Raw genomic sequence first — 138,252 nt, 5'->3', positions numbered from 1 at the left:
TGTGTTTAGGTATAGAGATAGACATAGATTGCACATATATATATATATATATATGTATATCTATATATATCTATATCTATATCGATGTATGTATGTCTATATGTATGCATATGATTTAAGAATAGAATAAGATAGGATAGAATTTCAACCATCTCTTGTGATCTTGCTGTTGTTAAGGGCCCACAAAGGGAAGCGCCTTTCACTACAGAACAGTTCAGGCGTTGGATGCACCAGTGAAGCGAGCAAATGAACGCAGTCGTATAGGCAACACCCGAGACCAAATTCGAGTACGTCTTGTCTGTTTGCTTGTTTGTGTGTATGTGAATTTTTTTGCGGTCGCGAAAACGCTCTGCATCAAAAGCACTACATCAACCAACATAATCATTTGGGGATCGTGCAGTGCCTGGGCTGCGTTAGAACCAGACTGGTTCAGTTATATTGACCACCTTAATATATAAACAAAACGTTACATTACATGCTTACAATGCTTTTAACTTCATCCATCAAACGCACACATCATTTTGGCAGGTTAGAGCAGGAGTCGCGGCTCAATCCCCAAAGGAGAAATCTATTTGTGTTGCCTGTGTTTTAAGTTTGTCAGCATAACTACTTACGTTTTAGAGTCCTCACACAGCCTAAACACTGGATTAATCCCACAGCTGTTCTGCCGAACTTTTGCTCGATACGGTACCCATCTAGCTGAGAAAGGGAGAGGCGGGGAAAATGCATTTAAAACACTTCAATAAACAAATGAAAACGCTCGCTACGTCCCATTTATGCCATGCATGCTTTTGCTATTCTGTTTTTATAGCAGGTACGTTTTGTTGACGCGATCAGTCGAAATAATGTTTTCGTCGTGGGAATGAGTAGCTGCTAAAATGAAACAGCGAGATACACGGAGTCCATGGTCCATGTTCAGTTTGCGCGGGATAGCTGCTGCCCGACCGCGCTCGACTGGGCCATCCCAACGCTCGCCTGTCCGGCCGCGTCTACCCGTGATACACCGCGGTGCGTGTACTCATGCGTGTGCACCACGCATGCACGCTCACCCGGCGCTATACCTGCCCCGCACAGCTGCCTGCCCGGGACGACCGAGCCTGTCGCTCCCGCCGCAGCGGGGCTACCGCAGACCGAGCTGCCACAGTTCGCGCAGCTATACGAACCGTCGCAGCTCGCGAAACTGTATGAGCCCTCACAATTCGGGCAGCTGATCGAAAACGGCTCGCGCAGCACCCGGTCCGGACTCGGCCGCGCCCATCAGCGCCGCCCAGTTGGAGGACGCACCGTGCGTGGCAAGTGCCGCGGACGGCGGCGACTCTGACGCACCGCGCCGCGCCTCGTCTCACTTTTACCGGCGACTCGTTACCCGGCGCCACGCCGGCAATCTTAATTGATCGGCCGGTGGTTTTTCGCGCCAAAATCGGCTATCGGCGGCGGCGGCGTGATGGGCGGGCGCCGTGCATGGCGGCCGCGCGGTGGCGCCGCGCGGGCGGTGCCTTTCATCCACGCGGCGACCAATTAGCCGGTGACACCGGGCCGTATCACTGGCGCGGCGGCCGCTTTGAGGCGCTGCAGCGCTGTGACCGCGCGGCCTCGCGCTGTCGCGCGCGCGCCGCCGCGTCGTGTGTTTACATGGCGCGCCGACGGAAGCAGCGCGCGTTATTTACCGGCGGCGGCGCGCGCGGCCATGTTGCGGGCGCGCCCCGCGGTCGCGCGGAGCCCCCGCTGCGCCACCGCCTCTGATGCGGCATCGCCAACCGCGCAGGGTGCGCTGGGGTGCGGTGTGTTACGGCTGCGGGACGCCCAGACCTCGTGTAAGCTGAGTTCTGAGGCGCCGCGAACGCTCCCCGAGCGCGCCCGAGGGGGCCGGTGTGCTCAGGGGCTGCTCTGGTGTGGTCCGTGTGAGAGCTTTGGAGAACTGGGGGTTCCGGGGCTTCCTATATGCCCATGGGGTTCCAGCCCACCGCTTCGGCCGGCTGGGCTTCAAAGCATCGTCCTTGTAGGGAGTCAGATGGTTCTGTTGGTTCAGGGCTGGGCGCTGGAAGACTGCGGACGAGGGACGCAGTGTCCGTAGGTGCGAATACTCTGCACTCTGCAGGCAGAGGCGTCGCAGCAGGGGGTGTGCATGGGGGGGGGGGGGGTAAGAGTGTGCTTTTTTCGCAAACTCAAGGCATGGTGGCTACTCATAGATGATAGAAATACAGATCAAAGAGGCCCCTAAAACTGAGCCAGAGAGCAATCAATCGAGCCCCAAAAAACCTTTTCACCGTCTAGAAGCCTGTTTTCCAAATTACGAGACCACGTTTATGACTAAGATAGCCTATGTTCCACGGTTAGCATGCATAATGTTATCATAAGGCGGTCCATTCGCTGGCACGGAGGCTCCTGCTACGAGCTAGGAGGCCCCTGTTCTGGGTTAGGAGGCACCCTCTATAGGCCTCAGAAGGTCTTATTTCTGAAATAGGAGGTCCCTTTCATGCATAACAAGGCCGTGAAGCCGGATCAAGGTGCCCTGTTTTGAAATAACGAGGTCCCTTGACTGGAATTGGAGCCAACCCCCTTTGTGAATCTGAAGCATCCAGTTGTGGATAAGAAAAAGGAAGCGCCTTTCACTACAGAACAGTTCAGGCGTTGGGTGCACCAGTGAAGCGAGCAGATGAACGCAGCCATATAGGCAAGACACGAGACCAAATTCGAGTACGTCTTGTCTGTTTGCTTGCTTGCTTTTGCTTTGCTTTGTGCATCAGGAGACCCTTTTCCAGACCAGGAGGTCCTGTTTTGTGATAGTACAATCTTATGCCGGATAATCATGAGTCCCTGTTCTGGATTTTTTTAAAGTGTTGGATGTTATTTACTTGGATGTGACGCGTGTACCAATTAGCGCACAAGTAGCAGTACGTATAATCTTTAACGTTCAGAGATCGAGCAGTGTTTGGGGTGGTCGGGCTCCCTAAAGTGAACACACGTGTCTACGGGTGGCACTTTCAAGGGAATGTAACGTATGAAGTTCAAGGACCTGTTAAAAGTCGTCTTTTTTAGTCTAACATTCAGCACGTTTTGTCGTACTCCCAGACGCATTTGCCACGCTTCTTTCTGACAGTTGTTTTTTCTTACGGCCCGATAACCCTGCGGTGTCTTGACCTTCCCATGGGATCTGGGCAGGATGAGTGGCCGCATTGGTACTTCCATAATGACAGATTTTCAGTGATTAGCGTTCGGCTGAAGGCGAAGGGCAATAATGGCAACCTTTCAATAATTTAGACTTCTTGGCGTCTGGATTTTGGAGTTCCAGAAAGCTGCGTTTTGAATGTTGAAGTCTTGTTCGTTCTTTGGGGAGGTAGAAAACCGTGTTCAGCCCGCATTAAGAGAGTATCTCGCCTTTTTTGCAGTTTTCACGCAAAGTTAGATCAGGCGCTTCCCATTTCGGTTGGCAACAATGGTGTTCTCGAAGCATTTCTGCAAAACTCGGAATTTTGCTTTGAAATAGCCGCCCTGACTGGAAAAATCCCACTGCAGCCCCGATCCACGAAAGATGGCGTCTACTTACAGCACATACAGTGCAATATCGCCAGCAATTTAGGGATGCAAATTTGTCGTGCAGGCAGCTAGTGACTTTGCCTAGCATCAAGGAGCTCATGCACAATACATTCAAACCTATCGTGTCGGCGGCTCGCTGGGCACACCTGGGCCTCTGGGGCGGCTGACAGTCTGCGTCTCGGAGAACGTACTCGGCTGACCCCTCGACAGAGACTGTCAGCTGGCGCTCGACCGCCAGCGGGTCGGGCTGTCACCGGGCGGCCGTGTTGTATTGAATGTCATGTCACAATAGTTGTCATGCTCCGCAAATTGCGTCACTCCGTCGCGCACTTCAATTCAACCTACGCAGACTTAGAATGGATACCGCGTTTGTCAGCATTAATTGCACTGAAACAGTCGCTACGTAAATAGGCGATACCATTACAAATTCAACGAACGAACAGAAAGCTGGCCATCTCCTAATGCTAGCGCTGCTGGAGCCAACAAATGCATGCAAAAGCCGTTGCAGCAGAAGGCCACACTGACATCTCGTATTATCGCCTTGTGAACTTTTCGAATACAATAGGTCACAACATAATGATATGTTGTCGATATTTGCGTGAAGAAACAGTGGCATAAATCTATGAATTCATGTCTAAAATGGACTAAAAAGAAAACAAATTAAACCAATAAAAAACCCGTAAAATGCCGGGCCTGTGTTTGCAAAGCCAGATAAACTGAAAGCAAATCTCATCCGTCTTACGAATAATTACTTTCGGCGGTGTTGGTCTCGTTTGATCTAATAGATGCCTATCTCTGGAAAACTGGGCGTGGGTTGCAGGTGTGAGATCTTCCTCGTCCCTGGTGAAGGTACATCTAGCCTTCAGACATCCCGGCGCGGATCCATCCAGCTGCCATCAACCTCATGAGTTAGCACAAAAATGTTTTTTTCGGACAAATGCATGCAGCGATCCTAAGCCAATCGAGGCGTAGAACAGTCTCTATTTCCACCGCAACATTGTTTAATGGCATCCTGGTACCGGACCGTGGAACAGGCGAAGCGCTTAAACCCCCTGAGATCACAATCGTGGAGCAAACTGCTTTGCTTGGTTTTGCATTCGTAATGTTCCCACGTCAAAATGACTGTTAATGATGACACTTTTCAAAGAACTATAGCACGATGACTGACTAACTCACTAAATTGAAAAATCGAGAATAGGCAAGTTTAAGCATGCACTTGACACATTGAACAATAAAGGGGTTTGGTATGTCATTTCAGAACCGATCGACGCTGCTTCAGATTTCGGAGACAGATTTCAGAGTTTATCCTCAAAAGAACGTTGATTGGTGTCTGGTTACGTGAGTTTCTGTCCAATCACTTCCAAAAACCAAAGTTGTACTGATTAGCACTATCTGACATTTCATCGACACCTTGATTTAGGAAGTAAAAAATACCGAAGCATAGTGACGCGATCTCCCTGGTTTCTCAGAACTGCATAAGGCAGCAGTAGCAGTAGTGTCAGTACATGCTTATGTGTGTCTTTTATCCGCTATGGTGCCTTTACGGACCTTATGAGCCAGCTTTGAGCGAAAGATATTCAGCTAGATTTACCAAGCGGACACCGCTTCTGCACCTTACTTGGGAAAGGATAAAACGTCCCATCAAAGTCGGGCTTTACTGCAAACGGAGTAGTAGGCCGAATAAGCCCTGACGTCACTGCCCACTGACACCCGGCGGTTGATTGGACCAGATACGGAACAGTTGCTCCGATTTTTCTCGATTTAAGCTCCGATTTCGTTATACAACGGCGGGATTTCTTGTCCAAATCCGGCTTAAGTGGTGGCAAACGCGGCGCGCTCTAAACAAGGGAAGGTCAACCATCTCACACGCGGAGCGCGCTGTCCGCGGACAGCACGCGGAAGCGTCAGCCAACTTCATGGTCGTTTGCATTATTGTAAGTAGATTCCGGTTTGTCTGATATGGGGTGCTTAGTGTCGTCCATGAAATCGAAATGAAGCATGAACAAATAAGAGCACCCGCTGCAGTCTTAAGACCGTACCACTAATTCGAGGATGTTGATGAGCCCCGTCTGAGGTTCATCAACATCCTCGAATTTCGGTCGCGCGGTTCCAGCGACTAACCCGTATTTGTACCATCTCTTTGTCTGCACGGATAAATAAGCTGGGCAATCAGCCCCGGTGGTCATGCCTGAACAACGGGAACTAGCGACTGAAAAATTAACGCTTCCTCGCAGTGAGAAAACTTGAGAAACTTGGGAAATATTACACACACACACGCACACACACACACACACACACACACACACACACACACACACACACACACACACACACACACACACACACACACACACACACACACGCACACACACACACACACACACACACACACACACACACACACACACACACACGCACACACACACACAGATATATATACATATATATATATATATATATATATATATATATATATACATATATACATATATCCATGTATATCGGAATTCACAGATTTCTTCTGTCAGTAGTTCAAACGCTACCATGTTCTCTCCGTGTGATCCCCCCCCCCCTCCTGTCAGCTGCCGACATGCTTGTGCAGTGTCGCTGCCTAGAGGCTGAGTCTCACCGCTACTTTGGCTCTTACGCGCGACAAAGACTGGGTATGGGGCGAGAGGTACTTCTCTATCAAAGAGCAAGGACAAAAAAAGAGGAGTGAAGAGCAGGAAGCAAGAGGACCTCACGATCATGAGCAGCAGGATGCAGACCAAGTGATTGGATCGCAACAGGATGGTCAACCGCTTGACGACAACAAAATATGACGCATGCAGCCGTGCTATGAAGCAATTATATAAAATGTATATAAGGCAGGCAAAAATGCTCTCCATGACATCATATCAAGACATTGTGCTACAACTCGACCGCAGGATGACATCAGGCTAACGGTGTACTCTGAGAATCCTAAAAATCAGGTTCTCTCACGAAAGCAATTGCTTGAAGATATCTCGGTCTTGAAAGTGACAAACATTTTGTGCGAGTTTCACTGCATAGTGTGCTGTGCGACTGTGCGCGCCGACCCAACTCGTCATACATTGGCATACAACTTCACCTTACTTCACGACCCATCACAATGCTGCGTGCTATTGCATGTTATTCTTGACAAACGCGAGCCGAATGTTCCTTGTAGCTGTTTTGCATTGTGTATGAATGTGCCTATGTCTGAGGATGTAAGTAAAGCCAACGAAACGTTACAAAATATAATCACGCTTTTACATGAGATTCCGAAGCTGGCAAGCGATTGGTACGAACCCTGGAATCACTATCGAAGAAACAGAAATACCTAATATGCGGTCATCTTTAGCAAGTCATAAGTAAGTTTATGTACATACAAATACATATATATATATATATATATATATATATATATATATATATATACATCATGTTAATAATAGACGCTATGAATAACATTAATAGTTTCAGTGGTATGATCTTGTGTTGTGTTTTCACCAAACGTGGCACTTCTTGTGGTCTTCTAGCACAGATGATGTTTTTGCCATAACACCCTCTGACTCTTCACATGGTTCCGCCAATATAGCCATGCTGGTGGGCCTCACGACCTCGCACTTCACAGGTGATAAGATAAACCGTAGTTATATGCGGCATCTCCGCATCAGCGCGACCGTGCAGGAATGATGGGTCTTCTGGTGGCTGCACTGGGGGAGTGAAGTTAAACAGGTGGTCAGGTGACATTGTGATTGGTAGGTGAAAATAGTTATCCGCCCTTCGATATGTCCGGAGATGCTCGTGAAATGAAGACTTCAAGCAGACCGTTGAACGCATCTGAAAAAAAATAGTCGTTTGCTAGACTGAGTGCATTCATTGGTTGATATTCTCGTTCTAATCGGCACCTCCTGATAAATCAAGATTAGCTATTGTGAGCATAAGACCCGATGATGCCAAACGGACGGGAGCTTAATATTTTTTTTGTTTTTGTTTACATGCAATCAGACAGCGCTTCTAAGCTCTTCCAAATCACGCGCGGTAACTGTTAGAAAGTTGTGAGAGCTCCGACTACTTTTCTTGCAGGTTTGGCGTCGCTGAAAGGCTGGCATATGCACGACGTCACCTGCAATCTTTTATTCTTTCGTCATTGGATGTGAAATAATCTGTGTCGATTGCTTGATGTGCCGTGTGTTGACATGGTGCTTAATTGGCTGCACAACTCTGTGTTGGTGCCCTTTCGTTTGCAATAGCTCATCAGCATTAGGAAACCATTGCGTTTATGCCTTTGCATCCGTGGCAAGGATGCTCCCCACTGTTATTAACTGTGCGTGAACAGCCGAATTTTGGTTTCCATTCGACAGGTTGATCTATATGGTGAGACAACAAACGCTGCCATCGCTTTTGGTTACGGTTGGGTAACATATTCACCATTTTTGTGAAAGGTGAGAAGGTTGCTGGGAAATATCTAATGTGGGAGGGGTTTATTCTCTCGGAGAAGAATATTAGCAGACAGCCTTGGACGTAATCAAAAACACTTTTAAACCTTCAAACTATTACACGCTAAGACATCTTTCGGACCTCACTAAGATAAAACGATTGTTATTGACAGTTATATGAACTCGTAGTTTAACGCACTGAACACATATGATATACAATAAAGTGTATAGGCTACCACTGTCAGCGAAAACAATAGAGCCGACACAGCTCAACAGCAGCGGCGTTGCCATGATGCAAAGGACACGGAAACTTATAGAACAGGTCACGCCGCTGAGTTGCTTTTTGACTCCGGTATTTCGTCATGCATAAAAGTGACTGAAATTTTGCGACCAGGATGACCCCGCGCTCACCTGATGGTGCTCACTTCCAGAGACAGGTCGCCTACCCTTAACAAATGAACATCCTGTCGTCCCGTGAAATGGTCCCCTAGTGACGTATCTCAAGTTTTCTTCAACATATTTCTAACATGTTCATCGAAACGCAACCTGACAGAACGCTTAGTTCCTCCTGCATCAGTGACGGATTAACCATGTACTGTACACGTTTCAAAGGGTGTGACAGGGTTTTTGTTGTACGTTTCCCTGACGGCCCGCTCGCACTAATAGCAATGACTAGGCTTATTCCCTCCTGGGCACGGAGATGACACGGACAGCCGAACCAATATAACGCTCGACTTACTTTCGTCACACCAAGCCTGTTTGATGTGTGGCCCTGATTCCTTGAAAATGCTCTTAGCCCTGCACAAGAGATTTTCGTCTGCGTGCGGCAGTGTGAGAGAACCATTCGTTTTGGACACTCGCGTGTTTTTGTGATGCCTAGCCTCCCAAGCATTCTGTGGCTTACTTTTTGTCGGTACCCATTGCCCTCGGGAAAGGCTCAAATTGGTACCAGGCCAACGTCCGCCGTATAACAGGTACTAGGCCAACGTCCGCCGTACAACAGGTACCAGGCCGGCGTCCGCCGTACAACAGGTACCAGGCCAGCGTCCGCCGTACAACAGGTACCAGGCCGGTGTCCGCCGTACAACAGGTACCAGGCCGACGTCCGCCGTACAGCGGGTACCAGGCCGACGTCCGCCGTACAGCGGGTACCCCGCATGAATACCTACCACGCGGCGGACATTGGCATTGTGGCTTTACGAGGCACTCAGCTGCTGAGGCTATATGGCGTCGCCTGCCTCTCACCCTGGCAGGAAGGGCGAACACCGCGGGGAAGCGAACCCTGTACCTCTAGTTCCCCAGACGTGCAGACAGGTATTCATGTGTCGTGTGTGTGTGGCCAATTCTTATCCTGCAGATAGCTACTTCTGTAGGCCTCTCTTGGCGAGAGCTTGATTCCTGTGGTCCTATTTGTGGCTTAATTGCTTCCAGATTGGTGTTGACTGTCTGATAACAGCAGCATTTCCAGCTCCCTTTTATTCAGGCCGTGATGGCTGGGTAAAAGGTCTTGTAAAAGGTCTAAAAGGCAAAGAGCGTGCGCAAAGTGCACTTGCTACTCGTTTTTGCGGTCGCGTTAGCAAGCTCATTTCTTGCGATGCTGACATCGCTCGGTATCCAACACAGAACTATGGTTTTGTTTCATGATATAGTGATGTGAGGTGTCTTAAAATAATTTGCATATGGGACACTGAGGATTAAGAGCTTTCAGAGCCTGAAGGTTGTTTAGAGAGTTAGATAAGATAAGGTGCAAGTGCGCCTCGCCGGCGTCGATGATATTAAGTGTCTTAATGAGTGAAACCAGCTCGGATGTGTACACTTTGGCGCACGCCGGCAGCGAAAAGGACCGAGTGGTTGGCCTACATACAAACGCCGAGCCTTCCCCTGCCTCTGTGTTGGATGCATCTGTATACATGGTTTGCCAGCCGACGTATGATGCGATATGTTGCAGAGCTCCTGACCTGAGCCCGCAGGGGAGTGCGTACTGTTCGCCTGTGCTTGACAGTGGCACATCCACTTTTGGTAACGCTACATGCCGCACAGTGACCAACGCGCGACCTGATCTTGGCACACCAGATAGACTCATTTCACTGCTTTAGAAAATCACCTTCATTTTCACACCAAACGGGACGCCATAAGGTCTTTACCGCCCTGAAATATTTTTTGTGTGCATGACGTGAAAATCCCCGTCGGATGTGCCGGATGGTTGGGGAACTGCGCCAGCTTGCAGGCGCATCGCATTCCCAGCACTTCCCTCCTGAGCACTAACGATGGTTCACTCGCTTCCACTCGAAGAAGAACAGCTGGAGATGTTCTAAAGGCTCCGGTTACCAGGCGTGATGCGGTTTGATGTACCGTGTCCGGTGGACATTTACAAGAATCAGGCCAGCGGACGTAAAGAAAGCATCCGCGGTCTAGTATGAAGCGTATGAGGGAGCGATACGAAGGTAAGAGGGCCTTCCTATCCGCGCCATGAGATGTCCGGGATGCACACTTCAGTATGTCCAAAGCCATGAAGCATATATCACGTAGAATTTTCAAACGGGGCCTATACGTCAAGCGATTATCGAAATAGATGCCCAAGAAACGGGCAGTGAGTTCGTAAGGAATCGTCTTTTTATATACCTTCAGAGACATAGCTGAACATCGTCGACGTAAACAAAAATGCACAGAAACAGTTTTGGATGTCGAGAAGCGAAAACCGTTTTGAGCGATCCATTTTTCCAGGCTGGCCACGGCCAACTGGAATCTGCGCTGCAAGGACGCGATGTTTGACCATATGACGGCATCGTCCACGAAGAGCGAGCGTCCAAGTGACGGTGGGAGGGTCTCCAATATCAATTATCATTACCACAAACAGAGCAACGCTGAAAACGCTAGCCTGAGGCGCGCCGTTGCGCTGGTGAAATCTCTTACAAAATATTGTAAATTAATGTGAGCTCTGAAAAACCGATGGGCTATAAAATTGTCAAGAACTTGTCCATAGCTCCACGCGCACGGTAATAAAAAGCTTCTTTAGGATGTCATATCGCCACGCCATATCCTAATTTTTCCTATATCAAATAATACAGCACTAACGTGTTGCTTCTTCATGAAGCTAATCAGAATATCAGTGTCAAGTGTAAAGAAAGTCAAATTTGTACCGATTTGCCCTGAATCCACACTGGGCATTCGTGAAAACGTCATACGCTGAGAAAAATAAAAACGACCTCGAGATGTTGTGTGAGGCGTCAACACCCTTTTAAGACTGCGAAGTATAGCCATCTAAGCGTCGTTTGACTCTTATGAGGGTCTTTTAGAGCGAGCGTGATTCCTTAAAGAGAAAACATTCTAACATCGATTTTCAAACCAGAGGAGTCAGACAAGGTGTCACGATTTTTACTTCCGAATGGGCCTTTTTTCTGGCACCCGAATGGAAGTCACGGTTTTTTTTTAATAGGGTGCATTTCTCCTGAATGCTTTTCGCTTCTTTTGTTCATTCTTTCAAAGGTATTTAAACCTTACCTACATGCCCGCAGTGGGTCGCAGAACGTGTCATTTGGCAAAGGTGCTTAAGGATTATGCAGCGTGTGCGGCGAGTTCGGAGTCCTTGAAGACATCTTTACATGCGTTACGACGCTTTTGATCGATGGCGTACGCAGGGGAAGGGAAGGGGGCACGACTGTGGGTGTATAGAAGATATGGAGGTTTACGCCCAGCTCAGCCGACGGAGCGTCCACTGCCCGTCCGGGGTCCATCCAGGGGGACGCGGCGTGAACCGTTCAACCATCGAACCGTGAGATCGCCCTGTAGCCGCCGTTTCACTAGACCTTTAGTTGTAAGTCATGTAGAAAACTTTGAGGATCATAGTGGGGGAAAGGGGGCGAAACCCACATATCGACGGGGAAAGGACCCCGGATTTCTCATGGCCCACTCTGCAGTGCCTTTAGCACTGGGGCCGACGCGTTACTGCGCATTGGGGTTGACGTATTATTGAGGTGGGGGAGGGGAAGGCATGCCCTCAAAAAGATACGGAGTTCCATCGATGGGCTGACAGGGTAGAGGCAACACACGCTGCTAGCTGTATGCTGCTCTCATGTACTCTGCACCGCTACTGGCGTGAGCTTCAAGCTTTTGGTTGCAGGGTGCGGGCTTTCCGAACCGAAAAGGCGAGTCTGATGCAATCATGAGCATGACTTATTTTACGGTATGCTGGTGTTCACATGCAATATGCTAGATAAATTGTAATTATGAACTTAAGCTTTACACAAATAAGTAAAACAGAGTGGAGGCTTTACTTTTGCTGAAAACAACGTTTCTAGGCGTTTGATGACCATAGGCTTCAGGCTTCACGTTAAGCGATCATATTGCTCTTAGGAAGTGCTGGAGATTGCGCTCCGTATATGTTCGATGCTTTTTTGTATTAATCCACAAGGCAAAATAGGTTCGATTCCATCGAAAACCCAGGTCTCATAGAACAGGGGGCACGAAACACGAAGCTATCTCAGTGAATGATTTTGTTGATTTGCCAACTGAAGAGACCGCGCGAACCCTATATCTATACAGCTCTGGGTTTTGTCTTTCCATACGCCTCAACGAATCACGCACTAGCCGCTTGGAGCATTTTATCCACCTCAATATCCGGGCTGGTGAAGGATGGCAGAGCCGGACGTACATGATATTTCAGCACATTTTTGATAAGATGAACAGATACGTTACGGTATTCGTTCCTGCCCATGACCGCGCAGTTGGCTCAGCCGGCTACGTCCAGCGCGCTGTGGCACTGAACTGTCGATTGCGGCATTTGTCCTGGTGTTGACTTAAGGTGATTGCTGATGGGAAGAAGATGTTCGCATCGGCATCTGGCATGTGTCATCCGAAAATTTTCAGTGTAGCGACATGTCAGCTGCCTTCGGCATTGGCCAGACAAAGGCTGCGTGCGATAGACGAATGCGTACCTACCTACCTTGTTTGTGAATGCTGGACTGTGTCCTTCATTGGAAAATGGAAGCTCATTCGCTTATTCGAGTAAGCCCATTCAACCCATGATGCAGCTACCTAACTAATCTATGACGTGGCTCTGGACGTCCGTTCCTTATTTGGCCGAGAGGCAAACCAGAAAAGTGTTGTTGCTTGCATAGTAACGCCTAAAAAAGCAATGGAGTGTGTTTTCGCCCTAAAACTCAGCAATAACGGCTACTGGATAATATCTACATGCGCCACTGCTGTGCGCTTTATGTCTCCGTGAGGAAATCAGCTGATTCTATTTTTTGTCCATATTTTAGGAGTGATCGGCTGGCAGAGAATCTGGAAGAATGGTCCGAAATGTTGGAAGATATACTGAAGTTTCGCACTGCAAACATAGATAATCAACTCAGATAATCATCTGTGCCATGGGAAAACCAAGAGCTTTCAGAGCATGCTATGGTCAAGACAGGATCTTTTTCGCTATGCATAGCTATGCCATCGAGTAAGGTGTGGTCATACGTGGTGCGTGTGAGACAAAACTGGGCACGATATCCGCATGTACTGAATGCGGACAGAGAATCTGTGTGGATGATTATTGGACCGATAATTAGTATTACATCACTATAGCGACGGGCTACATAATTTCCCTTGGCTGTGCACGCCCTTGAACTTACAGGCGTTCCTTGACAACAGCGTATGATTCAAATACCTGTGACGCTATATGCTGCTTGTGTCGGCAGTGGGCAGTGCTTAGATTTGAAGAAATGGACCCCGGCAAAACTTCATCAAAAATACCACACTGCGGACTACGATCATTAGATGAATGTGTACTGACATTTCTCTTCAGCCAGGACCAGAATTGGGGTTTGTGAGGTGTGGCTCATTGAAATCCATATTGCGCTATCCATATAAAATGCTCAAATAAATCACCTGACTTAACTTAACACCTAACTAACTTACTTGACACCTAACTAAAACAAAACTTAAGTCATACAACACCCCCGATAACCAGAAAAAGTACAATTTTGTCACAGTACATGCCATTCAAAACATGGCAATTGTGCGACCACTGCGCCGACAAATTCATGAGTGGTCAGATGGTCTCAAAAAGTGGTGCTGATTGGTCATTGGTCAGCGGAGTAGCTAAATTCTGTTCATGTATGATGCAATATATGATTATGGGTGCAATGTATGTTTTATGTACTGCTTAAGCATGTACACTATGCACCAGTTATAAACAATTTCTCCGTAACCTGAGTCTTGTGTTTTGACCCAAAGGTACGGGTCGTGTTAGGGCGAGGGGGGTCAGCACCCAGATTGTTTAAATCCAAGAAGGTTAATATCACTGAAGGTACAGATTCGGTGTTTTCGTGTGTGGGAGGGGATGGGGAATGCAGTCACACACCACAAAGTTTCTGTAGGCTAGGTGCCATTTTCTATTTGGATTTTTTCCAAGCAGAGGTGCCTTACGCATATTGATATCCTGTCATGCATAAATAGAACCTTGCTGTTATGTTGCAAACTAAAGAGTATTCCACATTTATATGCGATTTTGAACTGAAATAGTCATTTTGAAGACCGTTAGGTGCAGTTCACAGGCCTGCACTTCTCAAGACCTAAACCCATCTAGTTCCTGAGCTACACTCCCGCGAAAATAAGGAGAGTACTTGGGGAGAATATCCCAAGGTCGCCTTGACGTTCATGACGTCATAATATACCACTGAAATCCCGTCATTTCACAAGCCATGCGGCGATCAAGGCCGAGAACAAAAGGTGAATGTCGAGTCGTTTATATCTGGCGTTCGTGAGCACGATTTCCAGATGTAACGGCCGACAATTGACTTTCAATCAGTGTTGTGCGAGGTATGGTGACGTAAACAAACAATGACGTATCGTAGAGCATATTTGCTAAGCAGAGAGGTGGCGGTGTTTAGAGCAGTCTTTTCTACTTAAAATATACCAGTAGTTACAGCTGAGTTTGTTTCATCGTATCTGATGCTTACTTTAACATCTTCAAATGTGAAACATACCCTTTCACGTGTGATTTGTTGCAAATGTAAATTCTCTCACAATTATGTGATATCTTATGAAAAACACCATTGCACAGCCAGCAGGACAGGTTACAGATAAAATGTTGTAGAAAGTTAATTTTTTCAGCTCGTATGACAATTCCAATAGCCCCAGTGTGGCAGTACCATCATTTACCAGTTGCTATAATTTGTGAGATTTATGTATGCATTTGTGTGCGACATTGGCATGGCGACAACCAGAGAATTCCATAATGCAGGCAGCCATACGTCATTGATGTTATGTTTGGGCATGTACTATGTCTAGTTGGCCATTGATTATAAATGATCATGTTTAAATCTTGCTTGTCTGGTTCTAGCCCATGCAGCTACATTAAGTTACATGACACCATAATAACGTCTTTTAACTTTTGCCTTTACATTGGTCATGCGGTAATCAAAGCCAAAAAAGGCATAATTGTCGAGACTTTCATATCCGGCGTTCGTGAGCACGATTTCCAAATGCAACACCCGTCAGTTGGCACTTAATCAATGTCATGCAAGGGTGCGATGACGCGATCATACATAACTTATTCAAGAGCTCATTTACTAAATAGAGAAGTTGCGATGTTTAGATCAGTCTTTTCCACTTAAAAAATATGCCAATAGTTATTTAGTATATTATATATAAAGTATATTAAATATGCCAAGTGAGGTTATTTGGCCTATATCTGATGCTTGCTTCAATATCTTCAGATACGGAATGCTCCTAGATAAGACAGTAGTATTAGCCTCATTCCTCTGGAAAAAAATCGGGAGAATGGAGATATAGTTGGGTTCATATTTCGACAACATGCCTTCATGGAAACAAGAGCAGAAGGCTGCCGCTCTTGTTTCGATAAAGGCATGTAGCCGAAATATCAACCCAACTATATCTCCATTCTCCTGGTTTTTATCCGAGGAATGAGGCTAATGCTGTTGTCATATATGTGTGAATAACGTTCCTCGCTAATGCACTGAACAACTTACGGAATACTCCCTTTAACTAAAGGAACGATGAGAGCCTCCTGCCAAGACACAGGAACTCTCCGGTCTCCCATACCCTGCTGAAAGCAGCCAACAGAGTTCCAAATACAGACGTGGGTAGTTGCTTAAGCATATCATCATGGATAAAACCCGGACCCTCCGCAGCTTTACCCAGAGAACTGGTCGCAGACTGACTTAGGACATCTGGAGCGGTCGGTTATGCGGAAGTCTTATCTCCCGTGGCGAAGTTCATCGGTGTCGCACCGCATCGACTATGATCTCGCATGAACTGAGAACAGGCATTTCTCTCACCACACTGCTCGGGGAACGCTGGGCCGATCCCAATCGCCACGTCACTTGGATGCTGAATATTACAGCCGTTCATACGCAGTACCGGCAGCGCCGCAGACAAGTGCTTTTCGGCAATCAGGCATTGAAGTAAACGGGTTTCATGCATCACGCATCACTTTACATGCAAACGATTTCAGTTAAACAGGCATCGCGCATCATGCGCCAGGCAAGCATTACTCATACCTGTAAATGATGCACGCACGCATCACACATCACGGCACCGATCACAGTCACATAATCGGCCATGATGAGCGTTGTACCTTAAGGCCTGGTCGCCTACTTCTCATCACACAAAAGCATCACCTCTTTTTCTGTCTCGATGGCCCGGGCTCTGTAAATGATTCGATTTCTAAAAGGGGCTTAGGGTCCCTACGTCTCTGGATTTCATCTTGAGCATATTTTGTCAATAAAGGGCCGCCGAAATGGGCATTGGCTATTTTTGTTTGTTTTTTTTGGCGTCTTGCTGGTGCACATCATATATCCAACGAATAGGCTAATAGTACTGTCTCATCTATATGCATACTGTTTCTCGTAAATGTCCTGAACAACTTACTGAGTTTGCTGTTTTGCGAATGCCCACAGTCATGGCTAGTGATGTGTCTGTGTTGCCTTCAGCGGCCCGGATACTGTACATGAATCTGTCAGAAGTCATTACTCGCCTCCATTCACACCACTCCTGAACTCGACCTTAATGCCGCCGTCTCTAAGTTTGCCCTACCTAAAAATGTTACCAAGTCTACCTCGTTCGTCTCATCGCTGAAACGGTGAAATGGATGCCACGTGTCTGCTCTCTGCGGAACATCAAGATCCGGAGGCTGGACACCGCCGCCACCCCGGGGCTACGTTGTTCCTCGTAAAGGACGGGAGGTTTTTTAGTTTAATGTTGCCATGCGATCTGTATGAAGCGTTCTGCACAGCGGCTTCCCACCCACCTCGGAGCCCAACTCGCGGACCTCCCACCCAAAACGAGGTGGTGCCGCTGGGGATACCGCGGTGCTATACGGTGCGAACGACGCCTCCCACGCGGCCAGGTGTAAGCGGAGAGACCCCTCCCCGTCCTGGCGGTGGTTCGGCGTCGCCCCCGCTTAACCGCTTCAGCCGCTGCACGCGGCCAGGCGCGAGCGACATACCGCTAGACCCGGATGGGGCCCCAGGATCCGATCAACCCGTAGACCCGGGCGAGAGGGCACGACCCGAGGGGGCGCCGCTCCCCTACGGCCGGCCAAAGCCAGTGTCTCCGCGGACAAGTAACGTCCGTCTTTTCGTCATGTCAACGCCACCGGCAGGCAGTCACCACCGGCACCTACCAACACCACAGGCACCAGCTGTGTTGGTCGTATTGTTTTCGCTATGCTAGTGTTTGCGAGATACTCTGTCTTTTAAAAATATGTGTTCGTATGCCTGTGCAAAAAAAGTATTCGGCTGAATAGAAATCGTGTTCGGCGTCCGCATACTTGTATAAGATAATTTATTTGACTCAGTAAGGCCTAAAAAGGTTCTAGCACGCGCTAGCCTAAATAGCTCAAAACAATTGGAATCATACATTACGCTGTCTACCATAACACTCGTGCATGATTTGGGAAGACCAACTGTCGAAATGTGACGCTTCATTAACGGAAATATTGGCTTTTTACATAATAACGTGGAAACCGCGATCAAATAACCACCTACAGATTGTTGTAACTTATCCTGCATACCTAGATTCTGGCAACTGGAAGTTTTATCTAATTAGTGCAGTTTTCATGAGTTGACTATTCCAAAAAAGGAGATAGAAAAAGTGCCAGTTGGCCAACGTCACCAAATAGTGTCTGCGTTGAAGCCTCGACTCGGCTTTGTCTAGTGTTAGGATTACCCTGGCGCCTAGCATGACCAGATCTTCAGCTAGCCGGATTTTAACCAGTGCGATTTATGGATTATCGTGCAATATGTCCGGTACACGACTTCCAGAGCACATGCATAGGCATGCAGTTCTCAGATATCTATAGCTAATACAGTACTAATAACCTTATTCAGGGGTGTCAATTTTTGTAAATCATTGGGGGGGGGGGCGATACAAAGTTGCGACAAGCTACATCCCCCCGCGTATTTTTCTCACTGGATTTAGCCCACTTAAATTTTGATTAAACGCAATAGAGGCTTTTAATCTTTGTATAAGTTGTAAAAATCTTTAATTTAAGCAGCATAAAAGCCACGCAGGGTTGGATCCAAGGAGCAGGCACTGAACGCACGAGTCTCTTCTGATCGGCACGTGAAGGCGCCTAGAGGCCACCTAGAGGCGCTTTAGAGGCCACCTAGGGATCCGATGGCGTTTTTCTATGACGGTTTTTGGGATAGTCTTTGGGTTATGATCATCTTTTATCCGCGTTTTTGGTGGTGTACCGGCCAAAAATGTTGGGAGGTCAAGCCAGTGTCGAGGGGCCCAACTCAACACCAAGGGTCCTCAACCCGGAGCCGGGTCTGTCCCTGCTGTTGTCCGCAGGCTGGACGGGAGCCGGCAGTCCGGCACCACCGCGGGCGCCCGCCAGGTCGCGCCACAGCTGATCCATGCTGGTGTCTTTCGCAGTGTCGGCGCATGTTCAAATATACTTGAAAATGCTTTGACTACGTTTTACGTTTGGCGGATGGTTATTCAGCGTTACCGTCTTCAGCGAGTTAATACCCATATCGGCCACACCAAGCTGGGTCTTGTCTGTTGACCGTCTTCGGCCTTGTCCGGCAGGCTCATGACAATCTCTGTCGCGTTCGACAGGCCTCCATTCACCTCTGTCGTATACAGCGAGCGCACTCTTCAACTCTATCATGGTTAAGTGCCCGTCTCAAGCCCTGCTATCCTACGCAGCCCCGTCCGCGTCTCTGCGGCATCTCGTAGTCCTGTCCGTATCTCTGCCATGCCTCACAGTCCCGTACCCATCTTTACCACGTCTCACAGTCCCGCCCCATCTCTGCCATGCCTCGTTTTTGCGTCCCCATCTCTGCCACATCTTACAGTCCCGTCCCATCTCTGCTACGTATCGCGTTCCCTTCCCATCCCTGCGACGTCTTACAGTTCCGTCCCTTCTCTGCCTCGTATCGCGGTTCTGTCCTCATCTCTGCCACGTCTCGCGGCTCGCCCTGCCGTGCCGTGCTCATCGGCCCGCCGCCGTGACGGCGTCTGCCGGGCGGGCGGCTCGTCAGAAGACCCCGCTGACCGGCGTGTCACTCATGGCCCGGCCACGCACTGAAGGGCTGCGCGAGGGCGATTAGCGCCGCCGCCAGGTGCGCGACGCGCTGCGCTGAATGCCGGCCGCCGAGATCAGAAGCTGCCGCCGCTGCCCCGCGGCGCCGGCGTCTTTGATCCGCGCCGTAATGTAGAGCCGCGATTATTGTTGGCTCTGTTGTTTGTATTAAGCATCGGCGGCGGCGCAGGGTGCCTCGCGCGCGCAGCCGGAGGTCACGCCGACACCTGGGCCGGCGGCGGCGGCGCGCGCGCGCGCTGCGACACAATCCGTTCCCCTGTCGCCGCTCTCGGCGCCGCCAGTCGATCTCGGAGGTCAGCCGGCGTCGGACGCACCATGGTCACGCTGCGCGCTCTGCTGGCGCTCGCGCACGTGCTGCTGACGGCCGCGGCGCCAACGCCGCCCGAGACCGAGCACCGGCGCTGGGCGGACGCCGCGTTCGAGCTGACCACGGCGCTGAACTGCTCGGACGCCGTGGTAACGTCGGCCGCGCGCTGCGACCGGCTGAAGCTCATCAGCCGGCAGCGGGCGGCCGTGTACCTGGCCGAGCGGCCCGCCGGCACGCAGCTGGTCTCGCTGCTGCCCGACGGCGAGCTGACGGCCGTCGGCGACGTCGACGCAGTGCTCGTCATCGACCCGTTCCCGGACGCGTCTTGGGGCCACCTGGTCACCGTGTTCACCGTGGAGCGGCACCACAAGGCCGGCAAGTGCGGCCCCTTCGGCGGCGTCAGACTAGGTATGGAACTGAAGTGGGCCCGCAGAGGAGAGCTGGGTGTGGAGCTGGGGCCGAAACTACAGCGGTGGGTTGGGTGTGCAGTTGGGGCCGTGCCCGCAGCGTCAGGTGGGCTATGGGGCTGGAACGGGCTTGCGCGCATGCTGTCAGACTTGGTGTGGAGCTGCGGACCCAGCCCACGGCGGACCCAGCCCACGGCGGACCCAGCCCACGGCGGACCCGGTCCAAGGCAGACCCAGCCCACGGCAGACCCAGCCCACGGCGACCCCTGCCCACGGCGACCCCAGCCCACGGCGTAGGCTTGCTCGAAGCTGAGACCGTCCTGTCCACTGAGTTATAGACGGGGTGTGCAGTTACGGCAGGCGCGCTTACCACGCTTGATTAAGCGCGCAGCAACGGCACAGGCGTATCCTCTGTTTTTATTTTTACCACATATGTAGCTACCTTAAAACCTTTAGAGACCTCCAACTCTTAAGATAAACTTGACGCACGTGTACATGGACAAGCGTGACGGTACCACGAGACGTTACATAGATGGGAACACTCGCTACGCAGCTGGGTCACACAGTTGTGTTCGTTCGCCGGCGCAGGCGGGCTTATCACGCGGCTGCAGCATGCGGCCGCAGTGCTAGAGCAGACACCAAGTGGTGAAAGAAACGCCGAATTGCGCTCTCGTGAAATAACCTGAAATACTTCGTGCAATTAAAAAAACCAACAAATTCCATGTGTTTTCGTTGTTTGGTACCTCACCTCTGCCACACATTTGGACGTGGCGCGGAACACCCAGTTGAGGCACTCGGTAAGCACATGCCAAAATTGAGTGCATTCTTGACAAATATGTGTTTAGGTCTGCCCGGAAATTGTCAAAAACTTGAGCCGCGAGACATTGTCAACGTTCTTGTCTAAGTGCTAACAAACTTCCGGATGTTTAAAACATTGTGTTACGTAAGCACATTCCAAATCATTTTTGCAGCTCTCCCATTTAGGCCAGCCTGCCGTCGATGGCATACACGTGATGTCCTGCGTTCATCTGCCTTCAGAGGTGCAGATGTCGTACGCAATGATCCCACTTCACTACTGCTCGAATTGTGTAGACTTCTTGCGCGGCTGCTTTCTTTTTTGCGCATGGTTTTTGGCTTCTGTTATCAGACGGTTCTCTTCGCATGACCTATAGGTGCCGAAATTTTATTTGCTCCTTGTCGTCAAAAAAGAGTCGTTACAATCATGCCAATAATCGATCGGCATGGGTGGACGACTCAAGGTGGTGGCAAACGGGTCCTTCGTGGACCGGTCCGTTTGGGTGCCTCGGAGCTTTGGTTTGATCTGGTAGAGAAAGAATGCATTTGAAAAGGTTGCAACTTGGTTGAACCACCCCTTAGTTACTGAGTAAGACACCGACTATTGGATCTGTTACGGGGCTTACGCAGGCACGAACGTCAGCCTAAAAAAGGAGAGCTGGTGCTTACCTGCTTATGGAAAGGTGAGCTGCTTCTTCAGTAGCTTTAACAGATCATGGAGGTAAAGAGCTTGTACTTTGCCACACGCGGCATGTCCGCACGGAATAGCGATACCGCACATCCGATTGGTGTGGCTATTAGTGATGAAGGCGCAGACAGAACGGTACATATTGGCCCTCACCACGGACCAGGATGCACTAGCACTGGAGTCATTCTGCTCAGAAATGAAATAGATCGGAGAGATCACAGCAGGCTTACAGCCCGCTATCGACGCCGACGTGTGGGACGGCCCAGTCGTAGGAGGAACTTGCTTCCTCTCTGAGGGCCTTGCCTCATGACATCTTGGCCTTCAGTCTCCCCAAATGCGAGGCTGGAACTGTCCTCAGGTTCGTTGCAATAGGAAAAACGCAGCGTTTTTCGGTGATCTGTTGTTCGCCCCTCCCGCTAGTTTTACAGAGTTCCACTGCTGAGCTCAGCAGTTAACCGCTGAGGCGCGTGTTCATTGTCAGCATCCGGCCGGCGGTTCTGCCGGGGCTGTACACGTTAGGCTTTCGCGGTGAGCTGCCTGCGGTTGGGTCGGCCGTTGCGTGCAGATCGTAAGTGAAGTTTATGTTTTTTTTCGTCTGTGCTCTGCAAAGGTAACCAACTACGTCGCCCTCCTACATCCGTTTGCCGTAAAAACTAGCCGCATCAATGTCGGTGATAGCTTTTCGTAAACCAGGCCACTTGCTGTCTCCTCTATGTTGTGATGTTCAGGCATTGCACGTTTTGCTTGCTCTGTTCGGCAATGTGACCCGACATCAAGGCGTAAACATTCCTGAACACCAGGGAATAATTGTTTTTAATATGCATTACACATGGCCGGAGCTGTGCATGCCTCGGCTTTGCGGCTTATTAAGCGCATTTTCAGGATGCGTTCGGTAAATTGGTCTTCATCAGGGATAATACCACCGCCTTCACACTCCAACGCTCATCTCGCCGCGAGAGCTGGCACTGGTGGAATGACAGCGTGACAGTATGGGACCGCCAAACAATTTAACTGGGGACCAACAAAGACGGCTCGTTGTTCGCTGATGGACATGGAGTGGGATCTTCATGAACAACTCACCCGAATCCCCGTGCACCATTAGTTGCAGTGAGTATCGCCTCCGGTTGGAGATTAACCGGGAATATTTCACGACCTTTTTTGAGAATCGTATATGACAAAACACACATAAGAGTATGAGTATATAAGAGTATGCGGCGGGCGAATAGTTTCGTGACAGATGCAAACTACATTTGCAGCCCCTGCCTGTACATCCCGAAGAATTAGTACTGTGACCCCACTGAGCCGCCACGTGATGCAACATCTATTTCAGCAACCCAAAGCTTACTTACGTGGATCACGGTCTGCTGATGCGTGAGATGAGTCCGGGTATTGCTGATTGGATGCGGCCATGTTCGGATGTAATCGCGATTAAAACAAAGTCAGCTTAAGGCGATTCATCGTGATATGCATTCTTTCCAGTTGCATCGTCATGGCCCCGTCTCACACCTTTGGTGTTCGGATAACCCGGTGTGTGCCGTATGCCGAGCTCGACAAACTTCGCCTTCAGCTCACCGTGGTCAGATGCCACCTTCTCTTTATATTAGATTCAGCCGGTTTTTCCAGCTGAGGGATTATTTTACTACGAGTGTATTTGGTGTACGCGAGATGAATGATGTCTTTTGTCAGTAATCCATTTTGGAGAGGAATAGGATCAGTTACAGCCGCCGGATTTAATTAAGTTACAGAAAAAACTATGTTCTGCGCTTGAACTGAAATGCAATTGAAATCCTGGTTTGGAAAGCCTAGTCCGCGCCAATTCTATATTTCAGCGGAAAGGCCATGACGTGAGATGTGATGTTCTAGGGTCGCACTACTTGACAATGGGCAATTTACAATGTATGAAGCTTTCAAGAATGTCGCGCCTTTTGAAACTAGAACGGCAGTCTAGGTAGAGAGCGAGTGGTGGACACAGTGGGTTTGAGGCACAGCAGCTAAGTAGGCTCGAATCCAACCAAGGGTGCCGCACACGCCCAGAAAGGACGGGAAAACTTTTGGTTTTCCCGCTGGCTTTCCAACTGCCCCCCCCCCCCCCCGCAAACCAGCGGGGAGCTTACGTGCTCGGCGTGGCCACGCCTTCAACGCCCTGCATGACAAGTCCAAATATCCTGCATTAATTGGCTAACAGGGCGGCGAAAATTATCCAATACTACGGACCGCTTGCGTGATGGTGTCCTTGTCCACGCTGCCACTTTGGATGGTGAAGGCTCTGAACCCAGCGCAATCGAGCAAGCGATTCATGCGACGCAAATTGAGCGAAGATCTCATGCGATGTAATTTCCACACAAAAGTTACCGCCGCTTTCCGAACCATCTTCTCGCCCAAACCATCCCCACTCACCACCGCATTACACGCTAGGCATGACTTGCGGATTGGCTACTTACTCATACATCAGGATGCTAGACGTTACATAACCATTGATTATTCTTGTGTACATCATGCTGGTGGCTCTCACAGCACGTGACCTATAGGCAAGGTGGCTTAGCGGTGCACGAGATGATCTTGCCGCTCGCTCGATGTAAGGGCGGCTCTGAATTAAGCGGCTTTGGTCATGGAACGCCCAAGACCACTTTATATTGATTTTTAAATAGCTGTTTTTATTTACAGCGCTGGGCATGTCATCGTCAGGTGGACTTCAGTGTTCTCGCTTATGCAAATTTTCTAGTAAATAACGCACTCTCGTGATGTCAACTCAGAGATGGGTCTTGTTTGAAGCACCGCGAATCAGCGTCAGCTGATTGCAGTCAGCTATGGAATACATTATTTGGACCGTATTATTCTCTCAATTGCAGAACGCAACGATATCCCAACTCGACGCTCATTGCATCAAGTTTGATTGTAGCTATTCTGGGCTGGTGGCATGACAATGCTGTAGACGATGTTCACTCTAATGCGGCTTTGACCTGTTGGTGAAGGACGCTGTTCCACGCGATGCTGTAGAAAAGAAATGACCGGGGCGACGACTGACTTCTGGAATGACCGAATGTACTAGAGCAGTTATGGCCTCTGCACGCCATATTCCTACCGGGTAAATCTCACAACACGTAATTACATTTTGGTCTCCCCGAATCGTAATGTCGTAATTAGTGTCGCAACGAGCAGTCGTTATGAGCGCTTGTGGGGCGTTAAATGAGCTTAGTCCCCGCATTACCATGCAGTTTAAACCATACGCTCCTGATGATGTGCCGCTATCTGCTGCTAACCATTGCCCGACAAGCTGACCAGTAAGGTGCCTCCGGCATTGCGTAGCCACAGGATGTTTCAGCGGAAACTTAGCCTGAAGCACATCGATGTGAAATGTCGTAGCCAAGTAACACGCGTGAAATTTTATACAAGCTAGCTTTACAAAGCGTGCAAATGAGGTTATCATTTTGTTTTCTTTGCCACTGATCTGTTGGTATCCAATATATGATGTGATAGTAATTCTAAACTCCTTGTATTTCGCCATTTTTTCCACCCATCACTGCTAAACAGGCGGCCAGGAGCGCCCACCGCTGTTTATCCACCGCTGCACACGTCACCGGACCTTAACACACTTGTAGCCGGCACAACTCGGAGAGGTATACCCTGGTCGTGTCAGCGGCATGCCAGCACTCCTGTTGGTCGTGTCAGCGGCATGCCAGCACTCCTGGCACAGCTCGGAGAGGTATACCCTGGTCGTGTCAGCGGCATGTCAGCACTCCTGTTGGTCGTGTCAGCGGCATGCCAGCACTCCTGTCGGTCGTGTCAGCGGCATGCCAGCACTCCTGTTATCTATCGACCATGCGAACTTGATGCCAACAGGGCAAGTAACCAACAGGTAGCTTGAGGTCCTATGCCAAAAATATCATATTTTCAATGCATCAGAGCTCATTGGTTAAGACGATAAAACAATGTCCATTACTTTCAGCACAAGAGCTCAACATACCTTACTTGTTGCAGTGGGCTAATCATCAGTTAAGTTTCACCTGAACGGCTTTGTTAGTGCGGCGCGTTTTTTCCGCTCCACGTCTCAATCTCATGAAGAGCTGGCATCGCCGGATGTGACTACTACGCTTCTCGCCACGTAGGCATGCGATGTATATCTACAGAAGGACTAATCGAGGCGGGCATGACGTGAGGCAGACATATTTTGGGCTAAGTACCGCTTGTCAGTGCCCTATTCGCTTCTAAAAAAGGCTGCCGCATATGCCAAGTAATGTGTTGTTTCCTGTGGCGTGCCTGCGGTGGAAGCTTTTCTTCAACATATCACTCATTTTGGTATCATAATATATATAGAGAGAGAAAGAGAGAGAGAGAGAGAGAGATGAAGAAGAGAGATGAAGAGAGAGAGAAGAGAGAGAGAGAGAGAGGAGAGAGAAGAGAGAGAGAGAGAGAGAGAGAGAGAGAGAGAGTAGAGAGGAGAGAGAGAGAGAGAGAGTAAGAGAGAGAGAGAGGAGAGAGAGAGTTAGATAGTAGGTGGTAAGTAGAGAGAGAGTAGAGAGGTAGAGAGATGAGTGTAGAGAGAGAAGATGAGGGTAGAGGGTAGATATATATAGATATAGTAGGAGTCTAGGATATTCTATAGAATAGAGTAGAGATATAGATATATATAGATATAGATATAGTAGTATATATCTTATTATATAGTCTAATATCGTATATCTATATCTATATATAGATATTATTTAGATTAGGAAATATTAATATATATATTATATATAGTAGTATATTATTATAATATGATAATATATATATTATACTATATATATATGCGGGTTTATTTGTAGAAATTATCCGGTCCCATATGATAGCTGGAACGAATGTCCTCTACATTCAGGCCTCCCTCTTGTGCACATGTAATACCTGCCCAGAGGTCGATTAATGCTCACACGCTGCAACAATGTCGTTCTCCATCCATCTATATCTATCCCCGAGCTTGTGCAAGGCAAAGCCAGGCAATGCAGCACGCTATGTGCAGCGGTCTTAGCGCGTAAGCCGCGGTGACGTGCATCGGAGGTAATTCGTGACGAAGATAAATTCCAATTAAAGGCTCATGCGATCTCTTTCCGCTTTACAAAAGCGCCAACATCTTGAAAGGATTAACAGGTACCTTGCCTCTTTGTCAGTGAAACGACATCATATATTGCCGGCAGGTCAAGCGGTGGTCCCGAGCTGCTAGCCAGTGACCGGTGCTGAGCATAGGCAGCTAACTCGCCGCATTACAACCACTCGTGGAACGCTTCGATAATAGTGGCTTTAAAAAGCCCTCCGTCTTGCAGCAGTTTCATGGGGCAAGCGCGTGGAGGATGACGCTACTGATACGGTCGATTGCAAATCTGACATGAAGACAAAAACTGAAGTCGGAGTACAGTGCGCCAGTAAAGGCCAGACAGGGCAAGTTCCGCTGTGTCAACGTCTTCGGGGAGAGGGCTCGTCCGCCCCATAGGTCGGCTGACGGATAGGATCTCAGTTGTTCATCCACATGCTACGAAACGTCTGTTCTGGGACAATTCGTGTAGCGAAGATTGTTAACTAAACGTAAACCGGCTCGAGTGAAAGTACACTCCAACGCAAAAACAAACGATGTATTCAACATGGGATTGAGTATCATCCCACCTATTTGATACCAAGTGCTAAGCATCGGGACTGTTTGCATCTGCTGTGCATCCAAACAGCGGTAAATGAATCAAGGCACTATACTGAGCACCATTGTGTTCACATCTTCAATGAATTACGGAGTTGTGAGCACAATTCCGACACTATTCAGACGCAGTGTTTCGCTGCAAAATACAGTCGTGCTACAGTCGACAGGGTAATTTCTAGCATAACTGCCGTTTACGATTGTGAAGGGCATGGAGTGCGTCATTTTCTGTGTGCTCTGCTTGAAGGTACAAGACTGAATCTATCACATATTTTGCATGTTCAACATGGACCATCCGTCAGTAGCCTGACTAAATACGAACTCGGCACACACGGCAGCGACAACCAATGACGCGGCGAAAGATCTTCACCATCTATGTATGCCAAGTTGCGATGAATGACGATTTATTATGCATGAACACTATAGCAAAAAGACGAAAGCAGCCAGACCGAATAAGCCGAGCGTGAAAGACAGCCCAAGGTATGAATCATGTTGTTGGCCCAGGGCGGTGTGCGAGGGCGGGGGCCTCACACTTCTGTGAGCTTCTACCAGTTGTTTTGGCAAACAACAGTCCGAGGGGCGGCGATGCTATTGGCTGCAGCTGTTTCATCAGTCATTTTTACTTTATATAATTGAGAAAGATTTCAAGCTGCTCATGTTTTTAAGTTGCTGTTTTTCAAATGCTTTCAAGCGCTCGTGTAATCAAAAACACGTCGCAGTGTGCTTCCGTAAGATTGCGTGATCCACAAGCTGTTGTTCTGTGTGTTGGCAATCAGGATATCATCTTGAAGCTTCAAACTAAGCGTAGGTGTCAGCATATTCATTATGACGCATTAGAGTTGGTTACAACGGACACTGCCTTTAGATGCGACGGTTAAACTCGGACGCAACCGGATGAATGGAAAAGTTTTGATTATATCCACCTGGCCTTGCCTTCCTCGGAAGAAACTGCAGCAAGTCGCATCCGGCCGTTCTATTAAAGCTCTATGCAGAAAGCAATGCTTTGCTCTATTTAAAAGCACATCCAATCAGGAACTCAGATTAATCGTGGTGAATACGCCGCCCGCTCTTCTAACATGTGATCTAGCGGATGTTTGCCACGTTAAATTCACTTCAAGCAGCACCATGATTGCAGCCTGCATGCGCGATAACACGGGCGACTCACACACTGTGGCTCGGGCTCAAGCCACGTGGTGTTTTCGACATGCATACACGCCGACGTATGTAGGTACTTTTGTAGGTCACCTAAACTTAATGTCACATAATGACACTCGATTGGAATGAAAAAAGCGCGCCTCTATTTGCTCTGATGGTCTTTGTGGCATCACGTCCCTTGAACCAATGTGTGTATCCAGTAGTCAAATCATTGCTGTTCGTGTTAGCTCACTCCCGTTGTCCGTGTTCTTTTCCGCCAAGCTTATGACTACTCGTATAAGTTCCCAACGGATCGTCTACGTCCAGTGACCCTTCGTTTGATGCCCCTAAGTACTGGGAGCTTTTTGGGAGGACAGCGACCTATCTGTGCGATCGTTTGCACGAGCGATGGAAAGGTCATTATCATGGAAAAACGTGATGCTTTCGGACCACTCTTATAAACTAAAATGTCGTCACCGACGGCAGCTGTTTCTTCCACTCACAATTCATTATGCCATAAAGAACTGGCAAGACACCTTAGCATGTGATGAAATAACTATACTTCATTACCAATGACTTTGCAAACAGTTTATGATAACGTATGCCGACCCACCGTGTTCAAATACCAGAACAGCCATGGTATATTCTGTACCCGTATTCGTGCTCTGTACTCCTGAATTATATTACCAAATTCCTGGATGTATTTACATGCAACTTTACAACAGCGCTGAGCTGGTGGCTATTCCGAGAACCCCACCAGGTGACGAACCTGCTCGTGCCGTCTCACCAGAATGGCGGCAGCGATCATCTAGTACTTACATGCAAGCGCCATCCTCGCCAGCGGCGCCGAGTATCTGTCGTAAGCACCTAGAGCGGTGTGTCGCAGTGTTTCATGCGGCTGTTTTTCGGCTGTGTTTGGGCATGAGATCGACGATTAGCCCCTCGTCAGTGCTGGCAATAGGCGATCGGCGCTGTTGGTTGGAGGAGCCGCAAGCCTGTGGGGCCGCCACCCTTAATGAATTTTAGCGAAGTCCCTCTCTTTAACGGGTACTTACTGATCCGGTGGGATCTTCATTCGTCTTTAATTGAAACAAAGGGGTTTGAAATTATGTATGGGGGATTTCTACTCCGTATCTAATGAGGGGAAGCGCCGTTCTACCTGGGCGAGCTAGGTCTGCGTTGAATGCCGGCCCGCCGCCTCAATCGCAGGTGTCACGCGCGGGACTTCCTTTGAAGTTGCCGCCCGTCTCTTCTGGTACATTAGGTCGCGCATCGGTTTCATCCCGGCGTGTAAGGATAATTTTAGTAATTTTATTGCAATTTCTATGCTAAATTTGTGTAATTTCTGAGGGGCAGGCGTCGGACGGACACGAGCGGCGGCGCCTTTGATGTCCGCCGCCCCTCGCCGTGGGAAAACGCGTGCCGCCGGGCCGCAGCCGGCCGGCGAGCGCGCGCGCCGCCGTGCGCGCTCCCGACTTGAAACGGCGCCGACCATTCATCGGCGATCTGCACGCGTTTTTTGCGCTGCGGGCAGCTGTGCGCGTGCGTTGCACCGGCGGGGTCTCTCGGCGGGTCTCGTGAAAGCCGAGCTGGCGAGGCCCGGCCGGCGCTCGCGGGCCGCCATGCGTACCGTTGGCGCATACCCGCGTAATAAGGTAATCGCGGCGCGGCGGCTCCTTTGAAGTTTTACGGACAATTAGTCACCGATGTATATTATCCGCGCCGGCCGGCGGCGACCGGGCGGAGCGGCGAGCGAGGCGGCCGGTGCGCCTCCGACGCACACCGACATTGCAGCTCCGGCGATCCTAGTTCGGATTGCTTCCATTGCGGAGGCGGCGGTTGTACGCTGGCGCTGCAGGGGTGGGTCGTATGTCAGGCGGCCCCTTTGAAGGGCGCTTGATCCGGCATCCACAGTCGCTGGGCTGTGGGCGGCGAACGTCGAAGCACCATTGCAGGGACGCGGGCGGTGGCACCGGCCGACACCCTCATTGTTGGCGGACGGTTACGTGGGTGTGCGCCTGCCCCGCCGCCGCCCCCGCCGCCGCCTCTGCCCCCGACGCAGCGGCACGGTATGTGTCGGGGTGACGGGTGGCCTCGCTTCAGTGCGGCCGGCGAACCGGTGCGTACCGTCTCTAAGAGGAAGCCTGAACATCACATCAGAAAATCAACACTCTCGTTTCTGGACATTTATGAATGACTCCGCGGAACAGCATGACGTGGGGTGCCCTGGGCGGTCCGGACGGCCGTGTTCCCGAAAGACAGCGCAGCACACGCTCCCGACCTGAGCGGCCGACAATGTCGTCATCCTCACGCCTGAAGCGTCGCGCTCCTCGAAGGGACGGAGCTGAAGCCCCCGGCCGTCGGTCATAGTTTTTGGAAGGCCATGACGTCATCACTGATCATTTCCATGTATATTCCTGACAAGGGCTACCCACGTATTCCTGCGTTTACTTATTTTGCCTCCATACCCACGGCCCGATATGGCACCTACTCCGTACTCGGGACACTTGCAGCGCCAACTTCCGCCTGCTCGGCGGCGGGTCGACAGCTGATTCCTTCTTTCCCAACCGTTTTCTCGAAACGTTTGCGTTAGTCCAAGCTTACCTAATTTGATGCGCAGAACCTTCTCTACAATTGATAAAAAGGTACAGCAGTCCGTTTACGTAGACAAGTAAGGTGATTAATTTCGTGATGCCCCAAATCACTTATTTCCTTCGTGCCAGTCACGAGGACAGGATAAGTCAGAGCTCACTTATTTGAAGTGGAGAAGTTTTGGCTTCAAAACATTACGGAGACATGCTGGGGGATGAGGCAGCTGCTGACATATCGCAGCGCTGAACGGGGCGCCTCGGAAGACGTTCTGAGCATATGGAAATGTTTTGGGAGATGAGGCAGCTGCTGGCGTACCGCAGCTCTGAACGGAACGGCTCAGCAGATATGAACACACGGAGATGATTGGGAGACCAGGCAGGTGCTGACATATCGCAGCGCTGCACGAGGCGCCCCAGGAGACGTTCTGAGCATATGGAGATATGCTGGGAGATGAGGCAGCTGCTGGCATACCGTAGCTCTGAACGGAACGACTCAGCAGGCATGTTGAACATACGGAGATGTGTTGTGAGACCAGGCAGCTGCTGAGATACCGCAACGCTGCACGGAACGGCTCAGCAGACATTCTGAAAACCAGAAATCAGAGGGGTAGCCGCCAACGCGCGAGGGCTGCGGGTCATGTGGATGTGGTATACGAGGTGGAACGTGCGGATTCATTCTATGTTATATACAGACATGTCAATGAACCTTACAACACCTATGTTACACACATGAGCGTACATTTACATGATGTACATGGCGGGCCTAAACAACGCTCGTAATGCCCGGTAGCAACACTTCGCGCTTGGTTGACGTTGGACATGTGTTGACACTATATGGTAGAAACTGGATAATTTTGCGCCTTCTGAACCGTCTGAAGCTTCCATTTCGTACTACACGCCTTTGGGCGCCCTGTATTACTCATGGTTGCAGTTTGCAATGTCGTAAGAGCAGAGAGCTGTCGGTGTCAAGAACCCCGTCGACTTTTAGTACCTACTAGTCTAAACCAACGGACACGCAGGTTTGCTAGCTTTTGAGTAGCAAGCGTTATGTCACGATGTCGTAGAATCGACGCTCTTATCATCGCTACCTTCCTGAAGTGTCCCTCGTTAATGAGCTCATCTCATCACCAATTTCTTGCAGTCCTTCTCGCCACCACTACGACTTACTCGCGTAACCCCCCCCCCCCCCCCCCACTGGAGACGGGCGGGAGTTTTTCATAAGTACTATTCCTCGCTCCTTCCTCCGCCAGGGACGGGCAAGTGCATCTTGTGTAACCTCTCGCTCCTTCCTCCGCCAGAGACGGGCGAGTGCATCTTGTAACCTCGCTCCTTCCTCCGCCAGAGACGGGCGAGTGCATCTTGTAACCTCGCTCCTTCCTCCGCCAGAAACGGGCGAGTGCATCTCGCGAGCCGTCAAGACGCGCTGCCTCAACAAGCTTGAGACGCAGTACCACCTGGACGACGTGGCCGTCCGCTGCCAGCTCAACTTCCTGCCGGAGGTGCGCGTGCGGCCGCCGGCGCTGCCACCTAGCGGCGGCCCGGCGAATCTGCTGACGTGTCGGCCGCTGCCCGGATTCGGGCTGTGTCCGCGCCTGCGCCCCCTGGCGGAGACCAGTACACTGCTCTGCGACCCGAGCAGTGACAACCACCACCGCTGTGACACGACCCACTTCGTGGAGACCAGGTGTGTGGCGAGACCAAGTGACATGAGAGGTGTAAGGCCTGGGAAAGGGAGAGACATCTGGTGGTAATCACGACGAAGGAGGGAAGCCGCTAGCCCGTCCCTCCATAGGTGTTGTCGGGAAAACGATTTCCGGTCTGGTTCAGTGAAGCTTTTGTTTCACCTGGCAGGCCTACCGAGTCACACTGAGCTGGGTGCTAATACACCTTCCTGAACCTCAGCGAAGGCGGTCGAGCCTGCAACAGAAATCCCCTTTGTCGTGAAATGCGCCTTGTGATGACTGATGACATTCATGTTTCCGTCTCGTGACCACGCAGCTACGCCCGGCGTGCCCTCCCCCCCCCCTCCCTCCTGACCCGGCCACCGCCCCTCCTGATCCGGCCGCCGCTCCTCCTAACTCTGCCGCCGCCCCTCCTGACCCGGCCTCCTTCACTCTTGACCCGGCAGCCACCTCTCTTGACCCGGCATCCTCCCTTCCTGACCCGGCAGCCACCTCGCTGACCCTGCCGTCGCCCCTGCTGGCCCCGCAGCCACCCCTCCTGACCCGGCCTCTAACCCTCTTGACCCGGCCGCTGCCCGCAGGTGCCGCCTCTTCGAGACGTGCGACCAGGCCGTGCTGCTGTCTGGCGGCTGGAACCGGCTGCACAGCGACCAGCGCAGCAGGATCAACATGCTGCACATGTACCGCATGCTGCACCACACCGGCTTCCACAAGCACAACATCAAGGTGTTCTTCGCCAACGGCCACGACAACACGGATGGCAGCGGTGAGTGGGTCAGAACGAGGCATAATGTCACTGTGGCATGGTGTCCGTCTGTTGGTGCGTGGCAAACAGTGCACTTGACGCCCGCAAGTGAGCAAGGCGTGCCTTTTACACATTGTGGCTCTTACTCTGGATGTCGTTCCCTTTGGGGTGGTGAGCCTCGTTCTCTGTAAGCTAAGCCACAAATACCCTGGACTATGGAGTATTTTTGGTTAACTAGACCGAGGATGGCCACGAGCGTGAGCGTGTGTGTGTGTATGCACACTCTCCGCTCGAGGTTGGCCGCGAGCGTGACCGTGTGTATGTGTGTATGCACACTCTCCGCTCGAGGAAGGCTGCGAGCGTGAGCGTGTGTGTATGTGTATGCACACTCTCCGCTCGAGGAAGGCTGCGAGCGTGAGCGTGTGCGTGTGTATGCACACTCTCCGCTCGAGGAAGGCTGCGAGCGTGAGCGTGTGTGTATGTGTATGCACACTCTCCGCTCGAGGATGGCCGCGAACGTGAGCGTGTGTGTGTGTGTATGCACACTCTCCGCTTCATCCGTTGCGGCATCAACACCGCACTACGTAGTTCCGTCGCAATAACCGCGGTGCCACCACGCCCCGCCCCCTAGCATTCCGCACACACCGCGCCCTGAGAAATCAACCATCGCGTCATCGTCACCCGTCACGTCACGGTGTGGTGCGTCACGCCCACGCCGGCGCCCGCAGATGAAGCCTACCCGCGCACCTATCTGCACGCGTCGGCGATGAAGCTGGGTCTGCGCTACCACCTGCGGAAGATGTGCGCCGAGCCGCACTGCGTCGACTCGCTGGTGGTGTACCTGAACTCGCCGGCGGCCAACGACGGGTCGGCGCTGCTCTGGGACGCTGACGGCGACGGCATCGTGAGTCGACCCGCGCGTCGGTGACGCTCTGACAGCGAGTCTGACACTGAGGCTGAGTCTGACGCCGACACTGGCTATGGTGCTGATACTGGCTCTGGTTCTGACACTGACGCTGACTGATGTTGGCACTGACATGGCTACTGGCACTAACTAAGTAAAAGACACACCGGCGTATTACAAAAGAAACGCCAGTGACGCTTACACAGACACGAATGTGAACACCGACAACCATCACAATAACACAAACACAGGTAAAGTGAGACGGACATGTCAGTGGATTACAACAGACACACTCGTAGACGGCTGTTCAGTGTAGCAAAGCGAGTTGTATTACAAAAAACGTGTGTGAGCAACGGATGTCTCGAATTCTAAGTCCCTGATATTTCAGTGCAGAGACGGGACCCGGTCCTGTGCAGATGTATATAGTACTGCCCCACCTCTACCGCATTCCGTGGTCGCCACCCAGCTCAGCCCCTCCCCCCCCCCCCCACAGGCGTCGCACCACGAGCGGTACCGTGTCTCGGAGCTGCTCTCGGACCTGGAGTCGTGCGCCGCGCGCCAGGTGCTCCTGCTCGTCGACCAGAGCTTCTCTGGCCGCGTGGTGCGCGCCATAGCCAACTCGCCCAACCACGCCAACGTGCAGGTGGCGAGCGCCGGCAGCGCCGACGAGTACAGCTGGGGCGGCGAGTTCACGCGCGTGTGGAGCGCCACCAACCACTCGCGCGCCTGCACCTCACATATCAGCAAGGTGTGTGGCGCTGCTGGACGGGTGGAGGCTGCGCTTCGTGGGCTCTGTGACTTGGGGAGGAGGACGAGAACCTTTGGTTCCGGTGGGAGAGCCTGGCTGATTTGGATTGAATGAGTCAGGTGAATGCTTGGATGGCTGTGTGCTACGTTTGCTCTCGAGCGCACCTTATGACGTGTTTCTCTTGTGACCTGTAAATATGGCTCGCTCCAAGCTCAAAGTCTAGTTACTGCTGATGCATTCTTCTATGCCATTGCCTCTTATAGTTGATTTTAAATCTGCCATTGTTGCGTGTTTGCTGCTCGTTATGCGACAAGCACACCAGTCTAACGGCGCCGGGGGCTGCACCTGGCTTCTTCGGCCGCGACGTGTTGTTCCGCGCGGACGCCGCGCCAGCCCAGCCTCGTCTGACCACGGCGCCCTCGCTCGGCAGTCGCTGCGGTCAGCCGTATTCCGCTCGCACCCGGAGAGCGCCTCCGGCCCGGAGGTGCCGCCGGCGCTGACGCTGTTCGGCGCGCCCTGCGACATCACGCCGGCGCTGACGGCCGCCGAGCTCAACAAGAGCTACCGCGGCTGCCAGAACCTGCCCATTACCGTGTGGTTCCGCGGGCGCGTCGGCCGGCCGGCGGCCGCCTCGCTCGAGCAGCTGGTTCAGGAGGCGGCCACCAGGCGGCGCCGGTCGCCGACGACGGCCGCGTGGCGGCGCTAGCGTCGCGGCCGCCCGTCCGCTGGCGACACGCCGGCACTCAGATGTTTATTATCCGTGGTGTTCAGGTACCAGAGATCGTGTTGTCGGTGTTGTGGCGTGAGAGGAGGGATGGGTGGCTGTTCCGTGCTGGATGACCTCGCGACGCGGGGTGCCCGGTACGGATCGTGTGATGCCGTGTGAAGGACGGTAGTACTGAAGCTGGAGGTACTCACCGTACGGCTACACGTGTCGTGTATTGGTGTATTTAACTCGCTCTGCTGAGCATGTATGCCGTTGGAGCCGGTTCGTCAATGTGTAGCAACGACGCTTGCGGTGGATATCGCTAGTTCGTTAGTCCAGCGCGTTACGTGCCCTTGTTCGAGTCTAGCAGATTCGGGCAAACGGCACATCACCACCATTGCGCTGACGCGTGACGTCATTCGGATCACGCGCGCCCGATCAGTCATCGGATAACTTCCTAATCACTCTTAGCGTATTGACCTCATTATCATCCATAAGGAATGTGGGAGCACTCACATTGTAACACCGTCCTAACGTTACATGTCGGCTCGCAGCGCATCGCGATCAGACGGATGTTTCCGTTGGTCGTGCGCTGCTGGCTTACTTCTGGTGAGGTTCTGGCCAAGGGGCGGCAACCAATTTGAGGGGGGACGAGGGTGGGATGGGGGGAGGGGGTTAGTTAGTGTCATAATCACGGTTTGGAGCGGAGGGAATAGTGGTGGCCAGCGTTCGGCACGGACTCGCTTGTTCGTGTTATGGTCCCATACATTATAGCCAATAAACTCGTGTCGTATCTGAGAATGTTATCTCCAGCGCACGTGGGATGGGCGGCCTCAGTCACTCACGGATGACGCGGCCGGAGGTGCGGTCACTCACGGATGACGCGGCCGGAGGTGTGGTCACTCACAGATTCACTCACGGATAACGCGGTCGGAGGTGCGGTCACTCAAGGATGACGTGGCCGGAGGAGCGGTCACTCACGGATGACGTGGCCGGAGGTGTGGTCACTCACGGATGCCGCGGGCGGAGGTGCGGTCACTCACGGATGACGCGACCGGAGGTGCGGTCACTCACGGATGACGCGGGCGGAGGTGTGGTCACTCATGGATTCACTCACGGATAGCGCGGTCGGAGGTGCGGTCACTCAAGGATGACGTGGCCGGAGGAGCGGTCACTCACGGATGACGCGGCCGGAGGTGTGGTCACTCACGGATGCCGCAGCCGGAGGTGTGGTCACTCACGGCACTCACGGATGACGCGGCCGTAGGTGCGGTCACTCACGGATGACGCGGGCGGAGGTGCGGTCACTCACGGATGCCGCAGCCGTAGGTGCGGTCACTCACGGATGACGCGGCCGTAGGTCCGGCCACTCACGGATGACGCGGGCGGAGGTGCGGTCACTCACGGATGCCGCGGCCGGAGGTGCGGTCACTCACGGATGAGGTGGGCGGAGGTGCGGTCACTCACGGATGACGCGGGCGGAGGCGGGGCGAACACGAATCCTTTCGGCGAATACAGCGGGACACGTTACAGCACATTGGTAGTTGTCTGCCAACTCATGTCTTAATGTCCCTGGCAGGTCGTTAGACGTACGGCCCAAATAATTATCGTAACGTACGTTCCAGCATGAGCCTAAGAAAATCTGCTGAGAGACCCACGACCAACTATTTATTCTTTGGTGTGGTCAACAGAGTTAATGCACCATAAATGCGTGTCCAAGTGTCTGAGATGGCCAGCGCACACTCATGGGGACAAGTTACGTGAGCGATAAAGCCCACGCATAACTCCGTGACCTCAATACAATGATGCAGCTGAAGACGACGAAAACCGCGAACAAAAGCTGGTGTATGTATTGTAAAGCAGTGAAGCGCACGGACAGCACTGTTAACTTTCCTCAGGGGTAAGGGGAAAACAAATTTAGATACCTAAGCAAATCTGGAGCTTTCCATTCCATCCTCCCATCTAAAAATCTAGAAAAGTCCACGAATTTCTTCCGCTTTTTCAAAATCGCGCATCAGGTACATATGGGACCTCTACTCTTTCTAATCGGAAACTTCTCCTGGTCCGGCGAGACCTCCAATTTTCCATGATAATTGTTATGCACCTGATGGCGCTTCCTCTGAATCATCTAAGGCCTTCTGTCGATAAACTGAGTCTGATGTCGGCCTTGTATGGCTTTCCGTGGGGCACCCACTGTTTTCCACGCGCTTTGCATGCCGCCCTCGTGAATTGATGAAATGTCTTGATCACGTGGGTTTCCTATGTGCAGGACGGGTCCACTGAAATTTAAGGGGGAAAACGATATGCTTGCACTCTTTAGCCAGTGGCCAGCATTGCTATCCTGGCCGCGTGGCAAGTTTTGATGACTTGGAATTCATTGAAGTGCAATGAATTTACAAAATTCCAAGTCTCGCTACACAGTTTTTCATTTCCGTCCTTTTCCTCTCCATTGCCCGATCTCTTTCTGTTGCGCTGAATGTCATCGAATGTGACAAAATTGCAATATGTGTTATGGGTAGGATGGTTACGATACCGGATTATCAACAACAAAGAAACTATCATCTCGTAACGACACAAGCCAGAGCTTAAGCGTCAGCAACGCGCCCATATATGCTTAGCCAGGGACAAGCGTCACGTAGAAAGCATCACCGCAACTACGCTGATCAGCAGCTGTCGTTTCTGCACTCGCATTCCAGAAAAGTGGATCAGTGGAACGCAACGAAGTCACAAAACGTTGTCTATTTCGGAGTGCAGAGAACGCCTTTGAACATTTCAAAGGGCAGAAAATACAATGAGGTATACAAATTGATTCCCAAAAAGTAATACCAAAAACGTATCTTCAGCGGGACATACAGGTTGGCCATATGCCAACCTTAAAAGGCAGTGCAGGCTTAAAAAACCTCGCACGCACACGTTTCTCGGAGCGCTCAAAACAGAAAATTAACAATACTGTTGGGCGACGATCAGCGAGGCACCACGATTCCCGATTGCAAAACTGGCCGACAGCACGCACCCCGCGTCTGGCCCGCCGCCAGACGCAGCCGACCACCGGAGCACCCGTAGTCCGTATCTAACCTCAGAGCAGCCCGTGATTGAACGGCAAAATCTGCCTACCTACCTTGGCCCAGCCGCCACGCGAGGGCAGTGGTACAAAGCTGCCAACACGCCAGGCGAGTACCAAACATGGCCGGCAGACCTACTGGCCCGGCAGAGCTCCGCATCCGACAACCGCGGGTTAAGTACACACTTGCCCGGAGCGTCACGAGCACCTCGGGCGTCAGCCGTCACCACGAAGGCCAGGAGCACCTCGGGCGTCTATTGTCACCACGAAGGGCAGGAGCACCTCGGAGGTCAGTCGTCACCACGAAGGCCAGGAGCACCTCGGGGGTCAGTCGTCACCACGAAGGCCAGGAGCACCTCGGGCGTCTATTGTCACCACGAAGGCCAGGAGCACCTCGGGCGTCAGTCGTCCCCACGAAGGCCAGGAGCACCTCGGGCGTCAGTCGTCACCACGAAGGCCAGGAGCACCTCGGGCGTCAGCCGTCACCACGAAGGCCAGGAGCACCTCGGGCGTCAATCGTCCACGCGAAGGGCAGGAGCACCTCGGGCGTCAGTCGTCACCACGAAGGCCAGGCGCACCTCGGGCGTCAGTCGTCACCACGAAGGCCAGGGGCACCTCGGGCGTCAGTCGTCCCCACGAAGGCCAGGAGCACCTCGGGCGTCAGTCGTCACCACGAAGGCCAGGAGCACCTCGGGGCGTCAGCCGTCACCACGAAGGCCAGGAGCACCTCGGGCGTCAATCGTCCACGCGAAGGCCAGTGAGGCACCTCGGGCGTCAGTCGTCCCCACGAAGGGCAGGAGCACCTCGGGCGTCAGTCGTCCCCACGAAGGCCAGGAGCACCTCGGGCGTCAGTTGTCACCACGAAGGCCAGGAGCACCTCGGGGGTCAATCGTCACCACGAAGGCCAGGAGCACCTCGGGCGTCAGTCGTCAACCACGAAGGCCAGGAGCACCTCGGGGGTCAGTCGTCCCCACGAAGGGCAGGAGCACCTCGGAGGTCAGTCGTCCCCACGAAAGGCAGTAGCACCTCGGGCGTCATTCGTCACCACGAAGGCCAGGAGCACCTCGGGGGTCAGTCGTCACCACGAAGGCCAGGAGCACCTCGGGCGTCAGTCGTCACCGCGAAGGCCAGGAGCACCTCGGGGGTCAGTCGTCCCCACGAAGGCCAGGAGCACCTCGGGGGTCAGTCGTCACCACGAAGGCCAGGAGCAGCTCGGGCGTCAGTCGTCCCCACGAAGGCCAGGAGCACCTCGGGCGTCAGTCGTCCCCACGAAGGCCAGGAGCACCTCGGACGCTAATGGTCATCTATCCCCAAGTACAGGTACAACGCATCCTATTGCCTTCTACACGCGGCATGAGCGGCGGCCGGCTGACGACTGCGCACCGAAGCCGGCGTCGGCCATCCGCCATCTGTTGCCCTCTCCAGACGAGACAGGCGACCGGTGTCGCAGGGCGTGAGTGGCGAACATCCATCTGAGCTTCACGTGGTTCTGTCCGTCTCGCCGAGCAGCCGTTACGTGACGCAGGGAGGGGCGGCGGCGGGCGCGCTGCCGCCGTGGACGGGGACGGGGACGCGGATGGCCGACGACTACAGCTGGTCCACCATGCGACTCATCTCCGGCGGGGCCTTGCCCAGCAGCGCCAGCAGGCGGAAGGTGTGACGGACGGCCCATAGCTTCACTGAGTCCACGCTGTGACAGACGAGACGACGGTCAGTGTACCGTGTAACAGGGCTGACGTGCAGGGAACCGCCGCTCCACACTGTGCACGGCATCTACTTTATTGTCATATTGACGATTAGACTGGGAAGACATACCGCAATGTGATAAATGACTAAAATAAGTTTTTTCCAAATCCGCGTTGAGCATTCCGTTAACGGCACACTCGCGATGCCCGTACAGAAACGAAGACCGCCAGGTGCAGGGGGGGGGGGGGGGGGGGGGAGAGGGGCGCCTACGGGAGGCGCTGTGGGGCCGGCCGGCCGGCCGCGCCACTCACAACAGTCGCCAGTCGAAGACGAGTCGCTGCCAGTAGCCGGCCAGCTGGGAGCGCAGGCCACCGCCCTCCACGCGGAAGGCGCCCTGCGTGGCGCTGCGAGCCATCAGCCGGTACCGGTCCACCTGGCTGCCATGCTCGGCCGTGATGGCGCGGATCAGGTTCATGTTCCTGCCGGCGCCGGGAGGGCAGGGGTCACGCGGCGGCGACGGCCGGCCGCTGCCCGCACGGCACGCTATGGCCACGGGCTGCCCCACAGCGCGCGCGGATCGGTTCGGTTACGTTCATAGTCCACAGTCCAGGATTTTCCATACCCTCAAGTTAAAAGTTGCCAGGACCTGGAAGCGTAGGACCCACAGGCGCGCTACAGGCGACAGGCATATACAGGTGTGTATGGGCACAAAAGCCGAGTACTGCTCGCGTAGTAATGCACCTCTCTGCAAAGCAAACTGAAGCCATTTCGGGACGGTTGTTTTACAGAGCTTAAGCTGTCACGGCAAAGCGCCTAAGTACAGTGTAGTTGTTACTTCATGCAGCGCTATCTACCCACCCCCGGCTACAGAGGCCCTCTCTCTATTACCGGCTCCCACCCACTGACTAGGAAACACCGGTCACTTCCCAGGTGCAGTTCTGTCGTGTCCTCTTTGCCCCCCCCCCCCCCCCCTGTTAACTATGCCCGCTGAAGCGACTCCAACTACCGGCCTCGCTGGACGGACGCGGGGTAACCCTGTCCACTGGATGAGTGTGCAGAAACATGTGTCAGGACGGTCATGAGTGGGACCGGTGAGAGGACAGCGCTCAAGGACCTGTGGAAAGGAGGAACACATGGATTTGAGGGGGCCGTCAGTGCAAAGGCCATTTCACAACAGCCAGACTGAATGCTTGCATTAACTGACGCAAGGAGCAGAAGATCCGGGCAGTTACAAGCAGCGGCTGCTTAATGTGCAGAGTCGATCACTCGTGATAAGTGTGGTTGACGCGGTGGAGGCTCTCCGCCCACAGCGCGGGATGCAGGGGTGCGCGGCTACGACGCGCGGCTCTGGGTCTCTCCAGCCACCGGGCATAACTCCGGTCTCAGCAGCCAGCGTGTGTGGGGCGAGGGGTGGGTGGGGTTGGGGTGGAGGGGGGAGGGGGAGCGCAGCACAAAGCAGCGCGTCAGGGACGGTGAGCCAGCGGAGGCGGGCCGGGGGACACGCCGCGACAGCCCCTCCTCGAAGCAGCAAACCACTAAGGTAGAATCTCGACAAGCGAGCATGCACCATGCGCGTGACAGCAATAGCGACAATATGCAGGACACGGCTTCTACGGCTACTCGAATGCCAGGGCAAGTCTAAGTGAAAAGTAGCAGTACACGGGGCTACGTTGTTGAAGTGTCATCAATTGACGTGGATGACCGTAGAATCTGGGTCCTGGCTCTCAGCGCACACAAGACCAAGCCAATCCCGCACCCACACGCCCATCCATGCAAACATGCTAGCGACATACTAGGACTGGACACATGCGGTTTGCTTAGCCGGGTTTCAGAGGTCAGTGTGGCAAGCAAGCGTAATGAAAAGGCGCTGAGTGCGAGGAAATAGCGATACTTTGCTTTCATTGGCGCTGAGTGCGAGGAGAAACTGAGTCGGACTAGTCCAGTTCACAGAATTACCATACAATTTCCACGTCAGTGGGATATAAGCATTGCAGAGCATGAGGTCAAAGCATAAAGGTGTTGCCAGAACTATAGCCGTAAGTGGGTGTCGTGGGCGAGAGCACAGATGACACAGGGCGTCATTGGAGGACCGTAGGCGGCTTCGGCCAAGCAGCCGGCGCGTGCGCGACGGCAGGCAGACGGACAGGCGGCGCCAGGCGGCAGGCGGACAGGCGGCGACAGGCGGCAGACAACGGCGCCGGGCGGCGAACAGCTGGCAGACAGCTGACGGCACACAGACAGGGCGGCGCCAGCGGCGGACAGGCGACGCCAGACGGCAGATGGCTGGCGGACAGCTGGCGACGGACGGCTGGCAGGCAGCTGTCGGCAGTCCGACGGCGACCGGCCGGCAGGTTGTCCGACGGACGGAAGGCAGACGGCGGCGGACGGACAGCCGGCGGACGCCGGCGGACGCCAGCGGACGGACAGGTGGCGCCGGGCCGTCACGCGGCTCCAAACGAGCAGACGGCTTCAGAACAACAGACGGCGGAAAGCTAGCTCCAGACGGACGGCAAGCGTCAAGCGGACAGACGGCGGAGGGCTAGCTCCACGTGGATAGGGGGCTCCAGCTGGACGGACGGCGGCACACGGGCGGAAGCGGACCGCTATTATCAGACCGGCAGACCGCGCCGGGCGGGAGCGGAGAGCTCAGACGACAGGCAATTTTCGAGAGCTTCACGGGCACCGAGTGCTTGATTAAAAGGCACTAGTCCAGCCGGATAGCTGTCGGGTTCGGCCAGCTGAGCACAGCCCCGGCATGCTGTACCAAATGGAGGTGGGTCACGAGAGGCTCCAGCGGCGCCCATGCCAGACGGCGAGCCCGCGTGCGCCGGCCTGATTTTCTGCACAGCCGGCGCCAGCTGCGCAGGGGTGAGCCGCAGCCGACAGCCTGCTCTCACCGGCTGGCTGGAGCGCATCGTGCTGTTGTTAGCAGGGGCATTCGTGGAAGCAACGAAGCGATCGCCGACAAGCCAACGGATTCAGCCGATGGGAGGTGACGTCGGATGACGAGCATGACACCACTCACTCGTCTCTCCTAGCTATCGTGCATCAGAATGTGCAGTGTAAGCCGAAGAAGCACAGTCCATCGAGAGAAGAGAAGCTGGTGGCTGCCCGGCTCCCTGGCCCGTACATAGTACAGTGACCCGTCGCAGAGCCCCGTACGCTGCACTGGGTCGCCAATCCGTCTCCGTGGCCTGTACACCTGCCGGGCGCCGCCCAGCGCCCGCCGCCTGACGTGCGGCGCTCTAGCCGCCGTCCTGTACACCGCACGCGGTCAGTGGTCCGCCGGAGCATCCGCATTCACCAGCGTTCACCGGAGGCCTAGCGAGACCCCGACCCGGCAGCCGCCTCCGCCGGTAACGCCGCTGTTGCCGCCGCCGGTGACGCCGCCCGGCGGCGGCCGGCGGCAGCGGCCGGCTCCGGCCGCCGCGCGCGCCACCCACCTGATGACCAGCAGGACGGAGCGCGGCAGGCGGCGCAGCGCGGCCGAGATCTGATCGAACCGCTCGGCCGCCTGGCGCCGCATGTACTCGAGATCGCCGGCGGCGGCGTGGCGCAGCGCGTGCAGCGCCGCGCCCGCCGCCCGCCGCGGCAGCGGCCGCTGCAGCAGCATTTCACACAGCAGACAGTAGTCTGCAAGAGACGGACCGCAGCGTCACCGATTCTCGCGCACGACTCTCACGCGGCGGACCGCAGTCTCTCGGCGAGACTGCAGTCCGCGGGACAGACCGCGGCCTGTGCGACAGACTGCAGACTGCAGCGTGCGAGGACGGCCGTCGGCTCCACTGACCGCATGATCAGCGCCAGCGAGGGCGGCAGCGCGCGGACCGTGTCCCCAGACGCGGAAGTGCAGGTCGGTGACCCACGCCGTCAGCTCGGGGGTGAGCGGGCTGGGCGGCAGGCGCGGGCCGCGTGCGTCCCAGAACAGCGCGAAGAAGTCGCCGCTGGCCGTCGCGCCCGGCGGCGCCGGCACCAGCCGCTGGGTCAGTGCGATCGCCAGCAGACGGTAGTCTGGGGGCAGGCGCGGGCGCTGCTGGGTCAAAGGGAGGGATGGAGAGTGGGCCCGCCCCACCGGGCGCCCGCTGCGCAGGCGAGGGACGCCTATGCTCCGTCTGTGGTGTGCCGGGCCTACCTGTAACCTGGTACCGAGTCAGGGGCTTCCCCATGGGCAATATGTCCCATGTCTGTCCACGAACGGACGCCTTGCACGGGACTTCCTCCCTGTGAACAATTACCTACCCCCCCCCCCCCCCCGGAGACTAGGTATGTGCCCAGCGTACCTCAACACCAAAAATATCTCATTGGGGATGTTGTTGAAGGCTTCGCGCATGCGTTCGCGGGCGTTCTCCCAGCGCTTCTGCATGGCGGCCCGGTCTTCTTTGGACATGGTCTTCCAGGCGTTGCGGTCAAAAGCCTTCGGGCCGCGCTTGCCGAGGAAACTCATTCTCCTGTTTGGAGCCGGCCGGCGGCGCGACGTACTTCTGCGCCACGAACATGCAGAAGAAGCGGTTACTCGTCTGCAGACAGGGGCACACTCACCGTCCAGCTGCCGCCCCGGCGGTGCGGGCGGCCGGTCTGGACTCCGCCCGGCCTGGTCCAGTCCGAGCCGCCCCGTCACGGCGTCACGTCACGGTCACGGCCCAGCAGGCGTCTCACTCGCACGGGATGTCACGTGATCGCCCTGATCACCATCCAACGGACACCACGTGACTAATGATCGTGGTGGATCGTGATTAGCGACCTCACACGGTCGGTGTGACCACGCTCAGGCTGATGTTATGATATCAAAGTGACGTAATCGGCATGATCTTCTTGCACGATCCGTCCGCTCATATTCGATATAACCACCGGTCGTGAATGATCTCAGACACAACGGAACCCAGTCTCTACCCTGCGGCAGACGCCATCACATGCATACTGCTGTTTGGAGGTGAGGTCTCCGTCTGCTCCTGTCCCCTGTTTGGAGGTGAGGTCTCCGTCTGCCCCTGTCCCCTGTTTGGAGGTGAGGTCTCTGCTTGCCCCTGTCCCCTGTTTGGAGGTGGGGTCTCCGTCTGTTCCTGTCCCTTGTTTGGAGGTGAGGTCTCCGTCTGCCCTTGTACCCTGTTTGGAGGTGAGGTCTCCGTCTGCCCCTATCCTCTGTTTGGAGGTGAGGTCTCCGTCTGCCCCTGTACCCAGTTTGGAGGTGAGGTCTCCGTCTGTTCCTGTCCCTTGTTTGGAGGTGAGGTCTCCGTCAGCTCCTGTCCTCTGTTTGGCGGTGAGGTCTCCGTCTGCCCCTGTCCTCTGTTGGAGATGAGGTCTCCGTCTACCACTGGCCCCCGTTTGGAGGTGAGCTCTCCGTCTGTTCCTGTCCCCTGTTTGGAGGTGAGGTCTCCGTCTACCCCTGTGCCCTGTTTGGAGGTGAGATCTCCGTCTGTTCCTGTCCCTTGTTCGGAGGTGAGGTCTCCGTCTGCCCTGTACCCTGTTTGGAGGTGAGATCTCCGTCTGTTCCTGTCCCTTGTTCGGAGGTGAGGGTCTCCGTCTGCCCCTGTACCCTGTTTGGAGGTGAGATCTCCGTCTGTTCCTGTCCCTTGTTCGGAGGTGAGGTCTCCGTCTGCCCCTGTACCCTGTTTGGAGGTGAGATCTCCGTCTGCCCTGTAGCCAGTTTGGAGGTGAGGTCTCCGTCTGCCCCTGTACCCAGTTTGGAGGTGAGATCTCCGTCTGCCCCTGTACCCAGTTTGGAGGTGAGTTCTCCGTCTGCCCCTGTACCCAGTTTGGAGGTGAGATCTCCGTCTGCCCCTGTACCCTGTTTGGAGGTGAGGTCTCCGTCTACCCCTGTACCCTGTTTGGAGGTGAGCTCTCCGTCTGCCCCTGTACCCTGTTTGGAGGTGAGGTCTCCGTCTACCCCTGTACCCAGTTTGGAGGTGAGGTCTTCGTCTACCCCTGTCCTCTCGATGCAGATGCACACCCGTCCCGTTTCTTACTTCGAAAACGACAGGAGTGGCATGTCATAGACAGCAAAATATCTTGAGATGACTTATGCTCGGCGCAGGCATCTTCCTCCTTATAATCCCGCCGACCCTCCCATGACTGACGCACCATAAACCGAGCGATCATAACAAAGTGACGACCGCCCAGTCATTGCAGACTACAGCGCACATACTGAGTCCCTCACTCAGCCCCTCCTCACCGAGCTGCACGCGTTTGGTGTCCCCAGTTGCCCAGATCTTACGCGGAGCCTGCTAGCCCAAGGACACGCGACATCGCTCCTCTCGGTACCATGCTCTGACAGAGAGCCCAGTCTACTGCGGTCCAGGCCACCGGCTCCGGCAACATGGCCAGGGCAGCGACCCTTCAACTCCAACGACGGAGTCTCTCTCACATACAGCGGCTTCTAGCTACAGAAGGCCCTCCACCCTCACGCAGTCGACAGGCTACCCGCGGTCATACATAGGTCTAAATGCCGTCATTACAACACGACAGTGAATCCCTAGTTTGCGAACAATGAGTTAATATGCTGTCATTCAGGTGGAAAAGTGGTAAGCATACATAACACTCATTATCTGCGAGAAAGCCAATGGCATGACTGCATTCAGCACCCGAATACTTTAAGAGAGATACAACATGGTCGCTGACATGCTTAGATCATTTAAAACGCAAACCATCACACCACGCGTAAAAAACCGGCAAATATACGCCAAAAGAATGCAAAGCAAATTTGGAATATGATGCCCTTATACAAAGTTAACCCCCACCTCACCGTGAACGGGCGTCGCCGTTTCGGTTAGTTTAGAAACACTGCTTCGCGGCTGCGTCCCACTGACGTCACAGCGGGAGTCTCCTTTTGCAACACCAAAGTCTCGTGTTGGTACCGCGAGCCGCGCGGCCGGCCGCTCACCTGACACGCCCAGCTGTTTAGCGAAGCGCGCCATGTTCGGGTGGTCGTTGAGCACGATGGCCTTCCACAGGTTGGGGAGCGATGTGCGTACGTTGTCGGAGAGCCGCTGGTAGAGCCCGTGGTCCAGCAGCACCAGTTCCGCCCGGCCGTCCCGGTCGCGCCGCACCAGAACTGGAGGCGGCGGAGGCGGGGGTCAAACATCGGTCGGTCGGCCGTCGGCGGTCGGAGCCGTCCCGGTCGCACCGCGACAGGACTGGACGCGGCGGAGGCGGGGGTCAAACATCGGTCGGTCGGCCGTCGGCGGTCGGAATGCACGGCATGAGTCACACAGCTGAGGGTACCAACCAAAACAGACGCAATAGACAATGCAACAGAAGGCATACATCACACAGTGAAACATGTTGAGTCGCACAGTTGGACGTGACCTGTATGTAGGGCAACGGGGTTATTTGTCGCAAAGCGCAGAAGCCATTCGCCCCGCGGCGCATGTCATCAGTCACATGGCGAGCATCATCAGTCAAAAGGTTGGAGGAGATGGTCGGCCATATGACATACCACAAGGTTGGAGGAGACGGTCGGCCACATGACATACCACACGGTTGGAGGAGACGGTCGGCCACATGGCATACCACAAGGTTGGAGGAGACGGTCGGCCACATGACACGCCACAAGGTTGGAGGAGACGGTTGGCTACATGACACACCACACGGTTGGAGGAGACGGTCGGCCACATGGCATACAACACGGTTGGAGGAGACGGTCGGCCACATGGCATACAACACGGTTGGAGGAGACGGTCGGCCACATGGCATACCACAAGGTTGGAGGAGACGGTCGGCCACATGACATGCCACAAGGTAGGAGGAGACGGTCGGCCACATGACGCACCACACGGTTGGAGGAGACGGTCGGCCACATGGCATACAACACGGTTGGAGGAGACGGTCAGCCACATGGCATACAACACGGTTGGAGGAGACGGTCGGCCACATGACACACCACAAGGTCGGAGGAGACGGTCGGCCACATGGCATACCACCAGTCACACATCCGACAGTGAGAGCAACACACTGCGAGAGCGACGACCGGCGTGTTTCAGCGTGACATGGCTCGTTCCGCCACAGCGCATCACCGTCGCATCAATACGACTGTCCCACATCAGACCCACCCACTGGAACGAAGCATCCAGCCAAACAGTCCAAGCCCGCGAGCGTGACTGCGCACGCTGACGAGTGAGGGGCACACGACACCAGCGCCGCGCGCCCGCCCGAGCGCGCGAGCGCGGCCCCCACTCACTGTTGCCCGGGTGGGGGTCGGCGTGCACGAAGCCCGAGTGGAAGATCTGCTCGGCGAACGAGCGAATCAGCTTCGTGTCGACGTCGGCGATGTCCAGGCCCAGCGCCTCGATGCCCTCGCGGTCACTGATTTTGACGCCGTCGATGTACTCGGCCGTCAGCACCCTCTGGCGGACGCACAGCGGAGAGTCAACAACAGCGGAGAGTCAACAGTCAGTGAGGGAAACACAGCGGACAGCCGCTGATATGTGCAGAAGGAGAGTCAAGAGGAGTCACCGGAAGGAAACAGGATGCTCAGCTGACACCCGCTGATGAGCGCAAAGTGACGAGTCGAGTAAAAATTCAAGAGCGTCAAGAGCAGTCTTAAGGGGGGGGGGGGGAACAAAACGGACGGCCGACATTAGCTGCATTAGCATTAGCATTACCAAAGTAGACTGTCATGAGTCGCTGGTGGAAAAGAGCGGCCAGCCAATATCCGTTGATGAGCACAGAGGGCAGAGTCAAGGAATCACGGGGGAGGGGGAGAGCGGCCAGCCACGCCAGGTGATGAGCAAAGAGGGAAGGGCCCAGTCAAGACCCACCGCCGAAGGCCGAATGGCCAGCTAGCACATGCTGTCGGACAGGGAGCTGATAATTCAAGTCCCCTCCAACTATGTAAGCGTCCGCTATCCGGCGCAGACTGCACAGGCGTCTGGCGCCCGCACCGCTGCGTGATCCGCTGTCCGACGCAGACTGCACAGGCGTCTGGCGCCCGCAACGCTGCGTGATCCGCCCTCCGAAACAGACTGCGCAGGCGTCTGGCGCCCGCACCGCTGCGTGATCCGCCCGACAGAACAGCCCGTTCGCGACCGCACCATCAATCATGGCAACATTGTAGCAGCGATGTGACAGCGTCGCGTGCCCCATGCCCAGTGCCAATCAAAACATCGCTATCAAACTGGCGTCCTGTCAACAGCATGCATGCCAGTCGGTAAAGGCTAAAAACCTGCGCGCACGCGAGGACGCAGCCTTAAAAAAGGCGACTGCCGGTAACATTCATAGCACAATGCATGTCAACATTACGAAAGAAGGTTCGCGCCACTGCAGCATGCAAAGAACATAGCTTCAATTAATCCTGCCTCATACGCCCCCCCCCCCCCCGCAGATCAGCGGAGCCGCGAACCGCACCCCTCGCGCCCCTGCCGCCGGGGACTGACCAGCGACGTCTTCTCCCAGTGGACTGTGGGCACGTGCACGAAGCTGAAGTGGGCCAGGTCCTTGGCGCAGCGCTCAGCGTTCCTTGCTTCGTTCACGAAATCCAGCTCTTCGGCGAGCGTCTTCTTCAGGTCCTTCATCACCCATTTGAGCGTGAACTTGGGGTGCATCCAGGAGATGAGCTCCAGCAACAGCTCGATGGTGCTGATGTCGCCGTGAAAGCGGTCCTGCAGGTCGATGTACTGCACCTTCACCGCCACCTGCCGGCGGGACGGGGCGGGGCCTGTCGTGACCGGATCGGTACCTCCTGAGCCACATTCGCTGACGCGTCACACGCCTACACCATGGGTCACCCAGTGCTTGCTGGCCTTATGCCAGCTCTACAGACGCGTGACAGCGCAGCGAACGCCACGGACCACTGCCGGCGGCATTGGGTTAGCATGCCGTTCAATGCAGTACGTTGTGCAAAAGGCCATTGCGCAGGGATAGCATCGTGGAAGCGAGGGAGAGGACAGGGAGGTCAGTCAGCAGTCATCTCCGGAAAAAAAACATTGAGGCTTGATGTGCGTGCGCGCTTACGTGCGTGGCAGGAGATGAGGAAAAAGACTGCTAAAGGACACGGAGGATTAAAGCAAGATGTGATCAAATACGCAAACCATGAAACCTGCGTGTGACACTGCCGACTATCCCAACCGTCACACAACAATACCTGCGTGTGACACTGTCGACTGTCCCAACCGTCACACAACAGTACCTGCGTGTGACACTGTCGACTGTCCCAACCGTCACACAACGGTACCTGCGTGTGACACTGTCGACTGTCCCAACCGTCACACAACAGTACCTGCGTGTGACACTGTCGACTGTCCCTACCATCATACAACAGCTGTCAGAGGGCGCGGCAGGCGACAGCACGACCCCACATCTCAGATGATCGCCTCGGGGCAGAGATTGGAGGAGGGTAACGTGCCGACAGTGCGGACGATATCGTGTTCGCCACGTGCAGCGAATACCGTGTGTTGTCCGCTGCCCATACTGGACGCCAACCTCTCAGGCAAACCGGTAAAGCATGTCACCACGCGCCATCGTTTGTCCGCTCATCGTTCACCAGGTCTTCCAAGCTGCGGCAAGTTCTCGTCCGGCTGTTGGCTGGACGAGCATCATGCAGCATCTGTGGCTGTTCGCCGGCGGCCACCGCCCACTCTCACCTGCTCGCCACTGTGAGTCTTGGCCTTGAACACCTGCGCCAGGCTGGCGGCCGCCACGGGCTCCGGGTCGAACTCAGCGAACAGGTCCAGGTGCGAGCGGCCGAAGTCCTCCATGAACAGCTGGCCCACCTCATCGGCCCGTCGGTTCAGGCACTTGTCCTGCAGCACCTGCAGCACGGCCAGGACACGGGCTCTTGGCTGACTCCCTGGGACCACGCCGTCCCGCAGACCTTGGTCTGCACGCGGACGCGCGGATGGCGCGTACAACGCCCCTGGCGCCGCTGCGCACGCCCGTCTTTGCGCGGAAGACGCGCGGCTGATCATCGGAAAAGGACTCCGCTACAAAGTGTACTGCTTGAGCACAAAACACAAGGCAATGTTTCAAGTAGACTACAACCGCCCGCTATCCGCTACTTCCTTCGCATGAATATGACATGGTCGGCGGACGGTGGCAGCTGGTCCGGCCCGCTCCACGGAGCCCCGCCACCCACCTTAAGCGTGTTGAGGTACTCCTTGGGCAGGATGTGGTTCATGGACACCAGACCTTGGCCAAGCTTGACGTAGAGGCCGCCGTTCTTGAGGCAGCCGACGAGAATGCGCTGGGCCGACCGCTGGTGGCAGCCCGACATGGCTTTCTCGTACTCCTCGCACGTGTCGTCCATGCCGCGTGTCGACCACCAGTAGTCGAGCGAGATGGTGGCGCCCGTCACCACCGACCTGCCGTCACGTGTGACGTCACCATCTGACGTTACGATCATCGCGTGTAACGTTACGATCTTCACGTGTGACGTTATGATCACCGCGTTAGACGTTATGATCATCGCGTGAGACGCAGCGATCATCACGTGTGGCGTTATGATCATCGCGTGAGACGCCACGATCATCACGTGCGACGCCACGATCATCACGTGCAACGCCACGAACGACGGGCGAGTACGCGGTGGCAGCACCAGGAAAGCACGTGACGCGATCGCGAGGGGCGTCATATGCACTGTAAATGGAGCATGAGGTCACGAGATTAATCACCCGCTACTGACGTAACGGCTTCTGATACAACCATGGCCGGGGAATATTGCCTTGCACCAAGAGCCAAGCGCGGGGGTCTGCACACTCCCACAGGTTTAACCCGAGGCGGAAGGCGGCTCCGTGTCTGCGAGACAGCACGGCGTACTCACAGGTGACTCACATGGCGGAATCACATGCACGCGCAACACCCGCACTGCCGTCTTTTCGCCTCGATGCTGTGAAACACTGAATAAAAAACCGGCCCGCAGCTTCGAAAACGAACAGCCGTGGGGCCAGTTTCCATAACCATTCATCCCCGCCCGTATTTTTGGTAAACGCCGTGTACTGCGTAGGGAAAGAGCCAGGCGAACTCGCGTCGGCAGCCGATCCTTACCGAACGAAGCGCCCGATGCCCTCGTACGTGACTCTGAACTGGCGGCGCCCGATGTCGTCCAGGGTGGCGTAGTAGACGCCCGGTACTACCACGCCACCTACCGCCGCTCCAGCCAAGCTGTACTTGAGGAGTCTGCCGACAGAGCGCCGCGCCGGGGCGCCGGCCGCCGTGCTCATCTGTCGACATGACAGCGGCAAACTTGCCAGCTGAGCCCACCGACGGAGCGCCATGGCCGTTCTGCCACGCTGGTAACAGATTCTAGCAGGCAGTGTTCTGAAATGACACAGGCGTCGTCTTATAGGCAAACGCATTTTAGACAGGCTTTATCGCTCTCCTCCCCTCCCCTCCCTATCCAGCACCAGAGCAAATGGTGTCGAGTCACTCACGTTCCAACAGGCCAGTAACGCACCGCAAGCAAAACCCCCGGCATTAAGGTCGTATTTCCCACCCAGCTAGCGTTACAAGCGATGCAGGCGGAAGCCTCCGGTGACGGCCTGCACGCTCCCAGCTCTGCAGACGAGCGAGCTGCAAAGCCCAGCCAGCAGTTTCGCCGGCCGGGTGTAAGACAGACGGCCCATCGGGCGGCACTCCGGGAGGTGCGTGCCCAGCTCCGTGGCCGGCTCAGCCAACCGCCGCAGACGTGATGGCGTTGGTGGGGCTGACGCGGCGGGCAGTGAAGCCGGCGATCGTCTTGAAAGGGTGACTCTCACTCGGGTAATACTTGCAAATGTCAAACAAACCACGAAGTTGGAATGGGTCTGTTCCAATCAGCATTCGTATGCGGGCACGTGCGCGATAACTTTCGCCAACACACCCGTACATATGACACACAAAATTAACTGGCGACAGTGATACATGGCGCAGATGTGCGTCACGTGGCCCACGTATCACCGACCGGCCACCACGACGTGCGTCAAACGGTCCTCTGTGCGAGCGACTCACAGCCGTGCTCCCACGCGCTTCACGCTGCTCACGTGCCGCACCTCGTCACTTCGCTTCGCCCTCGGCGGGTCCGTCAGCCCGGCCGCCCTCTCGCCGGGCTCCACAGCACCGTCCTGCCGTACCCTCGCACTCGGCGGCGGCAGCCGACTGGCGCCGCCGGCGGGCGTGCCCGCTGCCAGCGGCGGCGGCGCCATGCTGTGCGAGCTGGCAGCCCCGCGCCGCCGGGCGTCATTCAAGGTCACGGCAGGCCGCCACCGGCGCAAGGACGGTCTATGGTAGGGGGGACGCAGATGCCCCCCCCCCCCTCTAAAAAAAAATCGCCAACGATTGGCTTTAATATTTCGGAAGCCTAGCGCGCAATAGCTGAATTCACCATATAGCGTAGCATGGGCGGTGACGAGATACAAATTCGTTGCACTACTACCTAGCCTCTTACTTCACCTAACGCTAGCACGTCTCGTCGACCTACCGCTTCGTACGCACTACATACCCTGCCCCATCCCCCTGCCTGCAGCGGTTGCACTGCCGCTGTTCCAGCCCCATCCGCAGCCGCCGGCGCCACTCCACAGTACTCCCCTGGCCTCGAGCCACGGCGCGGGGACGGGGAGGGGAGGGGCGGGCGGCGGCGTACCCGTCGCACCTGCACGCTCACCATGACCGGCCGGTGTGGGTCCGGTGGTATCGGCCCCGCGCCAGGCCTATCTCGCCGCTGATAAAGGCTGACCGGTGGTCACGCGGCGCGGCGGCGACTGGATTGTGATGAGGCAGCGGACGGTCTCTCCTCATGAATGTGAGTCAATCTGCCAGCTTGCAAGTGATCCTGGACGAGTCTGGCTGCTTGAAGGAGTGTCCCACATTTGAAACACATTTCATAAATATCATCTCGTGAAGCCTCAGGACCAACGTCTAAGTACAATTACTGGGTAGTGTGGCTGCAGCACCGTCAAGACATGATATGCATACCAACTTCAATTATGATCGAGTCCAAATTACGCTGCCAACGCTTTGTAGCAGCACTATGCTTTTTCTCTGCAGTTGTCGAAATCGCCGTCGCCATGACAACCGCCGGGTGCAACTTAAAGAACGCTTGTGATTGGCCCAGCAGGCGGCAAGGGTCTGTCACCGAGAAGTGCATTGCTTTAAGTTTAAACCAGTGCGCCACAACAGAGCATGTGATACTCCCTCTCCCAAAACCAAGTGCGCCTAAAAAAAAACTAAAAAAGAGTAACTGAGGTAAACGCCATAAGGGAGAGAGAAAACCCAGAGTATAGCGTTTCGTTAAATTCGCCGGAAAAATATCCATGCCCGCGCATCTTTTTGCCTAAACAGTGTGGTTAAAGTCCTCGTAGCATTCACTACATAACATTTTTAATAAATTAGCGTGTTGCAGACATAACAGAAGACATACATCGGAAAAAGCACGACAAACGAAATGTATTACTTTCATTGTGGTGAGTAGGGCGTACAATAAGATTTATCCAGCAGGAGCGGCTACTTCAAATCGAAACTCTGAGCTATTCAGCCGTGACCGCTGGCCGGATGTTACGTTTCTCGGCCGGATCGGACCAGACAGCAGTCGGCGGGCGCTCCAGCTGACGCAGCCGGAGCGGCCTGCTTACCGCGGACCGCGGGCTCGGAGGGGCGCCGACACAGTGCCGGCCACGCGAAGCTCTCGACACTACCGGCACCGCCGACGCCACCTGACACCGCCTCATACCGTCTGACACCGCCTTACACCGTCCTAGCACCGCCTGACACCGCTATGACAACACTTGCTACCGCCTGACAGCGGGGTTCCACCGTCGAGCAGGCGCGGTCAACACGCGAGCCAGGAGCGAACACAGGCCACACAGCGTGATCATCCGTCTTTGAGGTACAGATTAAAGACATTGGCACCGTGGTGGCCAAGGCCGGCACTTAATCAGCACCGGGGCAACGCCGGAACAGCACCGCCAGGACTCTGAATCTGAACCGGCCTTGAAGTCAGCCGTTTCGGGTCTCGGAAACACGAACCTAAGTTGAACCCATCATCTCAAAATCCCGCGGCCCAAGGCCAAGCTAGTGTACACCGTTGTTTTGCGAAACCAAAACCCTTTTCGCGTGTGCTTAAACTATAATTGGATCAGATAATAGCATCGGGGTTTCGCGCAGTACGTGAAACGACATGCTATCATGGACCACGTTTCGGACAGTTAAGTTCTCCGGCCGGTGTCCGGTGTAAATTGGTTTCAACAATAGCCGACTGTTTCTGGCATGCATGAGTCGCAACCTGGAAAGTCGTGTGGCATATTAGTGTGCCAGGATAGAAAAGACCGCTTTGTGCATTAAATTCACGAGTGCAATGATAAAATCACTATGACAAAGACCAATCCAGCAATTCAAGATCGCCTGAAGCCGACGCCAGAGGCACAGTAATTAACACATTATCCAAAGCCCAGATAGAATAAAGTTGTCAAAAATGACACAAGGACAAAGCCAAAGCCGAAGCCTGCCAGTACGATTAGCACAAAGACGAAGCCAAAGCCAGCCGTGGAAAGGTGCGCAAATCGAAGCCAAACCTGAAACCATAGAACCATGGGCGTAGGAACGTCTCAAACAATGGGGGGGGGGGGGGGGGGCAGGCAGCCTCAGGGTATACTTCAGTAACTTTTTGGGGGGGAAGTAAGCCCGCTGACCGAGGGGGGCAGAGATGGAGGTTATTGTCCGCTCTCAATTCACACAATATTTTGCAAATAATTAAATGCCATTGTTGCTATGCTATATATACATCTACAGCTGTCTCGCACTGGGCACGATCTTGCCTTTCGACCCATCCATGTCAAATAAGGGCATTCAGCTTCCTATGATCATTCATCCACTTCAACACTGTTTTTCCTGGGGACGCGAGAGGGCACGGGTGGGTACACATTTTGGACCATTGAGGAGGCGTCTACCTCCGCAGGATAGATGCCAAAATATGACATCGACAAAATACGACATATCTAAATTTTCATGAGCCTAGGTATCGTGGGCTACTTTTCTAGAGATAAGATTTGTCGCAGTATTTCAAGCGGAAACAAATTCGAAAGCTTTAAATACAAACTGCCAAAAACAATGTGACAAAACCAGTAAACTTGAGTTTTTTTCTGTAAAAGACCACGCCATAGAATGAGGCTCTTCTAACATATATATTCCTTATCTGAGCTCTGCTCTCGTCCGCCATCGGCAGACACTGCCCTGGCCCGGCTGTTCCCCTCTGGACTGACTGCGAACTGACCGTATGGCAGCTTTGCTGCATAGTTATGGATCAGCATTACTACTTATCGGTGTGTAAAACATATATTCGACACCTGCAGCAGTACGGGACTCCGGATAACCTTCCCTTACACCACATCACCGAAGAAAACTTTCGGAAAGCTACCTGTCTTAGGAATGAATTGGTCCAACGGACATTCAATGGCACCTTATTTAACGTAGCCGGCTCGATCTACTTTTGTATGTAGGCACGAACATAGCCAGAGCCTTACCAAGGGGATTGACAAAACCCCCCGATCATGACCCCCAAAAAGAGATCGCCAGATATAGCTTAGCTGTCAACAAGAACAAGGTCAGCTTCGTTTTATTATTACTTTTACCTTGAAACTCGAACAGAAACCAGAAGCCGCCGCGACACCTATTCTGTTTGTATTTTGGGGTCCATGGGCCATGGAAATCAGACGTTAAACGACTGCGTGGAATAAATCACCGGCGCTCTTAGTTTACAATGGTTCAGTGGACTCTTTTCAAACTGATAAAATTCAGAAGTTTTGTCAGATCGCCAGATCTTATAGGGATACATCATAATTCAGAAGCTTTGTCAGATTGGCAGATCTGAGAGATACATCATATCACATTGTTCTCCTCCTTGACCTTCTGACCTGCGCAGTTGGCCCCGGATCAAGATATGAACCCTTATTGACTTGTCTTGTACTATGTCTTGCATTCAGTCAGGATCAATTACTGAGAAAAATTATGTAACATGGGTTTGAACATGCGCGCTCGCAAATCTTAGCAACAGCCTCAACGTCCGGCGTTGCAGTCCCCATAGGCCGCGCGGCGTTGGCCCCGCGGCTGTGACACTAAGCAATGGCCTATGGGCGAACGAAAAACATGACGCATCTTCAGGAAGATGGCTGGTGAACTACGTAAATCGGTATGCATGTTTACGGTGGCACAAGAGTAAGCTAAACGCAACTTAAATTTGAAAAAAGCGGGGGAGGGGGCAGTTAACATTACTGGCCCCTCACCTTGAAAGGGTGGGGGGGGGGGGGGGGCATTGGCCTCCAGTCCCCTTTCCCTGTCCCTACACCCATACATAGGACCAAAGCTTTGCCTTCGCAAATCTGCAGCCAAAACAGAAGCTGGCTTCGTATCCATGATTGACAGGAGCCATTGAAGGCCGATACGAGCACCGGCATCCGCCTCAACATTCCCGTCTCTACACTCTTGTCTGTCTGCACGGAGGCCGGCGCAGGTGTCACATATCTAGTCTAAACCCAGACCGAAGACGAAACGTGCTTCGGCCAGACGTGCCCGGGGTAGGGGAGGGGAGGGCGACGGCGCGTCGGCTGCAGGCAGCCGCTGCGCGCAACTCTGCAGCCCCAACCGTAGCCCGCGGCGAGGTCAAAGCAAATGGCCCGGCGTTATGCTAGACTGCCGACCATCCATCAGCGAGGGCGGCCCGTCTCTCGGAGCTGCTGTGGGGCCACTGGTGACGCCACCACCAGCCCCGTTGTGCTAGCGTCTCCCGCACCAGTCGCTGGGGGAGACTCGGGCCGGAGCGCTGAGTTCGTCGAAAGCGGCGCAGTCCTCGGCACGTGGGGCTCTGCAGTTTGCGCATCGTATTACTATTCCACCCGCCTTACCGCGATGAATCTCGTGAAGGATAGCAAAGGTCAGCATCTGGTTCCCGTGATAACGATAATTGGGGTTTTAGGGCGCGCCGACTTTTGAGGCCATTTTGCGCCTATACCAGCTACAGTCATACACAGGCAAAACATAGGTACCATAGTAGGTTCGAGCCGAGAGCGTGCCATCTCCGGCACGGCACTACGCGTCCCACGCTGGCGGACCGCAATAAATCACCGTACCACGAGTTACAGCCACCGCAGGCTGGCGCAGAACAGGTTTAGAGCGTTGCCAACGCCAGTCAGTATGAGTTGCTTGTTTTGGAGGTTTTTAGCATACGATTCTTGCATTAGCTCTGAGAACTGAGCCTAGTTCTGGGGAATTTTATGATGGACGGGGCCATCCGACCCCCTCTCGGACAGAGTTTCGGGATGTTTCCGGAGCGTTTGACAGTGATGATACGGACCTAAATGCTCAATTTGGGGTGGATATGAAGCGAGTCCGGAATGATGCAATTTTGTTGAGCCGAGGCGGATCGATTGCTGAAATAAAATTTGAGCAAGTGAGAATCGGAGTCAACAATTGTTGCGCCTACATGCACGAGTCGAGCCATCAATAAAATAATTCTTCGGTCATCCGATCATCGTTGGTAAGGGTTTAAGGGCACTTCAACTGCTATATATATATATATATATATATATATATATATATATATATATATATATATATATATATGTCTCTCTCTCTCTCTCTCTCTCTCTCTCTCTCTCTCTCTCTCTCTCTCTCTCTCTCTCTCTCTCTCCTCTCTCTCCTCTCTCTCTCTCTCTCTCTCTCTCTCTCTCTCTCTCTCTCTCTCTCTCTCTCTCTCTCTCTCTCTCTCTCTCTCGCCCTCGCCCTCGCCCTCGCCCTCGCCCCTCGCCCTCGCCCTCGCCCTCGCCCTCGCCCTCGCCCTCGCCCTCGCCCTCGCCCTCGCCCTCGCCCTCGCCCCTCGCCCTCGCCCTCGCCCTCGCCCTCGCCCCCGCCCTCTCTCTCTCTCTCTCTCTCTTATATACTCTGCATTGGCATTGAGAGGAAAGGCTTTGACAACCTGGAATGCTTTCAAGGCATTTGCATGTGATGTCAACGAATTTCTTTGTTTCAAAACAGTGATAAAACAGCTCATCACTAATGACTTAATCAAAGAAAAAAACGGAAAAGTAGCCAGGAAAACATTTGAATGTTTTAAGTACTGATACATATGACATTCTGCTATTACACCTGTTGATTATCATGCATGAAACAGCAAAGTTCCAAGGTAGGTGGATAAAGCTGCGTCTACTATACTAGCCTGCAAAAAATCCTGAACATATGTAGCAAGAAGTACCCCAGCATGTGATTTGGATTTTGAGCCCATAGTAGCTCTTTTCCCTATGAGCAAGAGCAACTGAAGTAATTTCATAAGTTAGGATGCTTCTGAACTCTTCTCAATTAATACAAACAAGACTATCAAAAGAAAGAATGTTAAGGCTGTGCATGGTAGATCCATTACCATGCCTATTTAAAGTTTCAGGAAGTGTAGGTGCCATTCTGATGCTTTAATATTGCTGTATTTTGAAGTGGTATCATTTTTAAGGCTGGTTTTCCAACAGTTAGAACATTTCCCTAGTTAATCCATGGCCAGCATTTTGGACAGTCAGGGTGTACTTTCCTACCTAACGCTAGAAAAAATCATTGTACACCATTCGTCATGTTTGAGGCAGGATATATCGTAATTAATCACAAAACAGGTAGATTCATGCTCTTACCTTCAATTTTTTATAATTACGACGGCGAGCTCCCGAGCGCCGCACACACGCAGCACCCGCGACACCAGCGCCATTACTGCGCGCGGCCACAACATTCCTGCGCATCAAGCAGCATCCAGAACCATAAAAATGTACCTGGCCAAGGTAACAATAATCCATGAAATTTGAGGTAGGAACATGATTCTACCTGTTTTGAGATCATTTACGACATGTGCCGGCTTAAACACGATGAATGGTGTGCAATGATTTTCTCTAATGTTAGGTAGGAAAGTACACCTACACCTTTTGGACTCATGATTTTAACTAATGCAGCTGTATATATGAGTGCACCACATTACTGTACACCTGTTAACTTATTGCTCTCAATGGCAGGTGATGTAAGCTGGGTAGTCACTCTAATTAATTATAAATGTGTGGTTAATATGACTAGATGCATGAGCAAGTTCTGCTTTCAACATCAGTCTATGAGGAGTGGAAATGTCTTGGTAGCTGTTGATGAAACTTGTCCTAATCTGAATCCTATTTCTTATTGGAAAGCATCATGGACCAAGTTGCTATGGTACTTAGCATGCCACATGCTGTATGTGATACACAAATATGCATAGGCCAAGTTTGTATGATGGTAACTTTACTGTAAATTACATAATGCCACATGCATGCTGTAACACTTTGTGAAAGAGGGATTACAAATTAAAATCAATTTGATACTTTTATTGATGCTGTAAGCATAACAACATTTTTCACAAATAAAGTAGGAATTAGGTTGGTTCTATCCACAAAAGCAATGCAGAATAACTAGTGCAAATACCCAATTATACTCCAGTTACAACATACCAGTATTCATCAACCACATCAGACTTGACCTACACACAGGGGCGTAGTTTACTATTCGGTTGGGGGCGGCTCCAGCCTGTTCCTTCCAACTTGGGCTCCAGCCCCAAAATCTGGGTAAGGAAGTTCGTCAAAACCAGAGAAGAACCTGTTTATTGGCATATTCAGGAGATGGGTTCGCTCATTTTTGACTGCTCAGCGTACCAACTGATTTGGTGAAACTATAACTCTGCCTAGATGGCTGAGTTGTTATATCTCATGTGCTTACCTTCCAGTTATTTTCACATGCCCCTGTCGACCCCGGCTACCAGGAATGCGTTCTCAACGAAGAGTAATACGAACTTTCTAACAAGCCGAGAATGTACGGATTTGTCACGCCTGCGCTGTCTTGAACTTGATATGGTAACATGTTTCCTGGGATATGGTTGCAGTACTCGCTGCCTCGGAAAGCACTTTTAGTGATGTTGCTGTCCTTTGTTATCGGATGTTCAGCCAGGGGTGTCACTGTATACTTTCGAGGGAAGGGTGACCTGAGGTCCCCCATGCTGACTTAAGCCCTTGCCATATTCTTCTGAGCCCCCCCATGGATATAAGGGAAAAATAACGTTGGACCGCTGGAATGCAGCGTCTGCCGAACTGATCATTAACTACCCAAGCACATCGATATCAACATTGTCATCACCATATATCATAATTATAATTATCATATTGGCTTCATATTGGAAGTCATTCCACAGCATGAAACCAATATTGGAACCTAACAAATGTATCTTAAGACACCAATTTTGACATTGGGGACGCAAATCAAACTGACCAAAATCCGGAGAGTAATCGGCTTTGGGGTTAGGTTGGATTAACTTTATAGGCTTAGCCCACCAAACGATATTACACAGTGACATCCCTGACAGCAGCACCGGGTGCCAAGCAGCACTCATCGTCACGAGGTTTAAGATAAGCCAGCTGAAGTTGGAAGCTGAGGCACCAGTCGCCCTCTGTAAGACCATCCGGGTTGCAGCCCAACAGCTGGACTGACCTCTGAGGACGTCAACTGTATTTGCCAGTGGAGACCATACCAGAGCAGACAGACCGCGACCGCGACAGCCGGATCCCGACCCCGCCGTGAGCAGTGGACCCGGACGACGTGCGGCCACCCCGCCACCCAGGGCCGGTTAGGTCAACCATGTTTGGCCCCAGCCAGTCGGTCGTCAGCCGACAACAGGTCAAGATTTGAAAGTCCTGAAACTTTTAAAACAGCGCCAACGGCCCGGCTGGCCCTACCCGGCCAGGTTTGCTTTCGACGGGGCTATATCCTCACAAACACTGTTCTTAACGTCATGCAGCCTTTCCAGCAAAAGTTGGCACAGCGACTTGTGCTGAAATGTGATCACGGTGGTTGTATGCAAGCTACTTGATCAGACAAAGTTTTCCTGCAACAATGTCCAGCACAAGATCAATTGAAAATTCAATCTGCCTCACTCGATTACAATACGAAGCGAAAAATTTGCAAATTGCCAACGAGCCGAAGGTCGCGTATCGAAATCGGGTCTTGATCTCGTCAAAGTAGGCCACCATGACACTAGGTCAACACCATTCGACAAAGACAATAACTTAACGCGAACTGGCAAACGTGGTGCCGGTCAGGTGCACTCTAACACAAAGTATGAATCAGCTGGTTCGCGCGTGTTACATCTCGGTCAGATTTTGTGGAGTTAAGTTGCATGGTAAGCCTCGGCTGCCGGAGCAAGCAAAGACGGAAGAACCCGACTGCACATTAGAAGTTAGTGCACCGGCTACAAAGCTCTGAGTGAGCTTAACGTCGTCCGGCCCATAGGACGGCAATGATCAGCCTAAAAACGCCCAATGTCGTCTTGTTGAACCAAGCTTTGCGTGTCACAAGCCGGGACGAAATCCGAGAGAATGTGGACCGTAACAACTACACAGACGTTTAGCCCAGTTCACTGCGACCAACATCAGCTTTAAGAAAGCGTCTGCGCAATAATTTGGCTAAGGCCACCATAAGATAGGCATTATAATGACCCATCACAACACCTACTGGTTGGTGTCAGCAGGAGTTATCTGGCACCAACCCCACGAGTGCTCACTCCTTGTGCCGCACATGTAAGAGCTCACTCTTGGTGTCAATGGCGACGTATCCGGGGGAGGGGGGGACACGGGGAAAACTGCCCCCCCCCCCTATCTTTTGAGGCGGGGCAAACGCATCTTTTTGCTTCCCCTCACAACTTCAAGTGGCCTAGAAAGGACCCTCGGGTATGCGATGTTACTTGCTTCTGTGGTACCAAAGCAAGTGAAGAGGCTCATGTCTGGTCAGGAAATGGCCCATTTTAAGCTTAGGAGGGATCGTTTCGTGCACGCGGAGGGTCCATCTGGAAATGGCCATTTCAAGACGGGAAGACACTCTGCCACTTCCAGACACGGTATGAGCCCTTTCTTGGTCTGGAAAGGGCTCACTGTAGGCTCAAAATGGTACCGCTCGTCGTAGACCCAGGGAGGGCCCTCTCAAGTCTGGAAAGGGTCCATCATAAATTCAGGAACGGCTCGTCTCAAGTCAGGTGGAGACCCAGTATAGGCTGGGAAGCGGATAACTTTAGGATCGGAAAGGCCCATCTCACCTTCTAGGCCTGAGAAGGGCCCATCTCTGGTCTGGAGTGGGCCCATCGTGGGCTCAGAAAGCCAGCGACGGTATATCCATGGTGAAAACTGTCTCCTATGTATGAGATAATGGAGACAACTATCTTTCCCCCATGTTTCAGGTGGCCAAAATGGGACCCCTGACGGGTTTGTAGAAGGGATTCGTTAAGCGTGTGCCATCCAGACAAGCGTAGAGAGCCTTTCAGGTCCAGAAACGATCAATTTCAAGGCAGCAAAACCCTATAACAGTGTCAGGCACGGGAGGGACCCTTTCCAGTCTGAAAAGGGCCCATTGTGTACCCAAAAGGGCCTATCTCTGATCAGTACAGGGCCATCACAAACTCAGAGGGGATACGTCTCAGGTCAAGATGGGGCCCATCGTGGGCACAGAAAAGGCCCTCTCACGTCTGGCAAAGGCACATCGTAGTCTCAAATAGGGCCTGTCTTAAATAAATTACACGTTTCGGGCTAAGCAAGTGAGCATCTCAGGTCCGGAAAGGGCCCACCTGAACACTTAAGTCCGAAAAGACTCTATCGCAGATCACAAAAGCCCTATCTTGTACCAGGGGAGAAACCAAAATTTTGGTGAGAAGGGGGGGGGGGGGGCGGCACACGGCTTGATAACAGGCTCCTGGTGAAAAGACACTACGAAAAACTACCAGATTGTGCCACTTTTCTTTTTTTTCCCATTTTTCTTCCTTTGTCGTTACCATGCCAACGAATACGTTCGTTGAGGGGCCTAGTGAGTTAAACTCTAAGGAAACCCCTTACCTTTCGCGGACAGGGAGCTCCATAAGAACACTACGGAGGCCCCGTCGCCTCTCCCAGTCACGGATTGAAGGGGATTTCCGTTCCAACCGGTCACGAGCAGACGGCCGGAACAAAGTCAGGGACGGCGAACAGGGTCCAGCCCTGGAGTACCCTGACGTAGTATGCCAAGATTAGGGTTGACCGCTATTATTCGCGGAACAAAGACTGACAATAACAACCGTTCCTCCATTGAGTTGCAGGAGAGCTCAACAGGGATGGGGGCGGGGCCCCGAATGGTAGAGGCCCCTGGCATTGGTTGGGCCCGCTGACAATACAGAGAGCATGATAGCTCATGATGGTTGCTTGCATTGAGGCAATGGAAAGGTCCTGTGCCAGTCAGAAAACCCAATACCGAGCCGTGGGCCCTCATCTCAATTCAAGCATGAGCCCGTTAAGTCGAAGTGGGTGATATGTGCCAGTTATTGGATCACGTGCGGCGATCAGGAATGCTGTTGCGTCGATGAGGGTTCCTACGTGGAACCGGGTTCAGCTGCGGTCGGCGCGTGTCAGAAGGCCTCCCGCGTTAGCGAGGGGACCACTGTGATATGATGTATGCCTCTAAGGGCCTCCGGATCGGCCAGGGATCCTGCCCTCTGCCCGTGTCGCAAGGATGACTGCCGGAGGACACACCGCAGTGAGACGGAATGGCCTTGACCGGTAACAATAATCGGCCCCCTAGTGTTGTGCTCAAGAGGTCCATCCTCAGAAAGAAATAAGTGGTCTTATTGATTGGTGTTGAAAAGAGTGGGTCGAAATGAGTTGCGGAAGTGAAACGAACGAGGCCATCCCATGTTTGCGTGAGAGGTCATCCCATTCTACATTTTTTTTTTTTTGCAGGATCGACCACTTGAACAAGTTATCTTGGGAGCAAGGACAGCGACAGCTTGGGTTGCAGCTTCCGTAAAACCGCACGGGAGCGACCGTCGTGGAGTAATACTTCCGGCTGTCATCATTTCTCACTGAATGTTAAACAGTTCCAGAAAAAAACGTGGCATGGCTGTGTCAGTGCAAGCTGTTGACCCATTTCTATCTAAATTCGTGCGGTCCTTAATATTTCTGTACAACCCAAATGAAACTCTGATCAAACTTCTGAACCCTGTTGGCTTAAGACGAGTCCACCAGACCATTGTAAGACGAAGAGTGTCAGTGATTTAAATCATGCAGCCGTTTAACGCATGGTGTCTTTATTTGATTGACTACAAATTTGGCCAGCATTGATTTTGCGGTGACTTTTGGCTTCTTTTCTAGTTGAAGAAGGCAAAAAATGAAAAAAACTTGCTCACATTGCAAATGGGTCATGTTCAGATATTTTTGTTTGGGGGGGGGGGGTTACTATTCGGGGGCCCTTTGTAAACTCTGTGCCCCTCCCTTGCCAAGGCTCTGGCTGCGCGCCTGTACTGAAGTATGGAGGCCCATCGGTGTGAGGGGCCCTTCGTAAAGTTTTTGCTCCACATCCCAAATTCGGGCACACCGCCCCTGCTTCGTGCCGCCCATGCAAGGTCACCCCCCCCCCCCCCCGTTGGGCTCCGAGTTATGTAACGCAATGGCGCTAATATCGGTCACAACCTCGATTGTCCTCAAATGTTATTTTTAAAGTGTTCCTGTTCTGAAGAACGCACGTATAAGATCCACGCCATTTCCAGAGCGCAAAAAGGTTATATTTTGCTACCTTTGCACGCATTGTTCACGTGTAGATTACCTCATATATATATATATATATATATATATATATATATATATATATATAGTATGTATATATATACATATATATATATATATATATATATATATATATATATATGTATAATATATATCTCTCTCTCTCTCTCTCCTCTCTCTCTCTCTCTCTTCTCTCTCCTCTCTCTCTCCCCTCTCTCTCTCTCTCTCTCTCTCTCTGTGTGGGTGCGCGTGCGAGCGCGCGCACGTTTCTGTGTATGTAAAAACTATCACCGGTGGCAAAACCGACGTATTTGTGCACAGTTCATCAAAATAACCACACAAATTTGGGTATGGCGACGTTTAATCCATAGTAGTAACGTCTAGGGTGTCACGAGCACGGTTATAACATCGCAGGTCAGCAATGAGCTTGAATTCATGCAACGCGCTGAAGCCTGTTTGTTACGGAATGCAGCATCTAACCGTAGAAGAAGGAGACACATATTTATAGAACCGAAATGGAAAGCCGCCAAACTGAAAGGTGTGCGGACATAAGGCGGCAAACGTGTCCGGCAACGCCTGTGAAGACACTGAGCGGCCAATTAGAAAGCCGGCTAATCCTTCCAGCACTGGTCACTGGTGTTCACCTGTACCGTAGCCGGTGAGATTAGAGCGAGGCAAACGGGTCTTATCACACGAAATCCCCATTCTTTATCTCGTGTTTGGTCATCGGATCGAAACACACCGCTGATGTCGACTTGTCATAAGTTGGTCTGCGTTTGGCCGCGCAGTGAACTGCGAATATGCCTGGCGGCCGAGCACAGCTTTCATCTACCCACATACCGATCCAGGCAATGATGGGATTGGTTCAGGCGCGGCTTCCTGCCGTGGAATGAAAAGGAGTAAAACATAATTGTGATTCTAGAAAGTCTGGGTGCTGCGAGCAAATTATCGTGCCAGAAAATCTTCAGCACTGGACCAAAGGTAGTTTTGAAATTTGCCGATGTGCATGTTTATGCCCATCTGGCATTGCTTAGCTTTCGCTGTTTTTTTCGACTGACTACCGCCTCTGGGCGCGCGCACCGAATTTGTCGATGGTGTGGTATAATCAACATTGACCGCCACTGGATTTCGTACTCGATGTGGTGAATGTCGTTGAAGGTATGTGGGAAAGTAACAGCATTCATGCAAAACATTCTTTTTTAATTAAAAAGGTGTCCACAGCGTCGGAGCTCAAGGAAATAATTGCTTAACACTCTCTGCTAAACTTAACGCATACTTCGCTTCTTTCGAAGACGTACGGGCAAGCTTGGGGCTGTGGCGTCATGCCGCCACCCCCTCCCCCTCCTCCCTACGTGATCTCGTTCCTTTGGTTATAAATGCGGGCATTGGGTTCTGTAAAGAGTTGAAAACTTACGGAAATATGATCTCTGTCTCCTGATGCATGTATCCAGATCTTATTCAAGCAATATTTCGTATTCATGTCTCATCCCAACCATGTTGTGAATCCAACAGAACACTGGTGGTAATTTCTAATGACTTCCTCTCAGCGAGGAATACATCCTTAGCCTTGTACCAATAATAATTTATTCGATAACCAACAACAACAAATTTTATAAAGGTACTGTTCTGATGCCTACTTTGAGTTAAGCAGTTGTTCTACATTTGAACAAAATTTTCAATAATTTGGCGATCAACGGGGTAGGCTGGTGAGGAACTGTGCACGAAATGATCTGAATTCTAGTCTTTCAACAGTGCGTATTATTTCACACTCAGTCAATTATGTACTCCGGTTTTTGTAACAGTATGGATCATCCTCTGCCAACCACTGAGATAACGCTTTCGGAACTTCAGCTGCACACCTGATTCCCGTTTGACGTATCGTTGGCGAGGGCTTGTCCATGGTTTCGTCACGTCGGACACGTCTGTTGGTCTGTTAGCTCCTCGCTCCGCGTATACACGCACACACGCACACACACACACACACACACACACACACACACACACACACACACACACATACACACACACACACACACACACATATATATATATATATATATATATATATATATATATATTCTCACTTTTCTGCTTCTCCCTCGTAATCAGTGTTAAAAACGGTTTCAACAACTTTCCCTCACGTGTTGAAGGGATTACAACTTTTGGAGCAAGATAAATAGGATGCCTTGAGTTATTCGCTGCTTGAAGAGCTTGAATGTGGTGTTGATCATTATTGAGTTGCATCCGCGCTGGTTAGCACGTTGTTGCATATATCCCCGATTCTCTTGTGTATACTTTCACTAACTGCCTGTAAATTTGTTTTTTTTGGTGATGCAAATTGTCTATGGATGGTTTCAACACGGCGCGGAGAGCAGTTTAGTACACCCGTGCACAGCACTGCTTAGTAACCCACTAATGTTGTTTTATGTGTGGGCGCGATATTGCAGACGATTTGCAGGAGGAGTAATTAACTAATCGCATGGGTGTAACTACTGACAAGGGACGGGGGTAGGCTGGAGAGGACATGTGTGAAGATTTCTTCAAGGTAAGATTTCGTTTGCTCTAATTTTGCCGCAAAATGCATGTCCTCACTTTTCCCATTTAGCGGGGCATTTCCAGGTCAGTTCGACTCCAAGATTCGAGTTTGACCCCTCAAACCCTGACTGGCCCCATCAGACTTATGAGAGGCGTGTTTACACCCACAATCAGGAACGGGTAGAAAAAGGAAGGTACCTCAGTAATAAAGACGATTGTACGCCAGCTCTCCACGCACGGGTATACATCTTAATTTTATGGGTGGATGTACTCCCTTTGAAGTACAGCCCGGTCACATTTATGAACTGGTAATGGATCCTGATGATGGGAGACCTGATAGACCCCCTAAGGCTCTGTTTTGCTAGAATCTTTTTTTGAGCCACTTAAGTATGGTGCTGAAATTTTATTTAGCCAAGAGTGCAGCTTCTTTTACATTTTGTTGCTCAAAAAGGAAAATCTTGCCTCTGACATGTGAGCAGTGACCTTTTCAACCATCTCAACCGCATTTGTCGTTCAGGCGTGTGATAACATAGGTTTATGGTAAGACATGCATTGGAATTTGTAAATTCATGCCCTCTCGTCCGACAAGAGTTGAAAAAAACACCATTTATCGGAGAACAAGAACTAGTACGAAAATTCGCTAGTATTTCTGTCTCCATCACACAGGTTCAAGGTCACTCGCCTCCATTTCAGAGCAACTTCATCGGACCCATCAAGACTCAACTTTACAGGCACGGTGACTTGAACTTTCGGACATCATACAATTCTATAAAGTTTAACTGGGGAGCTGAGCAGTGCATCTGTTTCGAGGTGTCCATGCTTTTGTCTTGAGTCGATCGGGTCCAAACATTTGACGACGTGCTGTTGTGAATGTGCGTGGTATATGAATATGAATGGAATATGAATGGCGTGGCGAATAATCATGACAGACGGTGTGCACAATATCATGGTAAGAATCGACGCACGCCTCGTTAAATCTTGTAGTTTACAGACCCTGAACATCCGAACATGTATCTATTTTGTATTAACTGAACCATTGTGGTCACTTCACTGACGCTACGCCATCGGATAGCCAGATGGCGTCGGACCGATTACTTTGTTGTGCCTCTCGTGGCCGGAAACAGCGGCCATTCGCTGTGAGAGTGCGTCCGCCCAAGCTAACCGACCAGTCTGTGTGTGATCAGAGCTTCAGAAGCGTGCGACACTGGGCGATTAGACGGCATTCGACGCAGCACGGCATCACCGCTGGTGATGCTGGCTCACGGCTAGTCCAGCGATCCAACGCGAGCGCGGCCAAATTCACGGCTATTCCACGATGGCCGCGGTACCGGATAGTCGCCAGTGTCAGTCGCTCACGCCCGACCCACCATCGCCGAAACCTGAATCAAGGTCGCGACACGCGCACAGTCGCTCGTGGGGCCGCCACGGAAGATGGTCCGCTGGGCTCCGGCCGCCGTGACCTACATTGACCTGGCAAGACTCTGGGAGCTGGTGCCCGGACCGGCCGGACCAGACCGGACCGGACCGGACCGGACCGGACCCCTCTCTCTCTCCGCGGTGCAAGCTGGGCGCCGCTGGTGGACGACGATCCCTCCCCCCCCCCCCCCCACCCGTGCCGCCGGCCAAACGGGATCCAGAGAGCCCATCCGCCAGGGAAAGCGGGCGAAGTGGGCAGCACGGCACCCTTGCATCCCGCCTACGTGAGAAGGTGCAGACGGCGGCGACTGTGGGTCAGTCGTGCGGGTGCTGTGGTGAGCGATGAAGGTAAGTAACTGGTGATGGTTCCGTGACGGCTCGTGACGGTGATGAGACTCCACTGGCGCCCTGTTGTTGGTGTCTCGTAGACGTGACTTGCGTTAGCTCCTTCTACCACGTGTCTGTGCTTTGTTATTGTCAGGTGACATAGGCAACATTCCACTAGAGGCAGAATTGATTGAAATGGTAGGCTGGTACCAGAACTGTGGGACAAGAGGTGGGCTGATTGTTACCGGTATAGGTGTTGCCTCTTTGCAGGAGTGTTAAATTGGCCCATAGAGTGCCTAACTCATGCAGATGTATCGTACGGACGTTATTCGTCGATACACATATCACATACCTGTAAGCATCGTTGAATAGTGCTTCAGTATTGCGTTTTGTGCGTAGCTGAGGCCTCGGAACTTTCACTGATACGGGGGCATGTAGACCTTCTTGAGGCGGTTCACGAGCACTGACCTGGGACACCCTGGGGAATCCAATACTAGTGACTCGACTATTGTTCGAACTCGGAACCGCCTGGTCATCTCGGTGATCCGAAGCCGTGTTAGCACATTTAAAATCGCTATGTCGCAGACCACAAACCTCATAGCAGCTCCTTGCCCTTCTGGAAATGTCCGCTTATCCCGAGCCTTATGACAATATCGGCACCTCCGTAACTCTGTTAGTTTCCTTCTTGAGCTGCCCCAGTAGCCTCTTGTCAATTTCGCTGTCGACATATGTCACGGTACGCGTCACCGTCGCGGTGCTCATCTCTGCTGGGTCACGTCGGCTGCATTTGTATCACTCCGTTCTCCTGTTTCTGAATGCTGAGCCGTATGGGGTCATAGAACCAAACAAAATCAAAGCCGCTGTTTCAGTACAATGTCATTTATCAGTGCAATGCACTGCAATGACGTTTTGGTGCATATAAGTGCAAGCAGCTTCGTGTTTAGGCTGTTTGAGTTTGAGCTGTGGCTGGACATGGAAAAACAGCCGTGCAGCCGTCCACTAATGACGCTATATATGCACAACCTGTCAGCTGACGCATCAAAGAGCATGCATATTCCTGCCGCATCACGTGAAGCTGACCACATGACAGGTACACCAAGTTGGGGTATGACCGCATTCATTGTTCAGCAGTTAGTGATGACAGTTCAAGAGTAAGGCCTCGCGCCAGGCGGGCGCCGGCTCGCAGACACAAAACCGCAACCAGGGGTCAGGGGAAGCAATGCAAAACTCCACAGGTGCTTCTGCAAAGGCATTACTCAATGCAAAGCACAAAGCGGCCAGAATCATCGGGCGGGTCTGAGTTCTATGTTTGTAATTGTCAGCAAACACTGCATACACACTTAAACACGTGCGGTGAAAAACGTTCACAGAACTGACCAAATTCATATTGATGTAGAATCAACGCCAGTAAACCACTTACAGTGCGCTTTCGCGCGACGCATTCCTACACACGCACGCTTCGGTAGATTAGCGGATTATCGGAAGACCGGCATTGCCAGTTTCGTTGCCCGCTGTATTTTTTTAGACTTAAACTCCCAGTGAAAACACTGCACGACCAGCAGCTTTCCCAGCGGGCGTGAAGATAACCCGACCAGCCGAAGTGGCACGAGCCTCCCACTGATCCGACCGCTTCCGGGTCTCGTCGCCCTGGCCGTGCGTAGCTGCCACACCCTGCAGCAAATTGGCGCTCCGTCTGAACGACTCGTCATCCGTACGTTAACCGATGCGGCTGTTACCCCCAGCGTTCCCTCTGTTCCAGCTTCTCGCCCTAGCTGCCCTAGTGGCGGCTGCCGCCGCAGACGCTGGGGGTGGCGGCGGCGGGCCGCCCGCCCGCGAAGGCTACGGCGGCTACGGTGGCGGCCGCCCGTCAGGGGGCTACGACGGTGGGCCGCAGGGCTACCCAGCTAGCTATGGTGGTTACGAAGAGCAGGGCTACGGTGGCCATGGAGGCTACGGTGGGGGTGGTCACGAAGGGTCACACGACCTTCAGGACTACAAGTATGAATTCGGGGTCGATATCCCTCCTCTCAAGGCTCTCAAGAAGGGGCTTAAGCATGGTCTGAAAGACGGTATCGTGCTATGGAAACAAGGGAAGGGGTCTTACGCTGGACCTTATGGCTCCGAAAGTTATTATAACACGGGTGGAAAAGGAAAAGGGCTTTTCAGTTCCAATGACTACGAGGGAGATCACTATGGGGGTAACGACCATGACTATAACTACGGCTCTCATGGTGATCAGTACGGAAGAAGTGCGGGAGCTCGGACACTGAAAGGTGGTAAGGGCTTCCAAGAGCACCACTCCTATGGAGATGATTTTGGCTATGGAAACTACGGTGGCTATGGTGATTACGCGGGCTATAATGGGCCCAAGGGCTTTGGTCACCACAAGGGGTTTGGTGGCTATGAGGGCTTTGGTGACCAAGGCGGCTATGGTGAACATCATGGCTATGGCAGTTATGACGAATATTACGGAGAGGTTGACCCGCACTTCTACAACTTCAACAAGGGCAAGGGACACAAGGGAAAGGGCCACGGGGGCAAGGGCAAGGGCTTTATGGAAGGGCTCATGGACATGTTCTCGTACAAGCCCGATGTGAGCTACTTCCCTATTTGGCTTCCAAAATTCAAGTTCTTTGTTAAGGAGGTACCGATTCCCATTCCGAAGCCGTATCACGTCAAAGTGCCCGTCAAGGTGGCCAAGCCGATCCCGTACCCCAAACCATACCCGGTGGCCAAACCCATCCATATCCCCGTACCTGTCCGCTATGAGGTGCCCATCTTTAAGGTCAAAGGCCACGGACATGGCAAGGGCTACGGACATAACAAGGGGCACAGCGTAGGGTATGACGGCTATGGCTTCGGGCGCCATGGGGTCTTCAGCAAGGGGCACCATAAGGGACACCACAAGGGGCACGGCTACCAAGGCCCTGTGTTCGGGTTCGGACCTCCCCGGCCGCTGGAAACTTCGAGCGGGTACGGACCGCCGAAGCCGTTCTCTGGCTACACTGGCGGGTGAGTGTTGCATTGTGTTGTGATGAATGCATTGTGCTAAGCTCTCGGGACAAGGGACAGCCCATCTCTTGTTCGGAGACTCAGTCTCGCCTCCTGACCGTAATTCAGAGCCTTAAGAGCTCTTTAGAGGTATTCGCTTCTACCCAAAAACTGCTTGACGATGATAAGTCGGTGTGAGCAGTTAGTGCCATGTGCCTTTCTTTACGTCTACTTTTGGTGCATGCTGATCAGGCGAAGTCAGTAAGTGTGCTCACATTGACCAGGAAGCGGTGGTGCGTATCCCTAATGCTACATGACATAGAGGTGCAGCCAAATGCACGTCACGCGCACGGCTGCGTGGTTGTTGCGTGGATGCAACGGAATTTTGCTCAAAGTTTGCTTGTGTCCCTCACGTGATAGTTCCATTCGACAATGAGCCTTACGTGCTATTGATGTTTCCAGATTTGAAGGACACCAACTAAACATCAGCGACGCGCCAGCTGCTAGCCCCGCGCCAGCTGATGACCCGGCGCCACCGGCGCCAGCTGACGACCCGGCGCCAGCTGCTGACCCAGCGCCAGCTGCTCACCCGACGCCAGCTGCTGGTTACACGTGACCTCCGCCAGGGTGATGACTGCATCAGGCGGCAGCGAGCACTGATGATTCCGGAATAGCGTTGAGCACCTCACTGCCCCCAGCCCCGCCGAAGACATGACTGGTGCGTCTCGGCTGCGTGCCGGCGCTGGTGGCGCCACCTGCCACCAGCTCCGCCGAATACGGGACAGATGCATCTCCGCTGTGCGCGCTGGCGCTGGTGGCGCCACCTGCCACCAGCTCCGCCGAATACGAGACAGATGCATCTCCGCTGTGCGCGCTGGCGCTGGTGGCGCCACCTGCCCACAGTCAGCTGCAGGTCTCAGCCAGGTGGCGCCAGGTCCGGCCTGCTCCGCGACATGAGCCAGGAAACCGTGACAAGCAGGCTGGCGACGTCACCGGTATCAAGCGGCTGCGACTAGTGGAGGTGCTCGTATCGGGACGTTTTTCTGGAGAGTTTTTTTGGAGTTTTTTTCGGGAGGTTTTTCTGGAGAGTCATAGTCATGAGTCATGAGGCAGATCGATGAAGTCACGGCAATCCGCCGTTGACGAGCTACCGCCGGTGCCATTTTTTTGCTCCTTGCCTCTGCTGCAGCGGACGCGGTCAGGTTTCTAGAGCCGCCAGACATTTCTTTGGCTGATGAACGAGGCCACTAAATATGCTGCCCGGGAAAGGTGGGATACGGTGCCGTTCACGTTGAATTTGGAAGCGTTGAAATGAGGAGCACGTTGCAGCGTTCGAAATAAACCGGTGTAAGTGCGCCTTATCGTACACCTCTCCAGCAGTGTCTGCCGCTACAGATGTGTACAGTTTCATCACAGTTTGCTTACAGTTCCGTCACAGTTGTGTACAGCTCCGTCACGTCACAGCTCACAGTACGTATTCTAGACTTCATTTGTATTTGCTGGCTTGCTTTTTCTGCATTGATGTCTGTTACCTTGGCTGCGATCGTCATCGGTGACAGTACAATTGCCGTTTGTTGTGTGGTTGTCTTTGATGTGCACAAAAGGCGAAGCTAATGTCCCATGAATATTATTTAACTGGTGGGAATGTTGCGAGTGTAATGTGTGGATGTTAATTCGGCAAATAACAATACATGAATTCGTGCTATACGAGGATCTTACAGTCGTTCGTTCATGGTTCGCAAATTTACAGAACATTACCAGCGGGACAGAATGTTTTGGCATAATGGGCTATGCCACGCAATACACATTCACGTCCATTTTTACCCACATATGTGTGGCACCAAACAGAGAGCAATAGATTGTGCCAGCATTGGCCTCAAGTTATATTTTTAAGGTGGAGCTCGACCACATGTGCTAACACTTGAAAATGTTTGGCAGTAATTTGCAGCCTTTGTGCAAAGCTGAAATGTGATATGCATTCATATCAACACCTTTCTCATAAACCGAACGACATCAAACTTTACCGCATGACCATCCCATCTGAATGACATATCACGTCCTTATTTTGGTGTACAAAATATTCTCCATACCGTATGCGGATGAACCAAATAACGTAAAAACATTGACAAACGTTAGAGCTCCCTCGTTAAGATGTATGCAGCAGTGCAAACATTAGGAAACTTTTCTTCTTAAACAGCTGAACACCTACAGTCTCACCAAACCCTCGAGGTTATTGGTTAGTTTATCTACCACGCACAATCAGTCGTACACCAGTCATTCGTTCCATAGCAAACGCAGGTTTCCAGACATACCAGAACATACCAACAACAAACGTACCAGAAGGACCAGCCTTCGCAGAGTACTGGGCGCCGCCGTATGCTCTGCCACCCAGTGCGGGTAAGCTGAGCAGAACAGCTGAAAAACCTGGGCAGTTGCAAATCAAACACCATCTGACGTGGACGGCGCCAACTCCGGCGACGCCACCCACGCCAGAGAGCTGTGCATGTGTTGGAGCTTTAAGGTCTGGATCTTAGTGCCCCTGGTCGGATCACACCGGAGCGTGCACGCACACTCATAATGCATGCATAACATGCAATCGTCGCTTGTATGTTGTGCAAGCACAATCAGAAATGTTTCCTGTTGACGTCAGTTATGGTAGTGAGGCCACGCCCTCAGTTCGCGGGTGCCGGCCTGATTCATTTCGTTAAAATAGCAATTTTGAACTGCGGCATTTAAGGCATATCGCTAGAAGGGCTCATCTACACATCCCGGGATATCTTTGGACTTGTATTAGGTGATTGGAGCGCGGCGCCGACGAGAAGGAAGACGTTTACGCCAGTGGCTAACATATCTGATGAGATAGCGTACATCTGCAGTAATCTGTGTTGGGCATGATCGTGCATTCTTGTGGATGCAATCTTGACTGTCGTCGGTTTTAGGGAAATAAAAAAGGGGCAGCATCTGAAGCTCTAAAGAGGCATTCAGATACATTTTCAAACCTCTGTGAATCATTATCAAGAAAATTGACACTGAAATCGTACGTCGAAGACGTGCTAATCGATCGTGGACCGATATCCGAGCGATCTTGACTCAAGCCCGGCCCCATACATTTACTGATATTTTGTCCGATTGTACTGCATGTGAGCTCGGGGTGTGTACGGACTTCCGTCGATGCGATCATCGATCGACGAATCGCGTGCAAAAATGTGCCCTGCGTGCGCTCGGCAGACAGGCGGTGCCCGCCGCGGCCAGCTCGGAGACAGGAGTGTCTCACACCTGGACAACCATCATACTTATGGCTGAAGTCAGACACTCCAGGCTCACTCTAACATGGGCCTTTTCCCTGAATCGCGACTCATCCCGCATTCTCCCAGCGCCCGGCTTCTCCAGGGCAGACCGCATGTGTCAGCCGGGAGTGCCCCCGTCAGCCGGGAGTGCCCCGTCCGAGCCACCGTACTTATACCCCAAAGTGGGTTTCCTGTGTCGGCTAAGTCTCGGTACCGCAAAGTTCTCAGATGAATGAAGTCTTATCCCACAACATTGTTTTCATCCAATAAACCTAAGATTCACACTCTTAACACATTTTAGAAAGCAGATGTGAGAGTTCATGTGCAAGTCAACAGAGCATGTTTGACATTTTTCTTTGTCTTTGCGCATTTCTTAGCCGGGTGCAATGCGCATTTACGACGAAATGCGGCACCAAACACGACGGGCATAATGGACACCTCAGTTACGGCTAGCACTAAACATCGAACATAACAGGCACAAATGACAGAGCAGACGCAGCAGACACGGCAGACACATCACGCACGGCGGACAGGAGACACTGCAGGCGGCAGTGTCTTCTTCCGTTAAATGCGTGTCGCTGTGCCACGCGCGGGTGGCCAGCGATACGCACTTAGCAACCCGGTCACCGTGAGGTCCGGCAGACAATCATCCGCGGCCCGCCTTTCGGCAGACCCATCCGCTCCCAAGCCGGCGTCGGTCCTAGTCAGCACAAGCCGGCCTTTTCCAGCGCCGCCCGCCTCTCCGCCGGGCCGACCCGGCGGCCGGCGCCAAGGCTTGACCCCGACCCGGCCGCCGCCCGGCGACGTATAAGGCACGCCGAGGACCGCCGCCGCCGCCGACCGCAGCTGGGCCGGCTCGCGGACGGGGAGCGGAGGGTAGAGCTGGGCACGGCGCAACTGCGGACAGACCAGCTGGCCCATGACCGGCTGTGTGGGGACGTGCTGGCGAAACTGACGCGCGGCCAAGCTAGACTTGCTGGCAGCAGTTCAGTCATGTGCTATGCTCTCTGGCTGCGGAATGCCAAACATCCAATCCACTTCGATGACGAAGCTCAACAAACACTCGGCGCACGAGGCGCAACAAACGAGATAGTTAGCTTCTGAGTTGTTCATTTTCAGGGAATTATGATGGCTCTCGAAAATTTTCAATTTTTAGTTCGTTTAGGAGATCATTTAACGGTGAAATAACCTACCGTGTGGTAGCGGCGTTTCAGCAGTGTTTAACATTTTGACCAGACTCGAGCTCGGTGACTTGTGACATTAATTTTGAAAGAAATCGAGAAAACTGTGCGGATGACACAAGCATTTCAACACCTTTAAAGCGCTTGAAGCCCCTCTCATCACCTCCAAATCTGGGATAATCCTGCCCATCACCATCTTCGCCCCGCACTTTTTCCCGTATCGTTGCAGCCGTGAGCAAAGCTTGCATCATTGCCGCTTCGGTCGTGTTTCGAAGTGATGTGCAGTGTGGAATCCCTTCCTTCCCCTCACGACTTCCGGTGACGTGCGTCTACGTGACGTCAGGGTGTGATACTGGGATAAGAATAGCACGGGTGCCGGTCATGTCAGGGAGCAATGCTCCGACTCAGTGAGTTCAGCCAGGCGCTTGAGCACCGCAAAATGACGTGCCCCCGCCACTGCAGCCCCCGTGACGTCACTGCGGATTACGCGCGAGTTGCAAACCAGAGGCAGACCCGAAGGAGTGCTGAAGTGTCGGTCCATTGTGAACGAGGAGGTCCATGGCTGATTACTTCCAAACAGGGGCGTTACTTTATACACTTTTGGGGGTGCCCTCCTCCCAATGCTGACTTAAACCCCCCCTCCCCCCCTCCAATGCACCTCTGAGTCCCACAAATGCATATCGGAAGAAAGAACTCTGGGATTAAGAACAAACATGAAATTTCCTTCGCCTGTTGGTACACAAGTACCTGAACACATTACTATAAGTTTAACGTTCGTTTTAAACCACACAGTATCCTGTAGGAACCTGATAGTCCTTTCCATTTCAGCATCAGCTGGACACCGCCTAAGGTTCATGTCCAATTGACACGGACCCTGCTGGATATCGCATATGAAATATACGAAAACTGAGATAAACGAGGGTGACAGCCATTGTTGTCAGATTCGACAAAATATCCGGTAAATTCTGCTTAGCAAGCGGGTTTTGTCATGATGTACCTATTTTCTATTTTGCAGTCAATTTTGCTATTTTCTATTATGTGGTTATATGGGACCGAGTCATAACGTACCGCAAAGATGAAATGGCCAGTAAGTACATGATGGTGAAACAAACGCATTTTCGCACTTGTGGAATAAAATTTACCGGCTATTTTGAAAGACGCGTCGACCATTCATGTGTATCCCTGCTGTCCGTCCCAGTTCTCGTGCATTCACATTTGACATTGAATTAGATCGCCGGTGGGTCCCGTCTGATAATGTTGGCATGACGAGCGCTGTCATGTTTTGGCAAGCCAATTCCTTGATATGTTAGGGCAGTCTGCACGTGTTGGCTACTTTTTACGAGATAAAACATGGATCGGGTGCAAACAAGCTGCAGTATGCGGCAGCTTTTCAAACAGAAGGTTGACGGTTTCAGGGTCCTCATGGCTACGGGTTTTTACGAGGCGCCGGAGTGAAGGTGGAATAGCTGCACGCTTCAAGAACGTTGTAATCATGCAGGCCCACAGGTCCTGATACCCAGTACACGGTGTCGTGCTAAAGACTGCCCAAAACACAGGCGAGCCGAAAATTTTTGACGAGCTGTGGCGAGCACACGAAGAAAAACTTGTTTGCGGCGATAGTGTTGATCACAACGACTGAAAAAGAGCTTTTTCTAAGCCTACATAACGTAAACAACGTTCTTCAAAACAAGTTTCGACATCATGACTAAGCGTTCAGAATGGGACGAAGATTACGGATGTGAAAAATTATAATATCCTGAGATTCACATTGCACATAATTTCTCCTGGAGGACACGACAACGCAAAGAAGATGCGGAAACAAAGAAGGTACGGTGACACAGGACAGGTACGGTGACACAAGACCGGTACGGTGACACAGGACAGGTACGGTGCGGTGACTGACGCAATAGTCATGCCATCGCATTCGCATAACTGGGGTGACACGCTGCGTAACCACGGGATTGCTTGTAGTCAGAGGCGTTCAGGAATGACCTGACCCAACACTGCTCTCAAATTCAGTGTTTGTGGCCATGAAATTCTTAACTATTCACACATGTCAGCTTTATTTCTAAACATCTTCACAGAGGCTACTATTTTTGTAAAATTCGTCATAATTACTAATAATAGCTCACTGGAAAATTAGGTGCGGTTTGAAAAGGTCCATGAACGTTAGTTTCCACCGTACACTTGTTTTTTTAGCTGGTTATGAAAGCAAGTGATTTAGTTGGAGAGGACAAGCACCTGGAGCATGGAATCTCGTCTACGCACAGCCCGATCTGAGGGTCGAGTTTGCGTTCTGTTCAGAGTGCGGGTCTTCGCGGTGTTCCGAGCGCAGGTGCCCCGAGACACCCCTCCGGCCGCCGCCTTGACCGCATTGCCCCCGTCTCGCCGTCTGCGCCCCCCGTCGCTCCCAAATGGAGACCTCCAACTGGTGCACGGCGGCCGTCGCTGCCGGAAATGCCCGGCGGTCATGTCGGGACGGTACTCTCAACCCGCTGGAGCCCCTCTCTGCTGGTGCTGGCGACTGCCTGGCTGCCAGCCGGCGCGGACACGCCCCGCTGGACACTGGCCGATCCAGCCTTCAGGTGCGTCTCGGGGACAAGCCCAGTCCAGTGTTTGTCTTGCTCGCTCCTCAAAGGGAGATTTATGCAAGAATCCATAGCTAGAGCTTTGAATGGTAAACGAAATATATTTTAAGTGGAAGGAAGAGGGGCAGTCGGCGCCCTAGGCATTTGAGAAAGAGCAAATATAATTTTGTCCATCGAAATTTCCGGAAGCCCATTTGACGGAAAGAACATCCCACCAAATCAAAAGAAGGGCCCTCAGGGCAGGCAGGAGAAGCATTTGCCCCGGAGGAGGCCCTAGATGCCCAACGGCGGCACTATTGTTTGACAGAAGGCCCCAGAAATCCAAATGAGATCCAATCACATGCAAAGGAACCATAAGAAATGCAGATGAAGCCGCCCCAGCTCAAAGGGATGCCCGATTAAAACAACGAAAAACTAAGTCAAGATGAGGACTTCCTCAGCTACATTTACCTAAGGGGTTCTTTCAGAGAAGTAGACGACAATCAAGCAGAATAGGCAACAGGGAGTTTGACAGGGGACCCCAGATCTGCTTAGGAGGCCCCTAGATCTGCTTTCCCTTCCCCCTTGAGAAAGTCGGTACCGCCGGCCCTGGTCAGGAATATCCGCCTCGAGACCAGGTCGTTATAAATGTATATTTCACCATCCCTTCAGTGCTGTTCACAGTGCACGGTCCTACGATGCGGTCATCACACGGTGGTGCAATGGTCATGCAGTGCGTGCCAAGAGTACGGTAGTGCAGTGGTCATGCAGTGCGCGCCAAGAGTACGGTAGTGCAGCGGTCATGCGGTGCGCCTCAAGAGTACGGTAGTGCAGCGGTCATGTAGTGCGTGCCAAGAGTACGGTAGTGCAGTGGTCGTGCAGTGCGCGCCAAGAGTACGGTAAAGAGTACGGTAGTGCAGTGGTCATGCAGTGAGTGCCAAGAGCACGGTAGTGCAGTGGTCATGCAGTGCGCGTCAAGAGTGCGGTAGTGCAGCGGTCATGTAGTGCGTGTCAAGAGTACGGTAGTGCAGTGGTCGTGCAGCGCGCGCCAAGAGTACGATAGTGCGGTGGTCATGCAGTGCGTGCCAAGAGTACGGTAGTGCAGCGGTCATGCAGTGCGCGTCAAGAGTGCGGTAGTGCAGCGGTCATGTAGTGCGTGCCAAGAGTACGGTAGTGCAGTGGTCATGCAGCGCGCGCCAAGAGTACGGTAAAGAGTACGGTAGTGCAGTGGTCATGCAGTGAGTGCCAAGAGTACGGTAGTGCAGTGGTCATGCAGTGCGTGCCAAGAGTACTGTAGTGCGGCGGTCATGCAGTGCGCGCCAGGAGTCTCCCAGCTTGTTGAAGGATCTATTAGCAGACTTGCTCCAATTACCAGAGTAGCATCCGACGCGGCCGTTTTGGGGTGAACGTCGCTGAACTGCCCACTTCAAACGCCGTCACTACGGGGCAGGATGTCCCGTAGTCACGGCAGGATGGGCGGGGGGGGGATGCGTGCCAAAGGGAAGCTGCTGTACCGATCCGGGTAGGAATTATTTCCGTATTCATTCATCTATTGTAAAATAAATAGGCCTATCTTATTTCTTTCCATCAGCACTTAATACAGTGGTTCCTTTCAAGACGCACAACAGTGATCAAAATGGTGACCCTGAAAATCTGACCGGGCCCCGGTGACCTGACCCAGAGCATGTGACCGGTCACCGGTGACTTGACCCAGACCATGTGACCGGTCACCGGTGACTTGACCCAGACCATGTGACCGGTCGCCGGTGACCTGACCCAGAACATGTGGCCGGTCACCGGTGACCTGACCCAGAACATGTAACCGGTCACCGGTGACTTGACCCAGACCATGTGACCGGTCACCGGTGACCTGACCTAGAACATGACTGGCTGGTCTACAACGCGACTGAAGGCTGCAGCTCATTCATAAGCACCCTACACCTCGTCTGCGGCTGATGAGCGTCTAAAGCCACTGACGGTCACACGCCTACGCCTCGCCGTGTCGTGTGAGCCCGCTGCACCAGCGCCGCTTGTCGCGACTCGGTCCAGTAAGGGCCGCGACGACGTTCACACGTGAGTCGCATCTGATGGGGAGGTGGGGTTACCTGGCCATGAATCGCCGCACGGGGACCCGGGCGAGGCAGGGCAGGGTCTGAGAAAATCCCGGCTATGACTGTACGAGGAACGGCTATTAATCTCCTGTCATGGCATCGCGTCAAAAGGGTATGGACCGCGCCGCTTTGGATGTCCAGGTATTAGTGTCTGAGATTGCATTTGTGTGCTGAATGGGTCACGCACCATAAAAGAAATGTTTCGAAACTTCGCCTTGCAACGCGTGATTACTTTATTTGATCGGTTTATTGAGCACACCCTTTTCAGTCACGTGCCACCAGGTGTGGTTCTGGCGACCCAAATAACATGATAAGTTCAGTCTATGAATCAAGTTCTGTTGTAAAACATGAATTATGGCCGGCCCTAGAACACGTAAATGGAGGTGACAAGGACATCAACCGTGTCTGGCCTCATCTTGAACGGCCGGATGTGAGGCTCTTTCTCGCCCCTTCGAAGCTGATAAACAGATTTGCTCAAATATATCAGCGAACATTTCCTTGCCGCCCATTACGCTTACTAAAAGCCTACTAATCACAATCACGAAATTTCGAAACCGCAAGATAACCTTGCCACAAACATGGCCGCCGTTGCGCCATAATCCTCAACGCTCGACCTGCAACACATCTCCAGCGGTCACCTGCTGGTCTCCTGACACAGATCAACTGCTGGACCTGACATCAGATCCTCGACACAGGATCAGCACCAGGGCCTGGATCTGCTGTCAGCAGCCCGGACATGGGAGACCTCCGGCTGTGGCCCGGCCCGGGGTGACTGAAGCCGGGTTACAGCCCACACCGACCAGCGTCTGTGGTGTCTGGGCGCCAGGCACACCCGTCCCCAGCCGCCTGGCTGCCCGCGACCCCCTGACCTGACCCGACCTCTTGGTCGTCGGCTGTTAAAGGGAGTGTTTCACATTTGTATGAGGTTCTGAACTGAAATAGCCGTTTTGAAGATGATTCGTTGCAGTTCATGGCCCTGCCCTTTTAATACCTAAACCTCTTAGTTTCTGAGCAACATGCCTGCAAATATGTGCAGACTATATATATATATATATATATATATATATATATATATATATATATATATATATATATATATATCCTGCAGACTGCCTCAATGTCATCCAGACATTTATGACGTCATGATAACCTCATACAATGTGTGCGGAATATTTCGTGCAGATAATGCTTCGTTTCGATATTATTTCGTTTATTTCGTGCAAAATATGTGCAGACTACTTCATGCATACTATTTCAAGGTCATGCAGTAATCTATGACATCATGATAGCCTCACACAAATCATGTAATACACCGACCATGCGGCAATCAAGATAGAGAAAAGTATGATCGTCGAGCCGTTCGCATCCGGTGTTCGTAAGTGCCATTTTCAGATATAACGGCTGCCCATTGTGTCTCAATCAATGTTGTGCAGGACACGGTGATGCAATCAAACAAGGACGTATTGGGCACCATTTTTCCCAATAAAGAGATCGCGGTATCTAGAGTAGTCTGTTCCAGATAAAAAGTATTCCAACAATTGCGTGAGCTTATTTCACCATATCTGATGCTTGCTTCAACATCTTCAAATATGGAGGAGCTCTTTTAAGTTAATGATTGTCGTGTTTTTGTTTGGGTATTTGATCTACATCTTGTGATAACTTTCTTAGCAACACCAATCTTAATATTAGTTCTGCCGCACTATAAAATGACTTACTCTTTTAAAATGATGGACACAAAGCTTAGCAATGGAAGGGGGGGGGGGGTGCAGCTAAAACAATGTCACCAAAAAACAACTTAAGTGTGCCTCAGGTGTGCAAAATTCCGTGTCAGACTTATGCCATCGAATATTTTTCATTTTCTCCTCTGTACATGCCGGAAACGTTTAACTGTCAACATCTAGTCATTCGTATAATAATACATTTAATGGATTGGGTAAAAGGAGAGGCACGAGCCTTCTGGGCCGCTATATGAATATGGCCCTGCTTGGCTCTACGGATGATCCTAAATTTCACTCATCTCCAGTGCCATCTCGCTCCCTGACTCTATGTACTGTGATAGTTTCCTTTTCAGTCGCTCTTTTCGTAAAATAATCTTGTTTCGATAGTCACCAATGAAATCAGTCATCATTGGGTAGGTGGGTAAAGAACAAAATGTCATCGATGGCTATATAGTATTTTATTTTCACATGAATCACCGCATTGTAAACCAACTGCATTGTTGAAATTCGCTGAAATGATATTAAATCTCCATCGAAATCCAGTTTCTATCGCATAAATTTGCTTTGCTGGCTGCCGGTATTAACATGTGAGCACAAATCAAAGGGGAAAATGTTGACTGTACTTCGGTATGTCAAACTTCGACGCAGTTACGGAGAAGCATGCCCGGACGACAGCTCACGAACATCAAGGCCAAGAACACATTATCCTGCACTGCGAGCATCGCCATAATCACTGACAGACAAAGCCCGCACACCAGGCAGGTTCCAGGCTTCCATGGCTGGCCGGCGGTCGCGCCAGATATCAACCGAAATGCAGCGTACCAAAAAAGCAATTGAGTTAGCTCCAGAATGACGGATTTCAACAAATGCAAAGTTTATGAGGTAAAGCGCTGACGAGTGACTTCTGGTCTGGTCATTTCAGGCGCAATAGTGCATCTGTGTGAGCCCCGAGATTAGACTTCCGTTCGGGGCTGTTTGTATGACAAGAGTCTACTTCCTCATATCATAAGCAGCTGATCGAAAATGCCTATCAAATGACCATATTCGTAAGCTGAGAACGTCCCGTAGTCCCGCAAAGTGCTTTGGTTATATAACAACGTATTCACGGCAGATGCCTAGGTCAGAGGTCACCATGTCCATGCCCCTTGAACGCTGATGGTAGGAACATGGCAAGTGACAGGCGAACATACCTGGACCCCCTGAACGGGCATCCAGATTTCACCTGACAGATCAATTTGCAACTAGCAAATTAAGCTGTCTAGCTTCGTTCGCATTGGCACGGGGCCGCGTCGTGAAAAAACAGCACGGAGAGATCCCTCCAAACTGTTGTTGTCTGACTTCTGTTGACGTTCGCTTTCGAGCTAGCCTGACGACTGCATGTTAGCCGTCCACGCCTTGCACATGTCTGAGACGTGCCAGTGTACACCGGCCAGACTTCGCGCAGCATGACGTGGGCTGCCGGCGGCGCCCAGACAGCGGTCTCGACGTCCCAGCTGGGGGAGCGGGGCAGGGGAGGGGGGGGGGGGGGGGGGAGGGGACGCCGTCGGCTGGCCCAGTCCGGGTCTGGGCCGGTGCCCCGGCAGCCCGGTGCTCAGTGCGCCGCCAGCCCCGACGGCGTCCGTGCCAGCGCCAGAGCCGCCCCCGATGGAGGTCCGGTGCCTGCTCGCGTGCGTCCTGCTGGCGGTGCTGCTCCGGCCCGCCGGCGCCGCCGAGCGCGTCATGAGAGAGTGGCGCCGCGACAGAGGTGAGGGGTGGAGATGGGGCAGGTGAGGGGTGCTGATGGGGAAGGTGTGGGGTGCTGGTGGGGAGGGTGAGGGGTGATGATGGCCCAGGTGAACGGTGCTGATGGGGCAGGGTGAGGAATCCTGGTGGGCCAGGTGAGGGGTGCTGATGGGCCAGGTGAAGGGTGCTTGTGGGCCAGGTGTGGGGTGCTGATGGGGCAGGTAAGGGGTGCTGATGGGGAAGGTGAGGGGTGCTGATGGGCCAGGTGAGCGGTGCTGATGGGGCAGGGTGAGGAATGCTGGTGGGCCAGGTGAGGGGTACTGATGGGACAGGGGAGGACTGCTGGTGGGCCAGGCGAGGGGTGCTGATGGGACAGGTGAGGGGCTCTGACGGGCCAGGTGAGGGGTGCTGGTGGGCCAGGTGAGGATGCTGAGGGGCCAAATGAGGGGTGCTGATAGGATCAGGGGTGAGATGGGGTGGTTCGGGAGGGTGAGGGATTCCAATGGGGGGGGGGGAGGGAAGGGGGGGGAATGAAATGGGATGGCGGGACAGGGCCGAGCGGTCGTGATGGTACTGGAGTGAGCAGTGCAAACGTGCATGGGTGAGTGTGCAGTGTGAGACAAAGGTGGTACGCGATGGCGGACGGAGGAGATATTGGTGACATATCAGCGGCGAAAGGTAGTGATAGGACAATGGTAAGATACGACGCTGGGACCGAGCACAGAATGGCGTTAATTCTGGTGCAGGTAACAAGATGATATGTGATGCAGGGCAGGGGTGCGAATGGAGGCGGGATTCGGTGCAATATAGGGATGGGATGTGGTGCTGGACAGAGGTGAGATGTGTTGAACAGAGGTGGAATGTGTTGAAAAACGTGAGAAGTGTTGAACAGAGATGAGGTATGTTGCGTAGAGGTGAGATGTATACAGAAAATGATTGATTGGGTGGTAGTAAAAGACAACTTTGTGATAGCTGGAAGAAAACGGAAAAAAAACTGTGAGACATAATTTAAACGGAAATGGGACGGGCTTGAAATGAATTAGACAGCTCCACCAGCAAGGGTGGACCTTTTCATTTTCTCATCTCCACACCTATGGACAGTTATATGAGAAGCTGGTTGACATGCTACATTGCATGCGTTTTATATATATATATATATATATATATATATATATATATATATATTTACATGACGCACTAGATTTCACTGATGAGATAATAATAAAACCATAACACCAATCTTGGACATTTTTTGAAGCCAACTGATACCGGAAAGCCATTTACCTGATCCGGCGGACCGGGTACAAAAAGCAAATGGTATGCCAGCAGTGACTGCCTGCTTTAATCGTATTCACAATTACTTGACATAAATAAGACACGTACAATGACGCGGGAACGGGGGAGGGGGCAGTGGAGGCAACTCGCCCCTCCCTGACTTAAATGCTGGAGGGAGTCCCCCACACTTAGTGGACCTGTCCTGAAAAAGACTGTGGATTGTTGGATTGACTGTGGATCAACTGTGCATTGTTGGACTGACTATGGATCAGCTGTGGATTATTGTACTGACTGTGGATCAGCTGTGGATTGTTGGATTGACTGTCGATCAGCTGTGGAGTATTGGATTGACGGTGCATCAGCTGTGGATTGCCCATTACTCATGGTACATCAAAGGCTCCTTCTGGTCTTAAGAAGGTTCATGACGGCCTGTGAAGCACCATTATGACCTGAAGAGGGCTCATTATGACCTGTGGATGATCCAGTATTAACTGTAGAGGGCCAATTTTGGTCTGTGGAGGGCCCATTCTCGCCTGCTAAGGGCCCATTCTGACCTGCAGAAGGCCTATTGCCGACTGCAAGCTCCCTTCTGAGGGGATTCTGACCAGAAGAGAGCCCATCATTGAACTGTGGCGAGTTCATTTTGGTCCGTAGAGGGGCCCATTCCGATCTGTAATGAGCCCATTCTGACCCGAAGAGAGCTCATTTTGGTCTGTAGATGGCTCACTTCGATGTGTAGAGGACATATCATCGACTATGGAGGGCTCATTCTAGTTTGGAGAGGGGCTCATTCAAGCCTGATGAGGGCCATTCTATCCTGTGAAAAACTCATTCCGACTTAATGAGAGCTATTCTGACAACGTACAAGTCCCATTCTGAGCTTAATTGCCAAGTGGGTCTTTCTGACCCGTAGAGGGCCCATTATGGATTGTGGAGGACATATTTTGTCCCGCGGAGTGTCCATCCTTACTCTATCGGATACATTCTGACCTGAAGAGTGTCCATTATTGACTGGAAAGGACCCATTTTGGTATGTAGAGGGCGAATTCTGGTCTGTAAAGGGTCCATTCTGACCTGCATGGGAGTGTTCTGCTTGTAAAAGGCCCGCTTTTTAATCTATCGCGGTCTTTTGTAGCATTTTGGAATTGCCCCCCCCCCCCCCCAACTTGATCATAGCCCCCGCGTCCTTGTGCGCACGCCGAGTTGAGAGAAAAAAAAAACAAGCGTGTTCAAAGCAAAACTGGACACGTTTGACACTCTTGCCTGCGCTTAGATATCACACGTCAAAAACTGAGTGAATTAAACCAAGTAAATTTGGCGTCAACTAAGCCTTGATATGAATGTCAAGTATAACCGTGTGATTCCTTTCCAAAGACATCTTTATTTTAAATGTGGTGCTTTTTGTGGGCTGCGTTTTTGGTCACTTCCTATTTTTACTTATTATTTTGGACTATGTTTTTGTTTCTGGTTTTGAACATGTTTTTTGGATGGTGATGGAACAATTTCATCCTTAAAAGCCCAAAAGCTCTCGTTGTGCTATTTATGTTCTTCCGACGATGAGATATGGTCAAAAAACGTAAGAATTTACAGCTATGGGTGAGTCCTACAAGTGGTTTTGTACCAATCATCTTTCATCTTCATACTGTTAGGTCAAAAGCTCTGAATCTGAGCCCAGTGCAGCTGCGAGAACATTACAAATACATAACACGATTATAATGACATTATCTCTCGTTGAATGCCCTGCGGAAAAAGAGAGATGTATCGATATTTCGACTACAAGCCTCTGTCAAAGTAATTATACGCGATAACGTCAAATTTCAAAACCTCGATTCAAAAAACAATGTCCAAACTTTTGAATTTTGAATTTGCTGCCCATTTATTGTGTTTACAAAGTTTTGTTGCAGAAATATCAATACATTTTCTTTTTCAACCAGTTTTTCAATGTGCAGCGAGGCCACCACACTTATTTAGTTATGAAGTAATCGTTTTAGATGCCGGCTTCGTCATTTTTTCATGTAGCCAGCTTTCTCACCCATCTATCTCCGTCGTTTACTGTAACTGGCTACATGGCCAGGTACTGCTGATTCGAGCCTCTTCTGGTGTCATAATGCTCTGCGAAGTCTCCCGGACCTGCATAAGTTACCTTTTCATGCTGCCACGTTCTTGTTTATTTTTTCGAGGATACCCGGTATTTAACTACGTCATAATAGTCTGACTCTTGTTTGGTTACACCTTTAGCAAGATAAGTTTTCTTCCCCTCAATCTTTCGAAGGACAGGCCAAAAGGAGTCAGTTTCAGCAATGCTGCACGATTTCTAATAAAGCAAGGCACTCCCAACGGATGTAATGCGGGACGTGATATGTCATATGGTTCTCGGCGAGATGCTTAGATAATCACGACTCGATCCGAGACATCCGTAACAAATTGCCCAAACACGAAAAAGCTGGGGCTAAGGGACGTGATTTCCCACGTGTTATGAATTTATTCATGAGTCGTATGATGTTGCATAGAAAAATTGCTTAAACGGGTGTCTGAAGTCCACCTTCGTGACGCTTTCACGCCGAAGAAAATATATTTCATCGATCTTTATGCTCCTTTTCAGGCTTTGTTGATCAATCAAATAGTACAAGCGGGTCCAAAATGATAGTTGGATTATCCAGTTAAAAGTTTTTTGATACGCAAGGCTAAAAACAATATTAATATCAGTCAAAGGCAGGACATAATTGACGCAAGCACCCTCACCGCGGAAGAGCTCCATATTGTGGTTAGCCTGGTTGTGTCCAGGTCGTTTGTCCATGCTTACACCCAGTGGGTGATAAAGGGGGCATTTCATCACCCCGGCAGCAGCGACCATGGCTTCCTGGTTGGTTAACATTTCAGTTTTGCAGTCATTGTTTGCTGTTTTGGCTGCTGTAACCGTGACCATCTTTGTTTTGAAAAGCCCACCGGACCACGCCTGAATGGATGGGGTCGAATTATCGCTGTTTCCCTTGCGCGTCAGAGTCTCTTCTGACTAACAGCGCGATTGCTCACGCTATGAGCGAGCCGTCTCGGCGCCTGCCATTCGCATCACCGTGCTCATCTGGCATCGGAGGCGCAGCGCTGAGAGCCATCGCAACTGGGCGGCACTGTAGGCCGCATCACGAACGGGCGCGGTCGTCTGGGGGCTGGACCTCTCGCCGCCGGCCTGCGCCGGCTTCGTCGTCGCATCGCTCAGCTGGCGCTGGCGGCGTCTGCCAGACAGCGTGGCAGCCGCACGGCAGGTGACGACGGCTCGGCCCCGCTGGCACCGACCGGCCTGTCATGCACGGTGTACACCGGCCCGGCTGTCGACGTCGGCGCCGGTGCAACCGACGCCGCAGACGTAAACACTGCCCCCGTCGGGTGCTCCAGGAATCCCGCACCTCAACGAGGCGATTGCGAGCGACGGGCCGGAGCTGCGGCTTTGGTGCGGCGGCTCTTCCAACTTCCCGTTATCAACCGGGGTGGAAATGACCTCGGTGCTTTTCCGTGCACATCTTACCTCAGCACACAAGTGTTCCAAGAAAACATGCCGCAGTCCAAAGTAGCTGGTTACGGGCTGCGATTCTGGAGTCCTGATGTGCCCTCTGCACCGACCGCATTGTCAGCTACAGCGACGCTCCACGTCAAAACGATGACAGTGTTTATTAAACTGCAACTTGTATTTACCCTGTGTCTATGTTAGTCCGTCTGGGAATGTGTAGCTAACAACACCGGGCTCATGATCCCTCGCCACAATGGTCCGCAGGCTATTTCAGCTCGCCTGTGTTCAAACCAGCCGTGGACGGGGAACGGCGGCCGGAGATGCGCGGCTCTCGTCGCAGCAGACCGCAAATATTTTGATAGCGTGGCTACTGGCGATCCGTTTGTTGACGGGTCTGGCTGGCCAGGAGAGCCGGGCCCGTCAATGGCGGCATCATCTCAATGTGTGCCGCCGTCCCAGCATTGCGCCATTGATCAGTGCATGGCTGGTGTCTAGGCGGCAGGCTGCTGGCTGTTGGTTCCATCACCCCAGCTTCAATCACCCCACCCCACCCCATCTGAGAGCGTCTGTAATGTCCGGCAATGCTGCTGACATCAGCTGCTGGGTCGTGCTGGATCTCTCAGCCGCCGGAGGGTCGGGTAGAGATAAAGCTCTATGCGCGTGATCAAGGCAGGTAGACGACTAGGCTTCATATCACATCAAATGTGCCCCCATTTATTTGAACCGAAAACTGTGAAAGTCTGTTTTTGTGTTTCTTAAGTCTCAGTTGATATATTAAATTTGAATATTCTGCCGCTTCCTTTCATCACCGCGTTGTCAAACAACATGATTCATGGAAAGTCATGCATTTCTTAAGCAGTGCACACTTCACACTGATGTCCATTACACGTTGCCCTCTGTCGTCACCCAGCCTGCTTAGTCAGGTCTTGCAATCTTGGACAGATCTGCGAAAGAACCCATCAGCGGTGACAGCGTCACAGAAGCCGTCATGAGCATGAACTCGCCTACACTAGCCGTCTCTTGTACACAAAACACTAGCCTTCTCCTGGCGGCCGCTGCGTCACCCGCAGTCCTCGGTGTCCAGTTGTGTTCGGTTGACTGCCTCCTGGCGACCGCTGCGTCACCCGCAGTCCTCGGTGTTCAGTTGTGTTTGGTTGACTGCCTCCTGGCGACCGCTGCGTTACCCGCAGTCCTCGGTGTTCAGTTGTGTTCGGTTGACTGCCTCCCGTCAGTCGCTGCGTCACCCGCAGTCCTCGGTGTTCAGTTGTGTTCGGTTGACTGCCTCCCGTCAGTCGCTGCGTCACCCGCAGTCCTCGGTGTTCAGTTGTGTTCGGTTGACTGCCTCCTGGCGACCGCTGCGTCACCCGCAGTCCTCGGTGTTCAGTTGTGTTCGGTTGACTGCATCCTGGCGACCGCTGCGTCACCCGCGGTCCTCGGTGTCCAGTTGTGTTCGGTTGACTGCCTCCCGTTAGTCGCTGCGTCGCCCGCAGTCCTCGGTGTTCAGTTGTGTTCGGTTGACTGCCTCCCGTCAGTCGCTGCGTCACCCGCAGTCCTCGGTGTTCAGTTGTGTTCGGTTGACTGCCTCCTGGCGACCGCTGCGTTACCCGCAGTCCTCGGTGTTCAGCTGTATTCGGTTGACGTCACTATAACAGTGTTAGCAACAATAGACAAATGACTGTACTATTGCCCTATTTACCGCTGGCAAAACACATAACATCTAGATATGTTATGTGTTATGTGTTTCTGAAGAGCTTCAGAAGCCAACAGAGTGAAAATTTAATGAGAAGAGCCGCTCACACATTTTTTTCCGACCAGCGCAGTTTAGCTGCATTGAGAGCATTTTTCACATTGATGGTATCCCCGTCACGGTACCCCCGTCTCTGGCGGCGCCTCTCGTTCCGCTGTAAAGATGCTCACCCAGACCCGGTCACCGAAGCCAAGCCGCACAGCTCCCTCACGCGGCGCTTCCCGTTCCGCTGTGGAGACGTTCACCCAGACCCGGTCACCGAAGCCGAGCCGCGCGGCTCTCTCACGCGATGCCCCCTGTTCCAGCGCCCAAACTCTTTGGTGACAAGGTGGCCGGCTGGCAGCTGGACGCCCGCTCGCCGAAGGTGCAGCGCAAGCTGACACACTTCCACAACCGCTTCAGGAGCCGCGTGAAGCCCCGCGCCGCCAACATGCTCAAGATGGTGAGTGCTGGCCCTCTTGTGCCCTGCTAGCGCCTGGGGATGGACACGGGCAGCGACACATGGAGGTGTACGTGGGTGGAGGTGATGTGGCATCATCGCTCCGGTAGGAGCAGGGACGTGTATAACGTGACGGTAGTACTGGCAGGCGCAGGCTCACCAGTGCTGGTGGGTAAAGGTCTGGTCTTACCACCACTATGCTGGCGCTGGCAGACGTCAGTGCTGGTGGGTAAAGGTCTGGTCTTACCACCACTATGCCGGCGCTGGCAGACGTCAGTGCTGGTGGGTAAAGGTCTGGTCTTACCACCATTATGCTGGCGCTGGCAGACGTCAGTGCTGGTGGGTAAAGGTCTGGTCTTACCACCACTATGCCGGCGCTGGCAGACGTCAGTGCTGGTGGGTAAAGGTCTGGTCTTACCACCACTATGCTGGCGCTGGCAGACGTCAGTGCCGGTGGGTAAAGGTCTGGTCTTACCACCACTATGCTGGCGCTGGCAGACGTCAGTGCCGGTGGGTAAAGGTCTGGTCTTACCACCACTATGCCGGCGCTGGCAGACGTCAGTGCTGGTGGGTAAAGGTCTGGTCTTACCACCATTATGCTGGCGCTGGCAGACGTCAGTGCTGGTGGGTAAAGGTCTGGTCTTACCACCACTATGCTGGCGCTGGCAGACGTCAGTGCCGGTGGGTAAAGGTCTGGTCTTACCACCACTACGCTGGCGCTGGCAGGTGGGATGGCCGGCGCCGTTGTGGTGGGGCTCATAGCGGATGTCCCGGCACTGTCACAGTGGGTGGTCACCAAAATATCGAATACCCTTATGTTACGGTGTATTCAGGACTGCACACGATGTTCAGATGGCCTCTATGGTGCTTGAAGTGCTCTCACTAGGAGCTATCTAGGCCTGGCACAGTCAGACTTGGAGTTTGACGTGATTGTTGGCCCTCGTCCAATGCATTAGATAAGCGGCTTTGTCTCGACCACCTCCGATCGGTCCTGGGGCAAGGACAGGGAGGGGAAGGGAGGGAGCAGGGAGGTGGACAGGGGACGGGTTCAGGGAGGGGCGGGGGGAACGGAGCAAGAGGAGGTGGGAGCAGTGAGGGACAAGGGGTACGGACCGATAGGGGGTGGGACCAGGAAGGGACAGGGACAGGGAAAGACAAGGACAGGGGTAGACGCAGGGAGAAGCAGGAGTTAGGTAGGGGGCCGGGGGCAAGAGGGACAGGGGTCGCAGGGTCCAGCACGCCCGGCCGTGTCCACCGGCCGTCTCCGGTCGCGGCCGTGCTGCCGTGCAGGGCAGTGGGCGCCACGCTGTTGCAGGCTGCCCGGACGGCGGCCGGGGCGTGTCTAACGCTCGCCTGGCGTCCCTTGCTCAGCAGCGGCGCATGGTCCCAGCAGCTGAACGGGCCGGGACATCCAGACGCGGCTTTTGCCTCGTTTCTGTCCATGGAACGCCGTGAGTTTAGTGATGGCCTTCTTCAAAGATGGGGACAGGCAATCCTTGCTGCCCCCTGTTGGCCGCTGCCGCTACACCTGAGCTCCTGCCGATGTGGGGCACTCGACGCCGTCAGTGCGGCGACCGGAGCCCGGTTCGGCCGCTGTTGCACACAATGGCGCCGGTGTTGCCTGCTGTCAGCAGCCGACCCCCCCCCCCCCGCCCCCGCCCCCTGACCGGCGGTCTGCCGCCAGCTGGTGAAAGAAGCCGCGCGGCTGGCAACAAATGGTGTCGAGACTCCAGGCCGCCGAGTCATTTGTATTGACTGAAGGAGCCGGTCGGGATGATCAGCAGAAGTGTCGGAGCAGCTCACGCTCATGCACGGGCTTCGTTAGAAACAGACTTCCGCCAGCTCGAAATGGGCAGCCCGAGTGGCTCGCAAAGCACGCTTCAATTCAGCGGGGAGATCCGCCCCAGACCTGATGACGGGGAGCGATGTCTGTTGGCAACGGGTCCCCTCCTGGAAATACCATTATAAACCGCGCCTCGGGACTCATTTTTGCGCGAATTCTCGGCATGGCTGTGATGATGAGTATTAGAAATGAAATGAGATGACCCTGAGACGATACAAATATACTGCTGCAGCCTACATTTTGTCACTGCATGCAAATTTACTCTATTCGCACATCGGGGTTTTGTCGGCATGGTGACAAAACAGGCGCCTAACTTTCTGGACATCCGCCAAGCCTGCCACTTGCATTTGGCACCGACACCGCTAAAAGCTCCGCTGTCGGACGTAAACATGGACGCTTGCACTTGTCAGGCCCACAATCAGTCAGACACGCCAAATACAACGACAGAGCAGCGCCACCTCGGCCGCGTCAATGTATCGCGATCACCAGCCCGTGCACGCCACGCTCGACCGACGTGCAAGCTTCTGTGCAAGTGGCCCAATTAACGAGGTGCTACCGACAGCGTCAGCGTTTTTAGAGTCGTCTGTGGTGAATGGAGTTATCAGCGGGCTTAGCGACGGGCCTGCTGCCGACTCTAGCAGTACCTGCTGCTCGAACGGAACTGTACCCGGGAATTCGCACGGCACGCCTGCTGCCGACTCTAACAGTACCTGCTGCTCGAACGGAACAGTACCCGGGAATCCGCCCGGCACGCCTGCTGCCAACTCTAGCAGCACCTGCTGCTCGAACGGAACAGTACCCGGGAATCCACCCGGCACGCCTGCTGCCGACTCTAACAGTACCTGCTGCTCGAACGGAACGGTACCCGGGAATCCGCCCGGCACGCCTACTGCCGACTCTAACAGTACCTGCTGCTCGAACGGAACAGTACCCGGGAATCCGCCCGGCACGCCTGCTGCCGACTCTGACAGTACCTGCTGCTCGAACGGAACAGTACCCGGGAATCCGCCCGGCACGCCTGCTGCCGACTCTAACAGTACCTGCTGCTCGAACGGAACAGTACCCGGGAATCCGCCCGGCACGCCCGCTGCCGACTCTAGCAGTACCTGCTGCTCGAACGGAACAGTACCCGGGAATCCGCCCGGCACGCCTGCTGCCGACTCTAGCAGTACCTGCTGCTCGAACGGACCAGTACCCGGGAATACACACGGCACGAGCGATGGCGTCCCTCCTGTCGGGGCCAACACCTTGCACACCTCTGCCCCGGCGCCACGCAAACCTAAAGCCGCAGCAGGCACCAGCTCTGCCGCCGCCACGCCGTCGGATCCAGCGGCCTCGGCGGTGCCGTCGGTGGCCAGGCCGGACCGGTGGAGCTTCGCCGCCGGTGACCTCGCCCGGGGTCAGCACCACGCCGGCGGAGACGGCTCGTCGCCCGTCTGACGCAGCACCGCTGACGCCTTATACGTGGGCGCTGCTGACGCGCGCGCTTCCCGCTGTTGCCCAAGCGGCCGCCGTCGGGGTCACCAGCGCCGCGACCCCGAAGGCTGCCGCTCCCAATACGGGCCGGGGCAACTCTTTGCCGCGAGGCGGCGCGGCGGAAGGCCCCGGGCGGCGCAGGCAGGGAGGTCAGAGTCATTACCGGATACCCGTGCGGGCGGGCGGCTCGGTGACGGGACATAGGCTTATTGATGGGAGTTCAGGAAGACATGAGAGGTGGCACAGCACAGCGCACAGCGCAAGCTGACGGGGAACTGAGAATTGATGGCACAGCACAGTCCTTCACCTTACATTTAAAACTATGTCGGGCACAATTTGAGGTGGTTTGGAAGGTCCCTCGAGCCTTGCCTATTGGTCTTGTGTGTTATTACGCCCGTTGGTGCAAAGGGAAAAACATGACAAGCTATGCACAATAATGTCGCCCCTTGACGCTGTTGCGAATAATCTCAGCGGCGGCGAAGCGTCGTGAACACATATTCTACGAACCCTGTTGTATGTAAGAGCACATGGCGCCCTGCGTCTCGCGTCGCCTTTCCAGACAGCTCACGGAGCCCCACGAGTTACCCGCCGGTATGCGTGTGTATAGTGAGCTGGCGCCTTCTGTCACCTCCAGAGCTGGCACAGGGGTGCCGCCAAGGACGCCCAGGTATGGGCTGAGGAATGCCAGCTGTTGGTACACGCCAATGATACGGGCAGGTGGCAACAGAACTTCGGTGCTTGCGGCCAGAACATCTTCGTCTCAACGCACAAAGTGCCGTGGTATGTATTTGCTTTACTTTTGGTCCTTTTCTCCGCTCTTCTTTTTGTCTTCATGTTCCTCGAAGCAGTGAAAGTGCACATGCTTTATTCATATGGACCTAATCTGACTACAACTAATGGTAACTGCCAGAAGTGAAAACGGATTACGTCTTGACGTCCTGTTGTCCTAGAACGCGACGGCAAATGCCATGGCTGTACAGAACCGCTTGAGACCACACGGGGCCAGACGATTGTTAACAGCTGGACTGGTGATTTTGTAACGAGCTGGATACGATACACTCGGAGCCAGCGCACTTGTTTCAATAATTTACGAAGCTCCGGAACACCTAACACACGATTTTCCCAACGCTTTCTGCCTGCAACTACAGGTACTTTGCCATTAAGAGCTGGTTCTTGGAGAAGGACATCTTCCGGTTCGGTTCAAGCAAGAACAACCTTACGGAAGTCGGTCACTACACCCAGATGGTATGGTACTCCACGCATAAGGTGGGGTGCGCATGGACCTTCTGCAAGAACGCCAAGCCCACTCCGTACTACAACTACGTCTGCAACTACTGCCCCACGTGAGTGCAACTCACTGACAGATGTTTCACGCTGTCGCCCATTCATTCGTTATCTGCTACGCCACAGCTCACAACTGACGATATCGTCAGGTATTCGGCAACCATATGCGGAACAAAAGGTGATCAGCTGATGTTTTACGGGTGGTGAAGAAACTGCTGCCAGCCTTAGGCCGTGTGCCACGAGGGCATTGGGTTAGAAACTCATAAATGGATGGTATATTTAACCATAACTTAACCTGCAAAACAGCAGATGAAAACGACCACGGTGTTTGCAAATGTTTGCTTTATTCATTCGCCATTCGTTTTCGGTTCAACAACAAACCCTCGTGCGATCCTTAACCAGATCATGCCATCTATCGTGAGACAGCTGACCACTCCACGCGCTGTTGTGACCGCATCGCCCCCATGTAACACCCCGCCGCATGTAGCGCTCCTGACCTGGCGACACCAATCCCAGTTCAGCACCTTTGACCTGATCCCGCTATCCCCATGACAGCCCCCCCCCCCCACCCCACCCCACGTGACCGGCCCACGTGACCGACAGCGGCAACTACGTGGAGCGTCTGGGTCGGCCGTACCAGCCAGGCCGGCCCTGCAGTCGCTGCCGGCGCTCCTGCAACAGCAAGAAGCGGCTGTGCACCAACTCGTGCCCGTGGTCGGATCGTTGGAGCAACTGTGCCCAGCTGCGCCGGCTGGACAGAAACTGGACGTGCCGGACGCGCGGTAAACCGGCCCGCGCCTGCCGCGCCACCTGCCGCTGCCACAACCGGGTCCACTGACAGGTCACGACACCCGCGGCCGGGGCGGTGATCCGTTGCAGGGCCCGCGGCTGGGGCGGTGCCAGGTCATTACGCCCGCGGCTGGGGCGGTGCCAGGTCATTACGCCCGCGGCTGGGGCGGTGACCCGTCACCCCGTCCGCGGCTGGGGCGGTGACCCGTCACCACGCCCGTGGCTGGGGTGGTGATCTGTCACCACGCCCGTTGTTGAGGTGGTGACCTGTCACCACGCCCGCGGCTGGGGCGGTGATCTGTCATCACGCCCGTGGCTGGGGGCGGTGACCCATCACCGCGCCGGCGGCTGGGCTAATGATGTGCTATACTAGCGAACGTCACCGCATCCGCGGCTGGACCCAGTGATGGGTCATTCTCACCGGCTGGTCAGTCACTGGTACCGTAGACAACCGTGTCAGACGGCTAAAGACTGGCACGGCATCGATAGCCGTTAGCCTCCTGCATCAGTCCAAAACCGCGGAATGGAAAATCGTTGAGTGTGGATGTCACAACTTATTTGAGGCAAGGAGGTACGTTCCTGTCTCCCAAGTCTTTGCACGATCACGGCCAAAGCAGGAACATTTGGAAGAATGAACAGCTGACAGAAGACATCCGAAAAATAAATATTGGATGGACGGCTATTTAAAAAAAAATCACTTTACGCATCACGCCATTGATTATGTTCATGAATAGTGCCCGCGGCCTATGTTTGGCACCTTTGATGCTCCAAACAGCCCTCAGTTATCGTCTGGCCTTATGCTCTCATGACAGGCTGACTAGCCGGCCGTTGTCGTACTCGCACAAGTTCTAGGGGTGATTAGCCGTCAGAGGTTTTTAAACATCGGACACAGCGCTGCAAACATAAACATGAAACGAGTTCAACATAGTTCCAGTCTGCCTCAGAAGTGCACTGCACCCAGGGCAGCGCAGCAAAGCCATGAATACGTCGCTGCACACTGCCCAGCCCGTGGTTTATTGTAAGGTCACCTCGTGTACAGCCTGCACCTGTGACGTCATGTATCGGCGTTCCGTGCCAAACGGTCTCGCTGGCGCGGGCGACCTTTCCGTATTCACTGCCACCGTGCGAGAAGCGGGAGACTCTCAGCGACTCTGTTCTGCTGCCATCCCTCAGTGAACATATGATCTAGACGGACGTTGGTGCAGGCTAGTAATATGAGCCGGCGGCGGATGCGGCCCTAACAGTGATACGACTGATGGTGAAGGGCAGGCTGCGCTGATGCTCTCTGCATTAATTATCCCCCGGAAAAAGCTATAGCGTGAGTGGCCGGGCTCCTGGATGTTTGACCTTTCTTTCCCAGCCAGCTTGTCGACTCATCTGCCAACAGCCCTTGCACCGGCATGGCAACACACACAGCTGGTCGGAGGGAGCCGGCTGCACGCCCCCCGAGCCCGCGCCGCTCCTCCCGTGCCGCTCCGTGCAGTCGTGAGCCGCGGATGCGCCCCTCCCTCCCCCGTACACCTGCTGCTGCAGCGGCAGCCGGTGTGGCGCCGTCCTCCTGGCACCGCCTCCGCAACAGCTGTCGCACGGCCGGCCGTGCAGGCCCGCCTCGCCGGAGACCATTACCCGGCCTCAGCAGTGCAGGGCTAATGGTGCCGCTGCTGCAGAAGGCAGGCGCACCTGTGCAGGGCTCGCCTGGCCATTTGTCGGGCTCGGCTGCAGCGTCTGGCGGCCCCTGACCGGTCACGTCCAAAAGCGGCGGCGGCACTCTCTGTCAGCGCATGCCGGTAGCTTCTTTCATTGTGCAGGCTGGCTCCCTGCCCCGATTCTTCATTGTGGGGTCATGTCTGCGTCAACACGCGCGCTGTAGAGGCTGCTAAGAGCAATGGGGTCATGTTAGTGTCGATATGTGCATTCTGGAGACTGCTGGAGCAATCATTAGGACCGTGCTCGTGCCAACACGTAGGTTGTAAAAGCTGCTGGGGGCTCGCGACGTGGACGCCGTGCACGATATCTCGTCGTGAATCCGTGCCTGCCACTAGTGTGTGATAGCCGTGCTGGCCGCGGCTTGGCTGACGATGTCTGCGATTGATCTTGAATGGCATCCGAAGGCCACTGGCCTCAGGTCCGGGCCGTTGCTGGCCATGAGATCAACTCCTGCTGTGATTTTGGGGCTTTGAGGGGCCGACGCGTGGTCGGCGGCGAGGGACGTGAGTGGGGCTCGCGATGATCGCCTGATTTATGGGGGCGTGACACCACGCGGCGAGGACGGCCGTGACTGGCCGGGCCGCTTTTTAGTGCGCGGTCGCGAAGGCTGGTACTATGCACGAGACTGTTGGTGCGTGTTACACGAGGAAAACAGGAGGATGGTGGACTCGAGCCTGTGACGTGCGCTCTGGTCCGCCGGAGCGCGTGTGTGACGGCATGACGCGTGACCGTAATCACGCTCGTGCTCGTGGTGCGCGTGTGCGAGGCCGCTGTGCGGTCGTTTCGTCCCGGAGCGCCGGCTCCAGTTGCAGCCGTGTCTCCTCAGCCTTCGCATGTAGTGTGCAATTTCCACTTGAGGCTCTTATCTGGCCCTATCGAGCAGACTGTGGCCGACCAGACCCGCCTTTGTACTCTTATCTCTGCATTCATTGTGAATACAGCCGACGTCATTGCGCCCTGTGATTGAACACGACGCCGGTCGCTAATTTGGCGTGGGTCGGACGACACTCCCCCCGCTGCACTCTGCACGGCCCTGAGCGGAGGCCATCGCTCCACCAGGCGGGCGCTCCAGACAGGGCGGCTACGGCGGTCCAGACAGGGCGGCAACAGAGGTCCAGACAGGGCGGCGACGCGGTCAAGACAGGGCGGTGACGGCGGTCGAGACAGGGCGGCTACGGCGGTCCAGACAGGGCAGCAACAGAGGTCCAGACAGGGCGGCGACGCGCTCAAGACAGGACGGCGACGGCGGTCCAGACAGGACGGAGATGGCGGTCCAGACAGGGCGGCAACGGAGGTCCAGACAGGGCGGCGACGGCGGTCCAGACAGGGTGACAACGGCGGCCCAGACAGGGTGGCAGCGGCAGTTCAGACAGGGCGGAGACGGTGGTGCAGACAGACTGGCGGTGATGGTCCAGACAGACCAGCGATGGTCTGGACAGGGCGGTGGTGGAGGTCTAGACAGGGCGGCGGCTAGCGGTTCAGACAGAATGAAAGAAGCAACACATCACCCCCGGCGCTCTTGCAAGCACAGAGCATCGCGGCACGGTCGGGCTTTATTCGAGCCATTCAGTTGGAGGCGTCTTGCAGCCGTCTGGAAGCAAGTGGGAGCAAATAGCCGTGTGTGTATCTGCCTGACTGCGGCCGCGACAGGCGAGCAGGGATGTGCCCCGCTGACAGGCGAGCGGGGATGTGCCCCACTGACAGTTTGTGATCGGCTGGTGACAGACGCAGCCGCGACAGCCGAGCGGGGATGTGCCCGCTGACAGTTTGTAATCGGCTGGTGACAGACTAGTAACAGTCATTGGCCATGGATCGACCGCAGCCACGTCTCCGTCTCTCCACTAGTGGTGTTCGACGGTGCCGCTGCACGGACGTTTGGCAGCTAACTCGGTTGTGCATCAGCTCACCGGCACCGACGCGGTCGGCAACAGCTTCGGAGGGAGCGACCTTAACCCGTTCACCGGACCCGAGGGGAGGGTGAGCCCTCCCCTGATCCGAAACCTGCTCGCCGGCTAAAACACCCTGACCTGTCGTCGAAGTCCGGCTGGGGTCGATTCGTGACAGGACGCGAGTGGGCGGCGACCTTGCCACGGCCGCCGCGCGGCCTGCCGTCTCAGAGGCGGCGTGCCGCCGGCCACTGGCCAGTACCACTGCCAGGTGCTCGCTCGCGGGGCGGGCGGCCGCGGCCGCGGGGCGGGCGGGGGCGGGCCGCCGGCCGGCCAGGCCGAGCGCCAGTGAAACCCGACGGCGCACGGGCCGGCCGGCCGTAAACAACAGGCACTGGGCGCCGCCCGGCCCGACTGGAGAGCCGGCTGGAGATAACGTCAGGTCACAACAGCGGCATGTCCCTGCCCTGGGGGGCTTGTTCAGGTCACAGAAGCAGTGCCCGTGCCCTGTGGGCTTGTTCAAATCACAGCAGCAAGTCCGTGCCTTGGATGCTTGTTTAGGTCATAGCAGCTGTGTCCATGCCCCGGAGGCTTGTTCAGGTCACAGCGACAGTATTGGTGCCCGGGGGCTTGTTCAGGTCACGGCAGAAGTGTCCGTGCCCTGGGGGCTTGCTCAGGTCACAGCAGATTCAGCATGTGCTTCGGAGACTTCTTCAGCCTCGACCGCGTCGCGGATGGGAACCAAGTAATCATTTTGTCATGTAGCGCTGCACCCAACAGAATATTACTGTCGCCACATTCCATAAGCGCGATGCCCTCGGTCAGAGGCGCTGTCGACGCCCGAAAGCGTCGTGTTGTTGGGAGCGGCTGGAGCCCAGCGGTCTGCCCAGCTCCAGCTCGGTCGTGGAGGCGGGCCGGGCCGGTCTGCTGTCGGCCGGAGGAACGTTTGCAACGCTAACTGCCTGTTGCCAGGCGACGGGACGAGCTCAGAACCACTTTGAGAGACGGGAGGAGAGGGCTGGGAAGGCGGCCAAGACCACGCTGGGGAGGGAGGGCACGTAAGGCATGTGAGGCGCAAAACTCGGCAACTGAATGGAGGATGTCGTTCGGGAAAAACAGCAAGGTACTTACGGCTTTACGTGATTCAAGAGCTCATCACCGACAGGAATTCATCCCGCCAAGTATGAACGATACACCAAGCGGACAAAAGCAGGCATATGGTTTACACTGCCCGGTCCCATGGCAGCGCCGATCAGATGCAGGGGCATGTAAGCAGCGGCAAACGGGTCTGTTCGGTTCACCGCGACACTGTTCAGCTTTGATGCAAGGCGTCGCTAACTTCAGGTAGTCCCCCCACCCAGTGTGAAAATGGAGTGCTCCATTCAGGGCACCACTGGTGCGGCGCTCGGACCAAGTCTCCGACACCGCGCCATCACTGTCGGTACCTCAAACATGGGGATTGCTGTCACGTGTGCAGCACGGGTGACGGCACTGCATTATGCATACCAAACAGAGGACCTTCTGATGTCAAACGATGGCCCATTGTTACGGGACGAGCAGTGTCGCGGACTCAACCGGGGGCACCGATCCTCCGCCAACAATACTGAGCTCCTGTTACCGGCACCGATCCTTCGTCAGCGACACCGAGCTCCCGTTACCAGCACCGATCCTTCGTCGGCAGTACAGAGCTCCCGTTACCAGCACCGATCCTCCGCCAACAATACCAAGCTCCTGCTACCAGCACCGATCATTCGTCAGCAGTACAGAGCTCCCGTTTCCAGCGCCGATCCTTCGTCAGCAGTACAGAGCTCCCGTTACCAGCACCGATCCTCCGCCAACAATACCAAGCTCCTGTTACCAGCACCGATCATTCGTCAGCAGTACAGAGCTCCCGTTTCCAGCGCCGATCCTTCGTCAGCAGTACAGAGCTCCCGTTACCAGCACCGATCCTCCGCCAACAATTCCGAGCTCCCGTTTCCAGCACCGATCCTTCGTCAGCAGCATAGAGCTCCCGTTACCAGCACCGATCCTCCGCCAACAATTCCGAGCTCCCGTTTCCAGCACCGATCCTTCATCAGCAGCATAGAGATCCCGTTACCAGCACCGATCCTCCGCCAACAATTCCGAGCTCCCATTTCCAGCACCGATCCTTCGTCAGCAGCATAGAGCTCCCGTTACCAGCACCGATCCTCCGCTAACAATACTGAGCTCCTGTTACCAGCCCCGATCCTTCGTCAGCAGTACGAAACCACCATCAGCAACACAGCTCGAAAGGTAGCAGGCACCGGCGGGTTTCAGAGATCCCCATCAGCAGAAATAGAAATTGCCACCCATTAACTCGTCGAGCTTTTAATAATCAGAAAAAAATGTCCGTCCCTCCCCAATCTCTCCATCTTTATTTCTTTCCATTGACTTTGATGTGGCCGCTGGCGCTCAGTCAGCTCTAAGTTCCCAGCAACGGCTCTCATCCCTCTCCCCCTGTCCCGCCGCCGCAGCTGATGCCGTGGCACACGACTCGTGATGATCGCTTTGCGAATGTCCCACCTTCCGTCGCGATACCTCGGGAGCATCTCCCGTTCCGTGGCCCGCCGGACCGCCGCGCGCTCGCCAGCTCGGAGTCCGGGTATCGTGGACGGCCGTTACTGAATGACAGGGGGGGGGGGGGGACTCAGACGGCTGGGGCAGGTGCAGGGTGGTCCCGCGTGAGAGTCGGGGGCTGTTCGGACATCCGTGAAGTGCGTCAGCTGAAGCACACACGGGGGCTATGAAAACACACGCCCAGAACGTCTGGCCGTTTATACAGCATGTCCGTGAATGAAGGGGATCTGAGAGTCGCAGGACGTGGATATTTCAGGATATCGATATTTATGCATATGGATGTTTTAGATTGAGCGATTATTCGGGACTATTGTGCTCACCAATCGCGTCACCAAAGGTACGTAATTACTATTTAAAACAGTTAAATAAATATTTTCAACACCACTGAAAATCACAAGTCACAACGCTCGAAATAACGAGGATAATAGCATAATGTGTACATGTATATTTCATCATGAACGATTTGTGAGTCACGAGAGCCGGTCATTGGGAGTGAACTCATAGCAGGCGTACACATGCTTCAAGAACATATATTATTCGCACACAAAAGTATGGAGTATACGATCATGCCCATTTATCTGCACAATAAATCAGGGTAAGCGCACAAGTTCAACACCTTTGCTCATTCATGCAATAAATATTCAATGCAAAGTGACCGCACCTACAACATAAATATTCAGTATCGCGAGATTACAAGCATACTGCATCGGTCCGCCATCACTCAGTCAACCGAAACAGCCGCCTAGCACCGGTACACGAGCAGTGTGGTCTCATTCACCGCCGGGTACACGTCCTAGATCGCCGACAACGCAGACGCACGCGCCTTCTGCTCTGATCAACTCCCGTGCGCCGGCGCTACAGCACGACCGCGCATTGCACGATGGTATGCACCACAAACCGGAGGAGCACCGCGGAGCGGTGTCCGGACAGCCCGCGGTTCGTGCTATCGCCTGTCAGTGGACTCGCGGCGCACGTCCGGGTCTCGAGCCAGTGACGGCCGCCGCTAGAGCGGCCCGCGCGCTGCTGGTCCCCTCCTTCAGAGCATCGCGTCCTGTGGGACTGTTCCGCAAGCAGAGCAAGAGCGAACAAGCGGAACTGTGGAATGAGAACTCGCTCCTCCTCCCCTCCGAGACTCACCCGTCCCTCTGGCGGGAGGCGGCACGGTGCTGCGCTCTTCCGTCACGTGACGGTGCATCAGTACACCGTTGGCACACATGCGTACAGTCACGTGACGGGCACCGCCGGAGCATCCGCTGTCTGTGGGCGAACCACCGCGTACCACGGAGAACGCCGCCGGCGCATCAGACGCTGCCGGTGCGCGCTGTGAGTCTCTCTGACGCGCCATCGGACGAAGCTGGTGAAGGATGGCGCCGGCTGATCCCATTGCGGCGGCACCAGCCCCAGCTGCCTCCACGCGCCGGTCCGCACAGTCGACGCAGTACATCGGACGCCATCCTTCTCTCTCCAGGATAGCATGGTTGCCAGCCGCCCTCAGCTGCCCGGACGACCCAGGTGCGCGGCTGCTTGTCTCGTCCTCAGGCACTTGGGCTGTCCTCGCCGCTGCAGCCGGCGGCCGCCCTCAGCTGAGCGGCGGCTGCAGGGCGTCTGGGCCAAGCCGGTCCGTGATCACCTGCTCACTGAGCCGCCGCAGCTAGCCGCCGCCCTCAGCTGAGCGGCGGCTGCAGGGCGTCTAGGCCGAGCCGGTCCGTGATCAGCTGCCCACTGAGCCGCCACCCTCAGCTGAGCGGCGGCTGCAGGGCGTCTAGGCCGAGCCGGTCCGTGATCAGCTGCCCACTGAGCCGCCACCCTCAGCTGAGCGGCGGCTGCAGGGCGTCTAGGCCGAGCCGGTCCGTGATCAGCCGCCCACTGAGCCGCCACCCTCAGCTGAGCGGCGGCTGCAGGGCGTCTGGGCCGAGCCGGTCCGTGATCAGCTGCCCACTGAGCCGCCACCCTCAGCTGAGCGGCGGCTTGCAGGGCGTCTGGGCCGAGCCGGTCCGTGATCAGCCGCCCACTGAGCCGCCACCCTCAGCTGAGCGGCGGCTGCAGGGCGTCTGGGCCGAGCCGGTCCGTGATCAGCTGCCCACTGAGCCGCCACCCTCAGCTGAGCGGCGGCTGCAGGGCGTCTAGGCCGAGCCGGTCCGTGATCAGCCGCCCACTGAGCCGCCACCCTCAGCTGAGCGGCGGCTGCAGGGCGTCTGGGCCGAGCCGGTCCGTGATCAGCTGCTCACTGAGCCGCCACAGGCGGTCGGCCCGCTCCCGGTCGTCGGACGCGTCGGATTGCGGACAGGCGCAACAGTTGTTGATGTAGAGGCCACCGAAGCCCTCCAGCTCCGGCGCCGTGGCGGCGTAAACGCTGGTACTGGCCGCCTGCTGCTGCGGAGAGGCAGGCACGGCACAGGTCACCAACTGACACACAGTAGAGCTGACGTGACACAGACGGAACTCCTCATACACACGGTATAAGCGATAGCTGTCAGAACGGGCGCAACATGGAAAGCCCAGTACGGGACGTGCGGAAGAACGGCATGCCTCAGGTGCCTAAGACAGTACAGCTCATCGTACACCACAGAGACGGCGCAGGTCAGAGGAGACAGACGACACACGTCAGGGAAAAACACACCACAGGTCATGTTCGTGGATGAAAGGCAGCACAGGTAACAGACGGCACAGACATGGCTCAAACATTGCATAGGTCATGTGTCGCATAAAGGCCAAATCACGACACTGGCCATAGCCTGCTGAGCTCGGAAAGGTCTCAGACCACCCGCGTGCCTCACCAGGGACTTGGTGAAGGGTCGCACAACTGTGAAGAGAGCTCGCCACACCCACCAGTGGCGGCCCAGCGAGCTGCTGACCATGTTGCCCGGGTGTAGTGAGCTGCTCGTGATGCCTGCCAGGACCAAGGACCACCCATTACAGGCGAGCCCGCTGCTTCACAGCCAGATTACCGCAGCAGCCCGGATCAACGCACGCGTGAGTGGCAAATAGATTCCTTATTGGGCTCACAGCGCCCGCTCGTTAATGTAAACGATCGGCCTTGGCACATGAGCGGCTTTGGCTTTGGCCAAACGGCTTTGGCACATGAGCAGGCAAGGGCACGTGCAGCGCGAACCTTTGGAGCACCATCGTCTGTTGAGTTCGCTGGCGAAGAGGTTGTTACACAGCTTGGAGTCGTTGTAGGCGACGATGCCGACGTACTTGCTGGCGGGCCGGGACAGGTTCTCCAACGTGAAATCCTCCGCAGACAGACGAGACAGCCTGCAGGCAGCGACAGTCGCGTCAGGTGATGACGGTGCAACGAGTCGCTGGCAGACCGACGAGAAACTCCGCCCGCTGCACTGCCCCGCTCAGACCGGCACTACTGCACGCCAAACCACCACAGATCCTGCACCATCCCACTCAGCCCAGCACTAATACACGCCTAACCACCACAGATCCTGCACCATCCCACTCAGACCAGCACTACTACATGCTTAACCACCACAGATCCTGCACTACCCACTCAGACCGGCACTACTACACAGATCCTGAACTATCCCAGCCTAACTGCAGCCTTACCACCACAGATCCTGCACTACCCACTCAGACCAGCACTACCACACGCCCAACCACCACAAATCCTCCACTGTGCCCACTCAGACCAGCACTTTTACCCGTTTAACCATCACAAATCCTCTGGCGTGAGCTGAGCGTTGTCCGTGCAACAGACAGCACAGCGACGCGGACGAGCGTCGCGCCGCTCCGACGGACCTGTCCCCCGACCGCGCCGCCGCCACCGGCTGGCTGGGCGGACAACGGGTCGGCCGGCGCTACAGCCGCCCCCTAAATCAGCCTTACGGGCCGGACGCGCGCCCGCGCCGACACCGCCCCGACGACGGCGACGCTGTCAGCCGCTCTGCTGATCCCGAGACCACGGGCAGCTGGGAGACGTTGGATCACAAGACCACGGAGAGTTAGGAGGCGTTGGATCGCGAGACACGGCTAGTTAGGAGGCGTTGGATCGCGAGACACGGCTAGTTAGGAGGCGTTGGGTCGCGAGACACGGCTAGTTAGGAGGCGTTGGATGGCGAGACCACGGACAGTTAGGAGGCGTTAGATCGCAACAACAGGGACAGTTAGGAAGCGTTAGATCGCGAGACCCCAAACAGTTCGGAGGCGTTGGATCATAAGACCACGGACAGTTAGGAGGCGTTGAATCGCGAGACCACGGATGGTTAGGAGGCGTTAGATCGCGGGACCACGGGCAGGTCGGAGCCGTTGAATCGCGATACCACGGATATTTAGGAGGCGTTAGATCGCGAGACGACGGACAGCTAGGAGGCGTTGAATCGCGGGACCACGGACAGGTAGGAGGCGTTGGACTGCGAGACGACGGACAGTTAGGAGACACTATTGCGCTCTGGCTTTCAGGAAACGGAAGGCAGTGCCAATACCATACGTCACCATGACTCAATAATCCTCAGAGCCCATGCGCTGTCACTGCCATTGGAGACATTTGAACGCATGCGAGGATATATATGGATATAGGCGTACGGCAGAGTGATGCGTAACGAAGTTGTGGTTTCACAAAATGAGCTGGGGTCTGGGCAGGGACAAATGGCTAAACTTACCCTAAAACTACACACAAAAAAACGTTTATCCCGCAACACGCACGCACGCACGCACGCACCCACCCACACCCACACCCACACCCACACAAATATACATACATACATATATATATATATATATATATATATATATATATATATATATATATATACATATACATACATATCTATATCAATATCAATATCTATATCTATATCTATATCTATATCTATATCTATATATATATATATATATATATATATATATATATATATATACAAATACTGAATAGGTTACTACACCTCTAATGCGCAAGCAAGCAGAATGGATATATACCTGTCCTACCAATGGGAAATTCATGCCAACCAAGTGCAGAGCCGGCATGACGGAAGCATTAAAGGCCTTGGGCATGATCCTTTGGCATGATGGGCATGATCTTTCAAAAGGACCGCGATGGACTGCAGCAGAATATGTGTGCCACGGTGAGAATCAAAATAATGCATCGGCCTACCTGTCCAACTCTGGCTGCTAGCAGATTAATTTTATCATCTCTTGGCTTCTCATGCAACGGAATGGTTGTAATAGCTACGACACGTCAGCCTGTTAACGGCCCTCCTGCGCCGATGTTGTGACAATGCTGTGGTTGTGAGGCTTGTGAAATTGGAGCGCTTTTAGCGCGGAGACTTGGACAAAGCTGACTGCTGACACTCAAGAGCTTCTGTCGCAATCAAGACATTCTAGCACAAAAAACCAACGCCTACGTTCGTTGCTACCACATCAATTTGATTACGCAAGTTGTGAAGTGCATTTGCGAGGAACATTATCCACATAGATAAGACAGTAGTAATAGCCTTGTTCCTCGAAGAAAAATAAGGAAAATGGAGACATAGGCCTTGAGCATATATCTCCATTATATCCCTATATCTCCATTTTCCACACACACACACACATATATATATATATATATATATATATATATATATATATATATATATATATATATATATATACATATATATATATATATATACATATATATATATATATATATATATATATATATACATTGTCCTGAGTCTTCTCCAAAGAATGCGGCGATTACTACTGTCTTTTCCGCATGAATTTGACTGCAGCCCATGCCAAGGCAGAGCCGCGTGGCACACGAAGGGCGAGCCAACCGTCCATGCATTTGCCAGACTGCGCTAGGTGAGCAGACCGTTACTGATCGTAGGAATTTTTACGTCTGGCGAATCGTCTGATAAATAATGGTTGCATAAAGAATTAATCAATATCCTTTACATGGCAAATATGGAACTGAAAACCAAACGGCAGGTGAAGATAATAGCTGAAAATCCTATGAAAATGTAAAAAAGGTAATGTAATGTAATGTAAACGTAAAAAAACGTAAAAAAATGTTTTAAAAAATGAAAATGAAACGCGCAACGACACAGCAAAAAGACAGCTGGCAGCAAGTCACGCGCTTCAAACCTGCCCATGTGCGTGACTTGGAGAAGACCATGGGTGTACCTGCGTGACCTGCAGGGACTAAAGGTGCACAGGTTCTCACCTATGTGATTTTGAGCGAACATGAATGTACGCAAATGAGTGACTCTCATGGGAGACCACAGCAGGGGTGTCCGTACCTGTGTGACTCGAAGGAGACCACAGCAGGGGTGCCTGTACCCGTGTGACTCGGAGGAGACCACAGCAGGGGTGTCCGTACCTGTATGACTCGGAGGAGACCACAGCAGGGATGCCCGTACCTGTGTGATTCAGAGCAGACCACAGCAGGGGTGCCCGTACCTGTATGACTCGGAGGAGACCACAGCGGGAGTGCCCGTATCTGTGCAACTCGAAGGAGACCACAGCAGGGGTGCCCGTACCTGTATGACTTGGAGGAGACCACAGCAGGGGTGCCCGTACCTGTGTGACTCGAAGGAGACCACAGCAGGGGTGCCCGTACCTGTGTGACTCGGAGGAGACCACAGCAGGGGTGCCGTATCTGTGTGACTCGGAGGAGACCACAGCAGGGGTGTCCATACCTGTGCGACTCGGAGGAGACCACCACCACGCGGGCGCCGCGGGTGCGCGCCAGCGCCGGCTCCAGCAGCAGGGTCAGGTAAAAGTGGCCCAGGTGGTTCACACCGAACTGCGACTCGAGCCCGTCTTCAGTCAGCGTGTGCGGCGGCGCGAACACCGCCGCGTTCAGGATCAGCATGTGCAGATGTCTGCGGGCCGCGAGGAACTCAGCTCATTGTAATTTACCACGTAGCCTGTCTTTCCTGGCCATCACGACCTCCGTCTGAGCGCAGCCTGACCCCAGTCTGACCCATGACCTGTACGACCCGACCTGACTCATGAACTCTGACTCTGACTCTGGCCTGACCTAGAGCGGGTCCGACTCAGCAGGGGACATGTGCATGGGGAGCCGGCATCACCGCGTCGGTCGGCCTCTGGGGTGCACATAGTTGCATGCCAGCATCTGGGACACATTTCACTGATGGGAAGGTCACGCTATTTGTCGAGCCCATGAGTTCTCGGATGATGCATTACCAAGCACCCCTACCAGAAAATAATTGTCTGATTAGGGCTATACCGCGAACGCACCAATCAACGCGAAGACCATCACAAACAAGTTACTAAGCGAAGGCACGGCGCATGCACTTGGCCCATTTGCACAATATGAGCATGCGCACCATGCGCTAGCTATCCCCAATGATTCATTCCATTGCCCTTCAGAAACTGGCCACTGGCGGTCGAACGGGCCAAAACTAACGTTACACAGAATGGGAAATAGCATCACCGTAAGACACCAATGAGCATATGTAGCGACGAGTGACGGATGTGGACGGACGTCTGTGCCGGGCGACCTCGATATCAACAGACCTGTGGCGCCTGTGGAACTCGGCGGCACACTCGCGCACGCTCGCCAGGCTGGCCAGGTCCAGGTGAATGACGTCACACACGCTGTTGGCGCGCTCCGATCTGATGGTGTCGACGGCGGCGCGCGCCTTCTCCAGGTCGCGGCAGGCGAAAATCACGCGGCAGCCGTGGTAGGCCAGCGACCGGGCCGTCTCGTAGCCTGGGGCACGGGCGCGGGCCGGTCAGCGGTCAGCAGGAAGCATTGGCCAGCGACAGTCAGGCATGCGGATCTGTTGGGACATGTGTACAGCATACCCTCACTGATCCAGACCGACTCCCGCCTGGTGGTGACCGAGTCTAGTCAGTGTCTCGGTCTGATCACTACCCCACCAGCTCCAGTGTCCATTGTGACGTCATTTTTAGTACACAAGAGCCTTTTTAGTACACCCTGTGCATGCCTGCTATGCCTATCGTGGCCATTAACCACTGTAATTCATCATGTAACCCGCCTGCCTTGAGCAACACGACCTCTGTCCTACCACAGCCTGACCCCAGCATGACCCATGACCTGTGCGGCCGTACCTGACTCATGAACTCCGACTCTGGCCAGAATTAGAGCCGGTCCGACGCAGCCCGCCCCGGCACGCCACGTCCCAGCCTAGTCTCCGCACCCCTCCCGCCGCCCCGCATCAGCGCTCACCTATGCCTGAGTTGGCGCCGGTGATCAGCGCCACGCGTCCGCTGAGGTCCCGGCCGTGCAGCACCTGCAGCGCCGAGCTGGAGCCGTCGAACCGCTGCCGGATGCCCTCCTCGCCGCCCTCCTGCTCCTCCACGGCGAACGCCAGCCGCGGGTCGGTGAGGCTCGTCGTGCGGCTCTCGTGGTCCACGTACACCACCTGCGGCGGCCGGGCGGCGCTGGCAGCGCTCCAAGGCATGCGTGTGGGGTCGCCGCGCGTGAGGCGGCCGGCGTCGCGTGAGGTACACCGGCTCAAAACCGCCTCTGGCGTTAGTCGTGGCGGGGTCTCATGAGATTTCGGGGGCAGGGTTGAGTGGGGTTCAGACCCCAAAAATTCGTAAATTTTGCGTAAGGTTCATGGCATATACCAGATACTTTGATCCGCACAGACGCCAGACATTACACAACCGCACCCCCCTCTGTGTTAAAAGATGTTCTTCAGTGAATGATCATTGAGTTTCACATATAGGCTCCTGGTTCATGGACAGGCGGTGTAGTTACCGTCATTGGGTCGAGCACCACAGCCAGAGGGATTCACTCCCGTCACCTGTGGCCCCTGTTCTGTACTAGTGTCGTGCGATACGGCCAGCGGTGGCGCTAGAGTCGCCCCTAGCCGTCTGGGTCAGTATGAGACCGAAGTGCTCCCAATCACTCCACAGCAGCTTTGGCACAATGTCTCATAGCGTGTTTGACACTTTTCGATATATATATATATATATATATATATCTATATATATATAGATATAGATATAGATATAGATAAAGATATAGATCTAGATGTGTGCGTGCGTGCGTGCGTGCGTGCGTGCGTGCGTGCGTGCGTGCGTGCGTGCGTGCGTGCGTGTGTGTGTGTGTGTGTGTGTTTGGCGAGAGATGCACTTTCGAAAATTCGGCCTCGGTGCTCTGATCGTTGGGTAGAATGCACTTATAAAAATTCTATCGATGCGTGATTTTCAAAAGGTCCCTGGCTGCCCTCGTACGCACCACTGGCCAGGGACGAAATACCGGACGAAGACAAAGCCGACAAGACCGTCAGGTCATACCCGTCTCAGTGGGCTACCTCCAATTTGCTATTGTTCTACGTAGGTCACAAGCGGGACCACACTAAGACTACGCGGAGGTTTCGCATTTCATCTAGAGCGCCTGGATCCCGGTGCCGTCTCTAGCTATGAATACGCAGGACACTGCTTACCACCGATATGCATGCACGGCTCAGCTCCCTGAAGTGTTCAAACATATAGAATAATACATTTTATCCAGACTCTTCTAAATGACTCCCTCTCAAGCTCCCATAAGTCCAGCAAATATAAAAACTGAGCAAAAATAGGTTTGATTTAAACCTGAATTTTGGTGGACCAGGACTTTCCGCTTTGACCAGTCAGAGAATTCGTTGCTTACCTTGCCCTCACGATCAACAACCTTTTCCCATCCAAAGGGAAGCTCCTGAGGTACGTTTTTCTTCTTTCCTGTCCGGGGGTGCCTCCACTGGGTCACCTTCTCCGTGTGACTGAAAAACGGCGTCCACAACTCACAAACGGCCTATACCGTAATGACCTAACAAGAAGCGGTCGTGCAATTCTCAGCAGTTTATATCACGAAATTCCCAGAAATAGCACGCAATATTTGCCAGCCCTAACTTCGTGGACTTCATAACAAAACAGAGCCCAATTCAGCCGGCTTCGAGCCATGCCAGAAACCGCATAAAACAACGCCCAGCTTCAGCCAACACCAGACCGCGTTGTCCTCCTGAATGACCCAAACATTCTTTATAAATATTGGTTTAAATGCAACCCATCCATGGGAACTGTTAATTATTTATAACTGTTCAAGCATGACGTTTTAAGCATCCAAGACTGCATGGGAAAACACATGTACCTGGCCCCAACACAAGCTCAAGCACCCGATTCGCGTTAGCAGCGCGTGGAACTAACCAAGTATGCAACACACACAATCTAAGGCCCACTACGCAGCCGATCCAGCTCCACTGGGCTGAGACGAGACACAATCTAAGGCCCACTATGCAGCCGATCTAGCTCCACTGGACTGAGACGAGACACAATCTAAGGTCCACTATGCAGCTGATCTAGCTCCACTGGGCTGAGACGAGACACAATCGAAGGCCCACTATGCAGCCGATCTAGCTCCACTGGGCTGAGACGAGCAAACAGCTGGTGGCTTACTTGACATAGAAGACCCTGCCATCGAGGCTGACCCGTTCCTCCCATGTTGGAGGGAGCTCGTCTTCGCTGTCCGAATCGTAGCCTGGCGGCTGCATGATCCCCGTCACCAGTCCGACTTTTGCTCGGACCTGAAGGGAGGTAGCCATCCAGGTAAAGGTTCAACACTTGTTTGGTACCTCTGTGTTGAGTTGGAGCCTCATGGAGCTCAATTGGAAAAATGTGAAAAATACATAATCACAATCACATAAAAATCAGTTCTGCATGGAGGTGCATACAGAATTTGTCACTGACTACTATGGCCTTATTCATATTATCATTAAATTATTAAACTCAGAGGTAAGGACACATCATACATCAGCAACAGGCAGTTACACATTTGCTCACAGCTTGGGGCATGATTAAATAAGACCTTCAAAGAATGTAGTGTGTGTTTCATAGGCAAATGAATTATGCTGCAAAGCAAGCTGAAGTCAGCACAAATACCATTCAATGAGCCATACAAATGTGGTCATTTGTTTGAGTCACACCAAGGAAGGCAATTGGTGGCAGTACCACATGATGATGGATGTCATTTTACCACAACTGTGGGTGGAATGACACATTTGGAATGACACATGTGGTGGTAGAACCAAGCCTGTTCCTCATTTTTATTAACGATCCACCAGAAAAAGTGCAAACCATGGTCAACATGTTCCGTGGAAGACACTTAGAAGATGCGCTGAAGTGTTCTGAATCCCCTGACTGTGTCTCTTGTATCAGTCTACCCTGATACTGCGGTCAAGCAGTTGGAGGAGTGGCTGCTCCCTTTCAATGCATCAAAATGTTAAATACATCAGCAACCGTGACCCAGGACTGACATAACTCCTGAATGGCACTGAAATCACAGTCAAGCTCACAAAGAGGCACCTCAAAATCTGTGTGGACTACAGGCTCAATTACTATGTGGGGAGGTGGAGGCCATTTCAAAGGTCAACCAAATGCTGGGCTTGTGAGGCAGTCATTTGCCAACAACATCATTTGGGGCCCACTGGAAAGACATGGTTGCAGTGTTTCAAAAGTTTCACAAGCCATGTCAGTTAGTACAGAAGTTCCTAACAAGACAAGACTCAGATGTGACAAGAAGATATCCACATAAACCTTGAGCCAGGACTCTTGTCCGTCAAGATTTGATCAGCACCCAGGCCTTATATGATTGGAATGTTCTTCCATCCACCAACAGTAGCACTTTCAACCTCAGTTGAGCAATTCAAGTCCAGGCTTGATTTACACTGGGCTGATACCATGGTTGATATCACACACTGGGCACATCCCTAGTTTAAGGATGTTAGATCACCTGAATGGGAGCTAAAATAGACCAAGATCAACAGACCAAGAAGCCTTTTCAAATACTGATCACCATGAGGCAAGGTAAGGTAAGACCTGACAAATGGGTTAAGTGCAAATGTGTGATGCATGCTGCTGAAAATTTGCACTCACAGTATGCTAGAATGGATGCCTCATGGAAAACTTTGAGTTGCAATCTTCCATTACAACACCCTGCATACACACATGGGGTGATGAGCTTCAATAAATGATATTATTAATCTACCTTGATCTCAGACACCACAGGTAAGAAAGGCATTAGTGCAGTTTAGAAACACCACGCAAATGACTGTTTTACAGAAAGGTGAGAGCACAACGCATTACTTTACACATGCCCTAAATCCTTGTATAATGCTAACACAGGCTTCACACTCAGTTCTAGGAACATAAGCCAGTGACTCCCCATTCAGCTTTCAGCTATCTCCACAGTTCAGGTTAAAATAAGCTGCGTGAAAGCTCTGTGCAGGCACGGATTATGTCGGGTGAGTGAATACAGCAAATACTAGTCTCAGTTGGATTTTCAGGACATACTTATACAGTCTTGCGCTGTAAACAAGCACTTGCATGGCTTTCCGCTAATCAATAAGGGCCTACCAATCGCCCTTCATCTGCCCATTCTTACTCCTCTCGCCGCGCTCGCTCCGCACCCTCTGCTCCGTACGCTACTGCGCTGCTTCGCCGTGCGTCGCCGTATGTAATCGCCTAGGGCCTTGGTAATCGCCGGTGCTCACATTCCTCCCGCTGCAAAACCTGTCGCGTTGTGCGCCACAGATGAACCAAGTATGTCATATATGCAACTTATTTGCCGGGTCAAATCGCTGGCATGTAAAGTTTACGCTCAAAGATCAAAGTTTTAGTGTAGCAGGGTTTTGAGGACTGCACGACTCGGGGCTTGGACTCAACATACCGGGTCATGGGGTCAGGTGAATTTTGGAGGATAGACTAAACTCAAGACAAAACAGTCATTAGACAGGCCACTGGCCGGGCGACTAGTGGAGAACACATCTAACTCTGGACCGCAGCATCAAATAACAAGAACGGGGACGGGTCCAAGATTTCTTCAAGGGGGGAAGCCGGCATTGTGGGCGCCCTGGATTTTGGGGCTCCTTTGAAAAGTACATCGTATTCCTGCAATTAAGCTGCAATATATACACGGGAACCCATCTAACTGTGCGCAGCTCTATAAAGCTAGGCGTGCTACGCATGCGCATTCATGGAGCTCATTCACTTCCTACAGATCATGTTAAATCCTGTGATTTTGAGGTTGAGCGTTTTGGAACATCAAGCAAAATCAACTCAATTTGACTGCTGAATGCCATCAAAACCAAGCACGGACTTGATTCCTGGCTTGTTTACGGCTAGTTGTCTGAACAATGTAATCAGCTGATGATTAATGCATGATTTTTTCCGTTGTTAGAAAGAAGTACAAAATATCCTAGCATTCAAGACACGTTAAGGACGTGATTCACAAGCATAAAAAGTGTCTCCCACCATAGGCGTAGGAACGTTTCAAAAAAGTTGGTGGGGACACGCTCAGGGCGTACTTCAGGAACTTTTTTCTGGAAAACAAGCCCGATGACCTGGGGGAGGGGGGGGGGGGTAGAGATGGAGGTTATCGCTCTTTATTCAAAAGTAATGACTGCTACTCTAGGTATGAATCTAGAGCTGATTCTCACTGGTGCACACTCTTTCCTATCTGACTCGTCTATGTCATTCGGAAAATAAGGCTATCCATCCTCCCGAGGTAATGCGTTCATTTGGACGTTGTCTGTCCTGGGGAACCGAAATTCCACGAGCGGGTAGGCATTTTGGGTCAATCAGGAGACGTCTGCCTCCACAGGGTAGATACCAAAATATGGCCTGAGCATAGGCTGGTGAGAATTTTGAAAGTGAATCGAGGGCTCACCGTACAACAGATTTTGCATGCACCTTCATTTCGCTGGCTGCTTTTCAAGACATAAGACTTGTCGCGGCATTTTAGGCGGAAACAAATTCGGAAGCTTGAAGCTGCCAAAAACCAGGTGACAGAAGCCATAGAACTGGAGATTCTCCTTTGAAAACCAACCCACAGAATGAAGGCCCTTCTGTCATATATTTTTGTCTGATCCCTACTCCCGTCCGCCGTCGGTGGCCACTGTCCTGGCCCGGCTGTCTCCGATTGACTGACCGCGAACTGATGGCATGGCTACTGTGTTGCACATTTCTGGATCGGCATTGCTACTAATTGGGATATAAAGCATATGTTGGACACCTGCAACAGTGCTTTTTCCAAATGGTTTTCCCTTATACCACACCACCCCAGAAAAATGCCGCCGGGAAGCTGCCTACTTTAGGTATAAATTGGCCCAACGGACATTTCATTGCCCGTCATTAAACGTAGATGACTTGATCTACTTTTTGTGTTGGCGGGGGTAGCCAGCGCTTTGCTAAAAGGAACACAGGTTTGACAGAAGCCCCCATTATGGTGATCCTCCCCCACAAAAAAATATCCCCGTGTATAGTTTGCTTGTTAACAGGGGACGCGGCTTTTTTCGTTTCATTGTTATTTTTACGTTGTAACTAGAACAGAAGCCAGAAGCTACCATGAAATTAATTCTGTTCGCATTTTTAACACGCGCCCGGGTGGCCGGCTAGATACCCTTTGCTCGAGTGATGGTCAATTTGACCCCCTCTCCTGAGATCTTGGGATGTATTAGAGCTAGGGACACCAAATTCACAGGGTGTGTTGAACTGTACGTTAACTCATTTAGGTCAGAGTTTGAGGTTCCTAGGTCATGACTTTCGGGTCAAATAAGGTCAAGCAAGGTGAAACTCCAGGTTGGTCTCTAAGGGCCCTCAGAACGTAGGTAACTGTTTCTAAGCAAAAGGTCACGTGTTCAGTTAAGGTCAGTGCCCTTGTTTGACATTTGGAAGGTCAAGGTAACCAAAATCACGCAAGACTGCTCTGAGTTTTGCATTTGAATAGCCGAAAAAGACAACGCTATGCAGTATGTTTTTAAAAACAAAATGTCCACCTCGGTCATTTCAGGTCAATGGCCTATTCTGACCTCTAGGAAGTCCATGGAAGATGTATAATGGGGTTTCTGCCATCAATAAATTCGAAATGAGCACCAGAAACTATTACATGCAGCAAACCCAAGGGTAATGACAGGTTGATTTTGACCTTGGTCTGACCTTTGTACCTGACGTTAGGTCAGCTTAATTTGCTCATTTAATATTTGCGTTTCAACATTTCGTCATGGTCCACCGGTGAACGAAAATTATAGCGGTTATAAAATAAGAAAGCATCTCAGAGAAGTGTGGCTTCGTCCAACACTCCATTGTTGCATCAGATTGAACGATTCCCTAGAAGTTTACTTCGCTGAAACTATGGCCTGATTTTGAGCTGCCATAGGTCAGCGACCTTACAAAGCACATCAACATTTTTGACGCCAAACGATCTGCTATTCAATTGTCTACAGCTATGCAACATTTGGCGTGGCTATGCCGCACCTCTCGGAAACCACTCTGGAAAAACCTTCGGGGGGCGAGTCAATTTGACCCCCACCCGAGCGCGTGTTAAGGTCAATAAACTGCAGAAATCAGGCATTTAACGACCGCATGGAATACATCAACGGTATTCTTAGTTTGCAATGGCTTAGTGGACCCTTTCTAAAGCGATGGAATTCATAAGTTTGTTCATAACGTTATATCTGCGTTCTACAAACATTGAGGACATCGCGAAGGTAGATTGTGGATTGATAGGTGTCATCGAAATTTGAGGGTGAAATTTTTGGCTGTAGATCGAGTGGGCAATAATGTGTATTAACATCGCCAAGCCATGTTTGTCTGCATATTGTTAACATTGAGTCAGAATCGATTGGTGGTGCAATTTATATAACGTGGTTTTTAACATGCACGCTCGCAAATATTAGCAACAAAAACCTCGACACCAGGCGTTCCAGTCTCCATAGTCCGGGGAGCGCTAGCTCAGTGGCTAACATTTCGTCATGGTCCACCGGTGGACGAAAATGATAACGGTTCTGAAATGATTACCTTTAAACACTTGAATCGGTTAGCAATAAAAGTTGTGACATAATTCTGAGCATGTGTACCCGCAAATCTTAGTTAAAAAAACTCGACGCCAGGCGTTGCAGTCTTCGTATGTCGCGCAGCGTCGGCTCAAATATACTGATACCTGATGCTGATACTAATACTGAGCCGTGGCCAACGGGTGGACGAAGATGATAACGTTTCTGAAAGAAGTGCCTATGAACGCTTCAGGACACCAAATCTTGCATCTACAAGGCAGTCTGGGCGCTTATTTGACGTGTGCGATTCTTGGACTGATAACAGGAACGGATTAGCCCATAAACCGCAAAGTGGTGCTGGAATATGGCGGTGGAACTGGAAGAGTAAAGAAAGATCTTTTGTTTTTCGCGTTTCTGTGACTATCAATCTGTCCAGGAGACATATTAACATGGCGCCCGCCGTCTGGTGGCACTTGCAGTGGCCAACGCCGTTCGGTTTCACAGAAGCTGCAACCCAGGCCATCGCTGTCCTTGCTCTCGAGGTTGTGGGCGGGCATGTTCAAACCTTTTGATAATTGGTTTCACTAATTCATTCTGAAAAGATAAACGTTCTTAGACAATCATGGGATGGCCTTGTTCGCTTTTTTAAAATTCATTTCGACCTACTCTAACAATAATGAGACCTCGACTCTACTCAACAATAATGAGGCCCCCTTTTTCCTTTCGGGCAAGGTTCCCCTTGAGTAGAACACCAAGGGCACATTACCGTTGGTTCCGGTCAAAAGCTGAAGGACCACGCCGTCCCATCGTGAAGCGTCTTCTGGCTGCCATTCTAGCGACACGAGGCGGGATCTCCTGGTCGATCCGGAGGCCATTGGAAGGATATATCGTTTCACGTTTTTCCCCTCCCTGATACGGGAGGCCTTCTGACCCACGCAGTTGGCCCCAGATCAGCACAGGAACCCTCACTGACGCAACAGCATCCCTGATCGCCAAAGGGGGCCCAAAAATTGTCACACAGGCTTCAGTCCCGTGTTTTCTGTTTTGTTCAGAGATGTTGAGGAATCCCTGAAAGTAGATTGTGGATGAAATGGGATCCCAAGCTTGTATTAACATGGGTAACCCGTGTTCGTCGTAAAATGTTCAAGATTCAGCCAGAATTGATTACTGATAAAAAAACATCCAATATGGTTTTTAACATACGCGCTCGCAAGTCATAGCAGCAACAGCCTGGACGCCCGGCGTTGCAGTCTCCATGGGCAGTGTGGCTTCGGCCTGCGGCTGTGATACTAAGCGATGGTCAATAAGCAAACGAAATAGATGACGCATATTGAGGAAGATGGCTGGTGAACTAGGTAAATCGGCACGTATGTTCAAATGTGATGCAAAAGTAAGCTAAACACAATTATAATGTGAAAAGTGTGTGGGGGGGGGGGGGGGCAGTCAACACTGTTGGCCCCCCACCTTGAAAAGTGGGGGGGGGGGCATGGCCCCCCCTGTTCCCACGCCCATATCTCACACTAAATAGCCTAGGGAAATGACACATACGGCGTCGGCGGCACGTCAAATTGAGTTCGACAAAAAATCGTCGGTGCATGTCCGACTGCTGCTCTAAGGCTATGGCACCGAGGCTAATAGGGACGGAACCTGAGCGATCATGGGTGCCGCAGGAGGCCAACAAAGGGGCTACCATCAACAAGTATATGGTCCTCAGAGCAAGCGAAAAGAATTCAAGGCGTGGTAAGCCCCTAAACGATCAGTAGTGGCCTGACAGGCTGACGTACAAGACTCTGCCCAAAGCACGGGACCGTTCTCTGATCAAGGGAAAATTACCCAAGACCATCAACCAATACTCCCGTGCGATCAAGGGTGTCCAAGAGGGTCAGCAGAAAGAGTCTCGATAGGAGTAAAGAGTTCTTCGTAAATGAGATCGAATGGAAAGGTCCCTCGATCAGCGCAGAGGGCCCTGAGCATCGAGTGTCCTGGTGACTTACCTGATATGGGCTCCAGCAACAACACAAGGCCCTCCACGCAAGTGGAAATAACCCGATACTTATATGAAGAGCCCCTGTGCGACTGCGTGTACCCTGGCATATGAGGGCCCGGGCAAAGCGTATGGCGCTTTTCGGGCGAATGGGAATAACCCGTGGAGGAAAACCCGATCGATCAAGAGTGTCCAAACATGGAAGCAGACAGCTTCCCAACAGCAGCGTTGGGCTCTGCGAGAAAATGTGAAGATGTCATAGGCAACGTGGAAAGCTCCTTAGCGACCCCATTGGCTTGACAAGTGGTCGTGTAGGGCCCGGATAACAGCAAAGGTCTGTGAACAGCGTAATGAGTCACAAAATGTCCCCAACTAACACCTTCTCAATCAGCGAAGAATTAGCCTTGTCTACTTCTGGACTCCTTAATTTTATTAGCAGCCGTTCTCGGTCGTCTGTAGGCCCAAAGACGTCCAATTTTGTGGTGCTTTTGTTTTGTTAGGACATTGCGTCTGCTCGGCCGGTTATCGGCTCCTTTGGAGCCTAAAGGTCTCCTCGGCATGGTCCATAGGGCATGATCTCGTGCTTTCCTTCTCTCCCCTCTATATCCCCCACCGGCCCAAGCAACTTTGTAGATAGGGCCCACCAAGAACCAACAACCTGTTATATAAGGTGTAACCGGTAATAAATCTTGACTGAATGCAAAAACAGGGGTTAGCCATGTTAATGGAGATTTGGGACCACATTTCGATCTACAATATACATCCAGGATGTCTACAATATCTCTTAAAAACAAATCCGGATCGACCGGGGGTTGCACCCCGTGTCACCACAGTGGCAGCCGGAAAGCATCCCGCAATTTGACGGAATGGTCCTTCAGCCCTTGACCGGGAGCAGTAATGTGCTCCTAGCGTTCTACTCAAGGGGTTCTTTGACCGGGAGGAAATAAGGAGTCTCCTTATCGTTGAATAGAGTGTGTCGAAATGAGTTCAAAAACGAACAAGGCCGTGCCATTTTTGCCTGAGAACGTTCCGTCTTTAGCAAAACTGATAATTGAAGCAAATTCCATCAAAAGGTTTGAGCATGCGTGCCCAAAATCTCGGGAGCAAGGACCGCGATGGCCCGGGTTGCAGTTTCCGCAAGACCGAGCGGCGTTGGCCGCTGTAAATGACACCAGGAGGTAGGCGCCGTAGTTAATATGTGTGATTAGCAGTTACAGCAACACGAAAAATGAAGGTTCTACCTTTTCCTTTTTTAGTCCCACCACCAGATGGCAGTACCATTTCGCGGTGCTGTAACGGCCAATCCGATCTTATCATCAATCTAAAAATCGCGCAGGTGAAATAGACGCCTAGACTACCCTCTAAATGCTGGATGTGATATCCTAAAGCGTTGAAAAGTGCTGCTTTCCAAAGTGTCATCATTTTTGTCCGCTCGTTGGCCACGGCTCAATGTTAGCCGCTGGACCGACGCTGCGCGGCCCACGTAGACTGCAACGTCTGGCGTTGAGGATTTTGCTGCTAAGCTTTGCGAGCGCGCATGGTCAAAACTACTTTAGATAATTTGTGTCGCTGATCGATTCTGACTGAACGTTCAACATTTTCACACAAACATGGCCTGGCCATCTTAATAAACATTTGTTTACACATTTCTATTTGCAATCTACCTTCGCGTGATGTTTAATGCGACCGTATGATCCACATAAAAAATCTGACGTAGCTTCTGAATTTTACCGGTTTAGAAAGATTCCACTGAACCCCTGTAGCTTACAAACGTCGGTGATTTTTTCTACGTAGTTGTCCAACGCCTGATTTTTGCAGCCTATCGACTTTGAAATACAAACAGAACAGATCTCGCCGCAGGCTCCGGCTGCAAGCTAAAAATAAAAATAAGACGAAGATACTCCTGTCCCTTGTTAAGCACTCAGTTATATCTAGTAGTCCTTTTGGGGGGCTTGCCATCGAGTTTCTTTAACCTTGGCCCACCTTAGCAAGGCTCTGGCTACGCCCCTGCATACAAACAAATGTAGATCGAGCCGGCTGCGTTGAACGAGGGGCAATTGAGTGTCCATTGGACCAATTCATGCCTGAGGCAGGCAGTTTTCCGAAAGCTTTTTCTGGATGAAGTGGGGTAGGAGAAGATAATTCGGAAAATGCTGCTGCTGCAGATGTCCATGAACCCATAAGCATGCAGCAAAGCAGCGATACGATCAGTTCTCAGTCAGTCTCAGTCTTGGGGGGGGGGGGGGGGGGGACAGCCGGCCCAGGACAGTGGCTGTCCAGAGCGGACGGGAGCGGGGTTAAGACAGGGAATATATGAAAGAAGACTCTTCATTCTGTGACTTGGTTTCTTAAAGGAAAAACTTCAGGTTCATGGTTTTTGTCACACTGTTTTTGGCGGTCAGTTTTTGAAGCTTCCGAATTTCTTTCCGCCTAAAATGCTGCGACGAATCCTATCTTTAGCAAAGCAACCCGCGAAATCTAGGCGCATGAAAATTAAGACGCACTACGGGTCAAAGATTCGCATTCTTCCCTTACTCTTCCAGTTCCACCGCCAGATTCCATCACCGAGTCGTGGTGCTGCGAGGACCAATCCGTTCTTATCATCAATCTAAAAATCGCGCACGTAAAATATACGTCCATACTACCTTCTAAATGAAAGACTTGATGTACTAAAGCGTTTAAAGGTACTTATTTTAGGAGCTCCATCATTTCCGCCCACGTTGACCACAACTCAGTGTTAACCGTTGGGCCGACGTTGTACAGCCTAAGGAGACTGCAACGCCTGGTATGGAGGCGTTTGTTGCTAAGATTTACCAGAGGACATGTTCAAAACCACGTTACATAAGTCATGTCTCTGTTCGATTAATTGTTCTAAGGAGCGTCCTTCAGAAGCGTCATCATTTTCGTCCACCCATTGGCCATGGCTCAGTGTTAACCCTGGGGCCGACGCTGCGCGGCCTGCGGGCACTGGCAGCGTCTGGCGTCGAAGTTTGTGTTGCTAAGATTCGCGAGCGGGCATGTTTAAAATTACGTTACATAATTTGTATCACTAATCGATTCTGACTGGGCAATTAAAAAGTACGAACAAACATGACTTGGCTATGTCAATACACATTGTTGGTCGATTTCGGTCTACAATCTACCTTCGCAAGGTCCTATATGTTTGCCAAACCAGGATAAAAAATGCCGAACAAGCTCCTGAATTTCATCGGTTTAAGAAGAGTCCAGTGAACCATTGTAAATTAAGAGCGCCGTTGATTTGTTTCATGCAGTCGTTCAACGCTTGATTTCTGCAGTTTATTGACTTCAAAATACAAATAGCATTAATCTCGCAGTAGCGTCTAGTTCCTGTTCGGGAAAGACTAACAATAAAGGGAAGAAAACCGTGCCTCTTCTTAACAAATAAACTGCATCCGACGATTGTTTTGGGGAAGGGGGACGCCATCAGGAGCCTTTTGTCAACCCTGTGCACCCTTGGCAAGCCTCTGGCTGCGCCCCTGTCTACATACAGGGGTAAATTAAGTCGGCTACGTTAAATAAATGGCAACTGAATGTACGTTGGACCAACTCATGCCTTAGACAGGTAGCTTTCCGACAGTTTTTTGTCTGCGGTGGTGCGACGTAAGGGCAGATAATTTGGAAAAATACCGCTGCATATATGCTTTACACACCAATGAGTAGTAATGTTGATCCATGAATAGGCAGCAAAAAAGTCATGCGATCAGTTCACAGTCAGTCATGCGGAGTACAGCCGGTCCAGGACATTGGCCGCCGACGGCGGACGTGAGCCAGATGAAGAATATATGACAGCAGGGCCTTTATTTTCTAACTTGGTTATTACCGGAGAAACGCGAGTTTTATAGTTTTGTCGCGCTGTTCTTGGCAGTTAGTACTTAAGGCTTTTGAATTTGTCTTCGTCTAAAATGCTGCGACAAACCTTCAACCTTTTCAAGAGTAGCCGGCGAAATCAAGGCGCATGAAACTCTGGCGCCTGGACCATCAATTCGCTCTTAAAATTCTGATCAGCTCATGTTCAGGTCGTATATCGGCATCTACCGTGGGGAGGCAGACACCTCCTCAATGGCCCAAAATACCTTTCCGCTCGTGGAGTTTCGTCTCGTTGGTTGGCTCGGGGCCCCTTGGAAGCACAGGACCCTCTGCTAGGCTCTGTGGACCCTCACGAGTACAAATCACTGACCCCGGCTCTGTAGCTGATCGGGAAGCGCACTCTGGGGTTCCGATATGGAGCGCACTGTGCGGTACTGGTGTCACCTGACCGACATATAGATTCATCTCGGCTCAGGGCATCCCTGATCGGCGCAAAGGCCCTTCTGAATGATTTAATAATGGCCCCACTTGAGCATATGATAGGCCCTTTCCAGACCTGAGAGGGCCCGTCGGTTCATCTAAGTGGTTAGGAAAGTAGAAAACACGTTTGCATGTGATAGCTCCTAGCTCCATGCTAGGTAAAACGATGTTAGACAGTTAGATGTGATAGCTTTTGTCCATGTTAAATGCCCATAGTTAGAGCCAAGTAATCTTCGTATGAACAAGTTAAGTTCCCGGATTGCTGAATGAGGTTGGCTAATAAGATGGAGGTGCAGAGCCTATTTGTACTGGTTGTGAGTTCAAACGAGGCTGTCATACAATACACTATCTACAGTATATCTACGGTGCTATGAGCAGTATATAATAAGCTATCATATAAACCACTATCTACACTTGTATGTACGTATATTTGTTTGTCTTCATTTGCTTGTTGAACTTGTACAGGTTAAACAGGGAGCAGTAAGGGCCTGAAATTTTCACAGCACGAGCGTGAGGAGGGCACATGCGTGCCGGCAACTCGATACGGGACTGATGAGCACCTTGTACTGTGGCGAAGGTTCGCTTTTAAGCCCATAGGGTTACCATCAATCGTATGGTTGGTGAAACAAGCTAAGTGGTTACATAACCTTGAGCTGAGTGGTAGTCAAGCCGCCGAAAAGATATCCACCTTGCCATGCGAGCAACGATAAATCCTGGGATCCCCACTTGTAGGAGGACGCTGATTCCCGCAAACAGCGCCAGCGCACGAAATGTAGGGTGATAGATCGGGGACGATCGCGGGGATTTTATGCAAAGATAGCTTATGCAGTGATACTTAACGCTACGGTTAAGGCCGCGGTAGTATGCATTCGACAAACTGTGGATTGTGGATCAGACGGAAGCTGTGCTATGTTGAAATATTGCGGCAGTGACAGGACAAATACGACGGAGTTAGGGATAACATGACTGGATAGAAATTTCCGGCATCCGAAATAGCGTGAATGCGGTGATAACCGACCGGAGATTGAGCGGAGGCCGACGTTTGATCTTTGCGCGGGTTCATTCGCACGCCGCAGGTATTACAAAAAGCTGGGCCCGTTTCCTTGACAATGCACTCCATTGTTACCAGTCCGCACTGCATAGCTTCCATAGATGTTTTGTGATCATCCGTCACGCTCCCGCAGCAAACGATGCGTTAACTCGTTTGTTTTACCACGGTGAACTCGGGGGCGGCGAAAGCGTGGTTTTAGCCCATTGCAAGAGGCAAGTGGCAATCACTGTGCACAGAGACAGGGGCGTCTTCTGGTCCCTGGGGGGGGGGGGGGTCCAAGTTAGGAGGTGGCTGAAGTCCCCCCCTCACTAAGTAGGAGACCTCTGACCTCTGCGTGCTGATGAATCGGCACGGGGATCCATGAGCACCACTTATGAGGCGGATTTGGACGGGCGAACAACTTGTGTAAAGTTGGGCAACAGATGCTTACTTGACGACGCCCCTCCATTTTAAAAATAAATCGTTAAGGACGGTTTTGAGCACGCACGCTCGCAGTCCGGGCATAGGCACGGCTTCAAGCGGAGAATACAGTCAGAATAACAAATGTTGGCTTTAAATCGTCGTTTATCATCCAGTACTTTTTGGTACTGATTAAGCTGGAGGTCGATAACTTACTTTTGGAGGCTCCTAACCGAACAACTGAACTCATAACAGAGATTCTGCCATTACGTCAATGGAGCTTTTGGTTTAATGGCGGAATCTCTGTCGCTCACAGCACCCCGAGCTCTCGGGGCGCTGTAAATGCTAATTTGTTCCGAGCACCAATCTGAAAATTGTAGAGGTGAAATATACGACCTAGAGTGCATTCCAAGCCTATGAATTGATTTCACAACACATTAAAAGCACTACTTTCTGATGTACGTCGTTTCTGTTCGCCCGCTGGCCGCCGCCTAGTGTTATCTGCGGACCAAAGTCCCGCGGGCCATGGAGACTGCAACGCTTGGCGTTGGTGCTGTTGCTCCGCAAGGCCATCAACCCTCATGCTCCAAATCGCTTCATGTAATGTCTTCACTATTCGATTCTGAAGGCAGCGTGCTTGTTTGCGGATGAACACCGATTGGCCACACAAGCAAAACGTGCTAAGCCCGTTTTGATCTACCCTGGCATTTAAAACGCTCTCGCGTGGGGGGCAAAATTCCCCCCCCCCCTCCGAAGGATTTCGAAATGGTCCCCGGACAGCGCGGCGTAGCCGCGCCAAATTTTGCATAGCTGTAGACAATTGAATAACGGATCGTCTGTCATAAAAAAACTTAGCAATCTGATCCAACAACGGAGTATTAGACGAAGCCATAATCTCTGAGATGCTTTCTTAGGTAACACAACAATTGAATGAACAAATTACATTGACCTAGGGTTAGGTATGAAGGTGAGGCCAAGTTCAAAACCAACCTGGTTTATTACTCTAGGGCTTGCTGTGTGAGGTAGTTTCTGGTGCTCATTTTAAATTTGTTGATAATAGGAATCGCACTATACACCTTCCATGAACTCTTTAAAGATCAGAATAGGTCACTGACCCAAAATGACTCAGGTCAACATTTTGTTGACATCACATCATCCATCATCCTGCATAGCGTAATCTTTGCCGCCTATTCAAATACAAAACTCAAAGCAGTCTTGCATAATTTTGGTCACCATGACCTTTAAAAGGTCAAGGAAGGTCACTGAACTTAAATGAGCATGCGGCCTTTTGCTGAGAACAGTTATCTAGGTACAAGGGGCCCTTTGGGGAGCAACCTGGAATATGACCTTGTTTAACCTTATTTGATCCGAAGGTCATGACCTGGTAACCTGAAACTCGGACCTAAGTGAGTTCACGTACAGCCCAACACACCCTGTGAATTTGGTGTTTCTAGCTCTCTTAGCTCCTGAGATCTCAGGGGGGTCAAATTAACTCCCACCCGAGCGAAGGGTATCAAACCGGCCACCCGGACGCGTGCTAAAGCACCACTGAAAAACTCCGACGACGCCCCCGCCTGGAGTCGATTTAGCAAATGGTTCAATTAAAAATGGGAAATGGAAGTCGCCGGCGGCTTATTGGCTGCAGTTATTTGATATCTGCTTTGCTCATCTCATAGACTTAAATGGCATCTTCCGGGAATTCTAGCTTCTTTGTTTCAGATATCATAGCAGGAAAGCAAAGAAAATGGTCCCTCAAAATAAGACAAACCAAATTCAGTGAGCAGCTTCTGTTTGTTTCTAGGTGTGTGTGTGGAGGGGGGGGGGGGACTGGTGGATGTGTAGCCGCTCATCAGCCCCGGAGCAGCCCTGACCCTTTGTCAAGACTGGCTGTGCGTACGTAAACACAAACATATCCCCTCAAATGTTTACGTTTTGTCATCTGCCTCGCACGCTATAAATTTTGCTGGTGACCGGGCTCACCGCCGTCAGAGTGTGGGCCCACAACGTTTAAGAGCCCCTCGAAAAGTTTCTTCTCCCCTTTCCGGAAATCATATCCGCCGTCACTGGTTGCCATAGGGAGGAGCACTTAAACGCTCTCAATGCGTGCGTACGTGGCGAGGGGGAAATTTTAGATTTTACCGACGTTTGCAAGTAAGCGCTGCCTCCCACCTCCGGCTTCCGCATCCCTACCCGTGGCAGCCAGTGGCTGAGATGTTCGTTGCCCTCCCACTTTTCATGAACGTTCAAAACTATATCCATGATTATGCACGAGAAGGATAAGCCTAAAAAGTTCTTTGTTTTCCGTCTCAAGTTCGCACAATTTGGGAAATTTCTTGACATCCCTATCCGACATGTGCAAAAAACTAAATCGAGTTTTATAGGATAGAGAAGTATTGTCATCGTTTTGAGCAGTTTTTAGCACCAACTCATGGAACTTTTCGAGATACATGAATTCCGCCATACGATTTTCATTCGGCATTGAGGATCTGCACCCAGCCATCACGTGACCGCCCAGTCTCCGTTTGCTGTCGCTGGCGCTGCGTAGGCTCACCGTTCCGAATCTTACCTCGAGATCCCGTCGGCACCCTTCCCAGCCCTTCGCCCCAGCTGCCTCACTAACACCCAAAACCCCCTTCGGACTCGCAGGGGCGCCGGCTGACAGCAGAACGCCTTCGCACACAGCGCGAACTTCCACAGCGCTGTGACTGCCGTGCTGTGCGCTCCCGATGGGCACGGTCGGGCCGAGTGAGCCGGCGCTCAAGTGTCCTCCATTAGCGGCGATTATCTCGCAGCTGTTCACCGGGCGGTTGAGGGATGGGGGGGGGGGGGGCGCTAAGTTGTCACCAACCGACTGGAGGGATTGTTCGAGCGTGGTCACGAGCAGCCATTACATAGACAGGCGTCAAGAAGCTGGGAAAGCCCGCCACCACGCCGCTGAACTGAACAGCTAGTGCGAGGGGCATCGTCGGTTTTGATTATGCTCGCTGATTTCTGCTCTTCTGTTTTTTTTAAAGTTATTGGTAAGTATTATAAGTATTAAGTATTGTTATAGTACTATATATAAGTACTTCTGTTAAGATTATGGGAATAAGCTACATAGAGTTTAAACGTACTGGGGAGGTGAAATTTAGTTTATCTAAGGATCATTTCCATTTTGAAGTTTATTTCAGTGGAGATCCCTTCATGAGCGGGCGGTGAAGAAAATGATGCTTGCGATAGACCCGTCGTTATACCTTGCATTATCAATTTTGATCATTGCATATTGCAGACATCACTGACCCTTGCATTAATAATAAATATGTCATTGCATATTGCAGACATCATTACCTTGGAATTCGAAGGATTTCAACACTCACCCATTGAAAGGATGGCCATTCATTCCGGCAGCTTTGCCACGCGTAGTTTTCTCGGTTCTCAGAAAACTGAAAGACCATGGTGAGGAGTGCCTATTTTTCACTATGATCTTCCAACGTTTGGAAAAGTGTTCAAGTCCTCAGTTGCAGTACGTATTGCGGCTACCGCTCGAAGACCGCTCCGCTCTCACTGTTAGTGAATAAACGGCACTCATTCCCCGACACACGTGTGACGGCCCCGGCCGAAGGGCCACCCACCAGAGCAGCGGGGATCCAATCTCAGCCAAGAACTTCAACAACGGTTAATGTCTAATCGGGGTTCATGTTACGCATCTTCTTGAAACAAACTTTCTTCGTTGGTTCCTAAACATAACAGCCTTCTTCTCTTAAATCTCACTGAAAGTTTCTTTGATTTAAGAACATGTGTTTTTAGGTTTAAGTTTTCATAAAATTAGCTAAAGCAATAGTTTTGTTGAAATTTACACCACCTTTTACTGAGGGGCGCACGGCTGGAGCACTCATGTACTACAGATGTAGAGCCGATGATCATGGTCAGCAAAGATCGGAATGTTGCCAGCCTGACCTGAATGTTTCGGCATTCCGACATTTTAGGTACAGAGATGGGATTTCTTTGTCAGACGTCTGCGTGGCGTATTGGCAGCTCCGTAGGTTTCAGCTGGGAAAGCAGATACAGCAGCTTCTTTAAGGAAATGGCCCACATTTGAAGACATTAAAGCAAGCATTAGGTATTATGAAATAAGCTCACTTTTAAATATTGGTATACTTCTATGTGCAAAAGGCTACTGCAGGCCACACCATTGAACTATTTAGCAAATCTGCTCCTCAATGCGTCATGATTTGACTGTGTCATGGAACGTTTATGAGACAATTTTCGCTTGAAGTTCTTCGTTCTCCTGAGAAGTGGCCCGCAGTGGTGCCGGATGTGTGCTGCACCAAATAGTGCTGGTACTCGTGTTTTGGTATTTTCTCGTGGCGCTGTTGCAAGTTTATGCGTAAGTTGAAGGTGTTTACTTATATTCATATGCTCGGTATAGCACTATTCCTGAGTTATTCGACTACAAATATAATTTCCGTAATAGCCGGAAAGAATTACTGTTCTTGCATTATGTAGCACAAAGCGTAATTCTTCCCGCAGGGGGGTTCCTGCGCGGGCCAAAGCCCGGCGGTGGGCGCCTCAGGCGCATGTAATCATGTTCCCACCGTCGTCCATCTCCCTCATCAGCTTGCCCTGAAAGGATCCTTTCTGGTGGAAAGGGCACTAATACAACCAATAACCAATCGTGTTAGAATAATGTAGCGATTGCACAGCAGTGGTTGGGAGTCAACTGACTGCTGCTATATTTGGAAATCGTGCTCACGAACGTCAGATATGAACGACTCGACGAACAACATTTTGTTGGCATTGAACGCTGCATGGCCAATAGAATGACAGGATTAAATGACGTTATTGGGGTGGGTGACCTTGAAATAGTCTGCAAGAAATAGTCTGCCACACCTTTGTGGGCGTGTGGTTCAGAGACCAGGGTTTTAGGTCATAAGAAGGGAGGGCGGTGAACTGCGCCGAGTCATGTTCAAGATGTAATTTCAGTGCACAACTCCATACAAATGTGGAACACTACCTTTCAGCGAAAAAGTATTAGGAACAAAATGAGCTGCATTGCAAAGTTGAAAAAAGCTACGAATCTCTGCAGGCTCTTCCCAATAAATAAAAGCCAACGCTGTCGCGCATTTAAGCTCCCACCTTCTAACATCCGGTGCCTTGTATCACGCTAAGAGTAGTGCGAGACTCGCACGGTAGACGAAGTGTCTCGACGACCCGTACCGGGCTCGACTTTTTTATAAGATGTGAAACTCTCAATACCGAAAGCACGTGTACTTGTTACCCACCTCAGTTGATGCAGTCGAAACACCTGGAGCTTAAGGTGCAACTTGTTTGCATTAAAAAGAAAATTTAATGTGCTGTTGGAAACTGCTGATAACTTTCATTCCCGTACCCAAGGTCTCCTTAATTGCTATAATTGCTGACATGGTTGGACCGAGGCGATGTAAGATTAGGTAGGTAAGTTGCAGGTGTCGCCCAAGCATCTCATTACCAGAAAGTTTGGCGACAATTTCACATAATCAGGAAAAGACCCGACTGCTATTCCGGCAACGCTTCCATGGTATTATGGTATATGGCCTCGACACAAATGCGTTTCGAATGCCTCAAGACGTACGTTGAGGAGGCGCCCTTGCCAGTCGCGTAACTCTACACTCGACAGAGCCAGGCATCTCTCGACCCGGCGGAGGGCGCACCACTTCCGGAACGCGCCGGAACCTCCCCCACCGAGCGGACATTCCAGCTCCGGCCTTCCGCGAACATCTCTGACGCGCCTACTGACTCAGGGCGTCACCACGCACCCCGTGCTGCCACCTACGCAGCCGTCTCGACGTATTTCGTGCGCTGATTGGCCATCACTGAGCCAATGGGCGGGGCCGGGGGCGGGGCAAGTGACGTCAGAGGCGCGGCCGCGCGGCGCGCTCGGCTGGCCAGTCAGTGCTGACGCGGCGTGGTGTCATGGCGTCACTGTCGGCGATGCTGCCTTACGAGTCCGCCGGTATCTACGAGCAGCCCAAGCAGAAGTTCACGTTCAAAGTGCCACGCGTGGTTTCGGACCAGAAGGCCAAGTTCGAGCAGGATGACTGGTTTAAGAAGGTGACGCGCGCCTCCGAGGTGAGTCTCGAGCCGAGAAGTGTCGGCGCGTACTGTTCTGGTGACCTCCTTGTCACTGACTCATGCCGAAGGAGGTGTTTCCGTATGTGTATCCATCCCCCGCCTGGTGATGAGCAATCACGGAGCACTATGCATTCAGCAGGAACATGTGTCGAGCCGTGTTCTGATTTTTTGGGCTGTCTTTGCCTCCATCTCCGTCTCTAAACGACCCTAGAGATCGTGACGCAAAATCACGATCATAATAATAATTATCTGTCCCCACTTGGAACCAGACATGTAGTCCGTCCGTCAGGCTCTGCACAGCACGTGTCGTGCTATGAAAACAACAGTTTTCACTGTCATAGTTGAGCGAATATTGTCCATAACTTTGCAACAGACTTACTGAAAGAATGAAAATGCTTTTATGGCAGTGGTCACATAAATACAATATCTGTTTAGTTTCCTGCAACGGGATAGGTGTAGTGCTGTTCACTGTTCCATAATACAATCCTTCCTCCATCGGTTCGTGTCACGTTTTCGTTCCATGTATCAATGCAGTCGCAGTATAGCTTCAATTTAAGCACGTTGATTAAATTTTCTCAGAAATAGTGGCAACTCTCAGGAGAATGCCTTTCTTTCTAGTTTGGGTGAGTTCCACACCTTGAGGAGAAAGGTGGTCAAGTTCGGAAAGAAACATGTTTTGTGCCATGTTGCGTATAGATTTAACCATTTTCTACTCTCAGCCCTAACAACTTATCTTTCAAAATTACCCGTCTGCCACTCTCCCCCAACCCTGTTAATTCTCTGCAAGTATGCATGAGCCGGGCGAATATTATGCTTGAAAAATCCTCCTCCCAAGGGCAGGAAAGAACGTGTTAAAATGATCTACCGTTTACATGATCCACATTGTGATACCAGCGACCGCAGATGGCCACGGAGAAGGCGCTCTGGGCGACGTGACTTAGACTGAGCGGGGGGGGGAGGGGGGGGGGGCGAGGGGAGCACGAGTGGATGCAGTCCTCCACAATTAGTACGATACTGATTAGCATTAGGCTTTTGGCGTTGTGTGGGACGAATGAACCCGAAACGCACAGCGTCGTTAAGCTATCAGCCAGTAATGTCGTGAAGTGATGGTTTCAATGTATCTAAACAGACCTTCCCCCCGGTGCTGAACTGGTCATTTCCTTCGCAGGAGGTAAATGCACAGTCATGAATTGACTAGGAAAATCCCGAAGACAAGGGTCTGTGATATCGGCGTTACCGGAAATTCTAGCTGCCGCCTGACTTAGAAGAATGCGTGATAACTCTGCCGCCCACATGAAATCCCAAATTTCAACAGTGGAGTAGCTTAACAGACGGTGTTTCAAGTCAAGCGTTCGAAGTGAACTGTCGCCTGACTTTGCCGACCACATGGAATTCGGAATTTGCGCTGTACCATTGGTCAGCGGAATGCCTAAACAGACGGCGCTAAAACAGTGCTCGGCGCTATTCGGCTTACAGGCGTCGCCGCGCAATGCAGAGTTCGATCTTCCAAAGCGTTAGTTGTTGCTGGCGCCCGCACGCCACCGATCGCGGTGGTCACACCCTCCACAGGTCCCCATCATGTTGTCGGTTCGTCGCCAGCACTGTACGGCCATCTGCGCAGCGCCCTGTCCCTGCCCCTGAAGCCGCCGGCCGCCGGTCCCACCTCTGACGTCACCGTCATGTCAAACTGGTTCTGAGGCGTGCCCAGCGCCGCCACTCTTTTCCACCGTCATGTTTTCCTTGTATTAGTGGGGCGGACATTCCGGGAATCGGCCGGCCCTGCTGTCATCAGCCGGTGTCTGTGTGTGCCCGGCCGCGGCCTTGCCGGTCCCAGAACACCGCAGACCTGGCACGGGCGCCCCTGCATCAGCCGGTGTCGTGTGTGCCCGGCCGCGGCCTTGCCGGTCCCAGACACCGCAGACCTGGCACGGGCGCCCCTGCATCAGCCGGTGTCTGTGTGCCCGGCCGCGGCCTTGCCGGTCCCAGAACACCGCAGACCTGGCACGGGCCCCCTGCATCAGCCGGTGTCTGTGTGCCCGGCCGCGGCCTTGCCGGTCCCAGAACACCGCAGACCTGGCACGAGCCCCGCTGCATCAGCCGGTGACTGTGTGTGCCCGGCCGCGGCCTTGCCGGTCCCAGAACACCGCAGACCTGGCACGAGCACCCGCTGCATCAGCCGGTGACTGTGTGTGCCCGGCCGCGGCCTTGCCGGTCCCAGAACACCGCGGACCTGGCACGGGCACCTACTGCAAACCCGACCTGGCCGCTGCCCGTCATGACGGTCCAAGCCGCCAGCCGCCCCACCACAGATTATCTGGGCCTCAGGCCCTCAATAGCAGGCACTTGTCTAGATCACCAATGGCTGGTGTACAGTCACCGCGTGGGACGGCCAGCGTGGTGGTCCGCGTGGTGCGCTTGCCTGTGGTTCTTGTCAGGACTTCCTAAAACATGTCTTGTTAAAAGTCAAGGCTTATGGCATTCTGGTTTCTATGCCCCGCACTGGTAGCGGTCCCTGGTCCGACGGTCCCGCGGACTCGTGCTTCACGCCACCACGCGCCGCGGCCGGCCCCGAGCGCCGGCTCTGCCGTCGGCCCGGCCCTGATCTGTCCTGAAGCCATCCATCATCGTCAGCGGGACTGGCCTGGGCCCGAAAGAGGGGACCGTATTTCAAGGCGATCTGCAAGTCAAACAGCTCGACGGCTGGTCTATCTTCGGAGCAATGTGTCTTTTCAATGCGCCTCGTGCACTTCAGCGTGACAGACGCATTTTTTGTTCGTTTGCATGGCACAAGAATGTATAAGGTGGTCGACGTTGAGCTGTGGACAACGCACCTGACTCTCTGCGGTGAAGCGATGCTATCTGCGTCACGTTTCTGAGCTCGCTCGGTAAAGGAAATGTGCTGTCGTTGGCCACGAGTGTCGTAGGTAATGTCCGTGTCGTGATATTTTTATGAACGTGGTGGGGCGCAAGTCTAGTCGATTATCATGAATAATTACACAGCATTATTTTAAAATTTCTAGTTACATCCTTGCACCGCATTGTTCTGCCATGGAAATCCTGAACAGTGTTGGCACAAAAGCTCTGTGCGCTGTTAAAGAGAACTTCACTTGCTGTGCGTACAACTGCAGGGCAAACCCATTGCGTTGTTCACTAATTGTTTGAGGTTACTGCCTCTCGCAATAATTCAGCTTTGTTGGATCTAGCACGTGTCTTTGGAAGGCAGCGACGAGCACCCGCAGAACCCTCACGTCAGCGATCGACGAACACCCGCAGAATCCTCACGTCACCAATTGACGAACACCCGCAGAGCCCTCACGTCACCAATTGACGAACACCCGCAGAACTCTCACGTCAGCGATCGACGGACGCCCGCAGAACCCTCATGTCACTAATCGATGAGCGCCACGCTTCCGCAGAATTACCTTGTGTTCAGGCGAAGAACACGCATTCATGTGTCGCAAGCATCCGCCGCTGATCTCGCTCGAACGTGAGTTGTGTGACCCGGCGCCGCCGGTGCTGACCTGGCCGCGTGCCCCCAGGGCCGCTACACGGGTCACCGCGAGCGGCCGATGGAGGAGCGCCGCGCCAAGTTCCAGAGCGACCTGAAGACCAACGGCAGGACCGAACTGGTGAGCATGCTGGACCGCCGGTGAACCGCTGATGGCTCTCCTGATCCACGACAGGTCGGCGGGCGCTCATAGTTGAGGAGGCGGTGGAGAGACCCACCCGGCTCTGATTTCTAGAACTGGACGGAAAAACCCGCGCAATTTTGACTCACGCCGAAGACCGCCGTGCGTGTCGCGAATGGCTTAGTTTCAACGACGCCTGCTGATTATCAGGATGATTTGAGTAGAAGTAAGCTTGATAGGCTTTCGGGTCACGTTCTTACGCGGTACGATTTAGAACTGCGTGTTGTAGCATGACTGCGCGAAATCGTATGAAAACAGGCCCTGGCCAAGGCCCACCACCTCGCGTGGCGGGCATTACGGTGGCACGAGGCAGGGCTTGTCATGACACACTGGGAAGTCACGGACCTGACCGGTTACTTACACTAGATGTCCGAAAATGGCCTCGTCCCCATATGGAGAGGGCTGCGGAGTGCACGTTTAG

The 138,252-nt window shown here is 52.8% G+C and overlaps 4 protein-coding genes and 1 pseudogene across 4 annotated transcripts in view; 3 read left to right on the top strand and 2 right to left on the bottom strand.

Annotated features, from left to right (window-relative positions):
* The first annotated feature begins 19,840 nt into the window (after positions 1-19,840).
* LOC119105574 (uncharacterized) lies at positions 19,841-38,971 on the top strand. The gene is made up of 7 exons (XM_037229035.1): positions 19,841-20,257; positions 32,510-32,807; positions 33,387-33,571; positions 34,279-34,454; positions 34,948-35,202; positions 35,633-35,868; positions 38,944-38,971. The coding sequence occupies exons 1-7, from the start codon at positions 19,858-19,860 to the stop codon at positions 38,969-38,971; spliced, it is 1,578 nt and encodes a 525-aa protein (XP_037084930.1). The 5' UTR covers positions 19,841-19,857.
* Positions 38,972-40,530: 1,559 nt separating this feature from the next.
* Positions 40,531-61,381, bottom strand: LOC119106449 (putative aarF domain-containing protein kinase 5; annotated as a pseudogene).
* A 9,078-nt stretch (positions 61,382-70,459) lies between these two features.
* On the top strand, positions 70,460-98,428 carry LOC119105573 (uncharacterized). Its single transcript, XM_037229034.1, has 8 exons — positions 70,460-70,465; positions 72,816-73,456; positions 74,201-74,359; positions 85,883-86,043; positions 92,854-92,990; positions 96,941-97,086; positions 97,455-97,649; positions 98,194-98,428. The coding sequence occupies exons 1-8, from the start codon at positions 70,460-70,462 to the stop codon at positions 98,426-98,428; spliced, it is 1,680 nt and encodes a 559-aa protein (XP_037084929.1).
* Positions 98,429-106,549: 8,121 nt separating this feature from the next.
* LOC119105912 (WW domain-containing oxidoreductase) lies at positions 106,550-116,996 on the bottom strand. Its single transcript, XM_037229474.1, has 9 exons — positions 116,923-116,996; positions 114,939-115,066; positions 114,157-114,265; positions 112,723-112,918; positions 112,047-112,242; positions 111,203-111,388; positions 107,683-107,828; positions 107,348-107,460; positions 106,550-106,943 (listed from the first exon to the last, which is right to left on the bottom strand). The coding sequence occupies exons 2-9, from the start codon at positions 115,031-115,033 to the stop codon at positions 106,740-106,742; spliced, it is 1,245 nt and encodes a 414-aa protein (XP_037085369.1). The 5' UTR covers positions 115,034-115,066; positions 116,923-116,996; the 3' UTR covers positions 106,550-106,739.
* A 16,976-nt stretch (positions 116,997-133,972) lies between these two features.
* The window catches only part of LOC119106491 (protein big brother), a 4,929-nt gene continuing 649 nt past the window's right edge, over positions 133,973-138,252 (top strand). Inside the window, exons 1-2 of the mRNA XM_037230145.1 lie at positions 133,973-134,139; positions 137,682-137,771. Of these exons, the coding sequence (XP_037086040.1) occupies positions 133,984-134,139; positions 137,682-137,771 (246 nt within the window). The 5' untranslated portion in view covers positions 133,973-133,983. The remainder of the gene's footprint in view (positions 134,140-137,681; positions 137,772-138,252) is intronic.

The sequence above is a fragment of the Pollicipes pollicipes genome, unplaced genomic scaffold (assembly GCF_011947565.3).
Source record: "Pollicipes pollicipes isolate AB1234 unplaced genomic scaffold, Ppol_2.1 Scaffold_6138;HRSCAF=7277_pilon_pilon_pilon, whole genome shotgun sequence".
NCBI classification, from domain to species: domain Eukaryota; kingdom Metazoa; phylum Arthropoda; class Thecostraca; order Pollicipedomorpha; family Pollicipedidae; genus Pollicipes; species Pollicipes pollicipes.
The sequence above is the reverse complement of the archived record's forward strand: the minus strand, read 5'-3'. Positions and strand labels throughout refer to the sequence as shown.

Coding starts and splice junctions, on each gene's coding strand:
- LOC119105912 (XM_037229474.1), bottom strand. CDS start 115,033: ATGCAGCCGCCAGGCTACGATTCGGACAGCGAAGACGAGCTCCCTCCA. Junction 112,919..114,156: donor TTGTTGATCGTGAGGGCAAG/GTAAGCAACGAA, acceptor CGGCCGCCGCAG/GTGGTGTACGTGGACCACGA. Junction 112,243..112,722: donor CGGCGCCAACTCAGGCATAG/GTGAGCGCTGAT, acceptor CCCGTGCCCCAG/GCTACGAGACGGCCCGGTCG.
- LOC119105574 (XM_037229035.1), top strand. CDS start 19,858: ATGGTCACGCTGCGCGCTCTGCTGGCGCTCGCGCACGTGCTGCTGACG. Junction 32,808..33,386: donor ACCCACTTCGTGGAGACCAG/GTGTGTGGCGAG, acceptor CGCTGCCCGCAG/GTGCCGCCTCTTCGAGACGT. Junction 35,869..38,943: donor GTTCAGGAGGCGGCCACCAG/GCGGCGCCGGTC, acceptor GCCCGCCGCCAG/ACGCAGCCGACCACCGGAGC.
- LOC119105573 (XM_037229034.1), top strand. Junction 92,991..96,940: donor CCGCCAACATGCTCAAGATG/GTGAGTGCTGGC, acceptor TGTCACCTCCAG/AGCTGGCACAGGGGTGCCGC. Junction 97,650..98,193: donor GTCTGCAACTACTGCCCCAC/GTGAGTGCAACT, acceptor CGTGACCGACAG/CGGCAACTACGTGGAGCGTC.